At 41.8% G+C, this 121,896-nt stretch overlaps 4 protein-coding genes and 1 long non-coding RNA gene across 16 annotated transcripts; 1 reads left to right on the forward strand and 4 right to left on the reverse strand.

The window, feature by feature from the left end:
- Nucleotides 1–7,085: 7,085 nt before the first annotated feature.
- Nucleotides 7,086–10,589, reverse strand: ADRA2A (adrenoceptor alpha 2A). Its single transcript, XM_023929851.2, has one exon. The coding sequence runs from the start codon at nt 10,354–10,356 to the stop codon at nt 9,022–9,024; it is 1,335 nt and encodes a 444-aa protein (XP_023785619.1). The 5' UTR covers nt 10,357–10,589; the 3' UTR covers nt 7,086–9,021.
- Nucleotides 10,590–28,966: 18,377 nt separating this feature from the next.
- SHOC2 (SHOC2 leucine rich repeat scaffold protein) lies at nt 28,967–88,915 on the reverse strand. 4 transcript variants are annotated; one of them, XM_086900919.1, is made up of 10 exons: nt 88,787–88,879; nt 66,267–66,387; nt 63,933–64,867; nt 50,544–50,681; nt 38,286–38,416; nt 35,384–35,572; nt 33,952–34,074; nt 31,681–31,818; nt 31,072–31,189; nt 28,967–29,214 (listed from the first exon to the last, which is right to left on the reverse strand). In XM_086900919.1, exons 3-10 carry the CDS (start codon nt 64,633–64,635, stop codon nt 29,006–29,008), a joined length of 1,749 nt encoding a protein of 582 aa, XP_086757045.1. In that variant the 5' UTR covers nt 64,636–64,867; nt 66,267–66,387; nt 88,787–88,879; the 3' UTR covers nt 28,967–29,005. The 4 variants fall into 4 exon arrangements, with proteins under 4 accessions (XP_086757045.1, XP_086757044.1, XP_086757043.1 ...); XM_086900918.1 differs by lacking the exon at nt 66,267–66,387 and adding an exon at nt 87,912–88,062 and having other exon boundaries at nt 88,787–88,873; XM_086900917.1 differs by lacking the exon at nt 66,267–66,387 and having other exon boundaries at nt 88,787–88,915.
- Nucleotides 88,916–90,131: 1,216 nt separating this feature from the next.
- LOC111931310 (uncharacterized) lies at nt 90,132–99,341 on the reverse strand. Of its 2 annotated transcripts, XR_015290174.1 has the most exons (5): nt 97,541–99,085; nt 96,661–96,792; nt 95,239–95,326; nt 94,922–95,084; nt 91,025–91,218 (listed from the first exon to the last, which is right to left on the reverse strand). It is a non-coding gene; the product is annotated as an uncharacterized LOC111931310 (long non-coding RNA). The 2 variants fall into 2 exon arrangements; XR_015290173.1 differs by lacking the exon at nt 95,239–95,326 and having other exon boundaries at nt 90,132–91,218; nt 97,541–99,341.
- A 1,252-nt stretch (nt 99,342–100,593) lies between these two features.
- BBIP1 (BBSome interacting protein 1) lies at nt 100,594–105,371 on the forward strand. 2 transcript variants are annotated; one of them, XM_086900925.1, is made up of 3 exons: nt 100,594–100,715; nt 100,791–101,004; nt 103,192–105,371. In XM_086900925.1, the coding sequence occupies exons 1-2, from the start codon at nt 100,670–100,672 to the stop codon at nt 100,964–100,966; spliced, it is 222 nt and encodes a 73-aa protein (XP_086757051.1). In that variant the 5' UTR covers nt 100,594–100,669; the 3' UTR covers nt 100,967–101,004; nt 103,192–105,371. The 2 variants fall into 2 exon arrangements, with proteins under 2 accessions (XP_086757051.1, XP_086757052.1); XM_086900926.1 differs by having other exon boundaries at nt 100,604–100,715; nt 103,197–105,371.
- On the reverse strand, nt 101,612–120,918 carry PDCD4 (programmed cell death 4). 7 transcript variants are annotated; one of them, XM_086900923.1, is made up of 13 exons: nt 120,515–120,918; nt 116,351–116,498; nt 115,097–115,193; nt 111,491–111,787; nt 110,865–110,959; nt 109,113–109,226; nt 108,591–108,812; nt 108,231–108,328; nt 106,593–106,707; nt 105,609–105,716; nt 104,440–104,550; nt 103,560–103,699; nt 101,612–102,359 (listed from the first exon to the last, which is right to left on the reverse strand). In XM_086900923.1, the coding sequence occupies exons 3-13, from the start codon at nt 115,134–115,136 to the stop codon at nt 102,299–102,301; spliced, it is 1,401 nt and encodes a 466-aa protein (XP_086757049.1). In that variant the 5' UTR covers nt 115,137–115,193; nt 116,351–116,498; nt 120,515–120,918; the 3' UTR covers nt 101,612–102,298. The 7 variants fall into 7 exon arrangements, with proteins under 7 accessions (XP_086757049.1, XP_086757050.1, XP_023785612.1 ...); XM_086900924.1 differs by having other exon boundaries at nt 120,480–120,616; XM_023929844.2 differs by lacking the exon at nt 120,515–120,918 and adding an exon at nt 120,152–120,487.
- Nucleotides 120,919–121,896: the final 978 nt, after the last annotated feature.

Below are 121,896 nucleotides of genomic sequence, written 5' to 3' on the forward strand. Positions count from 1 at the left end.
AACAAAGACAGGTTTGTTTGGATTTTCTTCAGCAGATTCCTAGAAGAAGACCTGGACTTAATTGGGTATTTCTGCAGCATCCAGAATCAAGGTAAGCATGGAGTGCTGGTGTCTGCAAACAGACTGACAGCCAGCCTGCAGCCACAGGAACAGGAGCCAGAGTAAGGCTGGAGGCCCCACAGCCTGGTTCCATCCCCAGGGGTCTGCAGGCACCCCTCAGGTGATGCTGTGAGCACTGGGGATGTACATACTTCGAGCAAGGACCATCATCATGGACCTCTGTGACCTTGGAATCCAGACTCCTTGCCCACTGCCAGCAAATTGTAGAGCTGTCTTTCCCAGGCATCATGGACAGCATGGGCTCACAATTTACATTTACCACCCAGATCAGGAATGCCCTTTCCCAGCAGGAAACCAAAAGGGACCTGAAAGATGGCAAAGGACACAGAGAACAATTGCCTCCACACCAAACACAAATCCACCAACCCAAATCAGTCTCTGACAACTACTGTGAGATTAGTAATGGTGTGGGCAAACATGCCCACACAGCATGAGACCTCCTCCCACAGGGCCTTGACATCCCTTACCTCCTGCCAAAAAGCTGGCCAGGCACTGCTTCACACCAAGCTGAATGAGATCAGCTTTCTGGTCCTGTTAAGCTTCATCAGCTGGCCCATTCTGAATTATTTAAAACCATCTTTTATTAATCTACCACAGCTTTCTTCACTCAACCTCTAGAAAGTCACTTAACCACTCTGAATGGGATGTGCTGGCTTCATCCCCATGCAGTGATGCTGGCAGAGGTGAAAGGGACAAGCCATTACTCTGCTACTGCTTCTGAAATATTCCAGTAAACCAAAGTGGTCTGTTGGACAGCAAGAGCACTGGATTTACCCTCGCTCTTGATGGGAGGTCTTATCTAAACACACAAGTCCTTTTGCTGGGTCATGACAATAGTTCTGTTTAGAAAACTCCTGCTAGGATAGTGTACATGCTTTTAAAACAAGCTCAATGTAGCCAAAACCAAGCAAATTCTGGCTACAATACTGCCAGTGCCAGCACAGGGGCCAAACACCAGCACTAGAAATCGGGCAGTGGAGGAAATGCATCCCCAGCCCTGCCCCTCCCAGTGTCCATCATCACTTGACCCCTGGATACATGACAGGCAGGAAGGGACTGTAGCTCCAAACCAGCATTGGTTGGACCAAGCCAAGGGTCATTTTCTCAGTCTCCACTCACTTACAGGTGGATTTTGACAGCAAGACTATTTCTAGTTAAGCATTTACCACCAAGGCCAAGCAGCTGATTTCTGACCTGGGCACAGTGGTCCCACTCCTGCTGTGGTGGGGGATACGCAGCACCAGCCTGCACAAGCAGTGAGGAATTAGCTGCACTCCTTCAGGAAAGATGCTGTTTTTCCACATTTTCTTCTTCAGGGATGTAATTAATCTGTATGAAGCAATGCTGTTTTCTTCTCAGTTTGTGTCCACTGCCCTGATAAATGAGAAGCACAGGAGAAAACCCTTCCCCATGAGGCCTCTTTCCCCACTGAAGATGAAAGTGGCAGGAGAACAGGGTGACAGGCACTGATGTGGTACCTGAAGTCCCAGCAGGCCAATGGCTCAATAATCCCAGAGGAAGACCACGTTCCCACATGGGCTACCAAAGATAAGGATCCAAGAGAAATTTAATTCATATCCACAGACGATACTCCCATGTAACTCTGATCTTTGAACACACTCTGACATTCAGAAGATATTCTAGCTTTACTGCCCACATAAACATCCACTGGGGCTGCTATCTGGGGGGAAGAGGGATCTAAATATTTAATTTCAGTCTATTTCATCAAATATTTAATCTATTTAATATTAATTAAATCTTGGTCTGAATAAGCAACAGCTAAAAATCCACCTTTTCCTCCAAACATCTGATAACTTGAAGATGTCAGTCTATGCAATCCCAAGTGAGATGTCAATTAATAAGAGGGGAGGGTCCTATCTTTACATTCTCAGTTACTGGAATTGCTGTGGTGGATTGTTTGCCTCCCATAGCATTTCAGGCTGAATCCTTTTGCAAATGGGTGTTCAGTAGCATCATCTGATTCACACCAACCATTTCCATACCCTGCTTCACTGTGGCTCATCTTCCATGGACTTTATTTGTACAACCCCCAGGTGTGTGCCCTCAGCCCCCTCCCAGTCACTGCTACATCCTCAGCAGTGGGAATCCGTGAAGCTGAGGGGATGAAAACAGCTATTGGACTTGGGCAAATAAAACCCAGGCTCCTCACAGGTGGACAACACTGGTGTGAATGGTTTCCTAGTCCTTGACCACCCTCCTGACACGGCTGTACATCTCTCACATCATCCAGCAGCGTGGTCAGGAACAGGCATTGCTGGGAACAATGAGCAACAGCTACAACAGGAACAGATCATTTCCAATGCAAAGGTTTAAGCCAATTAACACTGGGCTTTAAAGACAGTTGCCACCATTGCATCTGTTGCTACAACCATCTTATTTTACTACAGGAAACCGTGTTTGGACCAAATCCCATCCATACCAGTCACACCAGCCAGAGCACATTCTCTAATTAACCCCCACAGAGCCAGCTGTGATGAAAGATTGCCCTGCATCCAACACTGCTTACCTTGCTCTCCTCAGTGTGTGCCCATCTCTGCACAGCAGCATTTAGCTCTTCTTTTCCTCCCTGCTGCACTGTCTAAAAGCCATCTCACCCAAACACTGACTGGTGTTGATGAAAGCAATTATACTGCTTCTCAAAATGTATCAGATGTATCTTCATTATCCTGAGAGAGCAATGCCAAGGGCCCTAGATGGTAAATCTTTCAAAGTAAGGAAGTCAGGTGATTTCATTTGAACTGGACATTTTAACTCTTCTGTCCCCATGAAATTTTAAGGCTAGTTTAAAGCCAAAATATATTTTTTAAAAAAAATAATAAATGAAGGATTACTTTTAACTAACATCTCTGAAGTACAAATCTTTGGGTTGTGCTTAGGTTACAGGTCAAACCCATAACCAAGAGAAAAACAGGGAGACTCCATTCCCTTTTCATGTTGGCCAAGTGGTTGACTGAGGTCATGCCACTTCTCTGTGCTCTGGGCACTCCCTGGAGAAAAGGAGAGCTCAGTGCTGCATTTGGTGCCCCTGTGGAAGTGTGCCCTGTCTGGGTAGCAGCACAGCAGAGACAATGAGCATGGAGAGCTGTTTGTGCCAAGGAAAGGCTGCCTAAATTAACAGGAACTTCCTTCTGGCAAACTCTGTTTAAGGAGCCACTTCAGGTCAGGTATCTGCATCATGGAACCAAGAGCAAACTCAGCCTTATACAGAAGACATATCACTAGATTATCCTGGAATTGTGACTGCAGAAATAAGCTGGGAAAGGGGGGGCTCCAGCACGGTATAAATCAGCATCCCAGCAGCCAAGCTGCCAGGTCTGCCACTCTCAGGGGCCAGCCCTGCATGGTTTGTTCTGCAAGAGAAATAGTTTGTCCAAATTTTTCTAGTGCCAAAGGTTATCATGGTAGCAAAAGGCCAGAATTCAGCTTTTCACTCTTCAAAAAAGTTCAGTCAGTTCAGAAAAGAAATTTGGGTGCAGCGTCCTAAATATTTGTCTATACATTCATTTCATTTTTTTTACTCAGGGAATCTTTCAGTAACACCTTAAGATGTCAAGATGAATATTTTGCAGCAATGCCACATGGACAGATGAAGAAATGGCAGCCTTTACCAGCAATTATTTTATCAGAGATGTCCAGCAGTGAGAAGCTTGTTCTTTCCTTCTTTTCTGTGGAGTGCAATTGAAAAACAAACAAGAAAAAAGGCCATAAAGTCATGACCCAGCAAAACACAACTGTTTCAAACAGCATCAGAGTAATCTATTCCTCCATGCAGCAGCTGACTTAAAGCAAATGTTTCTCATGTCTGGGAGTGAACCCTGCAGCAGGTCACAGAGCTCTGGAGGACCTCGAGGCTGCTCCTACAAATGCAGTATCCTGGGCTGTGCCCAAACCAATTTGGGCCAAAGGCTGCAGGCACTGCAGGCAGGAAAGCAGGGATGCTCAGGTCAGCTCATCTCACCTCCTGATAAAACCATTCACCCCATTACTCTCACACAGACCCAACTGCTGGCTTTTGACTCAAACATGCTTTTGAAAGCCATCCAGACCTCCTGCTGCAGAGCACTGCTGACAGGAAACACATGTCCATGGAATTTCTCCACTAGTGCAAAAGGCACTGCTGGCCCCAGGAAATCCCAGAGCACCTAATGACCCCTGAGACTCCTGGGAAGAGTCCTTCCTCTTCACTATCCCTAAAATCTGCTCCAGGCCCCTCTCATAGCCACAGAAGCAGAGCAGGACCTCAGATCCAAGCCAGGACGGATGCTCTCTCTGAACTCAGCCAACACAGAATTGACAGTCACACTGGCAGACTCAGCTAGAGCCAGCTTAAGCAGTTTGAAGCTAGTTTAAGCCAACAGGTTTATACCTTTGTTGATGACACCTGTGTTCAAGTGAGGGAGTCATCTTTCTACTCCCTTTTATGGTTTATCTTCACATATCTCTGTTGCATTTGGGTACTGAGATCCACCTCACCCCCACATCCTCCTGGATGTGAGATGATGTCCTCGATATTTGTGGTCCTCTTAGGGAAATGAATTCTCCTAGGGAACAACTGAAATGGCCAAGAAGGTCTCCCAAGATGAAAGAATGTTGAATGACCAGCTCAAACATCAGTATCTCCATTCAACACCTCTCAACAAGCCTTGCTCCACAGCAGCAGGCCTCCTCCTCTGCTTGCCTGACACCTCCCTCCTGGGACTAGCCAGGTCTGACAGAAAAAAGGCATGGATTTTTGTGCCCTCCACAGCCCTGTTCACCATCCCTTATGCTCAGCCTTGAGGATATTTGGGCTTGTGTTGTAGACTCCCTGCACTGTGCATTCCTGCACTGTGACCCCCAGATGGAATTTCACCTGGGCTTCCCAGGGCTCAGGCAATGACACTTTCTGATCCCACAGGGGTTGGGATCTGAGCATTTCTGAGCTGAGAGACTATCAGGGGCTATTGCAAGGCTTGGGGTGACGCAAATTCTGCTCTCTCTTCACTTCTACAACTTGAGATAAGGCACAGAAATCACAGCTACTACAAACATTTCACAAGTCACGGAGATGTTCCTATAAACCAGCTGCAAAGAGCCGTTCATACCAGGGATGATGAGAGCTGCAAGTGGAGCTGTCTGCCAGGGCACTGGCTGTAATAAAGGAGCAATCTCAACAGACTTTGAACTTTTCCAAAGAACAGGGAATGTTAAGAAATAAGACAAAGAGCTTCAAAAGCTGGTGAAATCTGCACAGGCAGTGAGGCCACTACCCAACCCAGAGGGAACCTTCCCCTGAGCAAGGGGATGCAGGGTAGGACTGGGGGTACTTACAGCACAAGAAGGCTGATGGATGTTGTCTGAAATCCACCAAGGCTCCTCTGGGTCTGGGAAACTCATTTTGTGTGAGCAGACTGACTCAGGCCAAGTCCCTCCCTCACTGGAAAGAGGCTCCTCTATGTGACCAGCTCCTTGGCCCCCTGAGAACGTGGACCAAAACCCCATGGAAACAAATACATGAGTAGTTCTGAGGGGATCAGGGACAAGCCCTGGGCAGGCAGCCACAGGTCTCTGCAAGGACAACCCTGCTGCTCATGCAGCTCTCCCCAGAAGCATTTTAGGACATTTGCTACACCAGACCAACTCACCTGAGCCCCTCCTGCACATCTCTTTGGCACCTTTGTGTCCTCCTCGGGGGTCCCCACACAAGGGGTAGTGTGCAGGGTCACCCCACAGAGCAAAGTGTGGAGAAACCTCTCCCAGGGCAGAGCTGGCAGTGGTATCTCTGCCTGGTGTTTGCTGCCCCACCCAGCTGGGGAAACAGGTCCCCCTCCCTCCCCTCACACCATTAACCTTTCAGCCCCAAAATAAAAGGTTATAAAAAAACAATCAAAGTTCATTACATCCCTTAATGCATCATTTGCAAGGGAATGACCTGGAAGTGATGATGGGGAAGGAGTCAGGGGAGGGAAAAGCCTCAGTCTGCCAACCCCAAACCCATCAAAATACTCTACTGTCCACACTAGAGATTTGGCAGCAAGGACAACTGACAGCCAGCGGGGTGGAGCAAGTGCAGTCAATGGCTCTGGATCACTTCATGTCCCAGGATTCTCCCACGGGATCTGCCTTGTAAAGCCCTCCAAGGCCATCAGGCTCAGCCAAGACCAGAGTGGGGACAGGACACTCTACCCAAACCAAGTTGCCCTGGCCTTCAAAGGCCACCACAAAGTGAGCAAGATGTTCATCTCTGGGCCCTACACCCAGCAGTGATGCTGCCTGCACACCCTGGCCCCCCACCACCTTGCCAAGCACCTCCAGCTGCAGCCCCAGGGCACGGGCAGAGTGGGGCCACTGGACCAGCAGCTCCCACCAGGGGCTCTGGTCATTCATTTTCTCACCAGCTCCACATTCGGTGGGAGAATGTTCCCCCATCACCTCCTTCAGGGAGGGACTCAGCTGCACTGGTGGAAGGGCAAGCAAGCTGTAGCTCCTGGGGGCTGAACACCACTCAGGTGGACACTCCTGCAGCTGTCACAAAATCCTGCCTTCCAGCCTGTTTCTAATTTGCAAAGTGATTATTAAAAACCCTCCCAATAGCTGCAAACACCAGGCCAGGCAGGCATCCCCAGCAGCAGTGGCAGGCTGCACTCCAGGCTGCAGATCACACCCTAAACCCTACGTTCTTTTCTTTAACAAACACATGAACACCCTTACTGTGGCACAAAGAGGGGGGTGGAAATGCCCAAGAAATAGCAAGGACTCATTTGTTATTATGCCACTGCACAGTGAACAGAGCCATTGTTCCTACCTGAGCTAACAATCCCTTTCAGGAAACACGAGTGCTTTTCCCAGTGTGTTCTTCAAAAAATGGCAAGACCAAAGCTACCAGCAGATCAGTGACCGCTTCAGAAAATAAAATACAGTGAAGTAAAATAAAACAGCTACCATTATTCAGAGGATTTTCACACTTGATCTGTAAACGCTCTTTTATTTAATAAAAATAATCATCCATTATAGCAACTTCTGCTTGTGGATTGTTGGTTTTTTTTTTTACATTAAAGCACAGTTTATTTGCTTTCCTCACCTCTTGAGGATTCAGTTCTGAAAATGCAAGTGAATGTAAACACTGCTCTCCAGGTCCCAAGATGCACCCGGGGACACTTGGAGTTAATTAGAAAGTCAAAAGAGAGAGCAAAATCAACAAAACACTTCCCAAAAGTAAAAACGTGTTTTTAAAGTCTCTTCCTGTGTACCACACAACTCCAGAGAAGGTAAATTTATTTATACATTCAATGTATACAAACTTTGCTTTCTCCAAACCATTTCTGTGACTTGTCAGCATTTGATAAAGCTGTTTTCCTAACATGAAAAGACCTGCAGACTCATTTATTTATTGTGATAAATCAAAAGTTTTTCCTATAAATGTTCTCCAGAAATTTATTCATGGCACAAGGATGTTAGATTTGTTCAGTCCGTTTTTGTTTTTGTTTTTTAGCACAAAGAGCTGAAAGCCATTTCAGGAAAGAGTGTAAAAGCAGTATTAACTCTCTCTCCTGCTCCAATCTCACAATATTTACATTTTAATTTAAAAAAAAGCTTAATTACGCTATAAAATAATGGCGAAACTGGAGGTTAAGTTTCCCATTTCAGAGTTTTGCCTTGTATAAGACTGAAAGAGGGATGCTTCCCTATTTCCTAGGAAAGATGAGACTGGCAGGTTAAAAACTGAACTCTTTCTTAATTGAGAAAGACAAATGGCCACTGTGCACAAACCCCTTCCTCTCTGCAGGTAATCCTGCAGGAGTTAAACCAGCACAAATCAGCACAGATGAGATAACGTGATATGCAGAGCCCTGCTGTTTACTTTGAAACGTTACCTATTTACAGTTGAGGTGGAGGAAGCAAGTGAGCATCGAACACATTTCAGTGCTGCAGAGTGGTATAATATCAAACAAGATTAACTCGTGGGGAGCTTGGCAGGGTCCCAAGGCTCACGTTGCAAGGGAGACAGTCTCTGTTGCCTGGGACATCCCTGCCTGCACAGCAAAGCCACCGCTCCGTCGGGCTCTGCTCTCATGAGTAACGAGATGGCAGTTGCCATCTCAGCTGTGTTGTGTCACAGACAACACAGAAATTAAACAGAAACAACAAAAATAGCCAGTCTGGTGAGGTCTGTGATCCTAAGCTTTACAGCCAAAACAAAACAAAAAACAACAACCAAAAAAAAAAAAAAAGACAGGAATTTGGGTATTTTGGTAATATTATCAAAATGTCAGGTAGGGGGATGGCTCTAGTTGTTCAATGGTTTTGAGTGAGGGGCTTTGCAGGGGGTAGGAAAAGAAAGACTTTTAAAGTATCAAAGATAATTAAAGCATTCACAGTTTCAAAGCTGCTTGCCTTACAAAAATTAAGACATTCAAATTCAAGAATACAATACTGTATTTTACAAGGGGGTCCAAATTCATTACATATACAACAGGGGGGGAAAAAAAGACACAACAAAATTAAAAAGCCAACACCTCTGGTGTGGCATACTCCCTCTTTGTTGTTCATCTCGCAGAGCTGCACCATGCTTGCCTTTAAAGAGTCAAACTGAGTAGTCATGAGAATATCCACTGAGAGATCCTGGCAAAAGGAAAAAAAAAACAACAACAAACCTAAAAAAATAAACCAAGCAAGTCAAAGGCCATCCTCCCCTGGCAAGCCGAATGCCACGGCTCGGACCTCCACTTGCCTGCTGCTGCTCCTCACTGCTGCTGCCCGGTGCTCCCACAGGCTCATCTCAGGTTTCAAAGGCTTCCTGCTCACGAGCTGAAGGAAACCATCCCATGCAAGCACAGCCCGAGAGACGCACTTTACACTCCTACAAAGTCTTGGTTAGTCCTCCCGGTAGCAAAGGGTCCTTCAAACACTCCTTTTCCTCTCTATCCTGCAGAGGATCCTTTTGAAGGCCCGTCTGAAGTCATGGTTGAAAATGGTATAGATGACGGGGTTCAAGGAGCTATTGCAGTAACCGAACCAGAAGAAGAATTTGAAGAGGGTGTCAGGCACGGAGCAGCTCTCGCAGACGGCCGTCAGTGTGTAGGTGAAGAAGAAGGGGAACCAGCAGATGACAAAGACACCGATCACCACTGCAAGAACAAAGGTGAAGCGCTTCTCCCGGTTCTGCCTGCCTCTCCAGCGGGACCCTTTGGTGTTCCTCTCCTCCTCTGTCTTCCTGGGCAAACTGTCCCCGGGCTTAATTTGGCTCAGCTTAGTCTTGGTCTTTCCTCTCGATGGTTTCTCTGACTTCTTACACTGGTTGTTCTCCTGGTGCTCGGAGGAAGAGGTCTCCTCCATGTCTATGCCATTGACCTCTCCCTCTTGCCCACCACTGCCTCCTGCTGCCTTCTCCCCGTTGAGCTGTGCTGTGGCCGGCAGGTCCTCCTTGTCAGTCAAGCCATTCTGCTTCTTCTCGGGGCGCTCTGCCCGCTTGTTCGGCGGGACCCTTGTTCTCCTCTTGGCTATCTGGTAGATGCGCATGTAGACCAGGATCATGATGAGGCACGGGGCAAAGAAGGAGCCGATGCTAGAAGAGATGATGTACCACTTCTCATCATTGATCTTGCACCCCGCCACCCCCTGGTCAGCCTGCTGCCCGCTCTTCTTCTCGATGGAGATGAGTGGTGGGAAGGAGATGACAGCTGAGATGACCCAGACGATGAAGATGATGCATTTGATGCGTCGCGGGGTACGCTTGAGGTTGTACTCGATGGCTTGTGTGATGGACCAGTACCGGTCCAGGCTGATGGCACAGAGGTGCACGATGGAGGAGGTGCAGAACAGCACATCCAAGGCCAGGTAGATCTCACACCAGACTTTACCGAAGTACCAGTACCCCATCACCTCATTTGCCAGCGAGAAGGGGATGACCAGCGTGGCCACCAGGATGTCAGCTGAGGCTAAGGAGACCAGGAAGAGGTTCTGGGGGGCTTTGAGCGCCCGGCTGGTGAAGACAGCAATGATGACCAGGACGTTGCCAAAGACGGTGAAGAGCATGAGCAAGCCGGCCAGGCTGATGAGAGTGATGGTGGTGTGCAGAGGGTACGGCGTGCCCCAGCCCGGCCCGGCCCCGCTGTCGTTGAAGGTCCCATTGGTGCCGGGAGGGGGGTAGCCCTCCTCCTCCTCCAGCTGCCGCTGGTACTCCATGGAGGAGAAGAAGTGGCCCCTCTCCGTGAACGGGCGCTCCAGGTTAAACATCAACCCCGGCTGCGCGGACACCCCCGCCCTTCGCCCCGGCTACACCCGCGCCGCGCCCGGCTCCGTGCGCGGCTCCTCCGCGTCCTACTGTGCGGCCGGCCGGGGCGGAGCGGCGCGCCGGGGGCCGGGGGGCTGCGGGCGAGCTCGGCGCATGCTGGGCGCTGCCGCCGGGACCCCCGAGCGCGGCGCGCCGGGCGGAGCGGGACCGAGGCTGGAGCTGCAGCCGGCCGCGGCTGCTCTGCCTCGCTCGCCGCCGAGCAGCTTTATAGCCCCGGATCGGGCCGGGGCTGCCGCGTCAGCCCCACGTGGGGAGCTGCCCCCGGTGCGCGCACACGCACACACAGACACAGACAGAGACGCACACGGACGGGCAGACACACACGGACACACAGAGCCCCACTCGCGCACCGCTGCGCCCCGGACACCTCCCGGGCTCGGCTCTCACGCCCGCCCCGCGCACACCGCAGCCGCCCGCACTGCCCGTATTTGCACAGCCGCCCGCTCCCCGGCACCTCCGCGCACACACCCGCACCCACCGTCACGCTGTCCCCATCCCACGCTCTCGCCCAGCCCGGCTCTCCGCCCCGCCCAGAGAGACGAGCGGCCCCGCGGAGCGAGCCCCATTGTCCCCGGGGATGGGCGTGCGAGGGGCGGCTGAGGCGACAACCGTGCGGCCCCTGCGCGGGCTGGCCGGGGGTGCAGAAAACTGGGCTGCGAGGGAGTGAAAGCTGCCGCCCCGTTCCGCGTGTGCGCCGGGGGACGGACGGGCTCCACTCCGGCTGCCGGGGGGGCGGCCGTGCTTGCCGGGAGCCCCGGGGGCAGCGCTTTCCCCACGGCCCCGCGTGTCAGCCAGGGACGGCTGAGCTGCCGGCCCCGAGCACGGACGGTCCCCGCGGGGATGGAGGGAGCCGAGCACGGACGGTCCCCGCGGGGATGGAGGGAGCCGAGCACGGACGGTCCCCGCGGGGATGGAGGGAGCCGAGCACGGACGGTCCCCGCGGGGATGGAGGGAGCCGAGCACGGACGGTCCCCGCGGGGATGGAGGGAGCCGAGCACGGACGGTCCCCGCGGGGCGGGCGGCGGCCCCGGGCAGCGCGGGGGGGCAGTGGCACCTGGTGGCCGCGGCGCCTCACTGCACCCGCCGGGCCGAGCGGCGTCCCCCCGGTGCGGCATCCCCCCGACGGCCGAGGGGAGGACAGGTGGCGGAGCAGCCGGGGGTGGGACAGCCCCGCCGACCCCAGGGCACCCACGGCGGCCCCGCGCCACAGCACGGGCTCAGCACACTCGCTCCTGGCAGCCCCCCAGGGGCAGCAGGCCTGGGAAGACAGCTGCCCCACAGCGTGCCCCACACCTGGAAAGCCTCCCCAGACGCTCCCCGGCAGCACCGGGACTGGCATCGCCCACCTCCGCGGCTGCAGCAGCAGTGTGGGAGCTCTGAAACAGCAAAGGAACAATCGCGACTCTCCGGGTATCCCACCCAGCCCCGGTGCTGCCAGCTCTCGGCGCGGACAGATCACTCACCCGCAGAGCACACGGTCGCCAGCCCCGAGCCTCTCGCTCGCGGCCTCTTTTCCCTCGTTCTCACATGGTTCCAGTGATGCTCACTCGGTGCTCCAGATTCAGGCTGCTCTCAATTGCTGTGCTGAATGCCAGGGCCAATGAACTGATTTCCTCCGCAAGAGGAAAGCCTTCAGGGAGGAAGGCCTGTCATCTTTGTCCCTGTGCCACACACCGTGTTATAAGCCAGGCCCAGGAGCAGTGACGCCCAAGAGAGGGAACAGGAATGGGAGATACAGGGTCTGGGAGCCAGAGAGCACAGCCTCTGGGACTGGCACAGGGCTGAGTGAGGGAAAATGAGGGGGAATCCCATTGCCTGAGCAAGTGAGTGCAGGGCCCACTGCGCTGATGTGTCTGGGAAAAGGGCAAAATGCAGACAATAACTTAAAACCTGTAAATTGAACCCAAGATGACTGACATTCCCACAGAAAAGATCTCTGTCTCAGAGTAAATGTGATGTACAACCACAGCCTTCTCTGCAAGCATGAGAGGACTAAATCACCCAAGTCTGTGGCAAGACCAAGTGAGAGGGGGTCAAGGATATGCTGGACTCTGCGAACACCTCCGGCCTTCTGCTGTTTGCAGGGGACTGCTGTGCTCTGCAGGATGCCTGCTCTGCCTGGTACAGGGTCTACCTCAGATAAGGAGTCTTCATCACTCTTGGCAGAAGCCTCCTTAGTCACTGCTTGGGTGGAAAGACCCAGAGGGGGAAGGGTGCTGCATGATCAACCCCTTCTGTGATCAGCTTGATCCCAGGACTCACAGTTCACTGAGGCCACCAGGGACTGTCTGAGATGCTTTGCTCAGACCTGGGATGGTGCCTTTCTGGAAACACCCTGCCTTCCCCCCATGCTCTCTGCATTCCCCAGCACAGTCAGAATGCTGATTTAAATGACAAAGTATGACCAGCTGCCTTGATTGTCTGTTCCTTTTTGTAGCTAGACACCCTCAGTCTGCCTGAAGCTAAACACAGGCAACAACTGTTGCTCCTGATCCACGGCATGGCAAAAGCAGCTTTGATCAGTTCAGCTTGCTGGGACAAAGAGCTCAAGGGGAACATGAGGCCAAAGGCCTGAAGAAAAGGGTTTGTCCCAGAAAAACCACTAGAAAGAGAGCTCTCTGCAAGTGGAGAACAGCTGGGATAGCATTGTGTTCATCTCAGAGAGGGAGAAAACCTGCCCCATCAAAGGCACTTTCCTCTCATTGCCACCATTGTTGTGCGTGTGACATCTCTGTGATTTTATTGACACCAGAAGTGCTCAGCGCTGTCTGCAAAGTGACTCAGTAATGCTAAATCTCCCCTTGATTTTCTCTGCAGGTTATCTCATGGCTCTGCTCAATTGTTGAGATGAAAGCTGGTCAGAAACTACAAGGGCTGGCAAGTACTCTGAAGATCTCACATGACAACCCATGGCACCCCTTGACCTACAGGACAGCTGTAGGTCTTTACAAGTCTATACCATGCTTGATGATAATCTGTAATATTCATAAAACCAGGACCAGAGTCCTGGGATTAGGCAAGAAACTTGACTTTTTAGCACTTGGAAGACTGTAGAGGAAAGTTTCACAGTGACAAAAAATGGCTAGGAAAGAACATTTCCATACCAATTCCCTGGCGTTTGCATCCAGACGCTCAATTTTTGCATGCTGACAGCGTTAATATGAGTAATAAGACTGTGCTGATCAAACTCAGTCGACAAGTGCCTGACAAGACAGCCCAGAAAACAACCTGTTCTCTGCAGCATCCCACACCAAAGACCTGCAGGAGCCTGCCCTTTCCCCAGAACGCAGCCTGGTTTCTCAGCAGAGCCCCACGAGGAATCTGGCTCGCCAGACAAGGGGGGATGGCCTGGGTGCACACTAATGAGCGAGGCTGAAGGCTGTCAGTGCCAGAGGCAGTGATGGTTCCCCCAGCCAGCTGCTGTCCCAGGAGGGCAGCAGTGCCCTTTCCGAGGCACGGCGCCCAAGCTCACATTCAGCGCGCGTGCCTCGAGCGCGGCCCCCGCAAACAAACTGACCTTTACGGCTGGTTTCAGGTCATTAATTAGGCATGCTGCCTCCATGTTTATACATCTCTTCCACTCCTCGACTCCAGCATCATTTCCAGCATCGTCTCCATTGCAGGGAACCAGGACCACCCTCCCCTGTTGCCTCTTGGGGAGAAGGAGCTGAGAAATGTTCATGCTCACAGCACGAAGCAAACCACATATGGAGAGAGAATCTCTGGAAAGAATCGCTATGGTAATAAGGCTGCAAAACGTGTTTTGAGCAAGCAGCCTCAGGAATTGTTTATTTCCAGAAGAGCAGTGAGATTCTGGCAGGGGAAAATTTAAAAAATACTGGTGAAGGACCAAGGCTTGCTTTTTAGACAATTTGGTTCAGGCCTAAGGAACCTGGACAAACCTAAGACAATGTCAAGGCATGGCAGCACAGACTCCTGGGGGGAACCACATGGAAGGGGCAACCATTGGAACAAGGTGCAGAAATTATTGCTCAGCAGGAGCTTTCAAGAGCAACTTGACACAAGCATAAAAGAGGGAAGCCTTGTATCTGTGGGTGCTGTGCAGAGTTTGCTTTGCACGAGGCCTGTGATTTGCACTGATCTCAATATTTGCATATCCATGGCAGGAAGCCCTTGTTGTAGCTGTGTATTTTGATCATGCTACCGGCCTTATCTGAATGTATCAATCAAAGCAGGGTGTCTTTCAGGAGGATTTGCCTTACAAACTGTTCAGTTACCCTTGGGAGTAAGGCACTGAAATCCCATGGCTTGTGACACCCTGTGGACTGATGACTGAATAGCCTTTCACAGCTGCTTCAATTTGGTCAGTTTTCCTGCAGGTCCAGGACAAGCCAGCAGAGATACACTTAAGTCATACAAAAAAATGTTTTTCCCTTTTACTGTGTTAACCCCAGGAGGAGAAACAGCATAGGAGCTATCAGGGAAGAGGCACAGACATTCTGCAGGCAAACCTGGCTTTGCTGGGTTTATGATGTTGCCACTAGTTGTAGTACAGCAAGCACACCATCCATTTCCAGGCAGATATTTCAAATGTTGTGATTTCTACTTTTCTTCTACTTCTAAATTAAATTTAAAAACTGTCTAGTGTGGCCACCTCTCTATCTGCTTTGAGACCCCAGGCACTTTTCCTCCTACACAGATTCAGACCCACAGCCCTTCTATTCCCCACCCCTTAGAGTTGCACATTAGAGTTTGGGATTTGCTCTTTTCACAGATCTCACAGCAGCAGCTCCTGCACAGCCAGGCATGTTTTTCAACTGAGTTTTTCTGAACTCAGCTGCTGGATGTACTTTTCCAAGTTATTTGAATAAATCAGTAGGAAATGGATAGCTGCAGCAGTGGTCTGTGCTAGCACCTAATCCCCTTGCAAGCAGGGATGCTGCCATGGTATCAGATGTTCAGAGGGGAAGGAAAGGAGACACACTGAATATTCCCTACAGTGGTAGTTCTTCACTCCCCCCCATCTGCAGAAAGCTGGTTCAAAACAGCACAAAATGGATGTTGTGTGACCACCTGCTCCTCAGGTGGTTTTTTTGCAAACAACTTGAAAGCTCTGCTTGCCTTTCCTCTGCTGTTCAGGTTGCCTGCCCTGTTCAGCAGGATTTTAACTACCAGATTTGATTGCACAGCCCTAAACCGACAGCCAAGAGAAACATTTCCATGCTACAGATTACAGCGTGGCAGAGTCAGGGGTGAGGCTGACATGGGGATTGTGCTCATGCAAGGTTTATTTGTTCAGTATTTTCCCTCTTGCTTCTGCCTGGTGTCACAGTGGCCTCTGGAACATAAAAGGCTCGTTTCAGCACTGCAGGAGGAGAGGTGCACAAGAAACCTCCTTGGCTGTCTGCATGTCACTGCCTTGTGCCCCTCAGGCACTTCAATGCCTATGGGAGAAGGGAGAGTGAAATGTGCATTTTCTCTCTGCAGCACCCACAAATACACACACACATACACCTCTGTGCCAAACACAAGGTGAGTGTATTTTTATAAAGTGCTGTTTACTTTATTCAGGTCCCTGTTTGGGACTTCTTCCTCACTGCATCCTGCAACGTGGCCAGAACTAAACACCAGGGGGCCATTCCTCAGTGCTGGGGAGCAGCTCCATTCCCCTCCTCAGGCTTCCCAATGTGCCAGCTCACAAGATAGATCCCACTGAAATTAGCCAAGAACAGTGGAAACAGTAAAAAATAAACCAAACTGTCTCTGGACCATTCCTAATACACTACAGGGACTTTCCCTACAGCTCACTATCTCACTCAGGGGACTGAAGCATTGCCTGTCATAAATCCCTGTAGCAGACTACAATGGGCTTTCCCATACCTAAGGACCACATAGCCAAAACACAGTGAAAACACAGCCAAATCCTTCCAGACCTGGCCAGACCTAGGGTAGGTGATACTCCCCAACCTGACCCCACTGGAGGTTGCTCACACACAGCCTTGTTCCTGTGGGCATTCCCTGATCTGCTCCCATGCAAAGGCTCCCCTCAGCAGCAACACACAGCAGGAAATAACCAAGCCATAAGCACTGCCACACTCCAGGAACCAGGGCAAGCAGGCCAGTGTTCCAGCCAGTCACAAAGAGAATGGCTCTCCAAGCCTGCACTGCAACAGCTCGCCCCAAGAGGTGGCTGATGCCCCATTCCTAAAAGTGTTCATGGTCAGGTTAGTTGGGGCACCGAGCAACCTGATCTAGTTGAAGATGTCCCTGCTCATTGCAGGGGAGTTGGATTGGACTAGATGACCTTTAAAATGTATTCCAACCCAAACCATTCTATGACTGTATGAAAAGAGGTCATCCTGGACATGCAGAGTTGGCACCAAGGCCAGTATCCAGAGAGCAGAAAGGTTGGGCACCTTATAACCTTCCCTAATGAAAGTGATAAAGTTTCTGCAGCTCAACAAGTCCCCCTTCATGAGTAGAGTCAGCCTATGTTTAAGACAAAATTTAGACTGCATCCCTTTAAAACATTTAATTTCCCAGCTGGGAGACACTGGCATTCAGTTACTCAGCTGAGGAGTAACTCATTCCTTCAAGTTCTACTCCCCAGTGCCCAAACGTGTGCATCTGCCCTTTCTCTCCCCGTTCTCCACCATCTACTTCACTTCCTCTGGGGCAGGGGCTGCGTCATTAACATTCATTCCATCCCTCCTGCAAAGGCAGGAGTGCCCCAGGTGGGCTGTAACTCTCCGGTCCATCACCCATCCCCAGCAAACTCCTCCAGCACAGCCAGAGCAAAGCTTCCAGTGAAGCAAACAGCTCTGAAAAGAGATGGCACAACAGAGAGCAGCCACACAGTGATTGCAAATCCCACCTGCCAAGGTGTGGGTCTCACAGCAGGTTTAGGTCCTCTTGGGAAAGGAGAAGCATATCATACACCCTCTTCAAAAAACAGACCAAAGTGAATTGCTACAGCAGGAGTCAGCTTTCAGCACCTCCCTGTGTCAGGCAGGTTTGCCCTCTGTGTCTAACACAGCCTGCCATGTCTACATCAAGGCAGGGTGACAGCACTGAGTTAAAAAGATCAAAGAGTCAGGGTGGCAGCAGCAGTTCTTGAAGGCTGAGCTGTATAAAATGTCCAGGGAGTAATTGCCTGAAATTGCTGGGTTCCCAGAAAGCAGAGCACGTCAGTGTGGTTTCACAGGGAGGGAGGCCACCGGGGAGCACAGCGAGACGTTCTGTTTTCCCTTATTCCTTACTTCACCATCTAGTGGCAAAAGGAAATAACAAACACTGAGGAGCCATCCAGGAAATGCAGCAGCTCTGGAAGGAGACTATGCTTTGCACCAGCTCTTCCTGCTCAGATCAGCTGCCTCAGCTGGGGACACAAAGGAGAACACAGGCAGCATCCAGAGCCCTGCAAATCCCCCAGTCCTCAATCATGGGCCTGTATAAACACTGCTCTGCACAGGCTGACTCCCCTCCCAGATGGATCACTGCCCACACGGTGCTGCTGTGTCCCTGCTGTAGCCCACAGGTTCCTGTATTCCTCCCCAAGGCTGCAGTTCTCCTGCCCCCACCCCAGCCTCTCCTCAGAATGGCCCCAGCTCCCAGGGGGACAGGCAGCATAGCCAGCAGGGCAAACCCAGGTCTCCTGGCAATCAAACCCAGCACAGGCTGAGCCAAGCCCCCAGGAAAAGATGCCATGGTGTGCAGAGACCTTCCAAGTTGAGACTTCCTTCCCCACCTCAGCTGAGTTGTTAACCAGCAGTGCAGTGAGTAGAGGAAAAAAGGTGGAAAAGGGACACCTACCTCCAAGATAAAAAACCTTCACTGTGGCTGCAGCTGGGTGATACAAGTACCTGGGGTGCTGGGGAGAGATTGCCTTCATCAGCTTTCCAGAGCTGCTTTCTCCCTGTGCTGCTCCTATGCCATCAGGCCATGCCATAGGGGAAAGTTCCACCAAGACCAGGCCTCCTTTCCACATCCTGGCCACAATTCACCCACTTGGACATGGCAGGAATGCTTGCACACAATCTGCTCCACGAGAGGGAAGGGAGACTACCCAGAAGGGAGAGGTCACAACAGGTTCAGCCCCCAGAGCAGGGCCAAGTGCTACCCCACATTTGAACTCCAGCTTCTCCATGGTCCAACACCTTCCTGGCCTGTGTGGTGATAGCCAGGTGAGCCACAGCCAGAGCAGAACGATCTTCATCTGGTGGCAGAGGATGAAGGGTTCCTCTCTCCAGGGCCAGAGTTTCCATCCTCACGGTGCTTTGCAGATTCTGCATCCATCATCATTACTGTGCTCATTCCCACACTGCCTACAAGACAATTACCCCTATGCAGATTGCACAGGGATGTTGCAGATTGCAAGGCACAGTCACAGGAACATTGCATAGGGATGCTACAGATAGCAAGGTACAACTTGTTTTATCCCTGAGAGGCTCAAATTAAGTTTAAACACCAGCTTTTGATGTATTTGCTTATTCAGCACTGTCAGTTGCTTTTCAGCAATACAAACTGGCTCTCTCCCCAGGAAACATTTATCCTATCTGGGAATCAAGGGTGGTAATGTGTAATGAGGACAAAGCACTTAGAGAAGGCAGGCTGAGTGAAGCACTGTATCTCCACTTGCACTTTTTCAACTCAGATTTTCCTTTTCCCTGGAAGCATCCTAGGTACCAAGGGAAATTCTTGCCATACAAAATTCAAGAGCAAAACAATCCATGTCATTCCCTGAAGTGTAACAGAAAACCAGGCACATGTCAGAAAGCATTAATCTCTGCTGCTGCAAACTCTTACTAATTTTTTTTTTTCCCTGAAGTAATTTTCAATCCTGAACAGAACAATGGCAGATTCTTCTGCCACAGCTTTGTCTTTGCACTTTGATGAAGGATACAGCAGGTCAGTGGTCCCATCAACACAGGACACCATCCCCATTTTCACAAAGCTTGATGTCTTTAACACCCTCTGCCACTCCAAGAAAAACCGATGGGAGCCATAGCTGAGGGAAGGGAAAGGAGCAATCTCTGCTACTTCATGTATATTCTGCTGTCCAGCTTGTCAGACCCAGTGAAACACAAGGGGAGGAGGAGCAAGAGGCAAAGCAATCCATGAGAAACACTGGAGCTCCCCAGACAGGGAGCACTGAACCCACCCTGAACCCTTTCTTTCCACTTGTTGAGGCCAAGCCATTTTCTGGGCAACAACCACAAAGTGGAAATTGCCATACAGCATCCAAGCACTTCCAGAGGCGTAGCACCAGTGCCCTCAGACACGCACAGGAAAACAGCACAACTGAAATCTCAGCACCCTTTCATTCTAGCTAGGTTAAAAATATCTCCCAAATCTTTGGAAAGGGAGCTCACTGCTACTGCAACTGGCTTTAACAGACAGCACCTCAAAACCCTTTTGTTGAGGAGTCCTTCTGACCTACTCACCCAGCCACCAGGCTCACGTGCTTCCTAGGAGCATTCCCTGTGTCCCTAAGCACTGGGACACCTTGCCAGACCAGCAAAGTCCTCTGGAGTTGAAGACACTGAAGATCACCATTGAATCCTCACTACAATCCAATTTCAATTTTCCTTAAGCAGAGCAAAAGGCAAAAATGGTCAAAAAGCAATCGTGGCAACTTTAACTAATATCTTTTAAAAATGTACATTTTTACAAATGGGAATTACATGTCTTTATGAAATGAGAATGTCATGTTTTTATTAATACTTCACTAACAATTTAACTGTGGGAGCATGTGGGTACTCCTAAAGCAGAAGTGATTAATATAATTAAGCATTACACATATATCAGAACTCTTTACTGGACTGTTAAGCATTTTGTGTCACTTCAAAAATTAAACCATCCATCTTTATTCCTAAACGGTTTGGAGCACAGATTGGCCACAGAATTGCCATTTAATCAAAATTCATTCCTTTCTGAGTCTTGACATGTACCCCAAGCCAAATCTTTTATCTGGCAAGTACTCAGACATCCATCTCTTTACAGGCACTCTGAGACACAATGTAAAAACCTGGCTCTGTCCAAGAAGCCAACAGAGAAGCTGTACAGCAATGCACAGCTGTGCCATGTGCAGCTGATCTGTCTTTTTTATTTTCCTCTCCCAGCCATCTGTTCCCAAATCCTGTTTTTCTCTTTGGTGTTTCCATTCCACAATAGAACTGGAGAAAAGGGGCTCATAACCAATACAAAGCAAGTTCTGAAGAACTGGCTGCACCAACAGGTACATGGGACAGAAGTCACTGGTCCTACACCATCCTTTTGTTCTCCCTACCTTCCTCCACTTATATCAGCTCAGCACAGTGTAGGGGACACGGGGATGCTGGCTAAAGAGTGAAATCTGAAGTAGGAGAGTTGGCAGGGAAGAGCACAAGTGGAGAGGCTGAGATCAGAGTTGATACAAGCTGAAGAGCTCACAGGGGAAAAAGCAGCAATGCTAGAGAAGCCCCTCCTTATGGGGGATTCTGCTACTTCCACATATGGTTCTGTTTTAAAGTGACATCAGCACTCCCCAACTTTCAAAAACTTACTCAGAAAAAGCACTGGCCTGACCTCAGGACCATCCATCTGGTGGAGCCACAGACCCAAGAATCTTGGCTGTGCTCTCCTGCCTGACGCTGCAGCCTAGGCCACCAATAGCATCAATCAGGAGAGGCTGGCAGGGTACCACCCGCTCTCTACTTGGCTCAATTTGCTTTTAGGGAATTGCCTCCAGTGCCTTTCAGGCTTTCCAGGCAAACCTCTGACTCCCTGGTGCTGCTGGGACTCTCTCCTGGTCCCCCACATCAGAACCATATGGCACTGTCTGATGCGGCTTTTTGGGAGGCTGGAAATGCCTGGCAGGACTAAAAAGAAGTGCTTGACGTGGAGATGATTAAAAAGCCTGAAATCAGAGCTGCTTCACTGACCAGAAGCTCCATACGTAGTTAAATTTCTTGCCCACTGCTGCTCTGGCAAGGATAGATAATTCTAAGCTAGTTATAACTTCCCACTCAGTTAACATTACTTGGCAACAACCAAAAAAAATAAAGGGCATCCAAAAACCTTGGGTCATATGGAGAGAAGAGTTTTACTGCACTGTCTTTACCATGGCAGTTTTCAAACAACCTCTTAAGATTTTCAAGGCAAAAATGTATTTCCATTAAAACCGACCACATGAAGTTTGAAAATCACTTCAGGCAGTACAGCTGTAATAATGCAGGACAAAATGCAAACCAGCTACTACTAGGTCAAGCAAAGCCAAGTACCAAACTACAGCAAATTATGGATTCATTATGAGTCGTAACAAAGAAGTACTTTACTAATAGAAAGAAAAAATAGGGTGTTGTGGAAAGACCTTTTAAAAAGAAACACTTGTCTGCAATTTTGCAGATAGCATCTTACTTGGAGGCAGTGGGTCAGATTGATCTCTAAAGACTCTTAAAAGGTTTTGCAGAGAAATAAAATAGTTGCAAGGCACACAGTCAGATCATTAACTGTGCAGCCCAGGCTGCCAGCTGCTCACTCAGAAACTCCAGATGGCTCCTCCTCTAAAACATCATCATTTGATCTTGGTAATCAAATTATCTCCCACTCTTACCATCCAAAGTGAGGCAAGGGTTGAAGGAAGAGATGATGTATTTTATTTGACGGAGATGGATTGTGAAAATGAAACAAATTAGTTTTCAAGGCACTCAGCCTGTTCCAGTTGTATCAAAGCTAACCATCTCTAGCCATCTAACACCTTTTTGTCTACCATGGCCATGACAAAGAGTTCAGAACACCAGGTATGCTCTGTAGAGCTGCCAAGTGTTCAGATTTTATGCAGTATTTGTACACTAAAAAGCATACAGTGGGTATCTAAAATGCTCAGCTCCCACCAGTGGAGAGCAGGACCTGTCACTGGAGAGCAGAGCTGGGACACTGGGTATCCTGAAGCACTTGGGCTGGATTAATTGCACAAATGTGTCATCTGTTTGTCTCGCCAGAGACACACAAGACACCGTCTGCATATTTCTGAGGCCTTTTGTACAGCCTTAAGGACATGGGGAGGTGGAAACAAGACACATTCTTCACTTTTCACTCAATTAGAGCCAAATAGCATGGTTCTTGAGGCCAGGCTCATCTGGGGCCGCTCACTTCAACCATCTGAACAAAAAGTGGTCAGAAGCAGCAGGTTCCCCCAGTCCAGGTGGCAGGCAAGCCCTGGCCTGGGGGAACTGCTGGCAGGATGCTCCCTGTCATGGAAGGGTCAGGGAAGATCTCTTTTCTTCTCTCATTTTTAACTATGAGAATTTCTTATGTAGCTTTCTACAAAGACTTCACTGAAGAAAATAAAACCCAACCAGTGCAGTCTCCAATTTCTCTTCCAAAAGAACATACTACCAGAAATTTCCCAGTATTTTCAGAAAATGTTGGGCTTTGACAGTTTAAAGAGGTCAGCTGAAATATTCAGAAGTCACATCTTCCAAAACAATTAACTCCTACTAGCATGAAGAAAGGATTTTAAATCCTGGCATTATTTAAATTAGCGTAAGAATTTAAATTCATATTAGTTCTGTTTTTTATACCTAGTTGCAAGAGATGATGGAAGACAGTTATAGCCAATCAGAGGAAACAACTAAATATGGCAGAGGGTGGCCTGCATTTGAAGCATAAATCCCAATCTGATCCTTGCCTAGTGGGATTATTCCTCATCAGATCTTAGTATCTTTATCATCCACTTTATCATCCACTCCACTTTAATTCTCAAAACAGAAGTACAGTACTTTCATTTCACAAAGCAGAAGTACACAACAAATCAGAAGAGGTTGCTAAAGGCCGTGAACTAGGAAAAAGACTCAGAGCTGGGACTAGAAAAGCACAGAGGAAGGCAGCAAGAATCATCAGAAAATGGAAGAGGGTTAGATTGAAGAGAAGCTAAAAAACTAGAACTCCATGACTTGGAGAAAAAAATGCTGCCATTCATGAAAATAAACCCAAAACCTTCAAAAATGGTAAAAAGCAGATGAATAGGAAAAAAACTGTTCATGAATTTCTAGTTCTATAAGAACTAGGAGTTACCAAATGAAATAAGGTTGGATGGTTCAAAACAAACAAAAGGAAGTGCTTTTTCACCCAGCACATAATTATATTGTAGAATTATTAGACACAGGATGTTGCAGAGGCCAGAAATACACAGAGATGTAAAATTAAAAAAAAAAAAGGAAAAAATAAAGTTTCTTCTGTGATTTTGCTACAAAGGCTACTAAAAGCAGTGATGAAGATGCCGTTTCCTTTTTGCAAGCCCTTCAAATGGTGGAACTGCACATCCTGTTCTGCACATCTGCACAGCCCTGCCAGCCAGGGGTGGATGGCAGGTGGTCCAGCATCACAGCACAGGACTGCCATGCTGCTGAAGAGACTGCCTTGTTTTCAGACTCTCAGATCACTTACAGTTACAGGGACTGACTTGCCTCAAAGACCAAAATTTAGGTATTCTGATCAGACCCTCCACTGATTTTAATCAGCAGGGGCCTGATGAAATGACAGAAGCACTCTCCACTGCACAAGTGACTGTTGCACACCGTGAAAGCTGGTTCCAGCTTTTGTAAGCGACCAGCTACAGTCCTCCTCCTCCTTCCTCATGTCCAAACTCCTGAGGTCTTTCTATGCTGACTTCCAAGGACACTGGCTTTTTGTTTGTTTGTAGAGCACAATGTAAGCATGACTTTCTTGAAGCAGTCTGTGCAATGAGCTTCACAGAGATGGAAGATATCAGTTTAAACAGTGCCATGGCAGTTTGGCAATACAGTCTTTTATTAAACCTGAAGATTAAATGCTGGTGTCTGTCTTTTAGGCATTGCAATTCTATACCTACTTTAATTTTGTTGCTGCTGAAATGCATTTTTCACTAAAATCCAAGATTTATTTTCCCCATCAGAGAGAAAGCTGTAGGATTTTTTTACTACATGCCCTACTAAACCATAACAAAATGAATATAAAATTTTTTACCAACATTTGCTTTACAGAAGGTCTCCAGTCTACATGGCTCTGAGTAAAGAAGTTACTATCATCCAACTTTCGAAGATTCCTGTAATTGCTCTACATGAAAATCTATATTTTGAGATCTTTTGAGGAGTGGTAAGTATATAATGAGAACACAGTTCTTAATAATTTGAGGTGCTGCAAAAGTAGACTTGCATCCAGGTTAATGTCAGACTAGAAATACTAGAAAACTTTGAAAAGACTCAGTGGCAGCTTATTTACAAATATACTATTTATAATGAATACATTGATACAGAATGACTCTTATAAAAAAGCAAGGCAATCTTTTATATAGACATAACAACATTACAATAATTTGAATTAAAAGTACATTTTTTGTAGACTGTTTACACTCTCACTTAGCTTTTAACCACAAAATTAGTGTGGTCTGATATTTTTCCACAGCAAAGGTCCTGTGCAGTCCTGGTTAAGATCTAAATCAGAATAATAATAAACATAATTTTTTGATATTTGCTAATGAAAAAACAAACCCATTTGTAGATCCTATAGTCTGTAATCATCCTTACTGTGCCTGGAAGTTTGTGTTGTGCAAATAACCACCAACTGCACGTTCCTAACTAGAAGTTATTCTGGCCTTTCTACTTGATACAACTGAGGTGTGACACTGATAGGAAAATTCTTCGTTGCATCCAGATATGAAAAGTCTCCTGATATGGATTTGTGCTGATTCAGAAGTTTAATTTATTTTTGGATTTAAAAAAAAAAAAAAAGGGGAGAAAAAAATAACCTCTTAAAGTTTTCTAATTGTTAAATAAAAGATATTTCTCAAACTCCGAGGATTGAAGACAACGCTCGAATTCCAGCTGACACAATGGGTTCAAACACTAACCAGAGAGACAATCTAAGTACTAATTGTCTGAATCATGTACACGAGCAAACACAACCTTCAAAATGTCTAAACATGCACATTCTTAAAAATACTAAATCAAGGTGAGGCACTGAAGCAAATATTCTACAATCCAAATCTTTCTAAAAAGGGTGCTTGAAGGTCAACATTTCCATTGGCATCTGCCAAAATGAAAAGTCCCAATTATACAACTGTGTGACCCAACTCTACAAGCAGCATTTCCACTGCACTTATACCAGACAATTTTGGTGACAAACTTGGATATGGGACAGTGAGAGACACAACTTTAACAGGCTTATGCTAAAAAACTTTTGCAAAGAATTATCAAAAAATCCCTATTTAGTAAATGAAAATGCAGTATGTGACCAACATGAGTCACAACAGCAACTGTTCCTCCTTTTCATGGATTAGCAAAACTCTGATCTGCTTTTTACTTTTCCAGACTTCCAATACTACATAGTCTATACTAGTTAGTATTTTTTAATCAAGGCATGATTTAGGATAGTGTCTATGGGGCATGAGTATGTACATACACAGGCACAGACACATATAAAACTGGTATTTTGGCTATGGACAAGCAACCAAGGTCATGATTTTCAACCTAAGTAAAGATTGTCACATTTTTCAATAACTGTTTTAAATTAGTTCCCTCAGTACAGCAAGGAGGATTAACATTTAATACAAGTATCTGGGAATCACTTGTTTCTCAATCTGATTTTCAAAAATGCTCTAAATAATTTATTTCTCCACCTTGTCTATGCTTTAATACATATATAGATACACAAATACATTTTTGTATTTATGTATACATACAGTTCTCAGAATGAAGTTCTTTCCATTCATATTTTAACTGATTAGGGCAAATAAAATTCTTGTGTAAGCCGGTATGTGTGTTCAAGTGAATGTCACCAGGCAATAATACCATTTAGAAACTACAACAGTTTACAAACCAGCATCCTGGGAAATGTAAAAGTCTGTTATTTCAGGAGGTAAGACAATTTTGAATGATTAAAACAGCTGGATTTCTACGGCTCTATGTATAGATCTGGCTATAAATCCATGTATTGTACTTATATGGATTTATATGCATGCCTTCCCAATCTGTGCCAGATAATTAATACTTTAACTTTTGGATAATTTTAAAGAACTTTTCTAATTCTTTTGACTTGATTTCTCCTGTACCAGAACTTCTCTCACATTCCTCTTACTCAAATCTCCCTTGAGACACTGAAAATATAAGCATTCACCTTGAAGTGTATAAAATTAAACTCCTAAAACAGGGCTCAGGATTATCTGGCATTGCAACAACCATACTAGTACAAAGATAGCTGGAAAAAAAATATCCTGTTTTTAATATAGTAATGAATTAAAACATAGCTTTATTTATTCCTATAAGTGTATTGAAAAGAATAGTTTGTTTTTAAGTGAGTGTAACGAGCACTATTTTGGTAGCCAACTTCTTCACAGGAATTTATGTGAGAGAGGGTCAGCTCCAATCATACAGTCATTAACCATGTACCTTAACAAGGTGAATAATCAACATATTTACAAACTAAACAAATTCAATCCCTTGAACTCTTATAAAAACGGGATTGAGAAGCAGACAGGGAATAAGACCAAGACATTTGGAAACACAAGGGGTCGCCACTTTTGCTTTAAGGAACCATATTAATCAAACCAGTTTCCCCCTTAGTGACCTGAGGGCACAAACACAGACTTTGCAGTATATTCAGAACTTAGATTACAGTCTTGATACTAAGCATTTCAGCATCTTCCTATTTTAACACCTTAGTGCTGAGAAAGATTAACTCAGGCAGAACTGTAAGGAACTAGCCTTTTATAAACTAAAGTCCAAGCTGAAAAGCTACAGTAGATGTAAAAAAAGAAAAAATGGGAAGGGGGGGAACAACAGAGAGAGTGTGTGAGAGAGAACAGAACATTACTTAGTAAAATCCAGTGACATCTACAATAGTTTTACAGCATGTTTAAGCCCTCTAAGGTTTTATATCTCCACCTGCCTTCCATTTAAAACTTACTCCTTGTTAATGAAAAGACATACAACAAAACAAATTGCAACTAGATCAAGGAAATATGTCTAAATAAGCACACCTGAAAGCCAGAAATAATATTCCCAAACTTCTGCATGTGAAACAGATTTCCCATGGCATCCACTGATTTGATTTTGTGCAAAAAGGAACAGTCCTGTAAGTCACACTACCCCAGCAGCAATTCCAGTGAATATAAACTGAACAGTTCTTGGGTAACCATGGAATGCAACTGCCTCAAGTTCTTACCCTCCTGAAAAAGGACAACTGGCCCTGCAAGTGCAGCAATAGTGTACATCTCCCTGAAGCATCTTCTACCTTCTAAACAGCCAAGAAATTAATGATAAAATTCAATGTCCACTACTTACAGTGTTTCTCTTGAGCTACCAACATCTCTGCACAAATGAAAAAGGTGCCTCTTTTTTAATAGATCGGTTTAATACTGAAACAGATAGGATGAAGTTAAAAAAGAATAATCAAGATACTGAACTGAATATTTTGAAGCAAGTGCCCCAGCTGTGGGGAAAAGTGCATTTAGTTCAGCAGCAAAACAGCACAGTGTGAAGATATTGTGCTTGGACACAGAAGTTCCATAATGGAAGGAGGTACAAGGCAAGTCAAGATATAAAACCATAGTACATTGTTAACCAACCTTAAAACTTACATATATTGCAGTGTTTAAAAGTAAGACACATTCATTTATTGTACAAGGTCTATAAGGAATCCTTAAAATTTCCCGTTGTAGTTTATGACTCAACATTGTAATAAAAATGTACATATATATTATTTCCTTGTCACATAACTGTACTGTTAGACCTCATGGACTTGTTACTTCACACAATGAAAACCGCTCTTCACAGAGGATACTCCACATTTTTACCAATCTGAAAAGGTTTACTTGTGCTAGAAAAGACCAAACGCAAAAGGCTCAGTTCAGATATGTTATGCCTGCAACTGATAACTCAGGGAAGCAAGACTTAAAGGAATTCAAGCTTTTTTTTTCTTTTCTTTTTCTTTTGACTGCATCCTTTTCACCTGCCAGTTGTTCTGATGAGTATGTTTTTAGTATACAAACTGGTTGATAAAAATTCATCAGCAGAGGCATATAAATTCTAGATATGATTGATTAAAACAGAGCAAATCAGAATAAAACAAAATCCAGTGATTTACTCTGACTGTAAACAATATAAAACCACCATTTGCTTCAAATCTCAAAATAAGTTAAAAGAAAATCCCAACTTCAGGGCACGTGACCCTTTCAGGTTTTGACACCAAAAAAAAGGGGAGGGTGTGAGGAAAACAGAAAAGTTCATTATATAAAGGTTATACATTTCTCTTAACTGAAAGTAAATCTAAGCAAAACTGGTTTTGTCCCTTAAATTTCAACTTTGAGTTCATTGGCAATTGCTTTAAATGAACTGGCATTTTCAGATTATTCAGATAACTTCCATCAAGTTCAGCAAAGAAAATTTAGACAAGCATTTTTACAGAATAAAAAAAAAATCTAAATGGCTATGATTCCTCTATTAGCAGAAACACATAATGCAGTCTTAAATTTGCCTTTTTATATTATTTATATATTTATATATATATAATATAATATAAACCACATATATTATATTATATATACATATACAGACAATTACAACATTAATGCAGTTTGTATTTTGTACAGTGTATTGGACAAGTCAATGAGCATCAGACCATGGCACGATATGGTCCCTGCATTTTTAGGAACTGAATGATGAAGGAGGGTCCTCCTGCAACAATCTGAGGTGGAAGGTGGCTGAGCGGGCAGTTCTCAATACTCATTATTGACAGTTTGCTGCAAAGAGCCAGCTCAAAGGGAAGGCTGTGCAGATTGGGGTTGTCATTCAAATACAGTTCTTCCAGATTCTCCAGTGTACCTGGTTAAAATAAAATAATAACTAGTAGTAGTATCTCTCTGATTCATGAAGTTTATAATTTTAAGACAGAAGCTCTAAGTACACTTGAAGACTCTTTCCTATACAGAACCTTGAGTGAGATTCCTGTTCTCAAGCATTGCAAGTTCTATTCAGCAGTACCTAAGCAAGAATCAGCATGATTTTGTTTCCTTTAGGAGGTTAGTGCATCTCCTTTAAATAACAAATGAACTGCAAATAGAGAGAATGAAAGAACTGAGAGGGACTTCACCTTAGCTATTCAAGAGCTATGCAAGTACAGGCAACATGGAACAGCTATCTAGTCAAAAGTACCTAGGAAATACTTATACCATACAGGATCTATTCTCTATTTAAAAATATCTATGTCATTCCTTTTATGTAATTAGAATCTATAAATTAAAGATCTGAAGCCATAACTGCCATGTGCCACAGGAAAAAAGCAGAAGAGTGTGACTTCTCTGCACAGAAAGATTAACTTATGAATTTATTAAACGGAACTAACAAGTGTGAAAATTTTTTCCTGAATTCAAATTTTACAGTTTGCCTCTACTACAGATATTGCAATACAGGTTAACCAGAAGCTGGAAAACAGAGTAATTTCTTTTTAAGACTTCCATTCCTCCTTTCAAAAACATATTAGTCTTCCCCAAAATATTCCCCACCTTCCAATCTTTTATACCATAAACATCTCCTACAGCCTAAGAGAGTATTTAATATTTCATAAGTGAAAGCAGTAGGCAGAACTCATGGCATGGAAAACCAACTAAAAGGAGAAGCTATAGAAAAGATGATGAGAAACAGTTGATAGCATGATACATGAAACAGTCACACCTGACAATAAGTAACTATTCTCTCATCTGTGAAGACAACTAGCTTTAATAAGCAAGCTGTACTCCTACAACGGCATTTTATATGTTCTTAATTATTTTAATTCCACAGCATCCAAAATATCTCCATTAGCTTATAAATTACAAAGCTTTGGGTTCAGATTATTTTAATTTTTTCTCACACTGTGGCACATACAAGATGAGCAGCTGCAATAGCTCCTCACCAAAGACAATGCGAGAGACAGACCACGCCACCTTCATCTGCACATCACTGTTTCTGACTACATTTTGCTTGGTGTAGTTTGTCCCATCATTTTTTCCTCCATAATAAGCCCAAACGATAAGATTTTAACTTAAGTGTTCAGAATCATACTCTGGACTAATACAGTGGAGACCAATTATAGAAGAAACATGGGCTCTCAGTTTCGGATGCTCTGAAACTCACCTAGTCTGAATGTCTCAGGAAGGCCAAAAAAAAAAAATCCTATCCCTTTCTTTCCTTCTGTAGATTTCCTCCACTTCCTTTTCTAACCCCATCAAGGTGAAAAACAATATGAGGGCCTATACACAAAAGCAGGTGCAGAAGAACTATCAAGAAGAACATTTGCTTTAGCAGTCTACACCTTACACAAGGGTTTTGTCTACACCATGGCATTACAGTAGGATCAGTGCACTTCTTTTCTCTAAGAATAGATTCATGAAGTTGAGTCATGGATAACACAAAAATTGTGGGAGAATTTGGAGATAAGGAATGTCACCATTACAAGTTGGTGTGTGTTCAGCAGCTTTCTGCAGCTGAACTGAAAGAAAATAGTGCGTCCTTTCCACTACAGTTCAGCAAGATAAAGATCATACACTCCAGTGCTGTTCCTGTGGCACATGCTTTACATCAGGCTGTACATATTTAGAAGTTCCAAATTAATTTTGTGGCTTTTACTGATAAGCAGAATAGCTGGCTATGATATGTGCTTTGCCCAGACACACTGCATCAAACCAGACCATGGGATCTTACCAATTTCCTCAGGAAGGTGTGTGAGAAGGTTCTCTCCGAGCCCAAGGTGCGTCAGATTGGTAAGGTGACCGATTCCTCTGGGAAGGGTGGTCAGCTGATTGTTAGTCAGAACCAATTTCTAAGGGAAAAACACATTTTTACAAATTAACTTAATGAGTTTTGCTTGGAATGACAGCAAATAACAAGATACGTAGCTGAATTGATACAAATCAATGGATTCTGCTCCCCTGAATTTGAACAAGAAAAATTTCAATCATTCAACAACATTTCAAATCTCTATTAAGCATCACTGGATGTAAAAATAAAAAGGTGCCTAACAAAACACATGCCTAAACATCGAAGATTTCATGAGCATGACTGGAATAATTCCTGGGGTGGTATTGCACTCATGGTGCAACAGTTAAAAGCTTCAAAATTTTTTTGTTGAGTATTAACTAATAAAGCTGGGGAACAGTTAATGGGGACTAATTGTGGATGAAGTTGCACAAGACTCTTTTGTTTCTATGTCCAGTCTCAAATAGCTTCCACTCATCCAACAAGCTGCAATTAAATCAACATGGTGTAAATAAAGGACATTAAGATGTTTATCTCAACCAATTATTGTTTCACCTGCAGATCCTTGAGGTAAGCTATTTCATTTGGCAAGGATTCCAGTTTGTTTTCCTCTAGATCTAACTCTCGGAGTTTCCGTAGATTTCCAATTCCATGGGGAAGTTTCTTTAGGAGATTGTTTGACAAGATAAGAACCTCAAAAACGAAACAAGAACCAAACATAGAATCTCAGCAACACAGTGAGTACATAACAGATTTAGATACATTTTTTTGCATATTTTCAAGCAATGAAATTACAACATTAGCATCCATTTACAATAAGGAAGTAGTTGAAAATTTATAAAAAATAAAACAAGTCAGTGATTTAACATTTTTTTTCCAAATTTTGATGATACAAATATATTCAATTGTATATAATGTATATATACAAGGATATACTGCTTTCAGATATTATTATATGCAATAATAAATGCAAAGCAAAAACAATAGAAACTTTATTTCTTCAAATTACCAAAGAAAAACAATTTCTTCCTGAATTTGCCTATCATTTTGTTATGCTTCCTTATAGCCATCCCATAATCATGTTTTTACATTATTTGCTGTGCTTGCCAAATTCTCCTTAAAAAGCTTAGTACTTCCTCCTCTCCCTATGCCCCTTTGGTTAGGAGCATCAGCAAATAAACACACAGATGGGAGCACCCAAGCAGAACACTGGCTTTCCAAAACGGGCTGCCATCACACACCCACACCTACTACAGTGCTGTCCTCCTGTTTTTCTGCTCCCTTTTGAGTTGCGTTATAAATACCCCAAGTTCAAGAAGTGTATCCTTATTTGCAGGGTCAGTTAACAGAGTTATTCATTACTCCACAGGGAAGTTACCAGGGGTTACACTAATATACCATTTTTCCTCCAGAGAAACCCTGCAGTTCTTGGAAGTAATCAAGCCTCGTAAGAGCACCTTGAGTAGTCAGGTAATTAATTACTGATTAAACAATGCTATTATTATCTAGTTCTTTAAGATCTACATGAAACATGAGGATGTGAAAGAGGAGCCAGTGTGGACCCTTGTGCCAGCCACACACAACCAGCCAAGGTTGTAAGTGCCTGTCTTCTACTGATAATCCCGACTCTCACTGGCTTCATGCCATGTGAAAACACCACAGGCAGGAACAAAATAAAGACTTGGTGAGAATCAAAGTGAAAATCAAAGTGAAAAAAAAGCCAGTGCAAGAGGATTAGCACAAGCAGCATTTCAGTGACCATCGTTTATGCACTACAACATGCACAGAGCAGTGAGAACAGTAATGTTTTAATCGCATATCAAGAAACAAAAGCAGGAACAGACAATATTACCTACGTGCAATGCAGCTGACTTAGCACTGCTGTGGGAACCTTCACTTTTGTGTAAACACTGCCCAAACAGCCCTTTGTATTTGATTTTTTAATTACAGAGAAACACAGTGGTAACAGGTCAGCAGACCAAGCAGCTCTCCAGCTTCAGCAGCCGACAGACCACCAGCAAACCCAGTTGTCAGAGGTTACTAATTTCCCAATCATATCAACCACAGCCTTAACTTAAAAGGGAACTAGGCTATTAAGTAACCATTACTCTGTTATAATTTTTGCCCCACACTACAAAAATAATTAAATATTCACAGAAGAAGCCACACTGGAAATTTGCAATTTCAAATATGGCATTTGTTATAGTTCTTTAACAAATTTTTCCCAGCAACTCACAGAGCCTACACAGTCCCCTCAACTGCCCAAACAAGTACCTCTATCTTTCTGTCCCTCCAAGGCAATAATTTGTCTCTGCTGATGGTCTCCTGAGAAACAGGATGAGGGGACAGAGCAGGTTTAGCTCATGCTTTTAACCCACAAGTTCTTCCCCATCAAAGGCTGAGAATTCCCACCTGTCTGCCTACAAGGTTCACAGAGCTCAAGCCACCCCCAGCTGTCAAATATTTAATTATGTTTTTCTGATCTCTGCTGCTTCCATGCTGGTCTCCAGGAACTGAACCAAGTTCAGCAACATTGCATTTACAACACTAATTCCTGCTGAGAACAATTTTCTTTGTACCTGGCTGAAACTATCACTGTACATACTCATACTATACCTGTGCACATTCATCAATAGCCTAAAGAACAACATTCAAAAGCCATTGACAACAGCCACAAACATGCAGCAGGGGATTTAACAGCACAGACACACATATTTCTTTAGCTTCATTTGACCCAAAAGTAACGTTACTTAAACCTGAAGTAGAGAATTCCAATGTTGCAAGCAACACTTAGCTGTTAATTTATACTCTTTATACTCTTCTCACCTCAAGAGAAACAAGCCCAGATACATCCTCAGGGATTTTTGTGAGCTGGTTAGTCGCTAAGTTCAGTTCTACCATACTTGTCCAAGTCCCAAAGTCCAGAGGGAGAGACGTCAGCTGATTGTCCTGTGATTTAACATATCAAACATTTAGGGTCTGCCCTTGCAAGAAGCTGGGAAGGCATCTGACAGATTAAACAAACTGCTAACAGAAATACTTCATAACAGCATTGTCAATAATGGAATAAGATGAATAAAATGTTAGCTATTGGACAACTTTTTTCAAATTACACCAAATATTAGTGGTACCAATCTAGAGTTACAGAATAAACTCTCTGTTACTAATATGAACTGAAGTGGAAAAATTAGAAGCACATAATTCTCAAGATCTCACCAAGTGGTTAAAACACCTTTTTGTTCTATTTCCGCTGAATACAATGGATGGTGGGTTCAAGAAAAGAACAGAAAGTTCACTGCAACTTACAAAGGTGCTATCACCAAATGTTTGAATCCTAAAAATATATGGAGTTAAAAAAAAAAAAAAATTCCAAACAAACCAATCAAGAGAATAAACACCACTAAAAAAACCCACCAGAACCCACACACCAAACTCTGCTGAGGAGAAAAAAACCCAACAAACCCACAACTGAAAAAAATGAAAAAAAACCCCAAAACTCCCATATACTTAATGGCCCAAAGTAAAAGCATCTGAAATTGCTCTGAACATGCTACTGCTCAAAATAGTTCTACAATATTTGATTTAGACCAGACACCACAAAATCTTTTAAAAAACGGTCATACAAATCTCTGGTAAACAAGCAAAGTTAAAAATGGGTATATGATAAAAACTGGACTTAATACAAATTGAGGATTCATTTGTGTCAAACTGTATTCTAAAACAGTAGCTGAGCTTAACTACTGCTCAAGCATTTCTTGAAATAAATCTGTTCATAGAAAAATATCATCTATTTTCCCTACTTTAACTGCATTAGCACACTTGAAAGTTCTTTTGCTGTGCTCTTCAACCACTGCCAAAAGTTTCTAGACTTAGGTTTTGAAATACTATATTAATAAAAATTATTTTACATAATTCTCTTTATAATGTAAACTGTAACAGTGTCTGAGGGAGAATAAGCTAATCTACATGTTTGTGTCCCATGTGGATATTCAAGAACTTTGCAGCCAGCTTTCTTATTTTCATTGTTCAAACTCTATCAAATGTGCCAAAATCTGTACTAACAAACATAAAGACAAATTAGTAACATCTTGATAGCACAATTTTAGACTAATACAGAATTATTTATATATGTGATAGCAGCAGCATCCACTTCAGCGTGATAAATTCATTCCTTACATTATTAAGTCTGCCAGAATTCACAGAGCAGCAAACAGTGCTCCTCATTGATTTTACACAGTAGCATGTTTCTGTGCCTCACCTTCATGTTCAGCTTACTTAATACTTTAGCTCTAGAGAAAATTCCAAAGGGGATTTTATTGATGCGGTTGTGCTCCATATTGAGAGAGTAGATTGTGGAGAACTGGGACGGGCCACCCACAGGATAGGACTGGAAGCAGTTCCTGGCCAATGTTAAACTAGTCAGTTTGACAAGGCTGGATAAAAGACCCTGTAGAAAGAAGAAAACCACCCAAGAACTTAGGACAGATTTATTTGAATGCATCTCTTTTCCCTTATGGGTCTAATTAGAAATGTTTTTCCCCCTCAAGTCCATCCCCTGAAGACGTGTTGCAACACACAAACCAGTGTTAAATTTGATAAAACTTCCACCAGCAACAACCTCTGCTCACAGTCATCAGCCACTACCTTATTTCCCCCTTCCTCCCTGCATGCTGACAGATACAAAAAAAGCAAACATACCACATTTAAAAGCACAAGTTTGGGAGGTTTAGTAACTCTTTTCTCCTCTGAAAGCAATTTTTTTAACAACGTATTGCTCCAGGAGCGCAGGGGCCACGTGTCCATCCCCAGCAGCTGTTTTGGCCCCAGCAGCTCACCCACATCCAAACTGGGCTCAAAGAAATATCAACCCCACACAATGGCTCCCAAAAGAGACATTTGATAATTCCAGTACAAATCCTTGGTAACTTCATAAAAATCCATATTGTGATCACAACTTGTCAGTGTCTTGTAATTATATAATAATAATAGTCTGAGATAATCAGACAGAGAAAAGGAATAGGATGGGTTTGAAAATTCATTTGTTCTTTCCTTTTTCTAAAATATTCCAAAATAGTTAATGCTCTGCATTTTTCCCCCCTCAAAAAACAAAAAGCAAGAAGCCTGTAGTTATACTGGATAGCAACAGCTGTCCATTGAATCCAGAGTTTCATCTCTCTTGACAATCTAATTAGATTCCAAAATCCCAGCAGCCCATATCTCAGTTTATCTGTTAGTTACGTGCCAAGCACGTTGCTGGAACTGTGGAGATGAATAATGAGATCTAAATTACTGCTGAAGTGTCACCTTTGCTTATTACTACACCAACTTGAATCCAGCCCTATTTGCTTAAGTATTACAGAAATTGGAGATTTATGCACAGTATTACATACCATAAATAATGCAACATCTGCAATCAGGAATGAGCACTAACAAGATAATGATTCCAACCATATTCCTAATGTCAGTATTTCTGGATTGCAATTTGAGCTCCATATTCACTGTAAATGCTTTAAGAACATGGCTTAGCTGTTTCACCAGGAAAGCTCTGGCTGCTTTTATAAATAGTTTATTAACATTATTGTAAATAAAATAGCATCTAATAGGGACTTATCTACATGCACTGGCTAAAACTTTAGACACTGGGGGCATCTCAGCAAATATCAGTGAAGTATTTTCCCCACTACAGATAAAATAATGGATCTTCAAATCAGTATTAATCTAACCTAATCATTAATTAGTATAATATTTGGTTAGGAAATATTGTTTCTACCTATACTTTCACTAACAGATATTAGTCCTAGGGTTAGGCAGTCCCTGAACTCTAATGCATTTTACTGCTTCAGATGGATCTTTGCATTTTAAAAGCTGGTTTTAAAGTCTGCTTGTATACCAAAAAAAATCTAAAATATGTCAGCTAATTCACTCTAATAGCCTAGAGTAATTAAATGCATTTGAAGGGAAGCAAGAGAGCTTTGGCAGTACAAAGAGAACAATGCTCTTACATCTATGAGAGCAGTGCTGCCTTCTTCCAGCCCATCCTTTTAAGATAAAAATATTTATTAGGCATTGTGTCAGCAGCTTCAGCTATGCTTTGAAATTCAGAAATTTCTTCTACAAATACAGCTCTTTGTCTTATAGCAAAACATGTTTTATTTTAAACAGATTACACTATAAACTATACACTTCTGTAAACTGGAGAGTTAACATATCATTGGCAAATATACCCGAAGAAAGCAGCACATCACAAAGGTTTGTATTATGACTGAATGTGTTTTGAAGCAAGTAATCATCCCTCACATTAGCTTTTTGTAATTACACCGTTGTTGCTTTTGTAACATGTCTGGGTGGGGTGGGCTAGCTTAGCTCTCATCCTAAAAGCAGGCTGGTGGCTTTCACTCTAGCATTTTCTTCAATTATACTCTTGCCCAAACATTCATTAAATTCTCTGTTTCAGTCTATCATTGCTGAGCTCAGAAATTTATCTGAGGAAAATCAGTTACTTACTGTTCTTTGCTACTGTAAATGCTCTGCCTAATTCTGAGTATATTTTTTTTTTGTATTTATAGTTTGCTATATACATCTTTAGATAACCTTTTAACTTGTTCTCTACTAGTACTTTAGATGACTTGGGGTCATGGGGATGACAGCTTAGGAAAACAGTTTACTATAATTAAAACAGAAGAGACTATAAACTTTATGTTGTGTCATGAAGTTTTCATCTTAAAAGCTTCTAAAGAAATTGAATAAATATCCAAAATAAGAAGCAATCACATCAGATTTTTTTTCTGTCATCTGAGCAATTACTTCCAGGCACTAATGCTTCATGAAGCAGAAACACTGAGAAACGCTTATCTGGCTTGAAGGGTGGGAATCTGAACTTATTATTTAAGGTTTTCTAAAGATACAGGACGGCAAATAGAATCACATGTGTTGCTCCCAGTTTTGACTCAAGTTGTATGACATTAGTCCTTCTATACTGCTTAAATATACCTCTAATATTTATACAATTAACATAATTCAAATACTTTTAGGTTAAAACAAAGGGTGTTCCTCAGAGTTAAGATGCAAGATGAAATAATGCCCCGTGTTCCACTCCCATTATAAGACATCGATGCCCTCCAGCAGCATTCCCTCCCCAGTCCACTCCCTGTACTCCTCACCTCTGGTAAAGTAGAAATGTTGTTGTTCTCCAAGTTCAGCTCATCAAGTTCACTGCATTTTGCTAAAGACTTGGGAATTGCTGACAGCCTATTGTACCTCAGGCCAAGCCGACTTAGACTGGACAGATTTCCTACGGGTAGAAAACAGGTGTTAACATACTGTGAGAATCACACAAACACACAGAACAAGGTGTGACTTCTGATTCTTCTGTTGTCTCCCACCCTACACTTCAAAATTTCAAAAGGTGAAATGGAGCCATCATCCCAAACAGGACATACACAGGTTTCCAACGCTGAAGTCAACCATGCAGAAGTACACAGTGCATATTAAATATTATTCTGAAGTTCTGCATAATATGATAAGCAAGCAAGGGTTATGTCCTACTCTAAAAGTCCTTCTATCCTGATCTTTCTATTAACAAAACATACTATCATTTTCCAGATGTCCCCAAAATGACTTTTTAAAATTACAGACAGTATCATTCAATGCCATGACTCATATTACCAGAACCTGGGCATGCATCATACATCTCAGATCCTGGCAAAACAATTTCCTCTGCAGGGAACAACAACCCCACAGCTTTACCATCCTCCAACAGTAATAAAGCCTTCAATAGGTGATAGGAAAAAACCCCAAAGTGTCTACGTTTTTGAGCGATACTTAAGAAAAAGTCTGGCAGGAGTCTACAAAAATCTGGACAGTAGTGCATGTAAAAATATTTCTGAATATTGCTAGGCTGATGATCCCAGTTGATATGTCTTTCTCTCAGGGAATAAAAATCTTGAGAAACAACTTGAAAATTTTTCATCTGAATCTCCCTTTAGCTCCAACCTTTACCATCAAACAAGTACTGAAGACCAAAACCAGCTGCTCAAGGATGTTGTTGAACTATAGGGTTCTGGGACATTTAGCCTCTCCTGCAAGTAGCAAGGCCTTGAACTTCACTGAAAAGCCAGCTGTCAAACTGTACAAAGAAACTTGACCTCTGGTTCACCCCTACTGTCAGAAAAGGTGTCTGTGCAGGTGTGGACTTTGCACCAGGGAAGTTTAGGAACAGGTTCACACAAGTAGTTCCTTGCTGTTTTACATTCACTTTTACAAACACCCATGGCACAACACCTTTGTTCTGCAAACTGAAGTACCAGAAAGATTAGAAAGGAAACACAGGATTTAACAAATGGTAGAATGAATAACCACCAGAAGTAATTTAAAAAGATGAAGGGGGCCTTAATATGTATAGTCCAACTGCTCATTACGTGAAGGCTATGCTTAGTGTCTATGCATGTGCACTTATACAAAGGTTATGGAGCACAGCAAAGAAAGGAGTAAATGTAGATAATGTCAGACAGAGAAAAACTTCCAACAAAGCAAGTGGAAAAATATCTCTTTCCTTAACCTGGTCAAAATATACAGTAAAAATGTCCCTATATCACCAAATAGTTGGAAATGTAGATAACAAAAACTTGAAACTGGAAACAATGTTGTATGATTTGCTGTAGCTTCTAAAACAGAGAAGTCACAAGAGCAGTGAAAGTAAAACAAATAAAAAAGCACCAAAAAAAGAATAGGAAAAAACGCCCTTAGCTCCCCCACAAAATTGAAACTGAAAAAAAATCCAAAACCTGCAACCCCCTTAATAGAGAATAAAAATTACCTACATCTCACAGATCAAGAAAAAAAGAGGATGAGTTTTCGGTGCATATCTGATAATTATCTAACAACAAATTCTTGGCAACAAATTTTACTTAGTACCATCAACAACTAAATGAAAGTCAAAACATGTAGCTACACACCATTACTTAACTAGTAGTATATTCAACTGGGATTATGAGTTCTATTTTTAAAGTGCTGGATTCTAAGCAAGTTTAAAATGAATTTTTATAGAAGCAGCAAAGAAAGTCTTCACTTAATTGGAAAAAGGCATTTAAAATCCAAGGCTATCAATACTGCACTTCAGTGCACAAATCATCTTTACCTGTTGAATCCTGCAATCCATATACACACTAAAGAGAATAATTAAGACATATTCTGATCCTACAGTCCACTAGTATAAAGACACAGATTTGTACCTCACTTAGCTATTTCATGCTGTATTTATGAGATCAGGTATTACTGGCTGAATAAAAAACTGGCCTCACTTCACACAAAAAAAAATTCTACTGCAAGGCTCCAAGATCATTAGGATTTTCCATCCTAGAGATGAACAAAGCGTACCCTGACTGTATTGCTCTGAATTGTTATTTAATATTTTACTAAAGAATGAACAACAAACTTTACACCAAGTAAGATATAAACCTACTATTCTTTTCACTACCTAAAACAAGCACTAGATGCTGATCTGGATTTTTCAGGCAAAAAGGACGAACAGAGAAGCAGACAGCATGATGCCAACTGTTGCTTAGCAATACAACATTGCTGTGCCAGTTCCAGATTGTGAGCACAGGCTGTATGTATATGGCTCTCTTCCTACCAGCAATGTGGCATTTCAGAAAAATGAAACAAGGCAGCCACTAGAGAGAGGCAAAATGTACCATAAAGAAGAAAATGACACATGTTGGCGATCCTCATGACATTATCAGAAAGGAGGCATAAATAGCAGCTCCCAGTAATTCCTCCTCATCATAAGTAGCATTTCTTAATAGAACTTTATCACTGTTTCTTTACTAGATGTCTTTCTTCTCCATGGGAAAGGCACACAAAGGCATAACAGAAGACACATCCCTGTGTGTACCACATTTCTTATGATTGTTTTACACACCACAACACTAAATACAATTACTCCTGAGGACAAAACCAGTATGACTTCAGCTGGAGCTGCATCAGTAGCACCTCTCCCACTGCTGCTGGAAGGACTATCCTGGGCCCAGCTGATGCAGACAGCGTATGCCACCTTCTCATTTCAAGCCAGAATTTATTTACATCCAATTTACAGCCACTCAGTCTTCTGTCAACAAGGCTCAGATAGATACCTTCTCATCCTCGAAGTACATACACACACCTCATTGTGAATGTATCAAAGTGTGAAACCCTTATCAGCTTTTATCTTCACATGCTGGACAAACGAGATCTTAGTCCCAGCTTCACGAAACAGTATGACCCTTACAGCTCTTCCCTCTGCCAGGTGTGTTCAAGTTAACTTTTCTTTCTAGCAGGAATGCACCTGCTAACATTTGCCTCCATGGTCCAGGGGCCAGCTGACATGAAAACCACTTGACCAATTGTTTTACCACAGAAACTGTTACAAGCTTCTCAGGATCACATTGGCTGCACTGACCCATCAAATGATCCCACTTACAGCTCCCTGAGCTCAGCATTACCTGATACTCATATTTGGAGTTGCTTTACAGTGCTTTCACTCATCTCCATCACTTCCAGCTCAGCTACTGCTTTATGAGATGCACAGCACTAGGTATCTGCTGATGGGCTGTCAGGTTAGATCTAAGGAATAAGTCAAGGAAGGTAACAACTGATCATGATCAGCTCAGCCAGCCTCTCATCAGGATCATTTGCAGTTGTACTTTAGTCACTGAAGCTGTACCTCAGCAGCTCCCCTGGAAAAGCCCCTTGCAGGTAATGACTCAGAAAACGCTGTACTAGATGTACGTGACAGTTTGATAACCACAAGTGAAAAGCAGATACCAGCAGGAAAAACAACAACCAAACCCTTTCCAACATTTTTTCTTAGAGAGCCCATTATGAAAATCCTTGTAAACTCAAGTGCCTTATTCATTGGTACTTCTAAAAATAAGATCGCAAAGCCTGACGAAGCCCTAAACTTACACCAGGCCTAAGCAAGTCACTGAAAAATTGGCTTAGTTCAACTTTTGTCAGAAACAGTCACTCTTGAGAAGCAGGTTTCACAGACACCTTCTCTCAGGTCCATTTTCTCACCAGCACAGTATTAACACCCGTGAGCAGACCCCAGCTTCAGGGCTGAAGTAACCTAAGCACAGAATTAATAATCCCTTCACTGAAATGACTTTATGTCTTTCTCAGGATTAGCTGCTTCGTTTACACAGAAGTGAATAAAAAATCCTTGGAAGCATGCAAATCCAGAAACATTAAACAGTTACAATAAAAGGGATGCCAAAGAGATTGTTTAAATTAATTCTTTATTAAAAGTACTTCAAAAATATTAATCAAAGGAAAAACAGGTGTTTGCCAATCCTAAAACAAAGAGAAGACAGGAAATGAAGCAGGAAACAATGCTAACAAAACAATATTTTTTGTAAAGAGCACCTGAAGTGGTCTCTACATCTCTTTTTTATCTTGATTATCATCAAAATCAAGAGAAAAAAGAACTAGCAATCTGAATAATACTATGAAATACAAATTCCTAATTCAAAGTCCTACCAGTGCATTTTAAACAGAGTTACAAATGCTCTCTTCTTCTGAGATTTGCCACACCTCTTCCTTTCCCTCCCTTAGTTAAAATAATCCTTCAAATTCCCTATCCTTAGATGAAGGGTCATTATTAATGTGAAACTTAGTTCATCAAGCTAATTTGCTATCAGGACCAGTTGCTTTAATTTAAAATCTGTTCACTAGAGAGAACATCTACAGATAACATTAAAAACACAAATTTAACTTCTAAGAGCTACGCACATCAAAACCCCATAAGATCATAATCAACAATATACGTGAACTTCAGCACACAATAGAAAATTGCAGGAACTTGCTACAAACAACATGGCACTACTCAGTATTTCAGATGGTCTAATTTGTATAAATATTCTTAGATTTTTATTTGATTCAACTTGGCATACAATGAGCAGTCACCTAACTAAACTAAAAAGGAAAAAAAGCTAAAGAACATGTTTTACATGGTCACATGTTATTTCATAGAGTGCCATGTGCTTAATTCACTGATGGATCTTCTAGCAAAGAGAAACTGCTGGTTTGCACACAAAAGATACCAGCTGTCATTTTTAACTAACTGGAAGCAAGAGGTACAGCCAAAATTAATCACACTTTTAAAAAAAAAAATTAAACTTGATGTCACTTTAAAAAAACACACATTAATTAAATTTAATACACTACATGGTATTAATCTTGCAGTGAGAATAACGAAGACGATAATACAAAATAAATTTCAAATTGTATGGGAGATAGTAGACATGCTAGAGATAGGCAGTTGTTGACAGAGATTAAACACTGCATTCAGGTATTTCAACAGTGGCTCCTGGTCTAAAATAGCCCTGAGTCAGAAGATGCCTGTACCATATTCTGTACTTATTATATACTAGTTTTCCAGATGTTAGCCAAACTCTGTGACAATTTAACTGTTTAACAGATTTTTAGGTGAAAGGAGCTATTGGTGTGTTTAATCTAATGTCTTATCAGAAAGCAAACCAGATCCCCTGATAGTTGTAGAGTAAAACGAAAGGCTTCAGATAAAGTGTTTTAACCTTCAGTTGCACTCCAGAAGCAGAGAGCAACAGCACAAAGTGACTGGTCCAAGATAGCCCAAAAGAGATCACAGTGATCTTGTTGCAGAGGAAACAAGAACAGAATCTCATAGTCATTATTCATCTGGTCTGGGGGCACTTTCTTCTTAAACCAAAGCTTGTAGGTTTGTATGAATTTTAACTTGTCTCAGTGATCATCATCTGAGAGACAACAAATCCCTTCTACAATCCCTACAGCCTTAATGTTTCACATGGCTGACACCCTAGAAAAACTGGGAATGGGACAGAAAGATGATGGGGGTGGGAGGGCAACCACTCTTCGCAGAACTGCATAAAAGAAAATCCCTCCTGATCATGACTACCAACTATCAAAGCCAAAGCATGAAATGTAATTATTCTGTTCCAAATACAGAAGTATAGTTAAACACAATACAAAGTTTGACTTAATTTTACTGCTTTAACAGTAAAGTGACTTTTAGTTATTTTAATTTTTCTTTTCAGCCACCAACACCTCCTGATATACTAGGCAGGCCAGAGTAAGAGACAAAATCAAATTCACAAATTACCAAAGTCAGCAGGGTCCATCTTTTTTTGCCCTGCTCAAACCAAGGAGTATTATCCTCCCTCTGCAAATTCTAGGAGTTCTGATGAAGATATTATCTATTAGAAAACTATTTAACAATTTAAAACTAGTCTTTACCACCCTTACGAGTTTAAATGCTATCTGAATTTAGCAAAGAGTTCTCTCTACTTTCAGTCTAACACTATCATCCAAATACAGATTTTCCCTCATTATATCAATATTAAAACACTAAATTGTGACCATATTGGCAGTCAGCTATCTCCCAACTCTGATTCCAGACTGTAACATTGCTGACTGTGTGAAAGAGGAACACAAGATACTTAATGCAAAACTTAAGCAACAGAGGCTCAGGTACCCAACATGCACCACACACACCTGCATAAGGCTAGAGAGCACAAACTCTTAGTGACATGTTTCTGAAGCTAAGCAATGAAAATTTAACTTAAAACTCATTTAATATGCATTCATCAAAATGTATGTAACTCACAGACCTGCTCGTCTCAATTCTGATGTGCTCCTTTGAATCACTCTTCCCTTGTGCCAGCTTCTCACATAAAGAAAATAAGATTATAGGCTTTTTCTTTCTGCAGTATACTAATCATTCCAAAAATGCTGAGCTGCAGTTATAATACATCCGTACACATTGGTCTCCGCATCTAATTACTGTGTGATGGTACATGCATTCGCTAAAATAAACTGTCCTCATTCTGGTCTTACCAGGATGAATATCCAACCAAAATACAAAAGAAAAAATACTTACATAAATACATTGAATCAATAAACTCAGAATTAATTAGCCACTAGAAGCTATCCTAACCTTTAATGAAAGCAGTATGTATGTATTTAGCTACACTGGGTTTGCATGGAAAATGTATTAATTAAAACATAAAATGGAAATTATAATTAACTGAAAATTTTACAAAAATACAAAAACACATTGCAACAGAGACAAAAACAACAGCTGGACCTTATTTTGAATTATCAATGAAAGTGTTGCATTTTACTCAATTCACACTGCATACAGTAAGACAAAGCAACTGAAATTTATTTTATTTAATTTTTCATTGGTAGTGTTTTTATTTCCTTTTCAAATGACTATTTAAAGCTTTCCTGAGAAATTAAAGATTTATATAAGTGTAAATCATATTGTATGAACAGTTTATACCTAACTGGCAATGCAATAAAAACATTAACGTTTCCTAAGTGAATGATGCGTTTAATTTTTTAAGTCTGCCCTACTATACAAAGCAAACATATAAATTGTACAACACACAAATGTATCTTTACAATTTCAGTTAATTACGAAATGTGAGAATTATTTTATGGAGACCAGGGTTCCATTTTGTATCTTCCCTGCAGATGAATGCTGTCCAACAGCAGATGCTGGGAGAAGCTATAGAAAGGGGAAAGGCCACCCTGAAACTTCCCGAGGAGTGAAGGAAGATTCAACAGAGACTTCCCAAATGTAGAAGCAACTGTTACAATTTTCTTCTGCATAACTGCCATGTCACACTGTGAGCTTTTAACATCTACATCAACCCATGAAAACACTGAGCCACAAATGTCCCCTGCCCTTCACATGCAGTACTGTCTGATCTTCACTAGTGTGAGGCAACAGCTCACAGCCCCATCCCTGCCCTTCTGAACTTAGATGACAAAATGAGCAAGTCACTTCCCATTTACCCTCTACTTGCCATTTTCCAGTCAATTTCGCTACTTTACATTTACTAAATCTAGAATTGAAGGCAACAAGAACCAGAAGTTTTCCTTAATGAGACCACCACAAGAACTAGACAGTGCTTACAGTAATACAAAAATTAGAGTACAAAAGTGGGAGCCACTGCTTTCAATCAGATAAAGAACAGGCTGAGCTTATTGCAATTGCCCAATACTAGCAGAATCCACTGACAATTACAATTGACAGCATAGTCCAAGAAGAAAATCTTAGACCAAACATCAAATGCTGATCAGCTCTCCCACAGCGAGCCTAAGGAAACAGGCTTGATGCCACAAAGCAGAGAATGCTCACTGACCAAAGCACAAAGTAATACTTAAATGCTGAGAATGTGAATATTGCTGTGAAAGCTGGAGCAGAAGCCTCTACACTTTGTCCCATCAGAACAGTGAGTAATTAATAGCATCAAACCCACCAGTCACATCTCAACATTGCCCCTGATCTGAGAGAGCTGCAGGTGCTCAGACGTTTCAGAACAAGACTCCTACTTTAGCTAAACCTGCCAAATTTAAAATACCATTTTAAAGTAGTTACACATTTCTTCAGAAATATCTTTACTTCTAGGGACTTAAAAGATCTCAACCACAATTTTGCATAACCTGAGCCGTACCAATTCCCTAAGTCTGGTTCTGCTCATGCATTGTCTGTTCTCTCTGCATGTTTTATCAACTGTAGGTTTAAAGAGCACAACAGTGCTCTCAGAGGTACACTGGGGTTAAACAGGTTAGAAGCATTGTTTGAAGCACAATTTCAACCAGCAAAACCAATACATAAATATTATTTAATTTCGTGAAAGTCATGATTTCAGCTTCTGAGCTATAGTACCACAGTGAAGGGCAGGAGGGTAGTGCAGAGCTGTAAATACACCTCCTGTTTTCCTAACCATCTCTTAGGAAATGTGCTATGTCAAACACTGGAAAGTGTGTCCACTGACAGAATTTTTTGTGCTTTAAAAGTATAATTTTGAAACATTTACAATTGACTATTCTTTTACTAAAATTTCTGTTGCCTTAGATGTCTGTGAATATGGCACATTTGACTACAATCAAACTGCACATGTAAACACACAAAACTAGAAAATTACAAAGCAGATGAAGAATCTGGTATTTTTAAAAGCTGTAACTTTGTTTCTGTTATATTTCTTTCTCCAAGTTTTTCTGTGCTTTTACATATGAAATTGTGAACACATTTGTGCAGAAGGCTAAAATTAAAAGTTCAAAGAGGGAACAGTCACAACGTGACATGTGCAGGACAAAATTATCTAAGCTATCTTGTAATCCTAAGAAACAATTTACTCCACCCAAAATTTGTTTTCAGTCTCTAAAGTTCATAATTTTAATATAAATGGTATATTGTTCACCTTCCTCTATATAACTTATGGATATGAGCATGCTAGCTAAGTATACAGAGATAAAACACTGTGTAAATAAAAGTAGCTAACAGTTCCACCACCCTCCAAAAGAAAAAAAAAATCCAAAAAGCCACCAGAACATGGGGGGTGGTGCAATCTGCAATGAAAACACTAAAAAGCTACGATCCCACTATGATTTTGATTCTGGGCTTGAGATTCTCGGAATGTGCTAAGCCATTTCACAAAGCTCATTTTTCTTACAGGAAGTGATCTAATAGAAAAAGTACTTTACAATTTTCAATCAACAGAAATACAGATATGAGTGTATCAAGCCAATATCTATAAAGCAAGGCATTAGGTCACTTCCTGACAATTAATATCTAAAATCGACATTTGTTACTGCACAAAAGCATGCTTCTACAGCATTAGTTGAGAGAAGAACTTGGTATTTTTACAGTGGGTATATTGGCTCTGCTACCTCTGTAATCACTGCTGATGCATAATCCCTTCCCTGACACTCCCCTGCATGTCACCCTCACGTCCCTGTCTCACAGCTCCAGCACATCTCAGTACATGCTGTTAGTTACCAAACAAGCTTTTTTCAAAAATTTGGCAGATTCTGCAATCTTTCTATAGTAAAACCAAAACTTGTTCAGATAGTCCAGCAGCTACTTTAAGAGGGTTTTCTGATGGAGAGGAAGGAAGGGGTCCTTTCTGAGGGGAGGGAAAAATAGAAAGCAGAGGGGGCTGTTTGTTTTTCAAGGCAGCGTGACAAAAACATCCTTCTCAAGAGAAAATGAGGCCTCCATCAGAAGGGTGTCAGTGGGGGAGGAGGGGACAGACCCGACAGTAATGGAAAGTCTGGTCCATAACAGGAGGCTCATGGGCTCACAGAACATCAAATATTTATAACAAGAGAATGTGCTTGGTCCGTTTTGTCCCCGGTCTGTAACCCAGAGTTTGACTGAACTGAGAGCCATTAACAGCACTCATACAGTGAGCACCCTGACACCTGGAAGCATGTAAATGTTGCAAGAAAAGCCAGTCGTGGCAAACACCCAGGAGCAGGGCAGAGACAGAAACTGCAGCGAGAGCTGGCGAGGCCCACGGGCCGCCCCCAGCCGCGCGCGCAGGCGGCCACGCGCTTGACTCACCAGGCTTTTCTCAGTACTCAAAGTTTCTCGCTGAACAATCCCAACCACGAAGCGAGCTGTAATCTGAAAATCATGCCGCAACTTGCTTTCATATGTTGAACCAAAACTGCAATGACTAAGAAATAAAGCCAATGTTGCTGAACTGGCTACGGCTGCCTTTTCTGCAGCGTGCATAAATGTAGGCTGATCATTATCATTTAAGATGGAACCTAAAGTTTTTCCCTCCACTATTAAATTCTGTTTGCAAACCACATGAGGCACAAACACGGATTTCTGATTTTAAGTGCTTACTTAAATACTTTTTTTTTTAAACTTACTGTTTACAAGAGAGGCTTTCCAGTGGAGTAAAAACTGAACTAGAGTAAGGTTAAGGACATGATGGCTCACTGCTGTCTCCTACCATTATTCAGCTGTCTTTGGTGGTTTCTTGATCTCAGATATTCAGATCTTGATATTCAGCTCAGATAAGCATGTAAAGAGACAGCTACCAACATTTAAAAGCAAATAACTTCTAAACATTATAAAGACAATGCAGCGGGAAAACTAAACAAAGAAAATAGAAATCCAGTCCAACCAGGTATGAACTTGACTCAAAAGAAACCACCTAAGCTTACAGAAACTTTCTTAAGAAATAGGTGAGTCCAAACTATCTTGATTGAAGAGTGAGCAATTTCCTATCCATCACAAGTGATTTAACTGCCTAATAACTTTGTGCCTCTCCTACCCAAAGACTTTTCCCTGTAAGGGGACAGTCTTGCAGCATATTACAAATGAGATTTTTCTGGTCCTTTGAGAAGTTTGGTGACTACCAGGCACTAAACAACTTCGTAAATCATACTACTACTCTGCACAGGAATTAACTGCATTAGTCTATAAGCTTTGAATATGGAAATCTCACACTTGCTTAGAGAATTTTTCCCATAATTAACAGTTTATCCAGGGAACTCACTCCCTAAATGTGATACATACACTACACATAAGTGTTATGTAAAACAACATTCAGCAAGATTTATAAAATAGCAACAAAAATAAAGGCTTTACTTATGAATGGTGTAAGTTAGACGCAAACTCCAGATGGAATGGGATCTCCAGAGTTTAAAAATATCATCAATCCAGGAAGGAAGTTTAGTTCCAGTGGATACATCATCAGTGTAAACTCTGCTCAGGTCAAACTTTCTCAACCAAAAGCCACAGTAACTTCATCCTCAATAATTTACTGCTAGAAGAAAAGCTGGAGTATCATTACGTGGTTCCTCACTTTATTATGCATCAAAATACATTATTAAATGCTCAATATTAAACTGATAATGTTCATTCTTCTGAGTATGTTCTGGTGACAGAGCTTAAAAACATAATGGCCTTGTTTTTTAGTCTTTTTAATCACTGTAGCCATCTTTTTCTGCCATCTGTTTAAAACTGATTTAATGAGACAGGAAAAGTCATATTTTGTTGCTTTATCCCATAAGAGATTCTGAAACCAATCAGGACTGTGTCTAAGTCTATTATTCCCAATGTACATTGCAAACCTTCTGTATTCTATTGCATATATTGTGGACTTGGGAGATTTTTTTAGATGTTCCACCAAAGAACATAACATATACATTACATTATATTATATACATTAATTTAAAACATTTATGATTTTAGTTCTATTTTTCTTTAGGCAAAACGTAAGTTAAAATTATCTGCCAAAGTACTATGCTTCAACTATAAGTGAGCCTTTTATTTCTTTATATGCTCAGTTTCATTACAGAATGAACAAAGTAATAGACATTTGATTATAACCACAGAACACCTTAAGATTTAGAAGTAATGGATTTGGATTTTTTTCATTGTAACTCTCATTCTTAAATTATTTAAGGTAACAAGCATACCATGCTTTAAATCTCAAGTGTGAAGCTGTGTTGAGCTGAACACCAGTCATTCCACAGCCACTAACAAATACTCATTCTTAAATTTGTTTCCCTTACTGAACATTTTAAAATAGTGATTTATTTTTTTTGTCTTCTCCAGCCTCTTCACATACCTATGGTTTCTGGCAGGTCCAGGAGCTCATTGTGCTGCAAGTCAAGGTTGGTGATCTGCGTGCAGCTTCCAATCTCTTCTGGAAGATGTTCAAGCTGATTGTGCGCTACATCCAGCGTTATGAGGTTACACAACTCACCTAAAAGCACACAGGAAAACCAAAACATAAAGGACTTTAATGTACAGCTCTCGAGAATGACCTCCACACAGAGATTAATAGAATCAGACGGATTTTGGGATAAGCTGAAAAAAAGCCACTGCTACCATAAAGTTATACATATAAAATAAGGTATTACGGGACCATAATTTCATCAGTCAGATCTAAAACTTGATCAACAATTTTGAAAAGCTCAGATAAAGCTTTAATAGATTCTCAAAAAAGCTGTTATTTATTGATTGACTTTACTCTGACAGTTCAAGCTGTGGAATACAAGTACAAAACTTGCATCTTACACATGCTTCAGCCTGACCAGAAGTTTAAAACATCACTAAGTAAATGAATTGCATTAAATTTTGAGAAATTAAGATCTGTTTTGATAGCATGAATTACTTTCAGACACAAAATCAACAATTAAAAGACAGCAAAATTATCTGGCTGACAACCTAAATAATCCAAAGTCCTGAACACTATTTTTAAACATTTTTAGTCATCACAAAAAAGACAACTTATGATAAGTAAAGTGTATGCAAGAAGACCTACAGCAAATAAAAAGTTTGAATTAAAAGGCATATCTGTTAAGCATTAAAAAGTTTGGGTTTACTTGGAGTTTAGGGACTCTGTACACAGAACTATTTCACTTCTGACATTTACAAATTAATTTAAAAGCACAGCTAGGCACAACTCTCTGAACAGTAATTTCACCTATTTTTATGTCAAATACACTGTTTTCTGAGAAAAAGATTGTTAGGTTTGAAAATAAGAAAAAAACAACTGTGTGCAGGAATACAGCTGTATGTATTCACATTTTTTGCATGTGATGGAGGTGAAATTAATGTATATGATTTGAACAGCTTCTACTCTCCCCAGTACAGATGAGGTCACTGCATTTGTATATTAGAGCATGACTCAGTGAGTAACAAATCTGGAAGAGTAGCAAATTCCTTTTGAGGAGCAAATGTCTATTTTTAAGCTTCAGCATTGTATCTTTGACACAAGGATTTTCTCACAGGCCTGCAGGATTATCCTGGGCAGGTTCTGACGTGCAGAGTGTCTACTCATTAGGTCAGCAGATAATCACAACTGGTGATTTAATACATCATAAAATACTATGAATTCAGACTCTGTGTAGAGTTCCGGCATCATGTAGCCACAATACTCACTATGTATCACAGAACAATTGTGAAAGGCCAAGAAAAAAGTTAACCTCAAAGCTTCATTATTCTGTTTTTCTTAGATTGTTAATATGTAACTGATATGTTAACAGATCTTATTTCCTGCTAATTAACCCAAAATGGGATGTTTTTCTAGAAAGTAAGTAGATGGAAATGTAAAGCTGGTGCTCAAGCAGCTACTCCATCACTGTGCGTCCCCTCTCTTACATCAGCAATGGAGTGCAGTCCAGGCAACCAGAGGCAAGAGTTAAATGTGCTGTATCCAGCACTGCATAACCCACACATCTCAATGCCACTGCCATGCAGAAAAAAGCAAATGTAACAAAAGACTGAGCAAGAGTTAATGGTCTGTGGCAATGCCACCTTTATTATTCATGGAAAAAGTGGGCAAAGTGTAGAATGCAACAGGAAGAAGAAAAGCTTGAGGAAGGCTTAAACATCCCTCCCTTTAAACAAACAAAAAAAAGAACTTCACAAAACTTTACTAAGTCAAGAACCTTCACACACTTCAGGGCAGTAGTTTTCACTTCATGATTTCTGTTTTCATTTGTTTTCACTTCAGACCTTAACCAATGATGTCAAATTTGAAATATGGCATAAACTCCATTTCATCGCGCGCCGAGTTCTCATTTACTTGACTCTTCCCACTCTACATCTGCTGAAGTCAAAGAAGTACTTGGGGGTTTTACAGCAACATGTGCTGCATTTCATTTTTGCACCTGCTGATGTCTTTGACAACAGCAAGCTAAATGTTTGAAACAAACATCTTACTACCTAATCCTGAGGAGGAAAAATAACGAGAAGTAATGCCTATGTCTCTCTAGAAATTTAAGGACAAACAAACACTTTAATTTGGACAGCCATACTTAATATGGTTATATTAAAGATGCGGGCATTATTTCTAAAAGCAACCCTGGTAAGCATTTAATAAAAATACTGAATGTTAAAACAGATTGAGGATAGCCCAACAAATTTTAGACTTTAGAACAGAAATCAAAAGTTAAAGCCCTACCATGAAGCATAGTGATTTAAGGAAAGGAATTCAAGAGATATAGAAATATTCAGCTTTTAATTCATATTGTAAGGAATATTGTTCTTGGACATAAAGTTACTTATAGCCTGACAGCATTTCATCAAAATGGGTTTATTGCCCACTCTAAGGGTAGAGGGAGAGGGGAGATGAAATATTGTTGGCACTGAATTTTTTTTCAATACTGTAACTTGAATTACCGAGACACAACAGCATGCAAGTCAACAAAAATCACTCAAGGTACATTTCTCCTGTTGCTCTCCATGACATATGACAAAAAAAATAAATCTTATAACCAATATGCTTAACACGGTGAAAAATGTTTGGGTGATGTGATAAAGACTCAGATCACAGAAGTGAAGAGCATGAACCCAGCTGTAGTGGTTTTGGTTTGCCAATTTGAGTTTCCCGGCCAACGCACAAAATAAGTGCTGGCTAAAATCACCAGTGCACCTACTAGAATTGCTTACTCATTTCCTGCTGTGAGCTGTGAATTAGAAGTTGGGCAGAGGGAGAAGTGTTCTGAAGGTTTTGTTCTGATTCTTCTTATTCTTTTAGTCCTGTTAATAAAGTTTTCTTCATACCTTTTAAGTTTTGAGCCTATTTTGCCCTCCTCCTAATTCATATCTCACAGCAGGAAATGAGTAAATAAGTCTAGTGGGTGCACTGGTAATTTTTGCCAGCACTAAACCCACCACACCAACTTATCAACTTAAACACTCCATTTGAGATAGAAATGAAATTCTCAGAATCACTTCATAGCCCTAACAGTATACCTATAAAGAGGTTAACTCAGAAACTCAGGATCAAGACCAGCTCTTCAGTGAATGGCCCACGGGGAGACTATACCCACATCCTTGGTGTCATGAGCACCATACTCTGAACAACTGAGCTAAACGCTTTTTTACATCTTCACTTGCAAAGGCATACAGAGGACCAGCTGTGGCCTGAGAACTAAATTGGGTGTCCAAGTTTGTGTGAGACCCAACACGGCACATAAATGGAAAGGCTCTTCAGGGCACCTCGCAGACTGGGGGCTGTTACTGCATGTGGGGCTTGAATACTTATTGTGAGGTAAAAGTGAGAGCAGCTAGGGATGGTAAGAGCTGCTAGGGATTCTTAGGGAATGGGAAAGGGAGGAATGAATGTAGCTTAGAAGGGCAAATGTAGGAAAACAGAGGAACAAGGAACTAAAAGGGTCCAGTCCCTTACAACCCAACGCTGGTCATGTCCTGCGGCCAACCAGTGCCACAGGTCTTTCCTCTTTTCCTGGGTGAGAGCTCCTGTTCTGAGGTCTGAGTACCAGCAATAGCCCAGTTAATGTGACCAGGTACTGAACACATCCCAGGCCGTGGGATGAAAGGGCTCCGGGCACGGCGAGCAGCAGCCACACAGCAGGCACAGCTCCTTGCCCGGCTGAGTGACTGCACCGAGCTACCCGTGAATGGGCACACTGTGCACACACTGCTCACAACAGCAGCTCTGTCAGGAGTTACACCAGCACAAACACATGGCATGAGCAGCCAACACGACAAATAATGATCTGCAAATACAAAGAGGCCAAACTGGAAGCCATCTGCATAATGCTCTTCCCAGGAGCTGATGTTCCAGTGAGTGAAAGTGTCCTTCTTATTGTTTGAACAGTGGCAGCTGTACTGAGGAAACACTTCTCAAAAAAAAAAAAAAAGTGAAAATAAGTACAATTGAAATTGCATTTTTGCTATGCTAGGGTAAGAAGCATATATTAAAATAAAAACCAAAGTTTTCCTAAAGCAAAGATTTGTTCAGGTACAAAAAAATGTCTAATGAGTAAGGAGCTCATTATCTTATTCACAGTAAAAGAATCAACATTTGCAATTTTTTTGTGTACTACATAAAATTTGCTGAAATGTGTTTTTATCTTGATTTAACAAGAAAAAAGTCAGCTAGAAATGTGCAGCAGATAAAAATCAGCCTTAACCAGAAAGCAGTTTCCTGAAGAAAAACCCTTTTCTTCTCATCATGTGGACAATTCCTGCATCACTGCACTAAATTCTGTTCAAACACCCAAAATCACTACAATAAGGCAAGCACTGCTTTAGGGAAATACTAACCACAGGTTAAATAAACTAATTCTTTTTGCCACAAGTAATGTCCAAAATAGACAAGTTCTAAGCTCACAGTAGTGAATAAAGAACTCCTACAGACTACTTTGCAGACCACTACAATGCCACTGCATCGAAGGGATAAGCACCCTCACAACAATTAAAATGTAAACTAAGAAGGTGCTAGGGGGTTTGGAGTTAGTTGTTTTTCAGGAGAGAGGTTTTTTGCCTTTTTGTGTTTTTTTTTAACTATATTTCACTGTGATTGCAAAGGACAAAAAGGCAATTAAAGCTCAAAGACTGCCAAGAAAGCAGACAGGAATTGCATGTACTAGCTGGCTTGACAATAAAAGTTTAAAGTAGGAGCAATGCCCATTTGAAAAGCATAAAACAATTTCTCTATAAATAACCTTCACAAAACAGTCAGTTACACCCTAGCATGTAGCTCTTAAAAACTGTATTTTAAGACTCTAAAAAATCACACAATCCAAATGCATTTTTCAGAGAAGATAGTTTGTGAACCACCTTCCATTTAAAAAAACTTGTTAAAAATACAACTAAGTATTCACCTCAACAAACCTTTAAAAAGGTGGAGTGAGCAATCACCTCTCTGCTGTTCTCATACACACAAAGAATAAATGTTATAGTATGACAATGCTAAATATACCTGCTTTAATAAAAACAGCACAATGACTAATATTTTCAGCATAATGAGGCAGAATTACAGCCCCATTTCATGACCAACTTTGAAAGCCTGTTATGACAAGAGGGCCAAGTTACATGCCCTGACTTACAAAACTCTGAAAGTTCTTTCTGGCCATTTAAAACACAAAATACTGCTTCATCAAAAAGCACTAAAGTACACACAAAATAACAGTTGGAGAGAGTATATAGGTCAATAGCAAAGAGGCTTCAGTGTCTCCAATCACTAATTCAGTCAGTGGGCACCACTCCTGGATGGCAAACACAATTTGTAATGTAGCCTTTTTCCACTGGATTAACGACATGCCTGCCCATGCTTAAGCAGATTGAACATTATGAAATCCTTCACAACATGATAAATCCTAGGCCAGATGACACAGCAAGAGGATCAAGACTCTTATGAAAAGTAGAAGGAAGAATGCAAACATTAGTGGGACTTCAGGCTGGTGTGTCAGAACATGGGTTGTAAGCTAATTTGTAAGTAGTAATTATCCAAAATCAGCAATGCTAGGAACAAGTTACAAACAGTTCCCATAACTTTCATAGTTATTCATCTTCCATGTCGTTCTCTGCTGGCAAAGGAAAAAACAAAAAGGAAAAAGAATTTTCAGTCTACAAAAAGTCTTTGGGACAAGTTTGCTGATTTTAGAAAAAAAATTAAAAACAATTTTACAGTTTTAGAATCTTTTGCCTCTCTATGAGATCCAAGTACATCACTCTGACAAACAGCCTGAGCTCTTTGCTCTGCATTACCAAGTGCCAAAATAAGAGGTAAGCAGTCAGAGTTATTCTGAATTATTACTGCACAACTGTAACTTTCACAGAAGAATTACCGAGGAGAAGGAATGCAATTTAAATATGGTCATAAGTGACTTAGTGACTATCGAAGTTAAAATACTCATGTAAGTAAGAAATGAGCACAGAAATAAAATAAAAATAAACAAAATAAATAAACAATATTATTCACAATTTGCAGAATGCACACCAGGAACTAGTTATGGGAACCACTCAAAAACACAGAAATAAAGCTCAGCTGGAAAGACTTAAAATCTGCTCTAAAACAAGCTTCAACAAGACACAACAGCAGACTTTTATTTCTGTTTGTTGCTTTCAGTTATAAACAATAAATAAAAATCAAAAACATGTTCAAACAAAATCCTAAACATGCGAAATGTAGAAAAAAGTCTCAGTAAGGGCTTGAGACAGAATTTGAGGTGGACAGCAGAACCTCATTTGAGTGCCAAGACAAAGGCAAAGTCTTGCACATAGCAGGGAATAACCCTGTAAATACTTACAACCTTGCACCAGGAGGTGAGAAACAGCTCTGCAGGGAAGGACCAGAGGGTCCTGGTGATGCTGAACCTAGGGTAACATCTGGATCCAGTTCATTCTGAGCACGGAACAAGCTCTCAAATAATAAAGGCTAACCACCTTCCAGGCTACATTAGCAAGGGCAGCCTGAGGGAAGTGATTTTTTCCCTCTGTTCAGTACTTATGAAAGTATTCAAACAGTTAAAATAATTTCAGCATTGATTCAAAAAAAAAAAAAACAAAAAACCACGAACCCTGGACTTCTAACACGCTGTCAGTATTTACTGGAATTACACTTGGGACATCATCCCAGTAAGCTCTGCAACTAGATCAAAAAGGCAGGACTACTTTATCATTATCCTAAAGCCAGTCCGAAGAAAATGTAATCAGGAGGAATTTGACTAGCTGACAAGACAAATCTGCATCCCCACAAGAGCTTTCACAAGAATCAGAATCCAGATACTAAAGCTGAAGCTGGTCAAAAGCAGTTCAACACTCGTCCTGCAGCTCAAGAAAACCACCAGAACTGGATCAAATAAATAGTCATTATCTCTGACTTCTAGAGAGCAACACAGATGCATCAGTGCCTGTATTTATTCCACTCCTGTTCACAACTGTAGGCTTTTATCACATTGAAAAACAAATCTCTAAAAGTATTCTCAATCACTGTCTGCAGACATTACCATGCCAATTAAGCCAAGAAACACATTTTTTTTCCCTCAAATTGATGAAACACAGGAAGGTGTTCTTAGATACAAATAATGTAAACAAATATTTCTCTATATTGTCAGGTCTGCTAAAAAAAAAGGGGGGGAAATGAAATTCAGAGCATCACTGAAAAACTTTGCGAGTAGCAAGTCATTTAATAAGGAGACACCACATTCAGCGTGGAGTGAGTAGACCTGAACTAATGTAGCTGCACACATCTGGTCCACTGTCTATAATACTGAAAACAAAACAGGTGCAATTGTTATGAAAAAGAGTTTTGAAGCAGTGAAGAAACCACAAATGATCTAAGTATTGGGTAGATGGGGGAAGAGAACAGAAGAGAGTCTCAAAGACATTCCTAGTCTGGTGTAGGCAGATTCCCCAAATTACATTCTAAAAATATTTCCCTTGCAGAACAGCCCTGACCAGATTCTCCACAGAAAGAGTCACATTCACAGACCAAAAACACAATATCTGGAGTCTCAAGAAACTTGCAGAAATTGTGTAAATGTAATTTCAACCATGTTGACAATATTATTTCTATTTGTGTTGTTTAACATGACAAAAATATTGAAAAATGGTGTAAGATGCAACCTTAACTTTGCAAAGAAAATATTATCAACTTGATTGTGCAAAACAATTCCTTCAACACAACAAGCAGGAATGCAATGAAACTCCAAATATAAGAAATGCAAAAGCCTTGCTTAAGTAACTGCATGCAAACTGAAACATTTGCTTGGCCTCATCCCAAGACAATTCCTCTGGTTTTCATCCTTCTCATGCTGACTGCCTGACTCACCAAAGCATTCACATTCTTCCATTCTAATCTTCCACTTTTCAATCCCAGTGGAATGGACAATTTACCAGATAAGGAGATGAAAATGGTGTCCACCTTATGAACTCCTCTCCACAATTATCCCTCCAGATTGTCTTTTGGTAAAGTTTTCACAGAGAAACCTTCCCATTTAGGTTTTATTTCATGGATTCCACCAGAGCTTGAACAGCCAGGTGAACAGGTAAGTTCTGCCTTGCACTTGGTGTGTGTGTGCATCTATGTGTGTATATATATATATATATATATATATATATGTGTGTGTGTGTGTGTACACATATATATATATTCAACATCTGCGTAACAATGACCTTTACGGTCAGGAACAACAGTCAAAACAAATTTACAGACCTTGCTAAAGATGAAAAGCATTCATAGGAGTTTACAGGAAAAAAAAATGGCCAAGCCTTTGGAAGAAGAGTGTGCTGAGAATTACTAAAGGAACAAGCTGCACCAGACTCAGGAAATCCCCAATACGAAAACAGCTGGATGTGGGCAAGGAGTCAGACTAAGCCTCATATATAAACTTATTCTGTTTCTGTGCATATGTTTGCTTAGGGCTAGAGTCAGAACCAGGATACAGGGCAAGATGCACTCTGAAACAATTTATCAACACTGTTAGGTAGGATACAATTTGTAAGAAAGAACAAGATAGAGCGGCTTTGCCATCAAAATACTCCCATCACTGGATTCTGACCACTATACACAAAAACATTACAAAAAAAATTGTTTCAGGAAGGTGCAGCTGAGCTAATGCTACCAGGATTCCAATAAGCTACACCAGGTTCTGTGATACAAGACATGGAGAGCAGCAGGAAAACGAGAAAGAGATTCTGAAAACAGAGTTTTATGCATTTACAATAGCTCCCTGCAGACAGCAATCCACCCTTGCTCAGAGCACCTGCAGTGCACTTGACATGCTTGTGTACAACAAGAGCAATCCTACCTGAGAGGCTTCACAGTGAGCTGTGGTGAGCCCAGCTGGCCCCACGGCTCAGGGGTGCCAGGCACAGCCCTGCTCTCCCTCTCCCAGTTCATGCTCTCCCACTCCTCCTCCCACACCAGTTTCAGGCTGATCTGAAACTACACTGATTTCAACTACCTCAAGTAATAGAAAACAAAAGTAGCATCTGGGAAGCTGCCAGGAGTGGAGTGGATACTGCCACTCTCAGTATCATGAAGCTGTGATGTATCAGCACATGCATTTCATGAAAATTCCCACTACTTCACCTGCAGAGCTTTTGGTTAAACATAAAAAAAAAAAAAAACAAGCCAAAATGAAGTATTTAAGTATTTTTTACATCTTGTACAAACAAACATGTTTATAGTTGAAAATACAACAATGCATACCAAGACCTCAGCGTACTACGCAGTAAACTGAAATAATCTTAAATCATATGAAAAATGTAGAAGCAATATAGATGTTGCTAGAAAAGTGTTAAGAGAAGTCTGATAAATACAAGCAGAAATTATTTAGTAAGTACCTATCTCTAATAAAGTTTACCTATAACAGAGCAACTGGATGCAATAGAATGAGAGGTGCTTAATTCTGGGGAGGAAAAAAAGACCAGAAACACACACATCTGTTTACTAGCTATGGATAATAACAGTTCCTCTTTCTCACTAAAATGCTTGTTTTAAATGCAAAGCAACTTTTCTTCAAGTGTAGTCATCTAATTGAAGTTTGTGTTATTTAACTATTAAAGACACGTTAAAGTCCAAAACAGAATGAAACTTTAGCTTATTTCCCAGCAGCCCAGAGCTGGCAGGTTCACCTCTTCCAGATTTTCCTCAAAACAACAAACACCTTAAACAGGTCAGTTGTAAAGCATTTTCCAGGACCACCTGAGAACAAATGTGGGCAACAGAGGGAAAGCACTGCATTTAAGAAAAATGGAACATCACTGACACAAAAATAACTACACAAAGACATACTGAATGTTGGAAGAAAGGTATCAATTATCAGAGCACTTGAAAGTCCCTAAATTCAATTTATTTCTATGAGAGTAGAATGAAAATAAAGTTTATTTTATAAGGCTGGACACTAAAGATTCCTAGAAAAGCAATAGGATGACTGCTCACAAATCAGGTAACCCATTATTTTAAAGCAATGAGGTCCTGAACTTGGAAAGCCATTTATTCTTATGCAAAACTAAAAAATTTTGTTTAGTAACAGTGAAAGCCATCACAAGTCTGTAGCACCAGGGTAAGACTTAATGTCATCCATCTTTAAGGGAACAATAGCAACATTTTTCAAACTGAAGTCTGAATCTTCAATTTTCTTTTTGTCCAGACAAACCTTTTGTAGCACATCTACTTTCAAAAGACAAAGTAAAGAAAACCCAGGATTTTTTGCACAGCATGCACCAGATCAGCAACATGAGCACAGTGTACCTAACTGCTGCAAGACTCTTTCTTGCTAGACAAGTCAGCAGGTTACATAAGCTTTGAATTTTTTTAAAATATGAACAAGCTCACTAGCATGCCATTGTGAGCCTTAGGCCTTAGAACAATGGGGCATTTTTAAAAAGAATTTGAAATGCTCCACATGATATTGCTATGTAAAAGATAATGGCTTCATTTTACTTCCCGCTGTGTAGCAACAAAAATTTGTGTTATTTACAAGCTGATAATATGAGTGTTTGCTAGTTTATAGTATTTAGATACTGTATTAAAAAACATACAAGGGATTAAAAGCATGGAGACTTAAAAGGAGAGGGTTTTTTTTGAAGTGCACATGTGAAATGTAGAGAAATAGTAACTGTTTAAAGAAACAAATTCCATTGGAAAGTCAGAAATACAGTTCTCAGTAGTTTCATTTTTCAGCTGTGTTTTCAACACAAGTATTTCATCAAAAAAAGTAACATGAAAGTGAGTGAGTAGAAATCAGTTGCAGAAGTTAAACTATCTTATCTGGTTTTACTCTGATGAAAAAGATTTTCAACTGCTTGTACTATGCATCTTGGTAGTTTAAGTTATTTGTATTAAACACCAATTAATTTCATTTTTCACCTGATTCAATTTCAGGCAACCTACTCTGTGAAATTTACTTTGAATAAAAAAAGGATGCTGTTGAACATGATGACTTCCCTCTGAAATTCTTCGTAAGGGTGACAGTTGTCTTGCATTTGTGCTTCTAAAAGGCCTTCCACAATGAGGTGCTGACCCGTACCAAGGAACACAAGCATTATCACAATTCAAATAAAGGCAGGACTAACTGCTGGATACAAAGACAGAAGTAAAGTAGTTAATGTTCTCAAGCTAGGGTTTTATAGAGAACTGAGAACACTGCCTGTACACATATCAAGACAATAAAATAATACAAAAGAAAGAAACAAGTCTCACGTTCATAACACAAGTACCTACTAATTTTCCCATGAAACGGTTATACATGATGTCTTTCAAGACTACTGTGAACAAACACATATAGACATTACAGAATTCAATGTAAACCATATTCAACAAACAAAAGAAATAAAGAGGTTTCAGCAACAGCAGTGTCAGTAGCATCACACACACCTTAAAAAGTTTCTAAAGCACAACACCAAACACTAGGATCCAACACCTCACAGAAGGTATTTCTTCACACACTACTAGTATTACTTTAAATTTATGCAGCACCATCCCCAGTTGAACCTCAGAAGATGGCTCTTTGCTAGATTAAGTAATAACTGAGCCACAAACAGAATCAGGTCCAATACTGACAACTGCATAACAGCTCAACCAGCTAAATTTGCTTCAATGAATGTAGAAACACGCAGTATGCTGGGTTTTCTGTAAACATCAGCCCCATGGTTTCCAGTATGAGTTGTTGATCAGCAAAAAATTCAGTGAGGCTGTTGAACTTAAACTGAAGTGTCAAAATAGGTGAAAATTTTAATTCCTTCATTCTCCCAGGGAAAATTCAAAGGATTGCAGAGATGCTCATGACAACCCAAAAATCATGTGGCTCAGAAAACATACTATATCAACCATTTCATTTCTAGCAAAAAGTGCTCCTGTGGCTCCAGTAGAATCCATCCCCACAGGGATGCTGCCACAGGGAGCCAAAGGCTCAGACCAACATCTGGCATGACCACTGCATTTCTTCACTCCTGTTATCATGGTCAAAGCTCTCTGTACTGGGCATTGCTGGTAACTGGATTAGCAGTTTCAGGCACATCCAGGAGTTCCTGCCATCAAGAACAGGTTACCTTATGCATCTTTTATATCAACATGTAAAAAGATAAAGATGAAACACTGCTGGCTTGAGAAAGATCTACCAGGTATATAAACAAGAGCATTTCCCAAGCTTTAAAAAATTACTGACCATAGGGTCACAACACACTCACACACTGGCTTGGACAACAGGAAGAAGTCCCACAGAAGCTTTTGGAAACAGAGCATGGGAATTATTACTCAGTGTTACAAGGGCTTTCACAAGGGGTTTTTTTTTTCACACTTGAAGAAAGTCAAGGCAGTTTCTTAATTGTGTGAAGTTCATGTTCCCCCGCCTCCTAAAAGGGCTAAACTATACTTGCATTTTAAAAACTGGTGATATATAGAAAAAACCTACTGATTAACAGAATCACACTTTTATAGGGCACATACATTGTTTAAACATTACTTGAGAACAGTGTTATAAAGACATATTTTCCATGAAGCAGAAGGTATTAGCAACAACATAGAAGTTCTTGATATACAGCTAGTCCAGCACATTTTGTGTAATAAACTATTTAAATTAATAATGCACTTTCATATTAATTTACCATCTCTTGAACTTTTGTAACAATGTTTAGAAAAACAAATATTATTCATTACAAAGTCATAAAAATTATCAGCCATGTGTACAACATTTGGTCACTTCAGAGTCCATATATTAATTTATTCATGACTTATATAAGGCAGACACCTGCACAAATCATTAACCTAGATTATTAACTGTTACAACACCCAACAGTTTGCTTATGGTAATAGCATGTAGCTACCTATTCTACCTTGTATAACTGTGGTCGCACCCCTCTGTAACATGCCCATAATGTGTTTATAACTTGAAACAGTTCATAAATGATTTATAAAAAATCTTAAAATAAAAAATGCCTATGTATCTTTTTTTTTTTAAACCATCTGGGATCTCAAGACACAATATGTGAAAGTACAAAGCAAAGATGAAAACAACATACATCTGATTTTAAGATGACAGATGAAGAAAAAGGGCTTTTGTTGTTTAAAAAAATATATACAAGGTATTGACTATTCTCAAGCTAACAGTGGAACAGTACAATCGAGAGCATAATTTTATGTAGTTTTAAATGAAGTGCAGTTGGAAAACTGACAGTTTATGTATAATTAGCTGAACTGCAAAGTGAACGTAAAAACAGCATCACACTTTCAGTCAGTATAATCACTTACCAATTTCAGCAGGTAGTTGCTTGATTTTGTTCTCTCGTATGCTAAGCATGGTGAGTTTTGACAAGTTTTTGATATCCTTTTCCACAGTAGTTATACGATTAAAGCGTAGGTACAGAGTGGCGAGGGAGCTTAGCCTGTACACCACCGAGGGGATTTCTCTCAGTTTGTTATGCCGCAGGTCAAGCATGCGCAGTTTCTTCAAGTTATCAAGAGAGTCAGGCAAACTGGTGAGTGAGTTTTCACTCAGAGCCAGCGTCACCAGGTTCACAAGACAGCCCACCTCTGCCGGTAGGCACTGCAGTTTGTTACTGTATAAATAAAGTTCTGTTAACTGCGTTAGCTCTTTGATAGCTGATGGAAGCAAGTGTATAGACCTCTTGGACAAGTCCAAGCGCATAGAATTCTCTTCCCGGCATTTATTTAGCTCTTTGATCACTTCAGCATTGCTGGATTTTTTGCGAGTACCTGTGGCAGGATTAGGTCTTTTTATTGTATTGTCCACTGAAAAAGCTACCCCAGGCTGCGTGCTACTGGAGTCCTTCTTTCCATCTTTGGCATCTTTCCCTTTGGTCTTAGGCTCCTTTTCCTTGCTCTCTTTCCCAAATCCTCCTGAGGCCTTAGCCTCCTTCTCCCTTTCTTTTGATGATTGGACTTTTGGATCCTTCTCTTTGCAGTCCTTTTCTTTTCCTAGGTTACTACTCATGGTGACTCAACGTTCAGCAAGCACCACATGAAATCTATTTCTGAAGTCCACAAGAACAATTCGATGCTGAGGCAACAAGGATCCTTAAAACACGCAAGTGTTGAACCCAGGGAGGAGCTTCAGAGGTGTGACACCCATTTGCTACATATTGGTTCTGAAGGCACTCTTTCCTAATCCTACTATCAGGAGACCCAGCTGCAGAGATCAGGTCAAATGCTCCGTATTAGTATTTCTGGAACATAGAAAAGAGAAGCCCAAGTTAGTGTAAATATAAAACTTCCAGTTATATATTGAGTGTTTCTACATCAAGCCTGTGCTCACTAACTCAGGTTAATGATTTGTCCTTCTGTTCAAATGCCAATGAAAAACTCAAGGCTAAACCAAAAATACTACACACACTGCTTCCAAGACCCACTGTGGTACAAGAGCTGTACTAATTAGTAGGCATGAGGGAAGAAAAAATCACAGTTCTTAAACATAATACTGCCTTCAGTACTACGCTTGAGTCATCATCTTACATCTTACCTAGCTCTTACAATAACCCCCTGGTCATCAACATGAATATTCCCTCTTCCCTCAATGCCCAATCAGCCAATAAATATCTGCTATAATTTTAAATGCCTGCCTCTACAAACAAACCCGTACAGGCTTATTCTTCCAGCACAAAAGAATCTCAGTGCAATCTACAGTAAAATCTAATATGCAACAGTAACACAAACACTGTGCCTTGAGATCTCTCTTCTGACAAACTCTAAACCACAGGTCTCTGCTCTTAATGTGGAGCAGAACGTTCTTACCAGCTTCACGTGCTTTGAAGAACTAAGCACAAAGATTTTCTAAATATACCTATCAAAAAGTCAGCCAAAAGCCCAGAAGAAATAATATATTATGCTTCAAGATAAGCAAAATTATGAAGGAACTTCTCTTGGGAGTAGGACTTAATATATCTTTATCATATCTTGAATTTTCCCCCCTCAATGACTACAATGCATCCTAATAAGTGAACAGATGTCTGAAACCTCCAGTGATCCATTTATGTTTTTACAAAATCATCATGCATCATGGAAAGTCGCTCTTCTTCATGTTTCAATTCAAAACACATGACATGCCCAAGAACTTCATGGTTCTGAGTAACATGGAGAGATTTTTGAATGTAGCTTTGTGAAAGAAAAATAAACAATCAATAGCAACAATAATTTCAGTCTCCATATTAGTCCACCTTTTAGCTTTGATATGCAACTACTGAAGAAAGGTCCCTTGTTTCCCAGCTACCTTGTTTAAATACTCTTTAAACCTCCACAGGAGCTGTGTCACTGTCCTGGCATTCCAACTTCTACACAAGTTAATAAAGCCTGTAATCAATATCAATTAAATAATATTTTGCATACTTAAGCCATCAGCAAGTACTATAAATACAAACATTTTTTAGCAAAGCTCAAGTAAACATTTTTAACTGTGGTCATGCTGTGTATACTTACCTTCAAATACAAAAATGTACATGCAGAACACAAAGCTGCACACTATGCTCTCTCTCTCTCTCTCTATATATATATATGTATATTCATTTATAGTTTTTTTAAAAAAGTAAAGAAAATCTATTTAAAGACAACCAGAAGGACAAAGTACTTTACCCTAGCTGCAAATCCAGATGTTTAGTGACAACACTTGAAAGAGAACCTGCCTCAGGAGGTGCCTTCCAGTCCTTCACCCTGATTCATTACTGCTGCAGCATCACCAAGTGTGCTACAAACACTGTAATATAAAAACATAAAATAAAATAAAAAGCCCTCCCCCCCAAAAGAAACCCAAAATTGCCTCCAGCAATTTTGGACAACTCTGTTGTAGTGGACCATGGCTGAATGCTAGCAGCAGCAAGCAAAAATAGTTTTTAACTTGGAAATTTTTTGCACTGCTGAGTTTTTTAAAGCATCATAAGCCAGTCCTTTACTGTATCCTTAAGATTGCCACACAGCTTTTACACCATCCATTAATTTGACCTCTCCTCAAGATTACTAACCTCACCAGATTATATTTAAAACTTCTCCTCAGCAATGTATAATCTACACGCTTGTAAAACGCCAGTAATAGGAAATGCAATGACTCCCAATGCGAAAACACAGCTGACTAAAGGGTGGGAGCCCGAAAGGCTTGACAACATGTTTTCATTATGAAACAGTAACACAAAGAATCAAGAACACAGTTTCTGAATTCAGATAATACACAGAAAAGAGAGTGTAGCAGTGCCAGAACAGCTACTGCTCCTCATGACTCTCCGAAGCACGAAATACTCAAAGGGCCACTGCTCTCTTGAGCTTTCAATTTAATCAAATTTAGGACCCACCACGAGATTTATTTCATTTCTTATGTGCACAGCAGCTGGAGGAGGTCTAGAAAAGAGCTTCAGAAATAAAAGTCTGCTGGAGATTAGTGCTGCAGAGAGCAGCTCAGCAGAGCAAGCGCTCCAAATAATCTGCAAGCATTTCACTGTCTTTGTTAGCAAAAACCTTAATTGTACCTAGAAAGAAATTAAATGCTCAGCTTCTCATAAGCTGTTCTACACAGTCGCTACTGCAGATCCTTCAAGCTGATGGGGTTACTCACAAACACGTATGTCAACTTCTGGTGAACATGGGTATAATTACATATACTATAAAGGAAGTTAAATATGTTTCAAAAGGTTATGCATATTTTTCAAGCCCTTTTGGTTAAAGGACAAGAGTCACCATCAATTCTAAACTACAGTCAAACAAGCATTCATTGTATCTCAAAAGGAGAGCTTCTTTTAGAGATATTTTTAGCAAAAGGAAACTCAGTGAAATTAGCTAGTTCTGCCAACTACTTCCATTTTCCAATGCTGTTCAAACTGACTTCCTGTCAATATTAATTGACATAAAAACATTTAACTATTATGTCCTGGAGAACTTGGAAAATTTAATAAGACTCTTGCTTGGCACAGTATGTGAGGGAAAAAAAACTTTAAGAGAAGTTAAGAAAAATAATCTCTTCCCTATTCTGATTTTTATATTTTTTTTTAAAGTAAAATATTTGTAAATAGCTATAAATAACCAACTTCAGAGTTTTGATTCACTCCTCCTGATGTCTGGTGAACATAAACCAGATGCATTTCGGTTTTTCTGTCATCTGTAACTGATGAAACTTCAGAAACAGAAGCAACTTCAGCCTAAACTGTATCACCTTCCTTACTGACTGCAAAAGAGGAACACACTTACCTTGTATATTTCAATGATTTTTTTTTCTAAATATGTACAAGTAATTGAAAAGAGATTCCAGTTTTTCTGAGCAATACAACCTAAAACATTTACGCAATAAGTTCTTTATTAAAGGAGTGGAGACGTAGGAACATTTTGCAGTTCTAGGAATAACAATACACTAATCACTGCAATTTGGCAATATAAATACCGATGTTTCCTGGTCACTATCTAATACAATATGAAGCTTGAGATAAAGGATTTCAGCCAACTGCTATTCAAGTAAGGTTATAAAAGCCTTAACTGTCTCCTACCCACTACTGCAAAGCAGTGGGACCCCCAAGAACAGGCTGTTCCCTGCATGAATTACTCTCAGCAGCCCCTCACTTCCCAGAGGATGCATTCCAGAGTCTTGTGACTTGCAATTATATGAAAGTTTCCTGTGAGTTCACAGAGATGGCTTGAAGAAGAAATCGTTAAATGGAATAAAAGAGTCTCCCACAGCTGAAACATTTCCCTCTCCAGTGATGAGGCTAACCAACAGCGGTCTTCTCTGCCAAAGGAAAATCATCGTGGCACGTCATCTTACAAAATGGTCACTTTACAGCTCCACCTAAACCCTTACTGGCTCCCCTTCTGTGTTTCAGTAGCCAAAACAGGCACTTCAATCCATAAACATTTCTGGTATTCTAAGCATATAATAACCAAGGCATCATTTTCACTGAAGTGTAACACAATACACTCAACTGTAACAGAATTTTACTTCTTTAATGTAGCAAGAGACATACAGGCCTGCATTTGAAAAGAAATATTTTACTATGTGTAGAACTCCTTATCACAATAGGAATGATTTTTCTCTTCATTCTGTGTTTGTACTAAATTTAATCCACACCACGGCTAGGGGTTATCAACCTAAGTAACAGCAGAGGATCATTCCAAATATTAAACAAGCTGATGAAATAAGGAATCAGCTCATATTTGACACTCTGGAGTAAGCAGACAATTATTCTACTACATAATAATAAATAAAATGTTCTGAGATTGCAATTCTGATCTAGGTATTTCTGATTAGTCAGCCATAAGTGATTCTTAACAACAAGGCAGAGTTCAAATGCTATCTGGTAATTGCAGCACCTCTGCACAAACAAACACACACTAAAAAAAAAAAATCTACCTTGTTAAAAGTATTTACCTTTTAATTAGAGCAGCATGGGATACATCAAAAACATTTTGTACTCCAGTACACCACAAAGATGAACACATCAATAAGCAATGGATGAAATTTAAAGCTTAGCCCAAGTGGCTACAATGAATTTCCATTCTCCATACCACATATGCAAAAAAAAAAAGAAAAAAAATAAAGCCAGCCCAGTAAAACCCCAACAACCAGTCACTTCTTTCATTTGGAAAACCAAATAGCTTAAGCCAACGAGTCACTTGCAAACAAAGCACATTCTCTCCTACAATTTGCTAGCTTCAAACATCTGACCTACAGAGCTTTCATCTGCATAAGTGCATTTTAGTTCTGGCACTGCAGCCACCACGGACCAGCTGGGAGCAAACTGCTGAATCAGTCACCAGCAGTTGCACAGCTCCTCTAAACATAAAACCTCATTCAGAGGTATGGAGATAGCAAGGGAACAACCAGCTATCACTCCACCCAAAATCAAAAACCACCTCATCCATCTCAACAAAAGCAGTGCTCCTGAAATATGCCAGCTAGACAGCTTCTCTTCTTTGGGAAGAAACCTGTTATTCCAGAGAACAGGGTGCACAATGGCAGCAGGGCAATACTGTCACGGTTTGCTGTGCCAACTATCCTGGTAGGCTTGCTCAATAGAGAAGATTGACCATTAAATCTGTCTCAGTCCTGTAAGTGGATGGCCAGCAGATGGTAGTTCACAGACTACCCATTTAGCCTGATTTCAACACCCCAGGATGTGGCACAGCTTTCACCCTAATCCCCTCTCACACTGAGGGAGAGGCTTGTTCACTGTGGGCACAGCCTGGGCCTGTGGAGCTGGGAAAGAAGGAGGCTTGGGCCCTGACAGCCCTTTAGAACATCTTCATCTGCCACAGGACTGCAGCCAAGACCATCCTGACTGTTTGCTGCTTCCACGGCTGCCAACCAGCCAAGCATAACCCAGCCTCGCATTCGAGCAAAACCTGGGGGTCAAGGGAATAACTGAGCAAACGTCAGTCCAAGGCAGCAACAACTCCATTTAGATCATCTCTAAAGGCTTCCTTATGCTTCACTCGTGGTGTCTTAAATCTGCAAGCACATCTGTAACTACAGGCAGCTAATTACAAACTTATGTGCAATTACACTTGGAATTACTATAAGAAAGCAAATTAGTTTCTAAAGGTTTTGAAGGTTGATCATGGTGCACTTGCAGAACCAGGTAGATCTCCCAGAATATCCCATCCCAGCTTCTGACACAACTGTGCCCTTCCAGTGCAAACAGGCAGGCACATGGACACCACTGCTGGGTTAGAAGCTTTGGAATCCATCTTCTCACTCCCTGGTCACCAGCTTTGCTGCTCTCTGGCAGTACTTCCCTGCACCAAGTGCCAGGTCACTTACCAAAGTCCAGAGCAGTCAGGATAAAAAGGCTCCACACAAGGCAGACAGAAAGTCACCTATGCAGACAGAAAGTCACCTACGCCTTAAGTTCCTAGGAGGTAGAAATAATCTCTTATGCCCTGCCTTTGAACTCACCTAGCAAGGACAAAAATATGCATACTGTGATTCATTCTGTGCACTCCAATATTATTTTTACTAAGTACTCTCTCTTCTTCTCCTTTGCAGGAACAAAACCCACTAGTTTTTTTGACCGAGTTATAAAATATCATTATATGTTTTTTTAGAAATAGACTGCAAGAGTAAAGAATTCTGCTAACTCCATGCATCAGCTTATTTTAATATGTAATAAGGTACTTTCTGCATGTGTGGCCCCCCAGCATGTACCTTTTGAGCAGCATGTCCCCATTTCCATGGCAACTCACTGTATCAGCAGGCAGTGTAATCCTGCATAATACATGAAATTTGAAAATCCTAACTTTCTAGATGAAACTAATTTCCAGGATTTAGTGCAGGTTCTAATTTCTCTTAAAAGAGTCATTCTAAATAGATACACTAGTCTAGAAAAACTAGTTCCTGTTTTTGTGGCAATACAACTTCTCTGTCTACAGTGGCATACAACCTTCTGCAAGAGCAAGTGCTCCTAACCTACCCAATATCCTTCTTTGAACAATGATCACCCACTTGTTGCAAAAATTTAATTTCCAGTATAAAACAACCTTTCACTATTACCACTACACAGCATCCAGACACAACCATTCTGATCCCTTAACAGCTTCCATAAACAAAGGAAGCAACCTGCTATGACAGAAAATGGCACAGGTCCCACCAAAGGTGATGTACAAACTACAAACAGGCATCAGGTATTTTTCGTTCATTCATCATTTCCTCTAAGCAATAAAAACAATTTATCGAAACAAAACCTACTAAAAAGGAGACTAAACATGAATGACGGGCAAGTGAGAAAGTAAACACACAAAGCAACAGCAGAGTAACATATTATTTACTAATTATCTATATTATCAACAAATTAAGTTAAGCTGATGCTACAGAAACTGGGACAAAACCCCATCACAACTAAACAAAAAATTGCTCAACTACTACATATGGTAGCATCCCACCCTGGCTCCTAACAGCAACACAGAATTATCTACCAAAAATCTTGTTTATTGTAGCAGTTCTTCATTTATTTATCTCTGAATTTGACACAGTAAGTTTGCTCACCTTCTTCAATATGCTTTTCTATAATGATTATGACTATTTCACAATGTTCAGTGCTGGATGATTCTCAGTCCCTCAAATTTTCTGACCATAATTAGTGACTATAAGTCACTGCATTCTTTTGCAGACAAACACTATGCTAAAATAAAACACTAAAAACAACCATTTAAAAAACAATTTTAAATGTGTTTTTAACACAATTCTGTACATGAAAAGGAGAGATGACTCTTTACACCTTCTATGTTCTAGCAGACAAAGCCACAATAACCACATTATTGCAGCTCAGCAGTGAATAGTATCTAGCCTCTCTTCAATTTTTTAATTGTTTTTAGCTAAAATTATTTGCAGTTCTTGATCTTCAGTTAAGACAACAAAAGCCTAGATATATTTGTTTAATTGAACACCTAGTTTAAATATAACTAATGCATTGAAAAGGAAATCTGCAGTAACATTTACTTTTCAACTAATGTTGTGAGTTTGGAAGATAGAGAAATGTCTCTCAAAGTCCAAAAAAATACTTTACCCACGAGTTTCAATTACACATCTCCTCACCTTTAAAATCATTAACATATTTTGGATCTGACCAGTTCTTAGAAAATAACTAGCTCCTTGAACAGATCAGCATTCTTCCCACAGAAAAGATAACCACAATCAGCATCAAATTTGCTCAGTCTAAGTGTTCATTTCTGCTTCATTACAACTAAATTAAATACAATTTATTTGAAAATTGGACAATGATCAGCTAAAGTTGTTTCTTTATGATGGCATATTTTTCCAAAAGTTTACATTATATATTGAAATATTACAGGAAGCCAAAATGTAGACTATTCTGAATGAAAAGTCAAAAAAACCCTACTACATCTTCCCCCATTACTGCTTAAGTAATGTTCTTTCCAGTGAGGTTTTTTTTTTTGGTTTTGTAATCCAGCTCTTTCAGATGAATGCATCTTACCTGGTGAAAGCAAACTGATTCAGGAGGCCAGGTTAATCAATCTATCTATCTCTCTATCTATCTCTCTATCTATCTATCATGAGGACAAAGAAATTGCTGTGTTTCAGCTAACTAGATATAAGTTAAAATACTCTCATCTCTTTTCTCCAGCAATCATTTGCCTAAACATGATGTGACCGACCACTTCTGCCATTCAAATACTCAAATGCAAGAACTAGAAACTGTGAAAGAAAAATGTTATTTTTCCTGTATTATGTGTACCCACTCCAGCTGGAGTCTCAGTTTTAACTGCTACACTTCTGAGGTTAATTGCATTCTGCCCACTCAGTTTCAACTGGATTTTGCATTATTCTCTCCCTGTCCTTACCTTCTTATGCTGCATTACTGCACGTGGTTAAGCAGATTACCACATTCCAATGGGCACCACATTCCAATGGATTCCATGTTCCTGCACCACTGCTTGAAATGATGCTCAGCCACAGCTGGAGAAGCCAAAGCAACTCAGAAATACCTTGGGGAACTCCACAAATTAACGGCACCATGGAAATATAGGCTCATTATACACCCTGAGGAGGTGATGAAAAACAGAATTGCTCCCAAGCCTCTTTCAAAGCTTTCAACTGCTTTCCTCCATTGAGCATAACAGAATTAAACACAATGACATAAAGCAGAGAAGTACTATTGAAACAAATAGATGCATTCCATAGGTGATTCAGGTAGCCCTGTGCACAGCCAGTGCTCTGTGGCAAAGGCTTCTTCAATCACATCGATCTGTATAAGACTTCACTCCTTCAAGCTGACATTTACCAGCATCTGCCTGCCAACCCTCATGGTTTTTTAAGTTGGTTTGGGGTTGGAGAGAGGGGCCTTAAGAGAACACAAGAATAGAGGGAAAAGGTGAGATAAGGTAAGACTAACAGCTGGTTAAAGCACATTGCTTTGTTCAAGTTGAAGAAATTAACACAAATATCATAACTATGGCATTTTTAGTTTAGATTAGGGACTTCAAATCTATTATAATGTCTGGTGCCATAGTGAATTCCACCACATATTCACTCCTGGCCACTCAAAGTCTAATAAGAAAACTACAAGGAGTTCCTCTGGCAACTCTGAGTATTTCATACAGCCTGAGCAGGCTTCACCTCCTCAACACCAACAGCTTCTGATACAAGGCATCCCTACAGAGCAAGTCAAACCCAGAGGGGCCAAACAGGTCTTTCCTTCCAGCTGAGGCACCTTCCTACTGTCCCCCCCACACCTTCCTCTGGGTCACAGCAGCCACTCAGAGGAAAAAGCTCCTGTCTGGAGCACAGGCAAGCTGAGAAAGAGGCAGGAACTGGAGCAAGAATAAGGACAGGAGGCCGGCAGGCACAGGTGATGGGCAAGAACCAGCTGATAAGAAGTTCTACATAGGAGAGTATTACAGACATAAAAATACTGAGAAAATGATCAGTCAACAGGCACCACTTCTGCTCCTACACACTGTGTGGAGAAGGGGTCTTGGAGATGGCAGAAGTATGTAGTGATTGGAGAGGCATTAAACACACACTGACAAGTATGGTCACCTGCAGCACTGGAAGCCATCTCATTTACACCTACCTAATTCAGATTGCCTTATATTGAAAACCTCATTTTCATAACTTCTTAAGAGTATTTTTATTTAGCTTTTTCATGTTTTCTTCCCCACTCAACATTATGCATTAGCATTACAAAAAACCCAAAAATGACAGCATTTGAATTTATTGCAAGTTCATCCACATTCTTACAGAATCCCAAGGTGATCCCAGAGATTCCCAGGATAGCAGATGAAAGTGAAACAAACAAGGATGAGAAATAAACCTCTGTCCACCTTCCTGTGAAGAACCATGAAATGTCCAGACCTACCATGAATACTCCTCATCCTCAGCCCCACTGTCACAGAGCCTGATGCACAAAACAGCCTCAGCCCCAGCACTGAATACTATTCTGCTCCTAACTTTGAGTCAGATTACAAGATTATTTCACATATACTAACAATTCTGGAAAGCACATGATAAATTGAGTCCTTTCACAGGAACAAGATGTTTTCCTTCAAAAGAAAAAAAAAAAAGTAAAAAGAAAATCCCTTCCAAGCAGATTCTTCAAAATCTGTTCAGATGAGGCAGTCTTTTCTTTTCTTAAAAAAAAAAAAAGTCTTCAATTACATTTTTCCTAGAAACAGTGAAAAACATGATTTCTGCTTGTCAAAAATCAGCTCAGTGATAGACTCCTAGCACACTTGAAAGGCTCCTGTATTGCCAAAGTAGAAAGTAGCAGCAGTGCTAACCTGAAAAATGTCATGGAAAAAAATTAGATGCAATCTGAATAAAACAACATCATATAAGTATTGCAACAATACCTCTTACCTCACCACTTTCCAAAAAAATTAAACAAGATAATGGAAATCTGAAAAAACTGATAAGCAGGCTAACTTAGAGCTACACTGAAGTTCATATCACTATCCTAACAAAATTAAAATCAAAATTGTACTATATGCCTATTTATACTGAGTGACATTTTTGTACCTTACTGCCCATTGTTTCATACAGAAAACAGATGTCATAAATGTCTACATAATTCAGCAAGAAATTGTCTGTTTGTGAACATTTAAAATGCAACTTCTACAGCAGCTCAGGTACAATAGTGTCTCACCAGGCCTGCTGGTCCCCAGATATTTGTGCCTTGCACAATCTGTTCCCACTGAATAAATGGACCAGAGGATCATACTAAACCTTGCAAGCTGAGAACAGGCAATTCCCTGCATTGGGATTGCCCACATCTGCTCCTCTCTGACCTGCACAGAGGTGAGGATGCTCTCAGCTCCTTGCAGAGTGACCATAACCCAACCTCCAACAAACAGCTCAACAAACTGATGGAGCCTTAATTTTTGCATTAATGCACAGGGCAGGAGAGGGGTATTTCAACCACCTAAGTGACATTCACATGAGTTGCACAGATTGAACCAACTCAGATCAAAAGACAGCAAGTCCTTTTCAAACCAAGTGTGATCCAAAACATATTAGACATACGCAGAAAGCACTCAGAAAAAATACACAGGCTCACAAATTGACTTGAAGGACTGAACAAATTTTAGTACGACAATATGCTCCAGAACAATATGTTCAAAATGAGGATACTATATATATATATATGAACAGTATGAGAATACTAGGAAAATATCTGAAGATGTGAGAACAGAGCTCCTGAACAGAAAGAATAAGAAGAAACCGAAACAATGTAGAAACACTGTACCTGAAATTCTAAAAAACAATAAATAAAAATTAGTTTAACAAAGAAGTTGATTAACTAATTTTAACTAATACTTGATACCCACTTGTTCCTTTTTTACTCAAACAGTCTCAAAATAGTGAGGAAGGAAGAAAAAAAAATCACAGGAATCACAGGAATGACACTTCCAAGGAAAACACGAAGGATGAGAAAAACACCGGTACAGGTAAAAGGGAGATGAAAACCACCAGCACATACCTGAAGTGAGACAGGAGTGCTGGGTACAGGCTGCAAGGAACTCTGAAAATGTACAGGAATAACCAAAGAGCAGCAGCAGACAGACAGGCAGGCCATCAGAACTGGCTATATATGTATGGCTATGGTTGTATGGAGCAGGACCTGAACTGCTGCGACCCCTGCAAGAGGGCCAGTGCCACCCTCCCAGCAAGGCACAACATGCCAGAGCTGTTCCTCCATCCCATCACAAGCCTTGCTCCATCCCTCCCTTTACTGCAAGGCAAGAAAAAAACCCAGTTACATCCAGTCTTTTATTCCTATCTGGGACTAAAGGATCAGTACATGTCTGAGGAAACCTCCTCCCCACCAGCCCCCAGCTCCTGTAATTCTTGGACATACGGCTGTGCAAACAGGGGCAGCTTCTCTCCCCCACAATTCCTCATTCCTCCCCTTCTTACATTCTCTGACAATCCTTCGAACAGGAGGTGGAGAAGTTGTAATTTGAAGAGCTGAATATCACTGTGTGTACTGCACAAATTCCTACCAACCCAAAAGCTTCTGTAATTCTTAGTAGCATAACTAGTCTGACAACTGCCAGTACTGGTTTAGTATTAAAGCACACTTAAATGCTATAAACATGAATTATCAATTTCTTAGAAATGTATATACACATAAAATCACACTAGATCAGCATCCTATGGGGATCAGATTCAGACATGATGCAAAGAAGGAAATTTTAATTTTAAATTCTTGCTTTTTAAGGCTCAGTTTGATCCATGCTTGTGAGGACTACCAGTTAAAAACATGACTGAGGAAAAGGTTTTAACCACAGCCTCTGGTTTTGACACACTGTATGCTGTCCTCTAAATTCCTCATGTCAGATCTGTGCAGATGATACTATTTCACTGCTCATTTTTCTCACAACCAACTTTTAGCTTATTTTACAGAGCAACACTACCACTAAATCCAGACCAGATGATCCCTGCCAACACTCAGACTCATCACTGTGGGCTGCATTACAGCATGATCTTACACAGCACCATCTCATTCCTACTTCTAGCATTTATCAATAAATTATTATTTTGATTCAGGAGCTCTTCATCTCTCTCCAGAACAATGTGGTATCTTCAAGTGATGCTTCTATGCTTCCACTTCTCGTATTTTTAGACACACCATAACTTTAGGAATGTGCTAGAAAATTGTCTATGCCCTCCATCCTTTAGCCATGATACCATTATGTCTAGATGGGACTACAAAGTGCTATCTAAGAAAAATTTCAGTGTCAAAGTATTTACTGCCCAAATAGCCCTTCCACCTGTCCTTTAGAAAAAAGGAAGCACATCATTGCTGTCTGCAAGGCAGCTCTGGCCTGTGGCCTGCTTCCAAGCCAAGCTGCCCTGCATGCTCCAACACATTAGTCATGCCTGCATATACAATAAATGAAGTTGCTAATCGAGATACAAAAGACTGAATGTTAAATAAAAAGATAACACAGAAAATCCAAATTAGGCTGAAAAAATACCATCTGTTCCAGTAAAAATTTCATCCTCATCTGTATTATCATCAGGAGCTCTCAATTTGTTATTTATTATTTCTAGATACTGTTTCAAATATTAGGAGGTTTGTAAGAAAGCTACATTACTTAATTCAAGCACCACTAGCTGTCACCAGAAGTTCCAAAACAAAATTGGAAGTGACCCACAAGCAAGTTTGGTAAACTTCACAAGGTGTACAAAATATATATATATATGTGCAGATATAATTATAAAACCATAATAACAACTATGTCAGCATATCAGAGCATCTCATACTAAAAAGTGACCCTTAAAGGCAAACGAAAAGCTTGACCTAAAAGAACCACTTCCTTGTACTAACTAATTACTCTGCTCTGTGATCACCTGTTTCAGCTTTTCATCTGTCATTTGAATTTGCTATTCAAGTTGGGATATTTTATTTACATTTGGTAGCAAACAGTAGGCAGTGATAAAAGCTGCCCATTAATAATGATACTAATAATCAAAACCAAACAGTAGCCTTGGACAGAAAGTGCCCATGACCACAGGAGGTCAGAAAAAGGGCCATACAACCAGCCTCCCACATCTGACTGACAAGATAACTTACAGTGCTCACTAGTTGGTAATTAAGAGTTCTGGCAGCAAGGAAAATGAGAGGCCAAACAAATCCTAAATGCTGTGATTCTGGACTAATCATCACTATAATACATCAATAAAAACTTTATTTTGGAGTAGCTACCTGAAAAGTGGTCAAAAACTGGTGAAGAGATTATTTTCAGCATAATTAATTCTATTCTATTAATCAGGTTCTGCCCATTTACTTTTGGTAACTGAAGAACAGCACATTTGTAGTGGATGAATATATACACACACCTCAAGTACTTATGGAAGAGCCATCGAAGTGGAATCCCACATAAGAAAATTTGTTAAATTAGTTCCTTAGTTCCTAGTCTCTTTTAGTTGTAAACCAGGCTATACCACACTGAATTTACAATTTTAATGAATTTTAAAAATCATAACTAAGATATATCCAGACCTGTTGCCCATCTCACCCTCCACTACATGAGAAAGTTGTTTAGACAGGAAAGAAAACTTAACTCTTGGAAGGAATTTAAAGAGTCTCAGCAGTAATTCAATACTCTGCACCTAGATGACTTGAAATTCAGTCCATGAGCTTTTACAGCCACATACAACCCAAGCAGAACGTTTTGCTCTTTTTGCTCACATGACATACAAGTGAGCAGTGGTTCTATCACTGGAAAAGTACATGAGAAAGTTCAAATCATTATTAATCTCGAGAATTTAGAAATGGCAACTTGAAAGTTACACTCACGTACAAACATTCCACGCTCTCTCCCCCTACTTTTATTGGAAAACTTTAATACCTCTAGACTTGCAAACAGAGTAATTCAATGATGGAAGCATACCAGTTACTTGGAAAAAGTTCAGGCATGCATACATACCTGAATGTGTGCATTAGGATGAATGGAAGCAGGATACTTCATCTTACCTCAGGATAAGGCAATACAGACAAGCAGTAGCAATGAGTAGCTTTCATGCTCTGTACACCCTTTTGCCTTGTATTAACTTGTTTCCATGTCACAAAATAAGACATTTACAGCCAAGATTAAAAAAAAAAATTATTCTGGACCATTTCTTTTTGTCAGAAGATATTCCAACTATTAATTATGTAGCTTCAAAGATGAATAGGGAGCAAAAATCACGTTGTAAAAGTGCAAAGCAACATGAAAATCAGTAGAAGCAGCTCTAGAGCATACTTTAAGATTATCAAGGTATACAATGATCAGCTTATATTAAATGCTTCTGAAAGACAGACAGCAAGCTGGCCCAAAGAACTAACAGTTTGCAAACTGTGGAAGTCTCACTGCTAACATAAAGCAGGTTTAAGCAGAAAAAACAAAACAAATCAGTTTCAGGAGACACTGAAAATCACAGGACTGAAATCTGTGGCAAACACAGATATTTCTCATTCCAAGACTTTACAGGTTGAGAACACAAAGATTTGCCTACAGAGAATGAGGGTGTATGTCCATAGTTTATATACACCACGAGCTTTGAAGTTGAGAGCACCTCTATTTTAGTAGTATTAATACAGAGGACCATTAAGAAATAAGAGGTCACATACAGACTACAACCATTTCAGGATCCTTTCAGGCCACATGACTACTTGTTACCACACTGCACATTCAAAGATGCAACACGCTACTCTCCATGGTCCCCACAGCCAACAAAGATCTCGCTGCAGCCATGGTTTTGTGCCCATTTGCCTTGCTCCACCTTCCACTTGGCTGGGAGGAGTGAGGAGTCTGGGGTTGGGATCCACCTCTGTTCCTCAACCATGGTGAGCTTGGCATCTCTATGCCATGTCCCAGGACAGGGTTTCAGCTCCCGCTGGCTTACAGGAAGGAAGGCAGAGCTGTCCCACTGCCACAGCTGCTGGTAAAAATCTCCCCTGCAATTTGTGCCTTAATTTCTGCAATGAAACAGGGATAGTGCACATCACATACAAAGGCAAGAAAGTTTATTCAAGACTATAAAAGACTACAAGGTCTTTTTGGTACTGCAACAGCAAATTCAGAAATAACCATGATTTTCTCAGGGCTTCTGAAGCAGAACACCTCACCAAAGGCAAATGTACATCTGGAGATGTGAGCAGCTGCTCCAGAAGAGAAAAACTAGTTCCTTGTTCTCCTCTCTCTATCTTTCATTTTTACACAATCTGATTTTGAGAAAAACATTTGGGTTTTTGTTACCACAGGAGGGCAGGAGCATGTAATGCTCCTGTCGATTTCTTCTTAGAGACAGCAGAACAAACAGTGGGAGCTGGAATGCAGAAAGAGCCAAGTCAGAGACCCGGAGCATGATGAAAATTCAGTCCTACCAGCGGAGTTAACTGCTTGTTAATGAAGGCGTATGCATCCCATCTGCTGACTACAGAAGAGCTGGAATGGTTTCAAAAACAGCCCAAGACAGACATACCATCAAATATGTGATGTGAACATTGTGATCTATACTCAGAAGTTTACCCCATGGATTTTGGCAGGCCGAGCACAGACCCAGACACACACGGGCACTGAGACGACAGGACAGGAACTGTGTCCATGTCACACGTTAATTGTCACTGCCCAGTGAGAACAGCAACCCTTCCACTGGAATCTGTTTGTTCATTAATTCTCATTTCAGGAGAAAGTTCTGGCTTGCACCCAGCAGCTAATTGGTTCAATAAACAGCATCTCGGTTTAGAAGAAGAAAATATGATACTACAGTGAGAGCATGTAAATGAAACCTCGATATCTGGGTATGACTTAAGGCTTCTCCAAAGAGCTGCACTGTAAAGAGATAAGTTTTAGAAGACAAGACAGGATACAGTCTAAATGCAATAACAACTGCCAGCATTTATCTGAAGAATTCTTATGGAGAAAAGATAAATTACTACTGTAAAGATGTCCCTAACAATAACCTAAACCACAGAAAATAAATTTATGGATGAAATCATGGCAGGGAGACACACAATCTATCTTTTTGTATTTAAATTCTGAATTACAACTCATAGGTATAATATTTAAACTTTTGTTCCCTTCTAGCTAGGCCTGCCACACACAATGTGCTATAAAGAAAGCTGCCAAACAATTTTTTGAATATTCCAAAAAGCAAATATGTAGCCCACCATGAAAAACAAATACAATTACCTGAAATCTGTGATCATCTGCACAGTGTCAGAGAGTTCAAGAGACCTGGACAGACTTACCAAAACAAAATCTGCTGCACAAAAACAAGTTCCCAGGTATCCATTTGTGCTATTTACTAATATGAATTTCCCTTTTCATGAAATCTAGAATTTTAAATTCAATAAAGCTTATGCAACTTCTAGTATTATAAAATTATCTTTAATAAGTAGTATTTTTGGTTTTGTAAGTACTGAACAATAGCCATTAGATTTGAAGAACTATTAGAAAAGTAATTGCCACAGATTTAACATATTAACAAGAACATTTGAGCTGAAGCTTCATTTAACCCATACATCCCTTCAGTAAGAAATTTGTGCAAATCACTCCAAATGATGCATATTATATATGCTTGGCTTCAAACCCTTTGATTGTACAATCATTTCTCTACATGAACCATTTTTAAAAGTCATATACTTTAAGTGCTACATCAGAAGCAACAACAAAATGGGTTTTCATGGTAAATCCTTCATATTCTGCTATGATCAGCATTTTGCAGGACTACACAGATGAATTCTCTGTTAGCCCTTCACTTCCTTGTTTAGGAGGTCACTTTTGTGCACTATTTCTTTTTATAAAGATCTATTTTTGACTGCAGTGGACTTTTGTTTACATATTAAGCCACCTGATGCCTCCAGGAGACATATAGTTTGCTAGTGAAGTCATTTTCTCTCTGCTACACACCGTGACTCCGTGTAACTACACGCTTCTAAACAGGAGTTGGTATTTGCAGCAATCTGCAAAAGACTCCTGGCTGTGCAGTTATCCCTTGTAATTAAAAGAAATGCACAGTTCTGCTTTTCTGCAGCGGAGGGGGAAGGGGAATATAACAGAGCACAAAACTCTAACACCACAGTTTCAGAAACACAGCTTCTCATCTAATGAAGGGAATAATGATCGCTCAATTATTTCTTTGCCTTGGACAACTGCAGGTTGTTTGGGGGTGCTGAGTTAGGAGAGAAGCACAGAGAGATTACAAGGTGTTTCAGTTTTTTTTTAATGAGGATGGAATAGTGCTAGATTAGGTCTAACACAAACAAAGCAATAAGACTGAAGCTAAGAGTCGAAACTTTTCCATGGCACAATGTACTTTACTCAGCACCTGCAGTTGCACTATACACAGAGCTTTAGCTAATTACCTACAGACTAACTACTACCTTCACTACTGTGCAATATAAGCTTTAAGTTGTGACACACTGAATAGCCTTCTTTTGTTTAAAAAAAGAAAAATAGATGCAACAGTTAAGAAACAGTACAAAAGAGCACTTTTTTTTCTGCTGTAAGCATTTTGACACAACAGGAGTATTTCCTCCCAGGACAATTCCTGATAACCACGATTAATGCTGTGTATTACAAAACAGATTATGACTTACAGCATCAAAAAATTTACAACAATCAGAAATCTTATTATATAGGAGAGTGCACAGTTCACGTGCTACAATTTCCCAGACTACCAGTACTGACAGTCACAGGACAGAAGCCTCATAACAAAGAGAAAGCAAAATCCCCTATTTGCCAAGATTTTAAATGGCTGGGACACAGGCAAGAGAAAGGAAAAGAGAAAAGTTCGACTCCCCACGATCACTGCTGCACCTCAGCTACAAACAAATATCAGGCCCTGGTTGTTTTGGCTGCCAGTCAGGTATTTCTTCATAAAATTAATAAATACACTTTTTTCTTCCCAGTCAAAACAACATGCCAGACCAATGGATTGCTGTGACCATTCAAACCTGTCATGAAACAACTCTTAAATTTCTGACTTAATACTAATTTCTATGCGGATGGAGACACTGAAAACACAGATATAAATACAACAGCAAATCCTCAAGTAGTTTTGCCATATTTTTACTGTACTAAACCAACATTATCTGTAATAGCTAAGAGATAATTAAAATCCATATATATCTGTACATGGAGTATAGACACACTACAGCTTAGTGTTCACAGGTATTAGGGTTTCAAGATTATTTTTATGCTTTCACATAACGTTATTTAACCTTGCATTTTCATGCCAATCACTATAAATAGTTATTCTAAACTTCTAATAGACAATTTTTTTACAGGATAAGTGTTAAAAGTACTGTATTATAATAATACATATGTTGTTTGCAGCACTATGAAGAATAATTCATATATAAGTGAATCATCAATCATCATATAAAAGTCCTAAGTAAATTTAGGATTCCTGCAATACTATCACTCACTGTTTCAGAAAACAGTTTTTGTAATTTTAATTCCTACAACAAGCTCATTCTGCATATCCTTAACCTGAATAACTCATACTGCTTTAATACGTGCAAACAAGTGCAAGAGTGACAAGCTACCAGCATCAGCTATATTAAAAAAAATACCTAACATTTGATTTAAAACATACCTTTCTTGCTCCAGTTTTCATACACTAAACCACATAAAACAGAGTGAACCCTAGGATTAAAATGGATTAGCCAAAAAATATAGTTTCATGTACTACCCTTCCCAAAATTTGATACATTACATTAATAACAAGTCTATAGCCACAAGAAAAGCTGGCATTCTCTGATGATATTAAAAAGTCTCTATGCATCTATTAATCACTAAGAGTCAAGTACGTGATACTAATCACTGTTCTTTTGAACAACTCTGTAAAGCAAACTTTTGAGAGATAGGTGATGGCAATCTGCCACCAGTTCCCAAAAAGAGTGTCTGCTTTCAGTCACATCCCTGTATCGACACTTGAAATAAGTCAACAAATGTTTCAGCACCAAAACAACGGTGGCACAATGTTCCACATTCCTTATGTAGAAAATATTCTCACAGGCATCCATAGGACTTCTGGAATTAATGCAAAACGAAATCTCAAGCAAACATGTTTTGCAACCCCAAATATAGTGAGTTTAGAAATAGTTGGTGAAAAACTGCTCAAGCTCGAATTTTTTTTGCCTCAAAGTGCATGTATCAACCTGTGGGCTGAAAGGAGTGGGAGACTAGAACATGGCTAAGTTAAAATTGCACCTCATCACAAACAAGCCTCACTATTTAATAAGGATGCACTTCAGAACCCCTCTCCAAAGCAATACCAACCGCGAAGATCTGTGCTACAGAAAGAACCTATTTTAAAGCCCAGCAGTCAAAGCAGTGAGTGAATTGAGATGTGCTGCAATATTTATGCAGCCATTATAATGCAAATGCAGAAGGTATTAGAAAGGCTATTTGCATTGGTGCACAGCCCCTTCAGTCTGCGCACAAAGCCGAGAGAAAGAACAATTAGGATGCATGCATAACAAAAAGCCTCCGAGCACAGGGCAGGCAGGTCCACTGAACCGGATACAATATCTACGGGATCAACAGGGCTCCATGGAAATACTGTCTGCTGGATCACACCGTACCTCTTGCTCATACTTAGAATATGAAGCGTCCTTGGGCACAAAAGCACGCAGAGGATTAGCACAGCAAAGGTGAGAGCAAGCTACAACCAATTTAATGCGAGCACCAGCCTCATGTCTCACAAGAGAGCAACTGGGCTGGAACACAGCTCCATCCCCAGGGCTGCTCCTCTCGGCAAAACCCCACCACCACTAACACACAGCAGCAAACTTTCAACTGGGCTAAAAAATAATAATAAAAAACGAGTACATACTTTCCTGTGGAAAAAAAAAAAAAAAAAAAAAAGAAAAAAAAAGCTCTCCAGCTCTGGTTGAGACAGAAAGGGAGGCAGCCGTGCAAACCAGGATCTAATGCACATCCACTCTGAGAACAGACTCCGCTTTTGTAGAGAAAGCAAAAAGCAAACTAATAAACTCAAGTAATTCGTTTTTATTTTTCCGACGTGTACACCTTAATGGTAAAACAATACTAAAACAACCAAGTACACAGGCAAGCCAGATTGTTTTAAGAAGTTCTTTGACCGTACATCCTAATATTTATCTACACCAATTCACAGCCTCTTAATATATCCTCACACCAGTCAGCGTGTCTGCAATTATTTGATGGGCTCTGTTTTCTCATTTCTCTTGTACAGCAATACAGATAAAGTACTTCTTAAACTGCGACAATCTTAAAACAGTCTAAAATCACCACGCGGCACAAACTTACTTTTTAAAAGAAATTATAAACTGTCCATAATTTCTGTACAAAAGATACATTACCTGGATGTTAATGATGGAAAAAAATCTTAGTAATTAAAATTCCCTTTTCATCCTCGGTATATTGAAAATGTCTTTATTGAACCAAGTTTGTGTTGGAGGATTCCCAGATTTATAATAGTACGTGATGTGTCTTTCGCAACAGAGTCAAGGCAAAGCAATGCAGCAAAAAACAAGCAAATTAAGGTCAATGGCTACTACTGCAAACATTACCATGCTTATTATAACAACCTGTTACATTTTATCCCGGTCCATTTTGTAATACAGCAAGACCACTGTATCAAACAGACCGGACTAGGTCAGCCAGTACGGTTCCCACGAAAAACGAGTTCTTTCTATCTGTATCATCAGTTGTAACTAGCTTTTTAATCTTCACTGCTCTGTCCTCCCCAGCCCTCTCACACACACACAAACCCACCAAAAAGTCAGAGGCAGAAATATCTGCTCTGAGATGCAGTTGCATACAGTTAAAATAAATACAAGGTATTACGATGACAGAACAGAAAGCAAGCCTTCAATTAGAAGAGCATCCACTGAAAAATAAAACCAAAAGCAATGAGCCTCGAAGCGTTCTGGGTGGGAAAAGCCACTGGCCATGCTAAACGGGAGGGTATGGCGGGCTGGACATGAGGGTATGGCACCAGCTTTTCCTGCCCCAGGAACAGCACAGACACCCCAAACCCAGGTGCTGAGGAGGGCAGGGGCAAGGTGGGCACCAGGGACAGCCATTCCTGTGGTGTGACAACGTTGTCCTCCCCTCCCAGGCAGAGAAGTTTTCATGTTCCCTCAGACACAAAGGCGAACCTGCTCCTTAGAGAGACACAGCTCTTTCCCAGCACCCACCCAAATTCTCCACAGTGGTATTTTGGAACCACTGAGGTCTCTCAAAGGCAGTTTAATTTCCTTGCTACCATACTAAACCTTCCCAAAACAGAGCTTTGTTATTCACTGGGCTTCCTCAGCCTTGTCAAGAGGGGACCGCAGAACCTGATCCTTATTGCAAACATGCAGAAGATGCTTTGACAGCCCAAATTCAATTACCATGCATGAGCACCGTGCCCACATGCAAACACCTACATCCACCCATCTCACGGGTGCTGGACACAGGTCAGCAGCTGCCAGCTCACACGGTGACAAGCCAGGACCGCCACACACACGCTGCTCCAGCAGAAACAAGCTTTTCTAGAAAGCCACAGCCAAGTTACAATCAATCCAAGGGCTTCCTAAAAGGCATACGCACAGCAGAGATCTTGCAAGCAATTAATTTCTGTACATAGGCTAACAGCGCAGGAAGACGGCTGGAGAAAATATTCCTCGTCTGAAGGAATCCCTTCAATCACACAAAATTCCTGGAGGAGAATACACCAGTCAGTGCGATTTAAGTGTCAACATAACAAAGGAACGCCCCTCCCAGCACCTCCTGCCTTACAGATATGCCACGCTGCACCGGGAACAGCAGCTACTCACAACCAGAACTGCTCATCCACCCTCCCTTGCCATCACCACAAACAAAAAAATGCTGGGGACTGTTTCTAGAAAGAGCAGATAGAGGGACGTGGAAGAAGTCAGCATCCTCTTTGAGGATCCTTCAGTGTTCCTTAAAGGAAGGCTGTGGACACAAGGAGAGCTTTGTCTGGAATCATCTTTGTGTATTTCAAGGTTACATATAAAATTAGTTTTGCCTAATATACATGCTTTGCCTTGCCACATGTACAGAAATGCTCATGGCTAAAAACAGCTTAAAATTAAAGGAATACAGCTTCAAATTAGTAAAATAATCTCCCATTTTACTCATCCAGAGCAAAGAATAATTATATAGAAAAATAAAATAGCAAAATCCGAAACATTCAAGGGGAATTAAAACGATAAGGGTGTTACTAAAATTAAAATGTATGCACAGTAGTGTAATAATAAATTCATAAGATACTGTAAAGCTTTCCCAAAACCAGACTAGGTTTATATCAAGATCACCATACAACATATGCCTGAAATATGTCTGTAAATAAGTGTGATTTAATTTGACCACCACCTACTTTAAGCCCTTGATTTTATAAATAGAAGTATATCATAAAGACTAGCGATTAAAAAAAAAACAACAAAAAACAAACAAACCAACACACACAGCTTAGAAGGTAAAAAGAACACTATATAAAGTCAAACATGCAAACAAGAAATAGTAGAAAATTAAGAGCCTGAAGGTAATTACTGAAACCATCTTAATTTCTATTCTAGTAGTCAAAAAAAATCCCCACCAAGTACTGCAGCAATGACAATACACAAAATTACAACTCCTTGATCATGAATATTCTGCCTCAAAAGTCTGCACATGTGCAGATCTCAACGTTTCCACAGTCCCATCTCAAAAACACAACTTAAAAATTACCAGCGCTATTTCAGCACTTCGCAATTGTTTTCTCACACACTGTGACTTTTTATTCCATGTCAATACCTGCTCCTAAATAGGATGGACAAGTGAAGCAGCAACACAGTTTCACCAAACTTCAGCTCTGCTGAATTGCTGTGTAGCTCACGCCCAGTCGCAATTTTAGTCAACGCGGCCGTTCACCTTACTAAGGTTACTACAGCTTTTGAAGCATTTCCTAGAGAAAGACACGAACAACTCGGTGAAGACGCCTTCTACAGCCACAAATACACGCGGGAAGCTGTCACACAGCTTTTGTCTATCACACCTCTCTGCTTTAAATACCGGGAAAATCACCTGGCTAGACAGGAAGGCGACGACTTTTGAAACCGGGTTCTGTCTCTGTGGCTCCATCAGAACCGCCACAATAAATACATGGGGTGAGACAGGAAAAGAGCCTCACGCCTGTGCGAGAGGGTGGGGGACCGCACTGACACGGGCAGAGGCAGCTGCAATCATTACCCGCACGCCGGTAATCATTACCCTGAGCGCCACTGCCACTACACACACACCAGTTCGCTTCAATTCCTCAGTGCCAGCTCTCGGCACCGGGAGCTGGCGGGGAGGAGGAGAGGTGAGGCTGTAAGACGGAGCTTCCTCCTTTCTTTTTGTTGTTATTGTTGTTGTTGTTGTGGCGGTCGCTGCCATCGCCCGGCAGCCCCTCGGCCGAGCCCCGCGGGGTCGATGGCCGCCCCCGGCCCGGCCCAGCCCGCCCCACCTGCGCCGGGCCCCGCGGACCGGGCGGGGCGGCCCCGCCGGGGCGGGCACGGGCTCCCCGCCGGCCGCCCCCACCTGCGCCCCGGCCCTCCCCGCCTTTGTGCCCGCGGCCTCCCGCCGCCCCCGGCCGCCGCCCGCTGTCAGCTGCCGCCCGGCCGAGCCCCCCCGGCCCGCCCGCCCCGTACCGTGCGGCTCCGCCATCCTCCCGCGGCGCGCTCGGCACCCGCTCCGCGCCCGGCCCTGCCCTGCCGGCCACCGTCTGTGCGCACCGAGCCGTCACGGGACCGCCCGCCCACGGCCCTCCCGCGGCACTCGGGGCGGGCCCGCCGAGCGCGGACACCGAGCGCTTCCAGGTTACGGCGGAAGCGCCGCGTCGCCCGTGGCGACGGCGGGAGCGGGGCCGAGCGGAGCCGGGAGCTCCCGCAGCCAGGGCCGGCTCCCCGCGGGACTCGGACAGGGCTCCCCTGCGTTGTCCCGCCACCGATCGCGGCTCCCGTGGGTGGGTCCCCGGCCCCGCACGCCCCGTTGAAAGCTGCCGGCGTGTCCCCGGGTGAGGAGGGCAGCCCGCAGCTCCGTCGGTGACCCACCGCAATTCATTAAAGTGTTAGAACAAACAGGACGTGTTTTCCTGCCGTTCCAGCAGCGGAGCTGGCCCCCAGCGCAGGCAGGACCAGGAATGCCGGTGGGATGGGTTGGTGTGGAGCAGCTCCCCTCAGCGCTGGGCGCTCGGGCACAGCCGCCCGCCCTCGCTGCACGGCGCCTCCAGGGCTGAGACAGCGCCGGGAAAATGAACGTGGGACCGCGACATTCCAGAGTCTCCTTTTTCGACAAAATCGGGACTGTCCCCAGCTGGCAACTACTGTAACCTCGCACCAATTTGCTGACACGTCTTTCTGTAGGACATATCTCATGCTAAGTCCAGCCAAGCTGCCTTTGTACGGGATACGAGGGAGCTGCAGGAAAGGGCAGCAGCCGTTCTGAGGGTGACAACCACACCTCTGTGTAGACAAACACACTCAAGTGTGACAGAGCGCCTGCCGTCAGTTGCCCTTTCATTTAGGATGGTCTTTAAAAGCAAGTTCTTTGACGACTTGTTAAAACAGATCTTTCAGTATTTTGCTGAGAAAGGTTTAGCTTTTTGATGCTAAGTTCTCAGGTGGTTGCAATCAGTTCCCCTTTCAAGCCTAGATGGATTCTGCACCGTAGTAGTATCTCAACTTTATAACTTCTAAAATACGTTCAAATTAATAGGAGTCTACTAATTGATCTCAGTACTTGCTAGTCTGGACTGGTCCCACAGGTCACGTTCAGCAGCTACTTCAGCAGAATCAAAACCATGTGTAAATTTGGGAGCCATTTCCTACATCAGATAGTCAAATCTGAGAATCTGCTATTTCCACCAGATTTTTTACAACTTTTGGCAATCATCTGGGCTGGTTTCAGTGAAACAAGGCTATTCACATTCAATTATCAAATACCAAAATTCTGCCAATTGCCTTTGTGTGAGTCTTTGACAAACCAGACAGTTCAATGTGGTTATGTGGGCTTTTACTAGTAAATGCTGGACAGCATTAAAAGCAGAATCAGATTTTTGGCATATTGGATCACAAGACAGAAAGCAGTTGACATTTCCTAGTGGTGATATTTCTTAAAATGACAGGATGTTTATTTGCTGTTATAAATCAGTAAAACTTCATTGTGGACAGTGCAGGATCCTCTCTAAGACATGCAAGTACACACTTTGTCTTGAGCCTGAAAAAATGTTCCTTGTGTGACTTAATTGAACACAGTCATTTGCACTAAAAGACTCTAGTGTTGCAGGGAGGATCCGAATGTTTTGTTGGCCGTGTACCTTTACATTTCTCAGGCCCTTTGTGTGCAAAGTGTCACTGCTTAGTTGCCTTAGCACTGAAATATTTACAAGGGATACATACTACATGTACTCTGGTTCTGTTAGAGTCTCTACTTCTGTTTCTACTCGCTTTGCTTTTAAAAAAATATTATTTGAAATCTAAAGAAATGTTGCTTTATACTCAAAACCCCTTGATTTGTTCTGAAAAGCTGATATAAAGCAGAGCAGGACAATTGTCACCAGAGATAAATCAGCCAAGAAATTTGCACTGGTAACTCCACCCTTCTGCTGCAAATCCTTAAATATGTCATATGAGATTAGACTGATACTATGGTAATACTTGTGCCAACAATCAGAACTAACAGACATTTTCGCAAAGGCAGAATTCATGCATGAAAGATTTGTTTTTAATCTGCCCAAATGGAGTAGTTAATTTTATACCCTCCTACTGGATGCTGGAAAGCTCAGCTCCAACCTACTCCCAGTCTCCATCAGCAATGTTTGTCCCCAGATCTCATTGGCACAAACTGTCCCAGAGCAGAAGGTGAATATAAGAGTACACAATCCTTACAAGTATTAGTGAAGGGTCTCTCAGGATCAGGAGACTGCTGACAGGCCTGTATTTTGAACCTTGGTTCAAAACTGGTACTGTGGCTACCTCTCCTTAAGACAGATCCACAGAGAGCAAGTCAGAGGTTCCTCGGTCTTTGTTGTCCCAGAAACCCCACAGGACTGTACAGGGACCATGAATTACTGCCATCCACACTGAAACAAGACAGAGGAGAAATATAATTAAAGGGCATTTCATAACCTACATGGTTCTGAATTAAGGTTTCACTGGCAATTTCATTTGGACATTGCCTAACTTTTAAAGGCTTGGCTTTGCAACATTCATAATGTTCCTGTAACACCTACAGCATTTCCTGTGCTCCTGAAAAGGACAGCTGTTGGTGCAGGATCATGCAGCATCACAGCACCTCCATGGGCCACAAGCTGTGTGTCCCCACCCTTGTGTGTCCAGCAGACTTCTGCCCCTTTTACTGACAGAGAAGCCGAAGTGGACTGTTATCCTCCATCCAGACCAGCAGCAGAGAGGGATGAGTGTTGAAATTTGGATTATTCAGTGGATTCATAAGACCATTCCTAAGGCTATTTAGTATTTACACAGTTGTTTCAAGCATGTTTCTACAAAACACTGTGATTTATTAGGAGCTAGCTCTTACACAATGAACTAAAATAAAGCAATTAATTAGTTAAGCTTGCTTAAGCCAACCACAAGATCAATCTAGGAACTTCAGAAGCATTTTTGACCGAATTCAAATACCTCTGATATATAGTCCCACTTGCCTTTTCTTAATTTAGTGGCTGCCAGACTAATGAATTGACCCTTTCTCCCTTGGTCATGTGGCCTTTTCACTACCTCCTCCCAACTGTAAAATTTTTGTCATCCAACTACCCAAAAGCCTGCTCTCCTCCCCCAGGCAGGCAGCTGCTGCTGCCTCGGCCAAGGACACTCAGCTCCAGTCATTTCTGCTGCTGGGGCAGACAGCACAAGAGGCAAATTCTTTGCTGGCTGAGCCAACATGTAGACCAGCCTCAGGGAAGCTCTGTTCTGCTTCCAGCCCTGCAAGTCAGGATGTCCCAGCAAGCACAGCCCATTGTGCCCCTTTCCACCCACATACCCCTCTGCTCTGCCCCATGTGGGGCTGCTTCCCACAGCTCTCCCCTGCTACCCTGTGCCCACCCCCACTCTCCACTTGTTCCTTCCCCAGCTTGTCCCTCCTTTCTTAATCTCCAACAGGGCCTCTAACTTTGGTTCCCCATGCCAGGTCCTAGTCCAGTCTCTTGTCTGGTTCTTCATGTCACTGCCTATCTACCTGACTTTCCACTCTCTTCATTCTTCTTTCCTTGTACTGAAGTTCTGTTGTGTCTTCTGTCTGCCCGTTCCTTGCCAACCAGTCTCAACATAAAACTCTAATTCCCAGCTGTTCTTTTTTTTCTTTCTGTATCTCAATCTCCCACTATCATGTCTCAAATCTCAAAATTTCATACTAGGTTTTACCTTCCTCTCATCTACACCTCAATCTATCCAGACTTTCCTTTCATTCCTTTCCCTTGAATTGTCAGTTTACCAGAAGTTTGGCTTCTGTCTCTTGGCCAAAGGTTGCAAGGGGTTTAGTTATTCTGGGGGAGAGAAGCAGGTTTTGAAGGCTGATGGCACAACAAATCCCACCAAATTTTATGAGCACCATACCCATCATGGAAATAGTATATGCCTTTGTCATTCTTTTCTGTCTTCCCCTCGAATAGCACCTTGGCTCCACCGCCTTGATTATGAGTAGGCAAAAACTGGGAAGGTTGGACCACTTGGCAGAAGGGGAGAGAGGGGAGAGAGGGAGAGAGGAAGGCACAGAAACCAAACCTGGAGGATGCACATGGAGAGTCAGAGCCCTTGTGAATGTCTAGAAGCTGATACTCAATGCACTGGCACACCAAGCTCTGTCCCATTGAAATCAGACTCTGACCCCCCAGAGCAAAAGCTTCTGCCTGGGCCAAGATGCCTTTGCAATACAAAGAAGGATGCAAAGAAGGGGAACCTCAAAATGTGCTTCTCTGTTGAAGGACTACAGTACAGTAAGATGGTGCTATTTTTACTGTCACTTCCTTTTGTATATTCAAGAGCCAGGTCTGCTTACTTGAGTGACAATAAATTATTTTTGCTTTTTTCTCCGATTGTTTTTACAAAGCAAATGTATGATAAAAGGACAGAGTACCTATGTTCTCAAAAACAAGCAGCACAATTTAGGATTTTAGAACTACCATGTAAAAACTAATTCGAGTCCTGCCAACTTCTACTTTCAACTCATTAGCCACCTATCCATGTCTGTTAGCAATTTTTTTAAACAGGCTTCATAGGTCTTACAAGAGCTCTTCCAAGTATAAACACATGACATATCAGGACTGAAGCAGCACATCCAGAATATCATGCATTAAGTTATTTTCTTATTTATTTGAATGCATACAGACTTTTTCCAGTATGTGCTGTGTCCTAACTGCCCCAAGGCCAGCAGTTCTTCAGTTTCTTTAGTGCAAGGGAAAACTGAAAATCCAGCAGGCTATCAAGCAAGCAAATCTTCAGTTATACAAACAGAGAGTCAACAAGTTCAAACAATTTATCTTTCAAAGTCAACATGACAAACAACAGAAACAAGCAAGAGCTTTTTCATTCACAACAGACAATAAACTGTATTTTTTTAATATAGCTATTCTAGACAGGATAGTAACAGCTGTTAGAAACTCCTATTTTTTTCTGCAGTGAAAGGCAGGGCAAATTAAAGGCTTCAGTTGCCTGTACTTTGAAAGGGGAGAAAGGCCAGAATGAAAACTCAGTAAAACTGAAACAGATGCTGATTATTCCAGCTCCAGTCAGGACAGCCATGAAGAAACTAACCTTTCTTGTTTTAATTTCCCTTTCAGGTACTTGCAAATCCATTTCTGACATCCCAGGGTAACTCAAAAGGACAAAGCAAGATCCAATAGGGCACTCTGTGCTCTTCTAGACAAGCTTCTCTTAGCTTTGGTCTGCAGCACCTGAATTTCAGTAGGTAGTGTGCCTTCCAAGGACTAACGACACCCAGGTCTAGTATAACTCCCACAACTAAGGGGCAAGAGGGGATGAGAATTCTCAAAAGTGGATTTAAATCTACAGAGGTTGAGCTTCCTCTGTAGTCAATAAGATAAGCCCTGTGCTTAGGCACTCTGAATCATATTCTGAAGAAATCACTTTTTCCATTGACCTCATGCAGACCCTGGGGAGTTGAGCTTTCCAAGGGAAAAGCCACTTCCTCCCCAGGAAAGTGCATTCAAGTCTAAGTGGCCCTGGGTTCGCCAGCTTTTCACATGCCTCACGAGCTGCTGGAGTGCTGTAGGTCTGTGCCTGCAGGTGGTACAAGGCATTGTCTACCATTGTACCTGTTTCCCTTGGCTCTCATGGCAGCCTTCTAAAACTGGCTGGCACCGGTACTGTGGTGTGGCTCAGATTTCATTTACACTGCATGTTGTTTCATGCCTTCAGAGATCCGTGGAGATTAGTACCAGGCTGACTGGAATGGCACGGTGGGTAGGAATGCGAGTGCAGCCCAAGTTTTTCTCTGCTGAACTTCATACGAGGGAATATTCTGACTCCATTCCACATAAAAGAGGGAGCAGGCTTCCACTTCCCCATCGTCCTCTCTGATCTTCCCGTTCTCAGCAGCCACAACAGAGCGGCAGTGTAGCCCCTCCTTCTGAGACAGAGCTTGACCACAACCATTTCTTCACTGCTATCATTTTTAGCTGATAAAAGTGTGAAGCCAAAGGAAGGAGGCTCCCGCAGTAGCCAAGAAAGGGGAAAGGTCTCTGGGAGTGGTGGCTCCAGGAAGGCAGAATTTTATTACAAGTTTTTTTGAGATTGCTGTAAACAACTCACCTGTGTCCTAAAAGTGGCTGGGAGTGGCAGCACGTCCATGCTGAGCTGTGTGAAACAGCTGCCCCTGCCCAGGCACGTATCACTGCCAGCAGGTTAACCCAGGCCACAGGCACAAGCAGTTTTCCTTGGGATAACAGCTTGTCACTGCTGCAAGCTCTGCTGCCTGAAATGTGGAGGAAGATGAAGATCAGCGGAATAGGAAAGTCTCCAGGAAAACAAACAAACAAACACAACCCTCGTTCACATCTTCACAATCAGAAAAATATTCTTTAAGAGTGACCCAGGAAGAAGGAGTTGAGTTTGAATAAAATATTTGCCTGTTGGTCTTAATAGCTGCAGCTCTGCTATTTTTTCTTCCTCTTGAGTGCCAGCAGGGATTGAGTGCTGGAGCCAGGGATGTATTTCCTGAAGGGTGACAAATAGCAATAAAGCCTAAAGTCAATTCCACACTGAAATTCTTACATAAATTTCTCCTTCCTGAAGAAACAAGATGGATGAAAAATAAAATCAGAAAGCAGTAAGAAATAAATAATCCTACAGTTCAGTTACAGGAAGTAAGAAGAACAGCCCCAAACTCCCCTCAGTCAGGGAGCCAGGCATTACAGGGAGTACACCTGTAAAGGGAGATTTCAGCTGAGGATTTCTAAATGAAATCCTGAAAATTAAGTCATTCAGATAGATCTTCCAAAAGGACCTAATGAAACTCTGTCTGCCCAGAGAGTGAGTGCCAGCAACCCTAACGTTTATTATTATCGTGGTAGTGCACTGGAGCCTTGATCTTTGCGGGGGGCTGTATAAGAAGAGTGTTCTGATTCAGAATCTGAAAGCCAAGTGTACCACCAGAAAAATGACACATATTTGTCACAGGCACAGGGAGCATGAGAGAAGAAAAGCAGTCAGAGTGCTGCCAGGTTTTTTAGAGGTCACATAGACAAGGAGAATGTTGGAGAGAGCTCAGAAAGATTATTTTTCAACACACATTATTAAGAGCCTGGTTGCAAGGATAGGAGGGAGCACAGAGATGTTTGAAATGGCAGCAGGTAGGCAGTGGAACTGCTGATGACCAGCTGATCTCAGGAAAAGAGCTGGTATCCCAGTAATACTGTGGAACAGAGGAACAGGAATGGGCTAGGGAAAGACAGATCTTGAAGAGGAAGGAGCAACACAGAGCAAAGGGCTAAGAACAGTCCCGCATTGTGAGGACAAGGGCTTGGTTATCCAAGAGTTTTCTTTCCCTCTCTTGTTTCTCAGGGGGAGGAGCGGTGTTTCAAGGGAGAATAATACAATCATTTGACTGTGTTGAGAGATTTATGGTTTGACTTTACCATGTGTTAAAATATTGATTCTCTTTCTAACATATGCTTGAGATATTGACAATAGTTTTTTTTTCTATAAAGAAGACTGACTTCTGCAAACAAAAGGTGGGACTTCATGGTAGGATGCAGCGAGGATGGGTTAAAACAAAGTGAAGTAAGAGAAGCACAAGTCTCGAATTTCTTCCACTCAATTAAATAAAGATAGCAAGAGAGACACTGAGCAGTGTGTGGCGGTGAGAAGCTGGAATAATTAAACAATAATCTGACAGACGGTGCACTTACGGGCAATTACAGCAAGCCTCTGCTGGCACTCCAGGGCATCAGGCCAAAGACTTAAGTGATTCAAACCACACAAGTAGAGCAGTAACCTCCTAGAAATGCCAGTGTAGAGCATTTGGCTTAGCAGCCCAGAATGGGACTTACATGGAGCCAGGTCTCTGCATTTACCAGGTGTTAGCAGGAAGAGCAGCCTGTCAAAAAGCTGTTTCTGTGTCCCTTGGATAATGCATTTCCAGGCACGTCTCCTTGCATTTTGCATACAGCTTGAGGATCCCACTGCATCAAACAACAAACTTAAAATAAGTATATTCAGAAAGCTCAACTGAAAAAAAATCATTTGTCTGTCATCTCCCTTTGAAAAACAAGGACTGGGTTAAACACCAAGCTATCAAGCTACAGGCTCTGAAGGCATTTGGGATTCCCGCAGGGAGACACGCCAGGCTTTCTGTTCCTTGCCTTACCCCACCCAGTAAACCCAAACCACCCTCCTCCTCCTGTCTCTGAAGCTGGGCTCCGTGTCCCATGGTACCACTCAGCAGCTTCAGGGACAATTGCATGAAATCTGCAGGTGTATTTCTGAAAGCACTGGGATGCATCGTTCACCAAATGCTGCCACACTACATTTCTGATCTCACCAGCACATAAACAAGCTCTAGAATTTTAGAAAAGAAGAAAAAAGAGATCCAAGTGGAAAGCAAACAGAGATCAGGTGCTGTTAAAAGCCTCCTAAACTGTCAACAAAGTATTTACTTAAACTCAGAACAGAAAGTCACCTTCAAGATAGGTAGTTCTCACCAAAGTGGCTTTCTTTTTAAACACCCCATGTCTGGAGCTACATGATTACACAGGACTCTGAACCAAATTTTTGCTTTTTAAAGTAAGGACTTGATTCCAGACTTTCTTGTCATATGGCAAACATGAACTTGAAAGGCTTAAAGAGCAGAAGGAAAATAAAAAGCATTTAAAATGTATAAAGACAAAAACCAAGCCTCACAAACAAATGGGACTGGCAACATTGCTTCACCTAAATGCTTTTTTCTTCTACTTAGTAGGAGATGTTTCTCAAGACTTGAAATAAGTGTTGTTTTGTATCTGCAGGGCTTTCAGCGAGCGGTTGCCAAATTACAAAACCCTCTGGATTCCAACAATGCACATCTCAGCTGTCTGCTGCACTCGGAGTATCTGGGAACAGGAGAAGGAAAACAAGCTTATCATTTATAAAATTATTGCTGGTTTTGTGGCTCTCTGCAGTGCACAAGAATAACTTGTTTGTGACATCAGTAAAATAAGGATGTGCAACCTAGAGCGCGTTGTCCTCTCCATGGATACCATGTTTAAGGTTTCTCAAGTAACACTGGGTTTCATCCCAACATCGAGCCTCAGGACTCTGGGAAGCTTCATGCCATGGGGACACAACTTGAGACCTGGGCACAAGGACAGTCTTGTTCTGACTTCTTCAGCCCCATGGAATGGCACCAAGATAATGCACTGACTCAGCACAGTCCCACTGCAAATGCACGGTGCTTTTCCCAGATGGAAGGGTTTTGGCAAACAGCTTCCCAGCTATTCCTGGCAACTCGAAAGGCCTGTGAGGGAAATGAATGGGTGCTTGAGCACATGTCAACCCCAGAGGCCAAAAAGCTCAAAAAATGGGGTATAACTATGCTTTCTTTAGCAGAAAAGATTGGATGCCTCATCTGTAACTGGAAAATTCACATTTTTTCTTGTTGTTTCTCTGCCAACACAAGGGGAGTTAGGTCCTCTATGAAATGCGCTTCCCTCCTCTTAACTATAGCCAACACCATTCTAGTGAATAAATACCAGCCTTACTCAAAACTAAACCCAGTCCTGTTTTTAAGGCACTTTGAAAAGTAGGATATTAAGCTGCATGCCCATGCCTCCCTCCTCTCTCTCATCCAGACCTCCCAATCAAGAAGGTGGTAACTATGATTTTTTTTCCCCAGGAAAGAAAAAAAAGGAAAGAGGTGTCTTAAAAACAGACTTACTAGAAACTGTTGAAAACAACCTCCACAATCACGCCTGTCCCAGTGCTATCAGCTTCCTAGATAGGCTGCCAAGCTGGCATTTGAGTAGCTAAGAAAATGGATCTAGTACAGGATGCCAGACTCCTCAGTCACTAAAATGCTCAAGTAACAAACTGAGTTGACCATTGTTTCTTATCACCAAGCAAACAAACCCTGTTGGCAGGAAAACTGCTTTTGGAAAGTGATTCCCTGCATGACTGAGATGGGCTCCAAATGCAAGTGTTCACATAATGCTGGACTCCAGGTCGCCACTGGCACTGTGAAGGACACTGGCAGAAAACCTGGCCTACAATTTGATTTCAACATCTTGCTTACAGCTCGTTTCTGTTGCTCTGCAGGCTGTATTTGCTACTGCAGGAATAACTCTTGCTTTCACAGTGCAAAATTTTCAGTCATAACTGGGTATTTTTATGTTCATTTTTAGCCATAGCCATATCTAAGATGCTGGATCTGTTCTTAAAAACAAACTGACAAACAATTACAAATTACTGATCTGAAAATTGCATGTACTCTTTAAAATGACCAAGTCTAAAAACATTCATCATAAAGCAGTGCCTTGCCTCTTCCCTTCCAGTCAGCGCAAAATACTGATTGGCACGCGGAAGAGCACATCAGACAAAGGAGCTTTTCCACTGAAATCAGTGGGAATGCTTCTGAGCACTTCAAAGGGTAAAGAAGGATGTCTCCAGCAAGCACATCTTATTTTACAGCCTCATCAATGCCAATCTTCTGACCTGAAAGTGGAATATGTGAGTAAAGAGAAAAAGGTCTGTGCTGCCCGGGACCAGCCCAGGAGTGTTATCTTTGGCCAGCTCCACAAAAGGCAGGAAGGAGGAGCCCTTCTCTCACCCTCTGTGGGCTCTGCTGGCCTCCAACCCAGCATCAGGCGTGGCTTCCAGCGAGGTGGAAGCAGGCTACCTGAGGGATTGTCAGCTTCCCACTCTAGGTTGCTTAGAGGAAAAAGGAAATGGCTCTGGAACAATGCAGACAGAGGCTTTAAATAACTATCAGAGAGGTGCTGCTTACTGGAAGTTTAAAGTTTTATCACTCACTACTTTCCCAGCAAACGTTGGATCCACCTGAGCTAGCAGAGGGAAGCATGCAGACAAGCACCACCAAGGCAGAATGGAAAAGGGTTAGCAAAGATCATTTTCTCCCTCATTTTACTCATCCACGGCCATTCCCTGTGCACAGCAAGAAGCCAGATCTCAATCCCAGAACACTGCAAGGAGCCATCCCCGCCTGCCAAGGCCAGGTTAGCAGGATTACCAGCCTGAACTGCCAATCCCCAGGCACACAGGGTGCGCAGGGCGTACAGGCAAGCTCATTAGCGAACTCTAAAATTACGACACATCCCGGCATCGGGGCTTGCTGGGGCATGGCCAAGGCACAGGACAGGTGAATCCCTCTCCGCCCATCCCGGGTCACACGCGGCTCCCCGCGGGGGTTTCCCAGGAAGCTGCTCCCGGTGGCAAAGATCCTCCAAAAGGCGGACCCCTGCGGGGGATCCCGGTGCACTGGCCCATCAGGTTCAGCCACTTTTAAACTCCCAGTGTTTAGAAAGAGAGCGGCTTTTACTGCTGTTTACATGTCAAACAGCAGCATGATTCACATCGTGAATCCCGAGGCGCTGCCTGGAAACGAAAACCGGGACGCGTACGCCCTGGCCACGCCCGTCTGCTGGACGGTGTCTGTTGGGGATTTTATTTACAGAAGCAGAAAATAAACCATAAAAGCGCCTCAAAGCCCGAGTTCCGCGGCGGGCCCCGGCGGGCGTGCAGGCAGCGGCTCGCCGGGGCCGGGCAGGCCCGCGCAGGTGGGGCGGCTCCGCCCCAGAGCAGAGCGCGGCGCAGCTGAGGCGGGGAGCGGCATCCCGGGAATCCCGGGACCGGGAGAGCCCCGGGGGAGCAGCTCCCGCCGCTGCCCCGGAGCAGCGACACGCCAAGGACTACAGTTCCCAATGCGCATTGGGGCAGCCAGAGCCCCGTTAGGCCTACCACTCCCAGCATGCACTGGGGGCCCCCGGCTGGGGTGCGTGGGCGTGGCGCCGCGCAGCGCAAGCTGGGAGCTGTAGTTGTCCCCGGCGGCGGTGCCGTGCCGGAGCCGCCATGCCGGAGGGGACGGGAGCGCTCCGGGAGGTGCTGCCCAAGCAAGGTACCAGCGGCGAGCACCGCCCGGCCCTGCCCGCCCAGCCCGCAGCTCGCTCACGGCCCTTTTCTCCCTTTGCAGGGCAGCTGTCGATGGAAGACACGCCCGCCATGGTGCTGTGCAAGCCCAAGATCCTGCCCCTCAAGTCGGTGTCGCTGGAGAAGCTGGAGAAGCTGCAGAAGGCGGCGCTGGAGGCGGCTCAGCCGCCCGAGTCGGCCCCGCCGCCGTCCGCGGGGGCCGCGCCGCCCCGGCAGTAGCGCGGGAGGGTCGTGCCCGGCCGCACCCGCGATCGGAGGTACCGCTGTGTAACGGGATTAAAGTGTGGCCTGAACGCGGGCGGTGGTGCCGGGCTGGGCGGGGAGGCCGCGGGTCGGGCGCTGTTGGTGTAGGAGTTGCGCTGGTCGCTGCCCAGGCCATGTTCTAATTACGTCCTTAGAGGTACCAGAACCCCTTGGAAAGGGGAGGCGAGTTCCACAATCCCCTGCTCCAAGCCGGGCTCACCAGACCCGCTCGAGCAGTGCAGCACTTGGATTCCAGAGCACAGCGTGTTCCCGGCCCTGGAAGGCTATTCCCAACATTTCAGAGATCTTGACATGAAACTGAAGAACAAAGGATAGGCTCTATCGTGCTTCTGTAAGCGAGTCTTCCTTAGACCCGGTCTTGTTCTTGAGCAAGGGCTTGGCGAAGCTCTGCTACAGACACATCCCCAGTATCTGTGCCAGCCTGGACGCTCCTACGCAAGGCAGTTGTGTTTTCCAAAACAGATCTGCTAAACACTTACTTACCATGAGCTTAATTATCCTGTGCTCTCCTCCCAATTGCAATACCAAAGGGTGGCGCGTTAGATGTACTGCTTAATTTATTCTGCTTAAAATAAATAAAAAGAAGGCAGAAACAAGAGCTTCACAAAAAATATTTTTAATATGTTTTACCAGAACTTTTCACTTTTCCAGTTACATAGAAAAAAAAGACAAGTTTGGTACATGGGGGCTGAAACCAACCAGTGTTCTCTCTCCCCTGAAACAGATGAATTTGTCTTGTGACCCAACTGTATTTTCTTGGGCTCTTTAAAACAAAGAAACTGCTATTTTTTTTTAAACTCCCAAAGCACAGTATTTCTTTAGCAGCAATGGAAATGGGATCACAGCAGCTTAACTTGACCCTTCTATAATAAAGCTTTGTATAAACCAGTGATTTTATGATGACAGCACTGTCCTGGAAAGAGCAAGCGGCAGTCAGACATCGATGCACACGTGGAATGATTAGGTCAAACATGGCACATACAGAGATAGCTTATTTCAAGGCACCACCACAGCATAGTGGCCAGTTGTTCTACTATATGCCCAAAGAAAGAACACTTCTTCCTGAAATTTACAAAACTATTAAAAAAAAAAAAAGAAAACAATTTGTACCCAAAACATGTGCTCTTAAAAAAATACAAACTGTGCTAAGCAACTCCTAAATTTGGTATGTCCTAGATGTGTATACATATATACATACACACACCAGAGGAGCATGCGTGTTGTATATATCGATAGCGAGCTATGTTCCCTTTCAGCTTGTAAGGCTTCAGGAGGCAGTTCTCACATTCAGTAGCTTTCTAGCTTCAGACGACCTCCATCTCCTTCACTCACAAAACGCTTCCTGCCCCTGTAAGAAAGTAGAAAGTATCTTTTCAGTACTTTAGAGTAGCAGTGCTTGTTTTTTCTTGCTGCGAAGAATCTTCTCTCTGGTATTGGACGTCAAATATAAAGTGTGAGTTGAGCAGGGTTAGCAGTGATCACATTGTCACCTCAGCTGCTTAAAAATGCTAGTTTGGGAACCTAGGAATGGTGGGTTTCTACTTAAAGTACACAAACCAAAAATGCGTCTCAGCACGTAACGGGTAACCAAAGTATAATCAAGCTTTTGATGCAGTGATGACTCTCAACCCTCCCACACACCCAAACCTACACAACATTTGATACCAACACACAGTTTTAAGTGTAAAGTCCACAAATGGAGGTTGGTCTTGATAAAGATGCTAACATCCCAAGATCCAAATTTATCACAAGCTGTTGAGATGGTTTAAGAACTCTAGCAAAATATCCAAAATAGAAAAGACCGGTCAAATAAATAGTATTCCAAATGCATAAAACTGAGTAATAGTTTTAACATCCTATTTAAAAATTTACATACATTCCCCAGAGGAAATGAAACTTATTAACTGTTTTGTGACCAGTAAGGAGGTAACAGCATACTGATTAGGTACAGTTCACACAGCATTATTTATGCTATGAGTAACCAAGCCATAACAAACCAAAAGTATTATATGAATCACAGGACAGATAGGAGGAATGGGGTGTGCAGCGTTTATCCCATATTAGTGTCCTGTTCATTTTTATATAAATATTAGGACTGGCTGTCTCATCTTAGAGCTCTACTCAGGCTGTTTGATATGTTTAAACCACTTTTAAAGGATGTTTTTTTTCCATTCCCCCAGTATAGCTGACAGTTTTCCACTGTTACCTACATGGACCATTGTGACACCTGGATCTTCCAGATTGGTGCTGCACTGATTTCTACCAAGCAAATCGGGAAACCAGAAGAGAGGCAGCCTTCGTACTCTGGGGAGCAATGAGGGGTGCTGCCTGGGATTCATGGGAGGCTGCCTTTCCCCAAGTATTTATCCCAGCCTCGAGGTTTCACATCAGTGCAGATTCTTAATACATGTTTTACCAGTCCAACTGTCTGTCCATCCTCCAGTTTCTACTTCCAGTCAGTACCACTTTGGACCCAAGCTGCTGTTTTCTGTAACCATTGACAGGAATGAAGAATAGTGCCTTTGCCTATCTACAATGAAACAAGTACCTTGAAGGGCAGAGGTCTCTCAGTGGTTTGGAGATGATGCCAGCCTGAAAGCATTCCTCTACAAAGCGCTCGAGCACAGAATAGGAGTGTGGCACATCCAGGTTAATGTCTGGGATTTCACAGTAAACCCGTTCATAGCCCTGCAGTGTAAGGATTCAAATAATCATCAGGTTATTCTATGATTTTATTACAATATTTTCAAATATCCTTTTGCATTCCAGAGGATTTATTTTTTAATATGGTTTCACAAACCTAAAGCATTGCAGCTATTTGTCAGAAGAGAAATAATATCAGCCCATACCATGGCATTATACAAATATCTATCTACATAAAAACACAACCTAAACTTTAAACTTCTTCAGATGTCAGAAATACAGACAGTATGAAATCTGTATGTTAGCCTGCCTGTCACTACATGGGTAGTAATATGGGAAGAAAAATTAGTAAGTATTCCATATAAGTGAACAAAATGTGGCCACAAATGACCAACAGAAGTTTATGCAGCAGGGGAGAGTCTGGAGACAGCCAGAGATGACTTCATCACTTCTCACCAGCAACACAGCTGGGTCAATTTTTATTTAAGTGTTGGTGTGGTCCCCAGTCTGCCCTGGGACAGAATTGATGTCCTATACTCATCCTGAGAAGTAAAGTCAGATGATTCCAGCTGTGCAAAATACTGGTTTCTATACTGCTCTACTTGACATTGTAATTAGTAGGCCTTTATTGTACTACTTCAGTTACAAAGAACTACCAGATAAAAAGACAAAAGATGAAGCAACATTGCAGCATTTTAGATAATTAGTTTTAACAATTTACCTGCATAAAGGCAGCTAGAAATTTAAGAAGACCTTATGCAAAGTCTTCTAAATGCCATACTTACTCTTTTCATTTGGTCCACAGTAATGACAGATGACTTCCACAGAGTTTTCAATAAATCCAGTATCATTTTAAAGGTCTTTTCTCCAGTTGACTCCAAAACCAGTACAATGGCCTAAAACAAATCATACAAGTGTGTGACTAAAATTAAAACACTGGCTCAGGTACAAGATGTGTAACCACATGAGGTACAGAAAGGAGTGAATGCTTTGTTATGAATTTTCTGGGAAAACCCATTTGCTACATGCACTCACAATTTCAGTTTAATATAATTATTATTAAAAAAGAAAAACTGTTGAAGAGTTCTTTGGGTAAGATAAAAGGTATGAAAAACCATAAAGACTAGACAGAGTGAAAAGCATTGCCTTTCTGTCTCTGGTTTCAGCACTACATGGCTATATCCATATGGCTGCTGCAGTACAGATGGCAATTAATTAACTTCATGAAATTAATTTTGTATCCTGGGGTTTTAATTTTGTATCCATGGGAGTTTCTTATCTGTGATTTTAGAAGGACTCAGAAATTTAAAATCTACAATACTGCACAACCCCCATCAACTGAAATAATTTTGTAGTTCTATTGTGAAGGAATTTTCTATAACAAGTCAATTTACTGAAAAGGAAATTTTGTAGATTGTGGGTGTTCAGCTTTATTGGTAAACAACCATTTCTCAATTTGGCAGATAAAAGACTACAAATGAGAACAGTGTCCTGTATAGACTGGGTCTGAAATATGTAAGCTTTTATAAATGTGCTGGGTGAAACAATCCTACCCTGAAAAAGGAAGCTCTATAACTTAACAAAAACAGGTAACACCCATTAGAATACCCAGATATCTGAAACTAGAAAGAAATAAACACAAAAACATGCATGGGAGGGTTTTTTTGTTGCTGTTCCTCAGCAGAAAATAAACTGATTTTCAGGAACTTAAAAAAAATCTGAATTCAACTATTTAACCCACAAAAATTACTTCTGGATCTTCCCAGAGTCAGCAGCAGCTGACTTGTTGCACAGTGCACACACAAATGAGCACACAAACCATTAACTTTACATGAAACAATTTAGTTACTCAAGTAACAGAACAAGTAACCTAAGCTTCCAATGCCAGTTATATAATTTGCATGCCCACATCAAAATACCAACAATTATTAAAGGGACTCTGATTTCTCCTTACTTCATATACAAGTTCATGGTGAAAATGGGGTACTTCCAGTTCCTGAAGGCAGCGTTCTGCTTCCAATACATCTCCAGAAAGCAAATACTCTTTCAGCAACATATCAATCTATTGAATTTTAAAACAAAAACCCAATACTAATTAGATACAAAATTTAAAAGCTGTCAACTGTTTTGATAATACACTATCAACCCAGCACCAAGTTAGTTCCTCAAACTTGCTGCTAATGCTTTTATAAATGTATTTAAACTCAGGCATTAATTAAATGGAGATGTTATCAGTAACCCAAAACACAGTGCAAGCCAAATACCTATCTACAGTGTTGATACAGAAGCACCAAAACCATTGTTTTATAAGATGTGCATCACCATAAAAGGTGCATGTGTGTAATTAAGTTTATCCTCTCCCCTGAATACCTTCTCCTATCATCTGTTACACTCCCAACCTAGAAATTATAACATGACCTTTTCCTGTAGACCTGCTTACTTTACAGCATGGATCTCTAAACATTCCTGGTTTTTCCTCTCTCTTTTTTCAGTTATTACTGTGCTTTTGATCAACAATGCCAAAAAATTAATAGTTCATCTAGTTTAGCCAGTTTCATCTTGGCTTTTAATTACTTCATCACTTTATATTGTGATGTCTTAAAAAGCTGAATACTTACAAGTTTTGCATAAAGAAAAAGAAACATATACTTGCAATATAGAATGTTGTACTAGCATTCTCCCACCAGTGACAAATACTACAAAATCAATGAAATTATCTACATCGGTTCTACTACTTCATCTAAATAAATTACAAAAAAATATTTTAAAAAATTATAAAAAAAATAAAAATAAAAAAAAGGAAGTCCAAACAACAAAACAAAACCAACACTCATGACATAAGACATCATTTTAGTTCGGGATACATGTCTCTCTTCCCTCTACCCCAAAGTAAGCTTAGACCAAGAGCCAACTGGAGACTGGGGAGTTGTGTCATTACCTCTTTGACCAGGTGTTTCACCGACTGCTGGCCCCCTCCTGCCCCCCAGACGCTGTCGATGCGCTTCCCTCCCTTGCTCATGCTCAGCAGCACCGTTGCTCGGTCCAGTGCAGCTCTAAAGGCAAAGTCAGTACTTAAAACCTGATTACAGAACTTCATTAAATGCATCTGCAACTTCCCCCATAGCCACTTCTCCTCAAGACACAGCTACCAGATCTTTGGGAAGAGATCAAGTTATCAACTCCACAGGGATCATCCGGATCAAAAAAACAGCAAATAAGCTCCCCATGTTATCTTTCTGTCACCCTTACACTCCTGCTCATACCAAGAACAGGTAACAATCCTGTGATGGCAGTAGATTAAATCACCAATGCAGAACCTGAAACATCCTCAAAAAAACCCAGCTGAATACTTTCTTATGGAGAAACAGATTGTATGCAGACTCCTCCAAGAATGCAGCTTGGCAGGTGGATCTCAAACAAAAAAGGCCTGAGTTGTTGCCACACTCAAGAACAGTTTTTTACTGAAATACCGTTTTCCGTTTGGGTCTGAAGAATTATGAAACCTTTAGAATTTAAACCAAAGAAAACACTTCAGAAGGTAAATAAGTAGTTGGAAAAATAGCACAAGCTAGGGATGCCTGCCAGTTTATTGAAAAAAATAATAAAAAGGGAAGTAAGATGAAAAAAATAAAGAAGTCTGGGATACAGTGTGTACCATCCGTGTAAAGGAGGAACAGTTCTCCCAGTCCTCATGCTGGGGGCAAGCCAATAACAATAACTCTATTCACCAAGATTTAATGAGCAGGAAAGACTGGCCAAGAAATAACAAAGGCAGCAAAGCATCCCAGATGTGCAGAATGCAAGCTACAATCCTTCACATCACAGGACACACTTATATAAGTGACAGACAATTTTCTCAATTTGAGCCCCCAAAGTAGGCAGCTAAGAACTGCTCTTCCTTCTGAAAGTGCACAACTATAATCATTGCAAATGCAACTTCTGGAAGAAACAGGAGTTCAGCACCTCCATATCAAGCTTGAAACATACACTTACGGTGGTAAGAAAAATAAAACATGACTCATTATTAAAACATCCCTCTTTGTCAAAGATTGCTCCTTCAGACTTCTCACACTGACATGGAAAACAATTGTACTTCTTGACAAATACAGCATTACAGAGAAAGTCTCGGAAATCACTGCACAAGCTTCAAACCTTTGTAAGGCAAAACAGTTAATCCCTTGTGTATTTCACAACATATTTACAGCAGCTGTCCTGATGCTATATTTACCCATTAATCACATTAAAGCTTTTTCTGAGACAAACCCTTCCATAAGCACTTCTTTCAGCTCATTTTTCACCCTCAAACATAAGCTGGACAACAAACCTGACAAACTGAACTCAAATGTATTAATACGTTTTTCAGTATTTCTCCTCTGACTTGAGTCATTTTGGATGTTGTTGGTTTTGCTGCAGATTTTGTGGTTTTTGTTTTTTCTCCACTTCAAATTTTAAAAAAAAATAAAAAATAAAGGAAGTTAAAGAACTGCATGATTTATTCTGAAGCTGTAAATTCCTGATCCTCATCTTTGAGATTTGGAATAGAAACCTGTCTCTATACAGAAAGCAAGGAAATTACCGAGCTTGGACACAATCCACAGTGCCTTTGTAGCCATCTATGTAGGTACTGCTTAGGATCCCATCTCCAACAGCTCTAGCAATGAACTGGCCCACCAACTGCAACAAAACAGAATCATTTTTAATTAAATGCTGAATTTCACAGAAGTTCTAACTAGATAATTATAATGTGCTTGGTTTTCAGATTTTATTCAAATGAGCTGTTTCAAAGTGAAAACACAGCCTGGGTAATTGAGAGAGGATTACAGACAATAAGAAAATCAATAGATATTTTATAAAACACAGAGTCTATTTCAGTTTATTTGATCTCTTTCAGCCACAGAAAGCTTTTGACTACTGGCATGAAGATTTACAAATATACCTGCGGTGCCCTGGGAGAATCCAACACCAATTCAGGTAGTTCTTTGAGCAGTCTATCAAAGGATTTTTCCACGTCAGTTTTGCTTACTACTGTCCCACAGAGGTCGGAGATAAGCTTAGATGTCATTTCCCTGTGACTAGCCTTCCCCTCTAATGCCAAGGAAACAGCCAGCACTGGCACACTGTATTTCATTTCACCAAGGTTTAAATTCTTCAGCATCTCCTAGATAAGATTTGAAAAACAAAACATTGATATTTCATCATTTTTATTATTTAAATATATAAATAGACCTCAAATAAATATTTATGTGCTTATACAATTACATATATGCTTCTGCTCATGTAATTAACTGCTTGGGTATTCTTATAGTACATTTCTTGCCAACTTCTCTATAAACTTATTCATAGCTGGCAATTGCATTACCTGTATGCTACAGCTTTTACCCCTAAAACGAAGAAATAAAAAGGCACATACTGAAACATATAATAAACATAATACTGAAACATAATAAAAATAACATACCGAAACTTCATTAGTATCTCCATGTTCAAAATATTCCTGGATGATTGGTGTTAAAGTTTTTTCAAATGCTCTCTCATCAAGAGGTAAAACTACTGTTTCATAGACACAGTTCTCCTGTTTTAAAAGATAACAAAAGCAGATACCTTTACTGTCTTTTTTTGCACCTTATGCAGCACAAATAGCATCAAAATAGTGGGTTTTTAATCCTTAATGCTTTGTTCTTGGTAGTCAATATTCTGCCAAAAACATTAGACTCTGTCTCTACTGTTAAAGTGTGGACAATACCAGGCTAATTGTCATACTTCTTCATATTTTGAATTTACTATTAGCCAAATTCAACTGAAAGGCTGGATTTACTGTTAAACAATGGTGAACACACCAAACTCTGTTCCTAGGATTCAACTGGTACCACAGGAGCAGAGGTCAAGTGCCTCCATACTGAAGGGAGAGAGCAACAGAAGCTCCTGCCCCAGCCCAGCAGAGTTGGCTGTGCCACAGCACTTTCCCCTGCAAGTGGCACTCCCATCCCTGGCAGGAACACTGCCTTGTTCCCTCTGCCTTGGTGACTCTGTGACCAGACAGGCGGTGCCATGCACAGATCACAGAAAAGGCATTTTCAGAATATTTGTGAGCAAACGCATTTTTTCCTGAGGGGGAAAAAAGAGGCAACTGCCTCATGTATTACCTATGCTGCAAAATTCCAGCAGCACCAGCTCCCTGATTCAGTTTACTACTTTACACCTACAGAAGCAACATTCATACTACATATAAATACTACAGAGCTGAACAAAGACATCTGATCAAAGACATTTTTCAGCCAATGTTTGATGGAAACAAACTTTTCATGATGAAGAAGTATAGTAGAAATGAAAAAAAACTATCCTTCCATCACACCTAAATTAGACAGAATGCTCATTCTTCATTAAACTTTGTTCTATGCACTTGTCAGCTCCATTTTTAATGGCTATTTCTGTTAATGTAAAGTGTCAAATTTTAGGGCAAACTGATCTTGGAAGAAGGTTTTGATATTCTCACATACCATTCTTTCAGCAGCTATGGCTACAGCAAACAGCCTCTACTCAAAGGACACCACCATTGTTCTGCTTAGGTCATACAAAATGTACTTATGGTCAGTCTTGCAATTATATTGATCTCAGAGACTTTAGCAATCTGTGCTTGTAATCACCATTTCCCTTTCAATGATAGAAAGCCCCTCTGCCCAGTAAGCTTTGCTTTCTTTCCCCTTCCCCCATATGGCAGTAAGATACAATCTTCCATAACATATTCTAAATGTATGTCAACAAAATATCCAAGCTGTCGACTTCATGAAGTGTTTACACCAACCACACAAGACACTGGGTGGGCTGGGAAGACAAAAATCTATAAAGGATACTTGTCCCCACTAAACTCCCAACTTGAGCAAGTCAGTGTTGCATTTTTAACACTGTCTGTGTGTAATATGGAACAGTAGTGCAACATCCACCTCCATGGGAACCAGCACTGGAGAACACCTGGGAAAGGGATGCTGCTTACTCAGGCACAGAAAGAGGGCTTGGGGATAAGATTTTTGAGTATTACTTTGTGACTTCTACACTTCTACACCAGCTGACTTTTTACTAGCCAATAATCTATTCTTGAGCAAAAAAATGAGCACTTCAGTGTAACCAGGCTGACATTCATGTTCACTCACAAGGCCACTGAAATTGATAAAAGAAAATATAAACCAACACTGCAAAGAAACTATTTGCATACCTGGTCATCATCATAATTAGGATCCTTAATATCTACTTCTTCAACATCATACACTTGACCTGGTGTTCCCCAAACTCCTTTGCCACCTGCTCCACCTGGCAAAATACGGGACAGTAAGTAAGGACCTCCAGCTCAAAAACAACACCTCTGATTTCAACACATTCTTTCACTTAAAAGTGATCTATCACTGCTTGTGCCCATCTTCTGACTAACAATACATGCTGAAGAGGATGTGTTTGTCTGACAAGTTCCCACTTCCTCAGCCACTTTTCATCACTTTCCAGTAAGACACCAGAAGTAGTATGAGCTGCACAAGAATTACTGGAAGTTGAAACTGTACTTTTGAATACAACAATGATTTAAATTTGCATTAATAACAGTCCCATGAAGCACCAACAGTTCAGATTTGTGTATTAAGCCTGCTAAGAAAATGTACTTCCCTCAAAGACAGATGTTGATTGATCACAGACATATTAGATTTGCTGCCACCTACTAAATAACAAAGGGCCAAATACCTGCACAGAGACTGTGGTTTATGAAAACTATTCCCAGCAGAAAAAAATGTTCTTTGCTTTGATCAAATCTTTATCTTTCTCATTCTACTCTTTTCACTAAGCTACACCAACCTTTCTTTGGTAGACCTCTTCCCTTTCCAGACCGGGATCGCCTGTCCAGGAGTTTCCCCTTTGGGCTTGTTGGTACAACTCCAATTTTCAGTGTCTCTCCATTCTCACTAACAGAGTCTCCTCTCCCAGAATCTCTAGAAGAGTTTTTCCTCAACCGTCTCTTTGCTTTAGCATTTATTTTGGCTTCAGTAATTGAAGTTGCAGGAATCCAATTTCCATTGATTTCAGTTTTTCGTTCCTCAGACCCACCATTTTCTTCATCACCAGAAAATGGAGCATCATTTAGATTCTCAAGTTCTTAGAAAGAAGACAGAAAAAAAACCCACTTTTAGTTTTAAACAGTTTCATGTTAGAATACTAAAACACATTGCATTTAGAAAGGATTATAACATCATATAGAACTCTTGCTTTTAACAGTTGTTGAAAAAACAGCAAAAATGTTGTTTTTAAGATATGTCTACATATTGCAGTAATAAGGAGTTCCTTATTGCCCTGCACAAAATATCCACAGTCTAAACAGATCAGATGTCAAGAGCTGGAAAGCAAATTAATAAAACCATACATAAATACATAAACCACAGAAAACCCCACCCATGTTAAACAAAAACTCTCTGAACTCCTAAGTGCAATAGATCTAAGCGCCTCGTTCTCACTCCACCCACTCTTCTCTTGATTTAGAAACAAATGAAACTGCCAATACAGTAAATTCTGTAGGAACTCACCAATGTTACAAGACTCATCACCAAAGTGAAATTAACTCCCTAAATCATCGACCAACATTCCCCTTATTCAATTCAAGGAATTTCAAACACAGCTCACTAGCATGCAACAATTTAGGCATAGAAAAATATAAAAACATCGCTACTTTTATGTTTTTAAAGTTACAGGGAGAAAATTGCTGTTCAATACAAAGCTTGGAGAGCTTGGTAATGAAAACTCCTAGAATACAAGATCCTTTGAATCAGTGGGATCTCTCTTCTCTATGGCTAGTCCCTCATTGTAGCTTCTGTCAAGACTGCTTCTAAGTACCACACAAACAAATAAAATAGGTTTGTTTTGTACCCAACAAAAAACTCTCTCACAACTTAAGGATCTGTAAAGAGCACTGAGAAGTGTAATAACTTCACTCTCTGAGGAAGCTAATGCACACTTAATGTTTAGGTCTAAAGTCTTATTTCACAGAGTTTAGATGTCCCCTATTTGCACTGTGTGGTTCAGCAGAATGTCTTATTTGGAGCATTATAAATAAAAGCTTTCACAAGCTATTCTTCCTCTTCTTAACTAATCAAGGGTAAAAAAAAAAGAAAAAGCACCTGAGAACCTATTTACATTCCAGTGAGTACCCTGGGAATCCTTGCAAATTAAAAGACACACAAAGACAGAGAACACCCTCCGCTCTCTGTTACACAGCTCTGTTTCTTCAGAACTGAGTAGAGTCCTAAAGACACAACCAACAGCCCCACCAGTAGTAGGGCAATAAGAGGGCACTCAGAAGAAGTTGCTTTTTCAAAACTGCTTTACAGAAAAGGTCACTGCTATAAACCCAGAATATGAAGAGTACTCAAAATTTACATTGGAACTTAGCTAAAGTATTAATTCACCCTTCCAATACCTTCTCCTCAGCAACATGCATTTGGCAATATTTCTCAGAATTATGTTTTTTTCACTTCAAAACAAGTTCATGAAAAATTGTTTTTAAAGCAAAGTGGACTAATAAAATATTGCCAGTCTCCACGTATTTACCCATATCAAAGCATATCATTAAACTGAGCAAACTTTGATGGAACTGCCTACTTTGTGATCAAAGAAATAACATTTAGATACTGGTGTTCACAGATGTGAATGCTACAGCTGAGCAATAATGCAGCCATTCCAGGCTAAGCTTCATCTTTCCACTCATTACTCCCACAAAAGCATTCCTTTTACGCTTGCAGCAAGCTAAAAAAGAAAAGCATGCATCACATCCAGGAAAAGATTTCTCACAAGCAGCCTTCTCTGTTTGTCTAACATTTTAATAAAACAATGAGAGATTTACATAAAGCTAACAGAGGGGAAAAAAAGAGCAAACCCAAACAGGTTTCCTTCCTCTCATTCCCCAGGAGACCCCATCAGCAACAACCAGCTCCTCTCAGTCAAATGCACTCAAATTCTTCTTCATGCTCAGTCTCCCATGAATTTCTCCACTTTAGACCTGAGACCTGGCTGTCCAGAAACTCCATTCTTCAATGACCAGTTACTTCTTTCTCAGTTTCCAAAGAAAATGTCCAACAATTAACACAAGTCAGTCCTGACTCTGACAGCTAAGAATTAAAGGCGAGGCTACAGTCCAATCTCCTTACACAATCCGTATCTCAGGTTCAAGACTAATGGAAATCCTCCACAGGAAACATCTAACCTGTAAGAATTAATATTTCTCATTGCACTACTACACTGTTTTTTATAGAACACTGTCACTTCCAGCTGCAATCTTTCTCTGTAATATGGTAACCAAGTGGCCCTCCACTATTAGTTACCTAGTCAGGATTGAAAAAACAGACTGAACACATATACTATTTTCCAAAACCTTATAAAATAATAAGAACCTATAAAATGGTGCAGATCTTCCTTCCAGCTTCTTATTTTCACATCATATAACATATACATATATAGGCAGTAACAGTCTTCAATCAATTTTAATACTTTGCTTACTATATATTAAGAAGTTATCCAAATTTATCTCATTACCCTGCCATTAAGCATAGCAGGTTCACTTAAAATCTGTGCTTTTATGGGCTACCTTCATTAACAAAGCCTTCTATCAATTTAAACTGTCCAAACTCTGTCAACCTAGCTCTCCTTCAGCTTTCCACCTATTATCCAAATATAAGTCTAAAACGTTGAGAAACAAAGTGTCTTCTGCATTAACCTGATTCTGCTTAAACATAAGAAATCATATGGAGTATATTGCCACCTCAACTGCATTACCCACCATCTTAAAACATGTACATGTTATTACGAAAAACATTTTAAATCTCTGTGACATGAAAGAGTCGGTGCAGATTATCATAACCTTTGGAAGATACAGAAAACAACATGAATCTATGTTACCCTGACTAAGCATCATAAAATAAATGTGTGATATGGACAAAACATTTCCATTTCATGGCAGTCTCTAACATATACTTCCTAAATTTTTCTCATGCCAGCCCACTCCCAGTCAAGCCCTTCAACATTCATTTCCCCTAATTTTAAGGTAAATTGTTGCATAAAAACAGAATTTGTACCTCTTACACACACCTACACACTTCACTTCTAAGTTTACTCTTTTCTTCACACCAGCACTACTTGAACCCAGATGACAAGAAAACAAGTGCAACTACTATGCAGTAACTTACAGAAATGCTAACTTCATTATTTTAATACATTTTAAATAAATAAACATAATAGAGCAGAATTCTATTATATGTAATTGAAAGAACTATTCTTTAAGATTTTGATTTTTTTTTAACCAGTATTGTTAAAAAATTATCAGGTGATGCATTTTTTCTACAGAGAACACTTCTGGTCAGCTAAACAATTTTAAGTAAAAAAAAACAAAACAACAAAACAACTGAATACATTACTTACCTGTTGGGGTAATATAAATGTGTTCCTTTTCTATTTCCATAGCTGCTTAACAGAGCTGACTGTGAAATGTAAAGTCTTAATGTTTTCCCTCCAGGGCCTAAACAGAAACAGAAAAGCTTAGAGAACAAAAAACACTAGACTAAAGTAAAATGCAAAGATTTCACTCAAAAAAAATATAAAACTGTGGGGGCTTAAGCTATAATTGATTATTAGTAACAGCTGAAAATTTCCTGGGAAGGTAAATGGTGTAGCAAGAGAGAAGCACCACCTTCTAAGACATCTAAGCCTGGATACCTTAGAAGCTGTCAGTTCTGTTGCTTATAAAGGGGACAAAAGCCGTTATTTTAAGGCTAAAAGCCCCATGTACGCAGCTTTTTTTAGCTGATAAAAGCCACCTCTATCAACCTAGACTGTCCTGTTCTGCCACCTGGTTATCTGTATGAGTGTACAATATCAATGTTATAATTGCATCCACGAGAGAAACGTTCTTCATGTGAATGATGCTGATAAAATGGTACCAATTTATCGAGTTCAGCCCAGCCCTTAGAAAACAAGCTAATTTTTGATCCTCCCCACAAGGACATATGCTTTTATTGTATGTGTACATATAGCCATCAAGCTTTCACATCTGTGCCACTCTTCAAACACTCCTTGCAACCACCATCCAATCTGCAAGGGATAAAGTTCTCCTCATTTAAACACATCTCTTTTTCTGCTCCTCTTTCTCCCCCTTCCTAGTAACTGCTATTCTCCAAACCATGTCACTGTGAACAGGATGGCATCATCCATCTTTCCTTTATGTACACGAAAAATAAAGTAGTCCCAAAATTCCCTTATACACTTTTTCACCTGCAAGATTTTTCACAAATCCCTTCATAGGCCTGGGAATATTACTTGGATTTGTGTCTGTCCCATAAGAATTCATTAGCCCTTTTTTCCCATCTCATCCTTTGTTGCCCTGAAAACTGTTCACCGTTTCTTGAGTGCCAAGATTGCGACACCAAACAACTGCATTCCCTTCCCCTTCTCTTCCCTGCTTTTCTCCTTTCATGCCCACTTGCCTGCCACAGACCCATTAACGGTAAATGATTCATCACAGACCGTTGGCTATAAAGAAACTGGTTTGGGGCACAGCATTCAGCTGTCAAGGTCTTGTATTTCCTAATGCCAAACCACACAGTTCCCAGCCTTCTGCAGTAAGAGTCTTCTCTGCCTTACGCATTTTTTTTTAAATAAACATTTTTCATGAGTTACCTCAAGCAATCATTCAGGAGTTGTCAAGTGTTCCCAGTCACTGTTGGTTGAGATATTTTTCTGCGTGGGTCTCAGTCTAATCTGCACAAACTACCTTGTAAGAATAGTTTTATCCTTCCTAGTGGAATGTTCCATCAGTTGTCCACCTCTTGGGAAAAGACAAAAAAAGGACAAAACCAGTGTGAAATAATTATCACAGTTTTCAGCATTTGTAATCAAGATCTAAATTTCAAGTGGAGAAATGCTCTTCCTGTACAGGACCCTAGTTGAAATCCTCTGCCTGGGGCAACATAATAAACACCCAACATAATAACAACCCAACTTCCAGGTGATGTCATTCTGAGATTCAGTACCCTACTTTGTTTTTATCCAAGCCTTCCAAGTCATACTGTCATACTGATCAGGAGACAGGTGATACACTCTCATTTTAGCAATGCACCTTCTTACTAACTCAAACCAGCAGATTGCTGGAGCTTCAGGATGCTGGGATTTATCACTATCCAAAACCCATCATTTTCTGATTCGCAGACTTACATCAGACAGCACTACCAATAAAACTATGGAACACAATTCACAAAACTGCCTTAAAAACATCAGAATCCATGTTGGAAGAAATAATGCAGGAACAAAATGGCCAGAAGCCACTTCAGGCAGAACATAAACGCCATGGAAATTTTTAAGATGAATCAGTGCTACGAACAGTACTTTATAAAGTAGTTCCTAAGACAAGGGTATTTTTCTAAGCCACTGAAATCCAACAATAATACATGCTCGGTGCCCACTACCATTTCTTGCACTTCATCTAAACAGGCAATTCTACCTCAGCAGGTACATTAAACCTTTAGAAACAGTACACGCAGGAGGACAAAGCGTCCAAAAGTTATCAAGACCTCCCGTAGGTACAAAGCATCCCTAAGTAACTTCCACATAGCATACACTTTTTTCCCCTTCTCCCTAACTTTAGGCGAACACCCCCCATCACCGAAGCTTTGGAGACCTGCCAACACCAGCTGCTGTTCTGCAGCCCCACACACAAAAGCCACGTTAAGATTCGGTACTCCTACCAAACCCGTGCCGCTGGCCGGGACCAACGGCGGCGCAGCGCCGGCGCTGAGGAGCGGGCGGGACTGACGGCTCAGGCCGCGGGACCGAGGGCTACAGGCCGCTGGGAGCGGGGCCGAGGGCTCAGGCCGCCGGGGCCGGGATGGCGCACAGGCACGGGCCTGGCAGTGGCTGCCGCGGCCCGGGAGCGCCGGCAGCTCCCGGGATGCGCCCGCAGCACCGCCGCTCCCTCAGGGCTGCCGGGCCCCGGCCGAGACCCCCCTCAGCCGCCGCCGCGCGCGCTCCCGCTGCGGGCCGTGCGCGCGCCCCCGCCACCCAGCCCCGCCCCCGCGCGCGCGCCCGCCCCCTGCCTGGCTGTGTTTTCTGCCCCAGCGACACGGCCACCCGCGGCGCGGCCATTGGCTGGCTGCCGCCCGCCCCGCAGCCAATCGGCGGGCGGGGGCGGACGGGGCTCGGCGCGCGTTCGGCTGGGAGGGAAGGCCGGGGAGGGCGAGACCATCGCGGGTGGATCGGAGGGGCGGGGAGCGGGAAGGAGCCATTGGTGCGGGGAGGGGAGCGGGGCGCAGAGGCGCACCTGGCCAGCGCCCTCCATTTCCCTGTGAGACACAGCCCGGAGCGCCCACACCGGGATAGCATCGCCTGAACCCTTCCGTGGAGGGGGCAGGTGTGCAGCGGCAGCCCCCGGGATGTGGGAAAACGACTCCTCACATCCCGTCCGGGGTGCTGGGTGTTAGCCGCGGGGCAGCCGCGGGGCAGCCGCGGAAACGCGGTAGCAGCTGTGCCTGGCTCCTCCTCCACGTGCTGTCCTACTTCTTTAATTAAAAGAATTTTAATTTTTTTCCCCCCTTTTCTGAAGCAAAGCCGTCAGAAAAAAAAATATTGCCTCTCTTCTGTGTGTTTCTCTCTGCTAGCAAGGGGAGTTCAGGCCTTTGGCTGCCCCCCCCAGCAGCCCTTCCCTCAGCGCGGGGACCGGGCTTGGGCAGGGCTGGGAAGCGCCGCAGCTGGCCCGCAGTTGGCAGACGGGCTTCCATCGACGGGAAGAGGTGCTGCAGACACTTTCTCCCCTGCTGAAACTCTTAACACGCTGCAGGTTTAGGATTGACAGCCACACCGTGCGTGTCCGTCCACAGCCTTCCAAACTTTCCACCTTGTTTTAGTTTACGTTTACTCTGTTTACTCTGTGCGAGCTGCCTGAGGGCACACACCTAATTAGAGATGACAGTGTCTTCTCATTGTTATGTGCCTTGCCTCCATTCAGGTCTCTCCTCAAAACTCAGCTCACCCTTTGTTTTCTCTCCCTGATTTGTCACTCCAGAGAGCCCGAGCAATGAGGGAAGCAAATACAGATCCCTTTTGCTTTGGTACTCGTGCACTGCAGGATTTTCCAGCTACCAGCAAGAGAAACCTCCTCAGGTAACCAGATTACGACTTGACTCTTGTAGTATTATTGCATGTTTTCCCCGTATAATTCTACTCCAGATTGGTATACTTCTGACTAAAATAAGAGCCGAAGTTCCCTTGTGTAAGAGACTCTGAATTAATTTACTGGCCTGGCTCTGCATGAATCATCCGAAATAGATTAAAGATCTAAAACAACAATTATCTGTTAAAAGAATGTGCAGTACGATTGCCATGTTTTCATGATACTTTCCCCATCAGCCAAGTGACAGAAATAAAACCTTTCATGCTTATGAGGACACTAAATTTCAGACTTTTTGAAGTCAGAACAGTCCAATGTGTTCACACAAGATTTTTTTTCACATGTGACCTAGAGGCAGCTTTAAAAGATGTCGTTTCCCTATCAATCAAAAAATAGTTCCCAGATTTATCTTTGCACTTCTGCTGACTTGTGCGTACCAAGCAAACCACCACCGTGTCATCACTGAGATTTGGAAAATAAATTCTATATGCTAACATTGTGGAATTCAGCTTCCCCTGCAAGGCAGAGAGGGGCTTTAAAGAGATTTTTCAGTAAAGAAAGAGGTGACAGAGAGACTGAAACAGTAGCCAGAACCTGTACAAGAGAACATGGCACAAAATACCACATCATACCAATTACACCTTTTAAAGCACCACAGAAAATTGCTAGAGGATTTTCTGCTAAAGTCTAGGGCTGGATCACTTCCAAGAGGCCTAAAAGCTGGCTCAGTAGTCAAAAGAAGATAAAAAACCTCCAAGCTATCCAGCACACCTCCAGACAAGAAAATTGTGTGGTTTTGCTTTCTTCTGCTGAATGTCTCTATTAGCAGCTGGGTTATCAATCACTGAAAATCTCATCTGCACATAGTTTCTGATTTCTAAAGCACTGTGACCTGAAAAAGTGCTGATGTGCGTGAAAAGTAATTTGCATTCTTCCATTGTATCAACCAGCCTACTAAAAGACATCACCTTTTTCCCTTTCTAGTCTCAAACCTGCAATAATTAGAAACCAGCTGATCACATGCTAACCTCTGAGCTGTAGAGACCAACTCGCTCCCTCCTGCCCTCCCTCCCCCAGGCATATTAATAGCAAACATACCACTAAAATCCCCATAATTTGCTGTAACAAAACAGCAAAATTCCTCCTCCCATAGAAAAAAAAACAAAAACAAAACAAACAACAAAAAAAAACAAAAAACAAAAAACAAAAAACCCCAAAAACCCGAACTCTTTGGAGTTTCTGGTGGATTTGCAGCCCGAGGCAGCCCGTGAGGGGTGTTCAGCCGGACCCCGCTGCCCGACACCTGCATCCCGGGTTACCTGTGCCGCGCCTCAGCCGCCCGGCCCCTCCTGCGCTTCCACCCCTACAGTCTCCGATCACCTGGAGCAAAATGCTCGCACGGAGGCGAGCAGGTCACTTTCTAGCAGTCTTCCTTCCTTAGAGCCTGCTGGGTTGTTTTCAAACTCTCCCCTCCCTTTCTCACATGCAGGCCAAGCCCTCCCGTAACACCCAGGGGAGGAATCCATTGGCTGGAGCTCCCCAAAACGCGTGGAGCAGCCCTTCCCCCCGGCCCATGTGTGGTGCACAATGGGCACCGCGTGTCTCCGCGCTGCCCGGGCCAGCCTGCCGCCGGCCTCTGCCTCTCACCGAGCTCCGGCTGAGCTGCCGCCGGGGTGACTCACCAGGGCTTCCGACCTCCCGCACCAGACACGGCAGTGAAAAGCAGAGAGAAGTTGCTTTGGGTTAGAAACACCACCGAGCATTTCCCTTGCGCTCCCCAATGCGGATTTTTCAAAGTTTTACTTTCTGTTTTAAATATTTTCGATAGGCAGCATCTGTGCTCCAGACACCTCAGCAGCGCTGTTTGATTACAGTCGAGTCTGTTACTGTGTCACTTGGAATAAGAATTTCCACACATAATGCAGGCAGCAAAAATGTATCGTATCTGTTAAATCAATCTGCTCTGTTCAGTTGCCTGTCTCTTGGCCTTCTGCTTTTTTTCCCTTCAGACTACTTTTATTTTTGCATCTTCGGCTAAGGTGCCTTCATGAAATGAACTGCAAACGCGGCAAACCCATTCTTCTTCATCAGGCAGAGTCAGCTCCAGGTCGAAAGGGTACTAAAACACGCCTTCACTTTTTTTAATGCTCAGTAATTAGGACTGCTTTTGAACATCCTCGTGCAGCTCCATCCGAGGGCTGGGAACGGGGCTGTGCTGCAGACCTGGGTGTGCAGCGCCTGTCGGGGCTTGGAGGTGGAGAAGGATCGCTTTGCTTTTGCCTGAGCACGGAGACAAGTGTCACCCACTGCCATGGCTTTGCATAAACGCTTTCCCCAACCACTGCCTTCCCGTGTCTCTCCTGGTTTTCCAGGACTTTCCCCTCACGTTGCACAAGAAGCCTCCCCTGCTGTGGGTTCTGAGTGCACCCCCCTGGCAGCACCGGGTTTGCTCCGGAAAACTGTTCCAGGCATGTCTCCTCCGTGCTGCCGTTGTCATCTGTTCATTCTTGCCTTAACAAAGGGCAATCACGCATCTGAAAAGACGCTTTACTGGAAAGGGCTGAACTTGTGAAATGTGCCGAAAAATGGGAGTACCTGATTTAAGAGTTCCAGACGGTGAGTTCATTTAAGAGCTCACAAGCAGAAACACAAAATGCCACCTCTGCCTCAGAATAATTGTCCCTTTTTACTGGTTTACTGTGGGAGAAAATCTTAGGGAGCCATTTATTAAAACAAGGTGTGTTATTACCTTGTAATTATTATTTGACAAGCTGAGGTCCTGTGATTAATAAATCATGTGCCTGCTTTTTGTGTGTATATAATCACATGCTCTATATTTGTATGGACAGAGGGTTTCAGAACATTTACCTTTGTGCTTAGGACTGGCAGGAACTTCTGTGCTATCAGGTCTTCTATCAAAGGCACCATGTGATATAATCCTTATCGTGGATATCCTTCCAAGTTCCATCCTCAAAGCGATTCAATATTTTGCATGCACGGCTGCAGTGGGGAGGCCATTCCAGAACCACATTGTCAAATGGTTGGTAACGATCTTCTGATCAAA

Source organism: Cyanistes caeruleus, chromosome 8 (genome assembly GCF_971803275.1).
Source record: "Cyanistes caeruleus chromosome 8, bCyaCae1.hap1.1, whole genome shotgun sequence".
Taxonomy (NCBI): domain Eukaryota; kingdom Metazoa; phylum Chordata; class Aves; order Passeriformes; family Paridae; genus Cyanistes; species Cyanistes caeruleus.

What these genes read in the sequence shown, in the direction of transcription:
- ADRA2A (XM_023929851.2), bottom strand. Translation starts at nt 10,356, where the DNA reads ATGTTTAACCTGGAGCGCCCGTTCACGGAGAGGGGCCACTTCTTCTCC.
- SHOC2 (XM_086900917.1), bottom strand. Translation starts at nt 64,635, where the DNA reads ATGAGTAGTAACCTAGGAAAAGAAAAGGACTGCAAAGAGAAGGATCCA. An exon ending in GCAACTACCTGCTGAAATTG is followed by an intron (nt 50,682 to 63,932) that starts GTAAGTGATTAT and finishes GTGTGCTTTTAG; the next exon opens with GTGAGTTGTGTAACCTCATA. An exon ending in CTTACCTCAAGGATCTGCAG is followed by an intron (nt 31,190 to 31,680) that starts GTGAAACAATAA and finishes TTTTTCCCTTAG; the next exon opens with AAATTGGTTCTGACTAACAA.
- BBIP1 (XM_086900925.1), top strand. Translation starts at nt 100,670, where the DNA reads ATGCCGGAGGGGACGGGAGCGCTCCGGGAGGTGCTGCCCAAGCAAG. An exon ending in GGAGGTGCTGCCCAAGCAAG is followed by an intron (nt 100,716 to 100,790) that starts GTACCAGCGGCG and finishes CTCCCTTTGCAG; the next exon opens with GGCAGCTGTCGATGGAAGAC.
- PDCD4 (XM_086900923.1), bottom strand. Translation starts at nt 115,136, where the DNA reads ATGGAAATAGAAAAGGAACACATTTATATTACCCCAACAG. An exon ending in CATTTATATTACCCCAACAG is followed by an intron (nt 111,788 to 115,096) that starts GTAAGTAATGTA and finishes CTTCTTTCTAAG; the next exon opens with AACTTGAGAATCTAAATGAT. An exon ending in AGAGACCTCTGCCCTTCAAG is followed by an intron (nt 102,360 to 103,559) that starts GTACTTGTTTCA and finishes ACTTTCTTACAG; the next exon opens with GGGCAGGAAGCGTTTTGTGA.